The following is a 140,177-nucleotide window of genomic DNA, read 5'->3' as shown; positions in this document are numbered from 1 at the left end:
CAAAGGCCATTGTCTTATGGCCCAAGAGTTTGAGCTTACTTTGATAAACCCCAAATCTGGCTCCACATTCTCACATAAAGTCAAATAATCCTCCTCTGTCACTGGGAAGCACCAAGAACTGAGAGGCCACGATTATCTGTTTCAGTGTTTGATACCGTCACTCTTTATAGCAGCCAGAAGAAAGGTAGAAACCATCCAAAAGTCCATCAGATAAATACAATATGTTGTATTGATACAACGGAGTATTATTCAGCCATATAAAGAAATGAAGTACTGATTCATGTTCTAACATACATCAACCTTGGAAACATTATACTAAATGAAAGAAACCAGGTACAAAGTCACATTTTATATGACTCCATTTATGTGAAATATCTAAAATAAATCTTTAGAGTCAGAAAACAATTTAGTGGTTGCCAGAGACTGGGAGAGGGTGGATTAGGGAGTGGCTGCTTAATAGGCACAAAGTATCCCTTAGGGGTAATGAAAAGCTCTGAAACTAGATAGAAGTGGTGGTTGTACAATATTGTGAAGATAATTAAGGCTACTTAATGGATGCTTTAAAATAATTAAAATGGTGAATTTTATATTACATGTGCTTGACCATAATTGAGTGTGATGTGACGTATATATAAGTGGAAAGAAACAGAAAGAGGAATTTCCAGACGTGTCATTTATGCCCACCATTTTCATTGGAACTCTTCCTACCTTATCATTTTATTTTATGAAATCTTACTTGGATGGCAGAGAGCTAGTATAAATGAAAATGGGCTGATTTTAGTTTCTATCATTTCTCTACTAGAAACAGAGAGCCTAAGCTTTACAAATTAAATTCTAGGGGTCCTGGGTGATTCAGTTGTTTGGGCATCTAATTTTGGTTCAGGTCGTGGTCTCGTCGTTAGTGAGTTCAAGCCCCACATAGGGCTCTGTGCTGACAGGTCAGAGCCTGCAGCCTGCTTCAGGTTCTGTCTCCCTCTCTCTGTGCCCCTCCTCTGCTCTCTCTCTCCCTCCCCTCAAAAATAAACATTTAAAAACAATTTTAGAAAAGAATGAAATTCTAGCAAACATAGCAACTCAAATAACCAATTTTATTAAAAGCAGACACTATACCTTTAAAACATGTTTTTTGACTTGAGTTTCATTCTATCATTTGAGATAAAAGTGCATTATGATCTCCTTGTGAATATTTCTGAGCATATGTGAATTAAAACTATGCTATGACATTATACATATTACAGCCGAACAATGCTTTAGATCTGTCTTTCCCAGAAGAATGGAACAATGAGAAAGACTGGAAGGTAATAGTCCCAACCTACACGGAAGTGTTCGTATATATAAACCAGCTGGAGACAGAATGCAGTAATAAATCTTAATATAAATTCTCTTTTTTTGTCTCAGACTTATGTAACCATCACTAACTTTTTCTTCAGAACATTTCCTCATTTCTCTCCCTGCATACTAACACAGTTTCTTTCTTTCTTTCTTTCTTTTTTTTATCTCTAAGAGATTTGCGTATATATGTGTATTGTTCATGATAAAAATTTGGGGAAGATTATTTGGTGAAGTTGCATATTTAAAGAAACTTGACCTTTTTTCCTCTTATTTAAATTCGTACCTGATTATGGAATTTCAAATTTGATTTCCCATTAAGTTACTGGACTTGACGAAAGTCTATATTTATTTTGATATAATGACGACCCTTGGATTGTATATATGCCACATGTTTTCTTTTGAGCGGAGGTATTTAGTGTTTCTCTTTAAAATAAAGCTACAGAGGTTTCAATATTATCAAAAGGCATGATTTTTTCTAAGAGATATTGAGATAACCTAAATATTACTCTTCTCCTGTTATATTCATAAACTAATGGCAAAAGGTGCTCATCTAGATTGTATTAGGGTGTGAGTATGGGATTGAATTAGGATTATGTATGTGAATAAGCGTGCACCAGTGAATTCTAGAGGGGAAAAAGTCATCTACAAGAATCAGTGCTTTGAGACTGTGATTTAAATGGAAGAAGCAGAATAAAATGTATATCACTTATCCTCTTGAGCCCAAGGAGTATACCTAGAGAATGAGACAAAATTTAAAAAACGGTTTTATAAATTAACCTGAAAACATTCTTGTTGTGTGATTGCCTACATGAGGGTGAAGAGAGGACCGGGCTGAGAAGGTCGGACATACAACCGTCCTGTGCGGCAGTTTCGCCCTGCTGCTGTGATTTGCATTGATTTGTAATCATGCAGGATGGAGTTTTCTCTCTTTCTCTCTTTTTTATTCAACTTCTGCCTCTCCCTCTTCATTCTCCTCTTTGTTCCTCCACATGGATTTGTACTGAAGAACTTGGATTTTGTGGTTCCCAATCTGACACACCATAAAATGAGACCAAGAAGGCTCGGAACTACAGGGCCAGTCAATGTGCATAGTGCCGGAAGATATGGTGAAGGGATTCACTTCTACATAGTTAAAGATAGAGAGCAAGAAAAAAAATAAAATAAAAATAAAAGTAAAGATAAAGGTTTGTAAGTTTGAACTTACTTTCTCATTATAGCCTATAATACCAATAATTAATCCATTAAACATTGTTTTAATGTTTATTTATTTTGAGAGAGATTGAGAAGAAGGGACAGAGAGAGACACAACACACAGAATCTGAAGCAGGCTCCACGCTCTGAGCAGTCAGCACAGAGCCCAATGTGGGCTGAACTCAGGGACCATGATAACATGAGACCATGAGCTGAAGTCGGCCACTTGACTGACTGAGCCACCCAGGCACCCCACCAATAAATCCATTTTGAATGTAATTTTTAGGCAGATGCACTATTGCTGAAAAAGATTGCTCTACTATGTATTTGCAACATGATGTGCATTTACACTTTGCAGCACACTCAGGAATTTGTTTCATGTAAATCAAAGCAATCTGCCTTAAACGTCATATGATTACACATGGAGAAGGAAATTCTGCGTTAAGAGCTACTTCTTTTCTTGGCCTTTATTTGAACTTTTAGCAAGTTTTATCTTACCTTTAGCAAGAACTATTTTTGTGCTTAAGACATATTTAAGCCTAAGATATGTCAGTGAAAGTACCTTCAAATTTCTGAAATGTTTAAAGAAAGTTAATTTTACTAAGTCAGTTTTCTTTAACTTAAAATTTTCCTCTTGTACTAAAAGCATTTTATTGCCATGAGTTTATGGACCGAAGAGGAGGGACTTTTTTTAATGTTTTTTAAATTTATTTTTGAGAGACAGAGAGAGACAGTGTGAGCAGGGGAGGGTCAGAGAAAGAGAGGGAGACACAGAACCGGAAGCAGGCTCCAGGCTCTGAGCTAGCTGTCAGCACAGAGCCCGACGAGGGGCTCGAACCCACAAGCCCTGAGATCATGATCTGAGTAGAAGTCAGACGATTAACTGACTGAGCCACCCAAGCACCCCTGTAAATGTTTTAATAATGATCACTGATCCAGGCCTAACCAACCTGGGATGACATCCAACTGACCTCCCAGTGAGCAAAGGGTATACATTACTAGTCCAATCAAGGCAAAGCTGAGAACATTTGGTCCAAGATGGTAGGCAGAACTATTGTCTCCAGTAGGAGGGCACAAAGATGTAGCTCTTGCTATTTATTAAAGCAGCCATCTTGTGACCATGAAAGTACAATAAAATCAATATCTGAAAAAGGGCAGAGTGGAGAAAACTGGAGACAGTTGGTCTCATTCCCTGATTTAACTGACCCAAAGCCTAAACACAGCTGGACTTTAAGTCATCCTATGAGTCAGTAAATCCATGATATTGTTTAAGGCTTCTGAGTGTTGCTTCTTCTTGTTCCAAGTGTGTAATCCTGAGTCAATTCCATTACTCCACTAAGGGAAGTTATTTTCTTTATTTTGCATATGAGAACACAGTGGGCTATTTTACTTATGTGAATGACTAGTATAAAAGTACAGATTATTAAAATAAAATGTTTTCCAGATTTATTAAGGGCAGAGTGCATTGCAAATATGCTTGTAGGAAAAATCTTATAGTGCAAAGGATGCTGTAAGAACCCTGTTTGCATTTGCTATTTTTAATTATTTTTAGTCTTTTTTATATGCTGTGTTTATTACATTTTAGAAATATGAGAGTATGTATAAGAACAAAGTGTGGAACATTCTAACAAGAATATAAACCTTATTCATATTAATGAAAAAGAAATGTACATAACAGGGAACACCGAAACGTTATAATTTAGTTACTGACAGAAAACTAATAATAAGCTTCTACTCAGTCTTACAACATTTATGTGTTGGGTATTTCTCCTTTGTGTGAAAGAAAGAAAGACTGAGCTAGGTGCATTGACTGGAAATAAAAAGACTATTAATTATTATCATATGCTCATTACCATAGGTTAGCCAGCCTAGGTTAGCCATCTAAAAAAATAGCTAGTTACATCAATCTCTTGTTTCATAAATTCATGTAAATTTACAACATGTCTTATTCTGCAGTACTTATTTTAATATTTTTCCTCAAATAAGGAATATATTTTGTCCATCATCCTTTTCCAAATATTTTTAATATGATACCCTTTGTCTTCATTTCAACTTGTTTATAGGGATAGTACTACTTTTGCATGGCCTGTACTAATACTAATACATGTAAAACAATATTAACTTTATTTTTTATATGGTTGCCAATCTGAACTGTGCTATGTTGCCTTTGTGATAAAAAAAATATGTGACTAACATCATTAGAAAAATGTGAACAAATGAGAATCTATTATATACATATATTAAATGCCACACTTACTTTGCTATTCAATACATAGAAAAATAATACATCAATTAACCTGTCAAATGATCATTGAGTAGTTTCCAACTAAAAACCACTATTTTGGGCACAAATGCTATGTATATGAAATTTCAAGACACATTAAGCTGGCCCTAGACCATAATATACTAGAGATTTAAATGTCACGTAAATGGAGAACTTACAGGAGCATTTAAGGTTCATTTATTGGGTAAATGTAATCATAGTAAATATACTAATTTCATTTATGCCTTTTTTTGTAACAAGATTAAAATATACATTGAATAAATTTAAAATATACTACTAAATATTAAGGTAGATATTTATTGATTAGCTAAATCTTTGAAAGTAGAAGAGCATATACACACAAGAAATAGAGTTCTAAAATATAATGCAATAAACACTGATAGAATTGAAAGACTAGGCAGGTCAAAGTTAATAGAGAGCAATTCCAATACATCACTTTAATCATTGATAGAACAATTAGAAAATCAATAAGAATTCAGTAGTTGTGAATAAAATATCAACCACATTGATCTAAGTATAGGATACTTTATCCAACAACTGAATACACATCCTTCATAAGCACATGTAAAATGTCTTCCAGGAGAGACATTATACTCCATAAAACAAGCCTCAATAAATTAGATAGGATTGCAATTATACATGGAAATTTCTTAAACTTCACAAAATTAAATCAGAAATAAAAGGATCAAAGAAGAAACTGCCAGGAGAAATAGAAAAATTTCAAACTAAAAATAAACAAAAACGTGATGTTAAAATTTATGGAACACAACTAGAGTAACAAAGAAAATCTTATAGTCTTAAGTAAATATATCAGAAAAGAAAAAGAAATGTCTATTGGACAAAGACACAACACTGAAATCCCAATCCATAAGTTGGGTAGAATAAAATTTTCAAACTTTTATATTTCAAAAAACAAATTTATGAAAATTGAGGACAAATCACAGACAGGTAATAATGTTGTCAATCATGTGTCTGAAAGGGACTTTTATCCAGAATATATAGAGAAAATTTAAAACTCAATAAAAAGGGGCGCCTGGGTGGCTCACTCGGTTAAGCCTCCGACTTTGGCTCAGGTCAGATCTCACTTTCGTGGGTTTGAGCCCCGCGTCGGACTCTGTGCTGACAGCTAGCTCAGAACCTGGAGCCTGCTTCTGGTTCTGTATCTCCTTCTCTCTCTGCCCCTTCCCCTCTCATGCTCTCTCTCTGTATCAAAAATAAATAAAACATTAAAAAAAAGTTAAAAAAACTCAATAAAAAATAAAATAAAAGAACCCAATTAATATTTTGACAAAAGACTGGGATAGAAATTTCACTAAGGATACAGGAATTAATAATAAGCACATGAAATGATGCTAAAGTTAGTCATTAGAGAAATGCAAATTAAAGCCACAGTGAGGTGCTACAATACAAACACTAGAATGAGAAAATGTTACATTTCCTAGGATATGGAAAAAACGTAACTCAACGTAGGTGGTAAAGATCTAAAATGGCATAGGCACTCTAGAAAACGACTTGGGAGTTGAAGCAACAGTTTCTTTCTTTTTTACTTATTTTTTGTTAATATTTATTTATTTTTGATAGAATGTGAGCAAAAGAGGGGTCAACAGAGAAGGAGACACAGAATCCTAGGCAGGCTCCAGCCTCTGAGCTGTCAGCACAGAACCCAATGCTGGGCTCGAACCCATGAACTGGGGGATCAAACCAAACCAAAGTCAGATGCTTAACTGACTGACCCATCCAGTCGCCCCAAATTCGTTAAACATAAACTGACCATGCAACCCAGCAATTTGATTTATACATATTCTCCAAGAAAAACAAGAAGATCCATGAAAAGATTTGCAGCAGAATTTTTAGAGTAAATTTTTTTGAATAGTCAAAAAGTGGAGTCAATTCAAATATTCATCAACCAATGAGTGGTTAAACAAAATATCCATATAGCATATATATGGAGTCAGTAATCGAAAGGAATAAAATAGTAATACATATTACATACAAACACTAACAAACACTGCAACATGGGTGAACCTCAAAAACACTATGCTGAGTAGAAGAAAAAGATGCGCAAGAGAACATATGATTCCACTTCTATGTGAAGTCCAGAACATGTCTATTTATAGAGACAGAACATGGCATTGCTCCACTGGGGCTGGCGGTAAGGTGAGAGTGGTTGCAAATGGGTTGAAGTGGCTGCAAAATGGGTCCTTTGAAGGCTGAAAATGTCCTAAAACTGGATTGTGGTAATGATTGCATGACCCTATAAGTTTAGTAAAATATCATTGAATGGTGCACAGGAAATGGGTGAATTTTGTGATATGTGAAGTACACTTCAGTAAAGCTATACAAAATAGAGGTGTTAAATTTAATTAACTACCTTTTAGTGGACAGAACTAGGTAATGCTATTAATTTAATGGGAGATTTTAGTTCCCAAACCTCTTATCTAAGTTTACTCCCCAAATGAAAAATCACCATGTAGAATTTTTCATTTTAAATATAGAACAATAAAATTTTGAATATTAAAACTGACATCTATTAATATCTGATATAATTTATTTTAAAATCATTGGGATAGAAAATATCAGGTAGACAATTCTAGAGTTTCAAGCAAGATAACCTAAAGATAAATAATTAAATATAGGAATATTTGTTTGAATGATTTTCAAAAAATTAAAAAGATAAAAGCATTCAGTGTTAAATGTTAAAAAGTTCATGTAATTATGATAATTTATATAACTTTTTATAGTCTCTCTTCTCTTACTAAAGCAAGATGATGAGAAAAGAATACAACTTATATGATACATAAAGAATATGGAAACACAAATAAAATAATTAACTAATCACTCTCTTTTCTCATTTCACTGTTAAACAATATTTTTGAAAATGTAGGGGCGCCTGGGTGTGACAGTCGGTTAAGTGCCAACTTTGGCTTGGGTCATGATCTCACGGTTCATGAGTTCAAGCCCTGCGTTGGACTCTGCTGACAGCTCAGACCTGGAGCCTGCTTCAGATCCTGTGTCTCCTTCTCTCTCTGCCCTTCCCCTGCTTGTGCTCAGTCTCTGTCTCTTTCTCAAAAATAAAATAAGCATCATAAAATGTAATATATACTTTGGGGAATGCATGTAGTTGTATGCTTGCAATAGTTTAGCCAGGTCTTTATTACAGAGGGTATTTAATGATTTTTTATTATTTTAAGTAAATAAATAATACTGTAGTACTTCATAGATTAAAACAATGCTCCTAATTCAAAACCTCATAGGATGTAACCTTACAGTGGTTTTTCCAATAGCGTTTGCTTTATTTTGAGATTTCTGTCATTCTTTGATTTTTGGCCAGGGTTAAGAATAGATTACATAAAAGATGGGCAAACTCTTTTTTTTTTTTTTTTTGGTTGTTGTTGTTTTTTGTTTTATTTTTTGGTAAAGGGTTAAATAGCAAAGATTTCTGACTTCATGGACCCCCATGATCTCTGATGCAGATATTTAACTCTGCCATTGATCACGAATAATATGTAAATGCACACTCCTGTATGTGTTCCATTAAAATTTTATTTATGAAAACCAGTGGTAGATAAAGTTTGGCCTGTGACCTGTAGTTTGTAGAACCTGGATTAAATTTGAAACATAGTCAATAAGTAAAGAAACATTAACAAACAAAAGTTTTATTTTTTTAATGCCAAACTATGGCAAAGTAATATGACCCCTCACTGGGGGTTCTAAACTACTTAAATAACTATTTAGCAAATTTGAACCATTTGAGAAGCACTTTTCAGCTCTGAAAGAAAAAGCAGGGAGAACAAAATACACCTTACAGAAATGTTAAGGAAAGAACATCTTTAATTCTCCTTTACAGGACGTAATGGAGTTAAGATCATTGGCCAGAGAAAACTATCTAGCTGCTATTATTGCTTTTCCTGTTATTTTTTAAATGTTTATTTATTTATTTTTAAGAGAGAGAGAGAGAGAGAGAGAGAGAGAGAGAGAGAGAGCGAGCAAGCGGGGGGAGGGTTAGAGAGAGATAGAGACAGAATTTGAAACAGGCTCCACAGGGTCAGTGCTGAGCCCAACAGAGGGGCTCAAACCTGTGAACCTAGAGATCATGAATTGAACTGAAGTTAGACTTTAAAGTGACTAAGCCACCCAGGTGCTCCCCCTTACTTTCCTATTATAAATGGATAAAAAAAATTTGATCATGAAAGGACCCAAACATCTTAACAAAGACCTCCCCAGACCTTGTGCTTAGAAAGGAAGAAATATAATGATCTCTATTTTGCAGATCACAGTATCCAAAATGTAGAAATCCCTGGAAATTCCACAATTAAACTGTAAAAACTAATAAACAAATTCTGTAACGGTTAATTCATATATCAAATAGATAGGTAGATTGATAGATCGATAGATATATAATTTCTTATTGGTTCTCTGTCTTTGAAGAATCCTAATATTGTGAATCTCTTGTATTACTGCATGTCTTCTAAGCAGAAGAACTGACAGTTTTTGTTCTGAGTTCTTTTTTCAAGGATTACAAATAGCAGCAAAATATAGAGTTAGTGCCTCCATCTGGAACAGAGGAGGACAGATTTGTTTACTGTCTAGTACAATATAATTGCTCCAGTACAATAAAGATCATTTGCCCAGCTACAGGGTAAAGAAATGTTAATTTGCAGATCTGTATAAAAGATTCAGGTTTACACTCCTATAACACAATCCAGTCCATGTATAGCATTCACTTTATGATTACAGGATCTTCACATCATCCTGGGGAACTAAAGACTCAGAAAATCAGAGTAAGAAAATAATGGTCCTCTGACCACTGCTATTTCTGTAAGTAATGAACTGTGGTTTGTCACTGATACAGGGATCTCCTGCTTTCTCTCGACATCCATGACATCTACAAGTTTAACTTGTTAGTTTGAAAATAATGTAAAAAAAATCAAATGTTTCATAGTTCTTGATATGACCACCTATGCCTTGTTGTTTTTATAACTGAACACAGCACATCATTTTATGCTATTGTAGATATATTTTTATTAAGTTTATTTATTTATTTTGAGAGAGGAGAGATCACAAGTGGGAGAGGAACAGAGAGAGATGGAGAGACAGGCTCTGCCCTGTCAATGGAGAGACCGATGCGGGGCTCGAACTCACAAACTGAGATATCATGACCTGAGCTGTAATCAGGAGTCAGACACTTAACCAACTGAGCCACCCAGGCACTCCCTATTGTAGATATATTAAGGCTAAATTCCTAAAATAACAACAAATAAAAACAGAATATCATGTCCTCTGAAAATAATGAAGACATCTACTTTAAACGATGTAATGGTCTCCTAGAATGCATTGTTGAGGAAGTGTGATATGTATAATTCTAATACTGTACTTGTTAAGTATATTCAAATATCTCAAATAAAATACAATTAGAGAAGCCAAATGAAATTTCCCCCCATAACAGAAGCTGAGCATATTAGAAGGTCAAAATAGTTGTTATGCACTTGGATAAAATGTCTACCTTTTCTTTGTAGTTGGGAAATGTTGAGGATAAACCTTTCATGAAGTGTTCTTCCACATATAAAGTATTAGTTACTGTTTTCTGCAGAGAGTTCCATTGCTCTATTGTGCCTCTGACAGAATTCCTTTAATTTGATAAATGTGTTTGTGTTTAATGCAAAATAGTTAAAATACCTGAAATCCTTTATCCTCTGAGCTGTTCTGAATTTACAGGAGCCTCTAAAAAAATACTGCCTGAGGCTGGGAACATTATGAATATTTCAGTGGAACTCAAGCTGTCAAAATAAAGGGGGGAATGCCTGTTGGATATGTAGAATAAATGAATGGATCTATGACAATTGAAAATTATAACACACCCTTTTCAACAGATTTGTTCTGTTTTGGAGACTTTCCTCGGGAATGGAAATGGCAAGGCTACAGTAAGTTTGGGAAATGACAGTAAATTAAAGTTATGAAATGAATTCAATAACATATGGTGAATAGAAAGAATATTAAACTTGAAAAGATAAATACTAATAACTGTATGGTATTGTGAATTATGGTTGGTAGAGGGAAAATGGCTTAGTCTATTTTGGATTCAAGTTGCACAAAAAGTCGTTTAACCCCATAATCAGGTAGAAATAAGGAGAGAGACTTCATGGGGTATAAAATGAGAGCTCTAGCGGGTACCCATTGATCTTTGAATTCAACATTTATTTAGCACCTACTTTGTGTCAGTCGGTGAGGGATTAGAGACCATTATTATCATAGATATGAAGAAGGGTAGGACCTAAGGATATACAGGACATGAAGGAGAGGTAAATTAACAGTTAAGTGTCCTCGGTGTGATACATACTAGATAATGTGAAGCTTAAATTGCTTGGAAGACTCACTGAAGATGGCTCTGATCAAGGCTGTACTAAGAGGGACCTCCTGAGCTAGCATGGAGGACAGGTAGGACCCGCATGAGCACAGCATAGTAGGAGACAGGGCGAGTATATAGGCAGAGAAAAGAGTGAAGACATAATCCAAGCTGGGATCTGCAAGTAGTTACTTGTGATTATACTAGAGAATACAAATGACACTAAAGTAAACCTTGATCCAAACCTTGCTTCTGACTGAATTAGTTACTCAGCTTTATCTGGTGTCCCATAGCTCATCTGAAAAAAACGCTGTGAGTAAATTAGTTCTTTAACATTTTTTCCAAGTCTAATTATTAATGATTCTTTGGATTAAAAAAAGAAGTTTGCTTGGAACACAGCTATGGCCCAAAAGTCTGTCCCTAAAATGCTGTTAAGTTGTGACTATTATCTTTGATGTTAAAAAAAAAACCCACACAAAATGTTAAGGCTGGTATACATAATCCCATCAGCTTTCCCATATCTTTCCTTGATCTTCTCCCTGAAGCCAGGACCTCATGTTATCCTGGAACAAGTCTGTGAAATCTCATTTGGATATACTTACTGAAAGTGATCTCTGAATCTTTAATCCTTTTATGTTTTCCTGCTCACCGAAAGCATACCTGTTCTATTACTTTTATCAATATTAATATGACACATTAATTCATCATTAATTAAGTATTCCAATTATATTGAAGGGTTTACCTTTTACAACTATACTTTGCAAGCGATTCCTAGAATAAACTATGGTTTAACTCAGGTTGATATATTGGTAATGGTGGAGTGAGGTCATAATAATAGATGGTAGGAAAAAGATTGAAAATGTCAGAGGTTTTTAATGGCTCTCAATAAACCATGCCATGAAAATGTCCCTCCCTCTACCTATGCATAAGGCAAGTTCTGATGTTATCAAAATTGGAAGATGAGACATAATTCTATAGGGTTTGAATTCAAACACAAGAATAAGAGATTAGATAGGCTAAAGAATCAGGGGGCTGGGTTTGTGTTGTCTCTCATATCTACCACCTGTTTGTGTCTTCTGAAATTCATATGTTGAAACCCTAATCCCAGGGTGGTGGTTATTTGGAAGTGAGGAGTCTTGGGAGATAAGGTCATGAGGGTGTAGTCCTCATGCATGGGATCAGGGCCCTTGTAAGAGGCCACATTGCTATTTCACCCTCTTCCTGCCATGTGCAGAGATGCTGAGAAGTCAGAGGCCCACAACCTGGAGAGAGGCTTTCACCAGAACCTGAAATCATGCTGGCATCCTGATCTCAGCCCTCCAGCCTCAAGAACAGGAAAAATAATCTTCTCTTCTTTATCAGCTTCCTAGTTTCTGGTATTTTGTGACAGCAGCCTGAACTAAGATAGTCCTTAAGGAATCCACTTTTCCTTCCAGATTATGTTTCTTCTTCTCTTACAGTATAAAACATTTCTTTACTTTTGTTATAATAATCGAATGAAGAAATACATCTGGAAGATCCTCATAAAGTTTATAGAAAAGTGTAAATATAATTGATTTTTATTTAATTTTTTACTTTTTAGCTAATACACACAGAAATATTGATTTCAGAAGTAGAATATGTAATAACAGAAAAATATATCTGATAATATAAAAAAATACTGTATGAAGAACCATGGCTGAGAAGCTATTATGTCTTTCCCTCTATCCCCAAATTCTTCCTGGGAGAAGTATGCTTTGAATGATGAGATGGGCTATAGCCTAGATGAGGGTAGAGGAATCTGCCAGATTCTGGCACAAGGACAGAAACAGGTGCAAAAAGATTAGTTGGGAGGAAGTGGTTTAAAGAAAATAAATAAGTACCCCTCTTCCGAGGAGTAGCACATACAGGAAGTGGTAGAAAGTGGGCAGTAAGTGCGAGTGATAACATCAGAAGACCGATACTGGACTTTGAAGGTCATGTAAGATGATCATTGAGAGGATATTCTGGGGAAAAGGTGACTGGCTATTTAAAAGGGATACATGAATTGATGAGCAACTAGTATTTTAAGCTGCCAGATTTTACAGTGAGAGTACTGTAAATCATGATATTGCATGATTATGCCATCTGCACCCAACTTTTTGGAGAAGAACAGGTGTGGCATCACACTGATGATCTCCTCCTCTAATATTCATTTGACATAGTCATTCAGGACATACAAATAGATACAAAGAAGCTAAGGAAAAGCGAATGGGCCATTGACATATACATCGTACAAAGCTTCAGTTAATTCTTGAAAATATTTGGTAACTTGAGGATCACTCCTTCTCTGATATTGTCAAGACATCTATTTGCTGTCTCAGAACCCACAACATTAAAATGAGTCCAACATCTTTAAGGCCTCTCTGTGTTCTGGAGGCAACAAATACCTCATCCTACAAATTTGCATCCATGTATGTCTTTACTCACAACTCACTCAGCCCATGTTGAATGGGACTTTTATAAAAAGCTTATGGTATTTGTCCAAATTGCAATATAACAAAACTCTCATTAATATCCACAAGAAGCTTTTTCACTACAGGGGATTTAGTAACATTCTTTCCTGCTTTTTAGAGTCTCTGGATCACCTATCATGACCATGTATATTTCATTGACTTCTGATGCAAGAAATTACCCTCCTCAACCTCACAATGTATGCCATTAGAATGCTAACTGCTGATCGTATACTCTGATCTCCTAGAAATAGAGTCTCTCACAGGCCCTGAGCCTATAACCTCCCACACCCAGATGTCCATTATGTCTTAGTTTATGGAACCAGAACCTTGCAAGCTTGGCAAAACCACGGAGGCTTTCTTGCTTAGTGGAAAGTGTGTCTACATGACACAGTGAAACTTAGTTTCTCTGGTGTATCACACCCACAACAGGAGGTGGCTTTTCCTACCTTCAGTCTCTTGGCACATGTGTTGTTGGAGGAAGCCACCCCTCTTCTTGACCCTGTGGCTATCTGGGGAGCTCTTGTGAACAACGAAGTGAAATTACATTACATGTGATCATTACATGTGGTGGGCCTTCCTGGAGAGCAGCTGCTTTTCATCCCTTAACTGGGATGCTCCTAATAAAGGAAGGGACCCAAGAATTAGCCCAATTGCCTAAGCTTCAAGCATCTATCTTAGCACAAGATGCCCAGGAAAACAGCAGGCCCCCTCTGAACATTTTTACAGGCTCTTTGATCATTGTCATAGGTCTGCTTGAGAGATCTAGCCAGTGGAAGCAGTAACACTTTTATAACCAAGGTTTCCTCCTTTAGGGTAAAGAACTCTAGAGTCTCTTGCCTCACAGATTTTGAAAATATAAATCAAAGGCACCCATGTCTCCACACATACTAAATCCCTAAGTCCTAACCAAGGTTCTTCTTACTCCTTTCAGACTTTACTCATTACTGATAGTGACCAAAGCATTCATCTCATTTCTCAAAATACATAGTGTTGGGCTTTTGAACAAGTACTTCACTGGAGCTGGCGGGAACTTCAAATCGGGCAAGCTCTGGCTCTTACGAATGAGTAAACTCTTAACCCAGCTGCGAACCACCATCAAGCCGAGCCATCGCCCTCCATGTGTTCTCTGGGCACCAGCTGACCCTGTGTGCAATTTTTTGGATCTGTTCTGGAGACTTCCCTGTACTCTCCCCCAAAAGCCTCATTATGGAAGTACTAAACCTTTCATAATCTCTTGGTGAATGTGTGGTGTCATCAGTCTGAATATCTGAATCAAATTTTGGGTCAGGTGGCCCATCTTTCTGTGGAATGGCAGCAATAGCTTATTTGCAATTTTCAGCCTCCCTTGCAAAAAGATTGTCCCAGGTAGCTATCTCTGAAATAAAACGACTTGTGTAACTTTGAGATCTAAGCAGCTAGTGGTTGGCATTTCTCTCCTCGCTTTGCTCTACAAGTGTGGGACTAGATTTTACACAGCTGTCTTAACCAGATATAAGACTTAGGAAGGACATCTGGTCTGCATCAGACTATAAAAACTGAGAAATAAACTTATAGCAAACTCCCAGAGATTTGTTTGTCTGTCAGGAAAGCTAGAGTAGATTAATACATAAGGCAATGGTGTTTCTAGATTCATCCATGATTTTCATATATTCTCCTTTTACCACATGCTTGGACCGGCCTGAATGTTATTTCAGCCCTTTATATTGTCTGAAGAGGTAATCATGTTGCTGCTGTGCCAGAGGAAGTTTCTTAAAGGCCTTCTGCTAACAGCCGTTGTGTGTCAATTTCCATGCTGCATTCCTTTTGTTCCAGAATTAGAGTAGTCTTGTAGCTTTGGGGAATAAAAAACTCATATCTCGTAGCTGAGATCCAGTGATGAGTTGTGGCATGATCTTAGTGTCTGACCTTATCTAAAGGTGATAATTTGAGATGTGATATTTAGTAGCTATAAGATAGATGAGATTATATATATATGTATATATATATATATTTATATACATAGGATTTTATATGAGATAAATACATGGATAGTATCCACAGCTGATTTCAAGAACATTGTCATTGTATTCAATATTATTGTTAATATCCTTGTTATTTTCCCTTGTTCTTAATTAACCCATGATCTAGTAATACTTTAGCAATAAAGGATTTATTTGAGGAACCAAATAATATGCTAAGAAAGCCATGATTGAATGGGATGTGGCTTTACCCAGCTAAAGTGGAGACTAAATTGAAGAAGAGAAAGCTTTTAGTGTGGACAGGGTCACAATCTGAAATCAACATGACAGCACTAGGTGGGAATGAGGGTGGAGTGCTGCAAAACATCTAAGGGGTTCAGATGGAGAAGTATTAACAGGACAGTACTTTTTTTTAATCATCTATACTACAATTTCAATTGATATGTGTAGAATCTTATTTTAAAGTTTATTTATTTATATTTGGAAGCAGAGAAGGGCAGAGAGAGAGGGAGAGAAAGAGAATCCTAAGAAGGCTCCGTGCTTTCAGTGCTGAGCCCCATATGGGGCTAGAACTGACCAACTGCAAGATCATGACCTGAACCGAAACCAAGAGTGAGACACTTAACCACTGAGCCACCAAGGCACCTGACATCTGTAGCCTTTATTTGTATTTCTACATTGTTTATTATAATTATGTGATGTATTACTACTATTACTTCTGTTTACAGGAAACCCAGATGAAGCTCAGACAAGTTATGAGACTTAGGTAAATTTCCTTAACTAGTGAAAAATGGAGCTGAGTCATCCTACTCAAGAAGCAGTACCCCTCCTCTTGGTCATTCTGTCCTCTTGGGAAAAAAATCTCTTAAACATTTTGCTCATGTGTTTTGTGTGACATCTAAAAGATGAATCAATTTTATTTAGAAAAGAATGATTTTACCACACTTGCTTCTTTGTCTGCAGCAGCACGGTGAATATGCTCTGCATGCGAGCATGGGATGGGAAACAGTAGGCTTTCAGTCAAATTTCATTACAGAATATATCAAGTTCAAGATAACACATATAAGGAAGAGGGAATCAATGATTTCTTCCTCAAAATGTTTGACATAGGTGGCCTACTCTGTGCTTTGGTTTTCCAATGTTGGGTATTTGTTTTATTGTTTAGAAAGAGGCATCAAGTTCTGCAAGCAGGAAGATTTCTGTGTGGCTCAAGGCAATAAGAGATGAAAATATTGTTCTGTGTGTGGTGCACAGCACTGCATGTGAAGTTACTTATTATTCTGTCAGATATAAAGTGCCTGGGTACAATGATAGGTAGAGGCTAAAGAGGCGTAGGATTTCATTTATGAGGACAATTAACACAACTGGTTGTTTTTCATTTGGTTTTGTTTTTGTTTTTTCTAGCCTGTTGAGTAGATAAATTAAGTAACTCCGGACAAGTCATATTGGGCAGCATCATAAGCCTAATGATAGAACCAGTCTACTCAGCTAGATGTCATTTTTCCATTTCTTCTTCTTAAGCCCTCATTATCAGTGAAACTACATCTTCCTGCAGAGATTTCTTGCTGATGAAAATATCAGCTGATAGTTTTAGAAAACAAGAATTTCTATTAACTAAAGCAAAACAAATGTCAACTAACCTATTACCATGATACTCTGAAAATATTCTGTCAATTCCTCCTTAACAGAAGTTGTCAGAAATATGCATGAGAAAACAGAAGCAGGTAGTGATTCATAATCACCAGTGTCCAGTCATGAGGGGCGCTGTGTGTGATTCTGAAGATGCTCTTCAGTGAAGCAGCATGGAGACTTCAGTAGCATTATCTTTTATAGACCAATTCCACACAGGATGAGAGTTGAGGAGGTGGGACAAAAGAGTGCATTTATAATGAGAATCTCACACATATTTGGCCATGAATCAGGAGATAGGCTTTAAAGATGAAGTTGAGTCTACAATAAAAATGTGAATAAAGGTTGTCACTATCATCTGAAACCTATACAGGACAACTAATTCACTTAAATGATTGTTCTTACTTTAATATAACAAGATGAAGACTGTGGTTGGTGGAAGTATAATGCCTTTCCTTAGGTTGAAATTACAATCAGTGATAGCCATGCAGGAACACAACCATATTGCTAGATCTCTGGTTTCCCTGAATAAATCACAAATATATAATTTTATGCAAAATTCTCCTAACCAATCTATTTATATTGAAGTTGAAAGAAAAAAAAAGGAATATGGAAGGAAGGAAGGAAGAAAAGAAAGCAGGAAAGAAGGAAGGAGGGAGGGAAAGAAGAAAGAAAAAATTCTTTGTGTCCAGTTGTGGATTCCAACCTTTCGGGTTAGTGTCCTAGTTTTTTATTTTTCCAAATAAAACACATATGTGTTTTCACAAATAATATACTCTCAAAGATTTCTGAGAGGCACACAAGTGATAATCTTCAGGGGTGCAAATTGGAGACACAGATGCAACAATCTGTATTAGGGAGTAAGGTGCTTAGTTCATAGGTAAGCCCGGTATATAGCAATGAACCATTGGTTATTGCTACTTGTTGGAACATGTAGACAAACTTCCTTGAGGTTATTTAACCTTTATTATGCATGTAAAATGCTCTGAAAATAAATTTAACATGTACCATCAAATTAAATTTATGCAAGAAAATATATAGTAGAATGAAATTTGTGAATTTGCACATTTACGAATGGCTCTGAATATACACATCATGAAAGTCATGAGTCTAAATGATCACACTCCCTGAAATATCATGAGGATGCTAAAAGTTTATGGCGGTTAGATGTGTGTGAAAGAAGAGCAATGTCAAGATTATGAGAAATACCCAATAACTTAAAAAGAATTTTCTAATGTAGAACACGTGAGTCATGTATGTCACTAATTATCTTAATGAAACTTCTGAACATTCTGAGGCTATTATTTAGTGTATGGTCCAGGATTTTCCACTGTACTGTCCCTACAAATATGCTGTATTCTATTTTGAGCTTTTATAGTATTTTCATATGACAGATCATATGACTCAAGGGTGATATTTCTCTCTTTCTCAAAGTAAATAAGCATTAAACAACAACAACAGAATACTTTCAGAACATCACCTAGATTAGTGTTTGTTTGCCTAGTGAATCCTTAAAATTTATAATCACAGCTAGTATTGAGGCCCCAGATTCTGGAGTAAATCATTAAACTGAATTTGGATTCTACAAGTATATGAAATTGAGCTTCTCAGACTCTGTTTCACAATCTGTCTTGAAAATAGGATGGTAATAGGGAAACCTCTATCATGAGGAGGTTTTGAATATAAAAATGTTAATGTAAATGTGTTAATCTATATTAACACTAGAAATGTGCCTGGTGCATAAACATTATTGCTAAGCATTAGCTATTACTATGAGTATGTTCACAATCCTATGTAGGGATAACTTCACATCAACAGAATGTCTTCTTTTCATACCTTTACCACTTTATGACCTTAGCAGAAAGTATTAATGTATGGGGAAAACAAAACAAAAAAAACCACTATAGATATAGATAAATGGAGAATTAATGTACTTTATTTTTAATTAAAAAATCCCTCTCTGAATTTTAAGAAAGCTTTACATCAAGTTATTGTTTGTTTATTCAGTTAGCTAGTAATTAATTAATTTAGCTCTGGAGCCTTTAGTTATAATGATGATTTATGATCCACAAAGGAACAGTAGCCAAATATCTGAAAACATCTGCACTTGAGCCATCTGTTTATGCCTAAGTACTAGTTGTTAAACAAGCCAGAAATTTACATTTATTTTAATTGACTTAATATTTATAATTAGCCAACCCACAAAACTGCAGTTAACTAAAAGAACAAATATATTTGAAAATAACTTTTAAAAAAGTGAAAATATTCATGAGTCATTAGCATTTAGAAAGTTTTTGAGAATAATTCCCTAGCAGAATATGAGATATGGAATGAAAATTCATCTGAACACTAAAGCTTTGTGACTGGCTATGAGACCTTAGTTCTCTTTGAAGGAAAGATCCTTTAAATACCAATAGCTATAAAATAATCGGAAATTTACAATTTGAAATATGTTGATAGATAGCCTACGAGAGAGGGAGAGAGAGAGAGACCTGCGTTCAATATAAGAGGTTCAAGAGCCATCATCATAGTAAATAAAGGACTTGAGAATTCCTGTAGTAAAGAAAGAACACAGTTTTAAATTTCATATTTACAAAACACATTTGACCACAGACTTTGTCTCACATTCACTCTAAGATTCCAGTTCATTGATCTGTAAGGTTTGGTGGAAGTTAAAAATCCAATGACGACCTACTGTTTCTGTTTTAAACAAGCCTTCCAGGTGAATGCCCTGTTCTTTGAAATTTGAGAAACATTCATCTACACCGTGAAACGGGAGGTAGGAAAGCAGTATGAAAAAGAAACTTATTGGGGTGCTTAGGTAGCTCAGTTGGCTAAGCATCTGACTCTTGATTTCAGCTCAGGTCATAATCACACAGTTTGTGAGTTTGAGCCCAGTGTCAGGCTCTGTGCTGACAGCAAGGAGCCTGCTTAGGATTCTCTGTCTCCCTTTCTCTTTGCTCATTCCCTGATAACACTCTATCTCTATCTCTCTCACAATAAATAAATAAACATTAAAAAAAGAGAGAAATTTATTAATGTCTGTTGGGTTGGAGCATAGAAGAGAAAGAAAACTAACTCTCCACATCAAACAATTTTGTAGTCTCCCAGGAGAATTATGGTCAAAATATATTATGCAATACATGTGTAAGTGTTGCTTCAACTTAGCAATTAATTTCTTTGAGTTATGGAGATATCCTAATTAATCTATAAATCCCCTAAAAAGAGCTATCAAGTATCACGCTAGTGTGCCTCTCTGAAAAGATCCACAACTGTAACAGTATAATGCAGGCAGAGTCCATCTGTTCCTGGTTTTCCTTTTGCATTTTGGGCACATATAAAGTTTGAATGCATTACTCTTCAAGGTTCTAGTTTGGAATCTTCCAAACCAGATCCAGACAAAATATATGAATGACAATTTTATTTCACTTTATTCTATTATAACATGCGTATGCACATAGGTGTGTATGCATGCAAAAACACCTTTATTTATTTATATAAATAAAACATTTATATATGTACAAATACACATACAAAATATTTGTACATATATATATACATACATGTAAAGTCTTTGTATATTGCATATATATTACAAAAAAGGTAATTCTATAAGATGTTGGATGTGTTAAATCACCTTACTATGTAATCATTTTGTAACAGATATGTGTATCATCAAATTATCATGTTGTACACCTTAAACTTATACCATATTATATCAATCATATCTCAATGAAGTTAGAGAAAAAATAAAGAAAAAACAGGCACAGAAGTTAAAGCATGTCACATACTCAGAGTCTAAGACTGAAGAAGGATGTTGAAGTTCTTTGCATTTAATCATCTGGGGAGTAGGGGGAGGTAGTATGCCTGATGGAGAGGAGAAAGGAGATCCTTTATTTTTTAATTTTTAATTTTTTAGATAGTTTTTAATGTTTTTTAAAATTTATTTTTGAGAGACAGAGAGAGACAGCATGAGCAGGGGAGGGTAAGAGAGAGAGGGAGATATAGAATCTGAAGCAGGCTCCAGGCTCTGAGCTAGCTGCCAGTACAGAGCCCAAAGTGGGACTTGAACCCATGAACTGTGAGATCATGACCTGAGCCAAAGCTGGACGCTTAACCCACTGAGCCACTCAGGCACCCTGAAATGAGATCCTTTAAACACAATGAGTGGCACAGTTTTATGATATGTATTTTTTATAAATTTCTCTACATTTATTTATTTTTGAGAGACAGAGGCAGACAGAGCATGAACAGGGAGGGGTAGAGAGAAAAAGAGACACAGAATCTGAAGCAGGCTTCAGGCTCTGAGCTAGTGGTCAGCACAGAGCCCAATGAGGGGCTCCAACCCACGATTTGTGAGATCATGGCCTGAGCCGAAGTTAGACGCTGAACCAACTGAGCCACTCAGGCGCCCCTATGATACGTATTTTTAAAAGGTTAAAGCATAGAGGTTTAAAACACTGCTAGTCTGACAAAATTAACTGACACTACATTCAGGCAAGAATCTGAGCTATCACATAGGCTAATCTCTTTAATTTCCATTTGAGAAATGAAATACAGAGAGGTTGAAATATAACCTGCCTTTTTGGGGAGAATATCTGAATGCCCATATTTAAAGTATGAGTTTGATTTTATTTTAACAAAGATAGCTCCCGAATTGACTTTCTCTTCTCTAATTTGTATCTTAATTAAAAAAAAAATTTCCCATTTTCCTTTTTATTCTTACTTATCATACCCACCTCCAGATGCAAGGAAGTCAAAATGTTGGTACATGAAAGTGGAATAACCAGAATTGTGGCTTTTGAGAATATTTTTTAACAGAGCAGGCAGAATATAAACAATAATTGAAGTATAAGGTAATAGGGGCATAGGAATTTTATAGAAAGTGTTCTAAATATACAAGTGACTGACCATTGATTTGTCTGTGGAGTTTAGGTGATATCTGAGCTGAATATGAGCTGATGAATGGGGTATATAATGGATAATAAGGAAAGCATAGCGGTGTGAAGTGTGTAAGAAGCTGAATGAGCGGTAAGTACTGGACCTTTCTATAGCCAGAGCGTGGGATTGAGGAAGCAGTGTCTGGGGAGACTGTAAATGGAGGATCCCAAAGAATCTTGCCCTGTTAAGTTTTTTGAAATGTATTCTGTAAGTGATAAGAAGCTTTAAGAGGTTAAAAAACATTTTTGCCACAAACTACTATAGTTGATAAATGAAAGAGACTACAAGGGCAGGCTTTTGGATTCATAGTTAACAATGTGGAGAGCAGATGCTTTGAATAAATAAATGCAGGGCAGGCATATTATATTTTAGATAAATAATGACTGTAGAAGGTTTGAAAGTCTAAATTTAAAATTAGTTATTTGTTTCTATTAATTCTCCTTTAATAGATCAAAAATTTAAATGTCTTAATTTACTGTTGTACAATATAAAATACAAATCAGGATTATAATTGTAATATTTTTTCTCAGATATGTTATAGATTATAATTATTCTCACTTATTTCATATCACTGTATACTCCATAATGCTTGTGATATAAAATTCATTTTATAACTCAATAAACAAAGGAATTTTATAATTAACATAACACATGGCATTGACTTTGGACTTAAATGAATCAGAAACACTGATTTGTTCTTAATAACTTAAAAGGTCTACAGTGCCGTTGACTAGATGAAGATGAGCAAAACAAGACAATATGCCTTGTTTATGCTACTGAAATGCTTGTACACATTTATGTCATTCATTTCTTTATAAATGTGTTACTAAAAACCATCTAAATGCATTGTTTTCTGAAAACTTTTGACTAGAACTAATTGCTGTTCTCTTTAGGATTTTGTGACAATTTATTATTTGTAGTGATTTTAGGTGGATATTTTTTCAAATATTGTACAAGAGATTTAAAAGTGATATCTTTTAATGGGTTGCCTGGACAGCTCAGTTGGTTGATCATTTCAGATCAGGTCCTGATCCTATGGTGGTGGGATCAAGCCTGGACACAGATCCGTACTAAGCATGAAGCCTGCTTAAGATTCTCTCCTTTTCTCTGCTCCTCTCCCCCACTTGCATGCTTGTTCATTCTCTCTCTCTCTCTCTCTAAAACTTAAAGAAAAAGGGATATTCTCACACCTAATTTAGATTTATTAGAACAATACAGGCAGGCCATTTTCACTGTCCTTTGCCAATTTCTTCTTCCTGCATATTCCTCAGAACAAAGAGCTTTGTCAATTTACAGCTACAAGTAAGGCTGACCTAATCTGAAACCCTTGTAATGAGTTATAATTAGCTTTGTAGGAGGGAACATGAATTAGAAGTATAGTTAATGGTCTCCATGTGGATACTTAACTAGAGTCAAAGGACTTATCCCAATTATAAATTAAGATATTTAGAAAAATGAGTACATGTGAAGGTGACCGTGTGCACTTATATAATATTCTGTATCTTTTCCTTTTATGTAAATTTGTCCCTGAGAAGTAAGGTTTTAATAGGTAGAAAAACTACTGATAGGATCTTTTTAAAACTATAGCCACCATGTAACTATATAAATTATGGAATATGTGAGATATAGACCTGAAATATGCCATATGATTAATTAGCACCTAATATTAGACTTTTTTTTTTTTAATTTTTTTGAGAGACAGAGAGAGACAGCATGAGCAGGTGAGAGTCAGAGAGAGAGAGAAAGAGACACAGAATCTGAAGCAGGCTCCAGGCTCCAAACTAGCTGTCAGCACAGAGCCCGACGCGGGGCTCGAACCCACAAACTGTGAGATCATGACCTGAGCCGAAGCCGGACGCTTAACTGACTGAGCCACCCAGACGTCCCCTAATTTTAGACCCTTAATCAAGGTCAAGTTATATTTATAGATACTAGATTTATAAAGGTTCTCCTGACCTACAGTTCTGAAGGATATTTTCAGTCTTCTTTAGTATTGAATACCTTCTCACCAAATCAAATAGGAATTCATGTAGAAATATTTAGAAGTGAATGTTTTCCATGTACATGTAAATGTTCTGATTCTTTGCTTAAAAGCAATAGCATTGTTAAAGCTAGCCCTAGTGAACAGCTAACAAGCACACGGACACATGCCACTTAGCAGGTAAGGGGGCCTCAGGATGCTGAGGTTACACGAGAGGAAACCAATAATTGTAAAGTGATCAAGGCAGAATTAAAACAATTTTACTAATGATTTTCAAGTTAAAAATAGTTGCTTTTGTTTTCCCAGGGGAAATATATATGTATAATTTTAGAGAGAGAGAGAAAGAGCCATGGGGAGAGGGACAGAGGGAGAGAGAGAGAGAGAGAGGGAGAGAGAGAATCCTAAGCAGGCTTCTTGCTCAGCTTGGAGCCCGATGCGGCGCTCAATCTCACGAACCCTGGGATTGAGCTGAGCTAAAATCAAGAGTCAGCTGTTGAACTGCCTGAGCCACACAGGTGTCCCTCAGGGAAAACATGTGAAACATAAAGTCCAAGTCTCAGAGTTTTATACTTTTCAGCACACAGATCTTTCATTGCCTTGGTTAAATTTACTCCTAAAGAATAAAAAATATAAAGTATAAAGCTCATTAGCAGTGTGATCAGCCTACGCCAAAGTGAATGACATACGAATCAGAACATGATTTGTAGTAATATTTTTACTGAAAGAACAAAGATTATAGGTTAAGTAATCACATGGTCTAGTTTGACCAGAAATGTTCCAGGTCACACTTTTATTCTCATGGCTCAACAATAAGGCACAAGGTGACCAAAATCACGGTTCTCTCTAAGTTAACAAGGGACCAAAGAGTCCATGTGGAAGGATGATGTCTTTTGGTGAAGGAGCCTCCGACCTGCTGCATGGCTCATGCCAAACTTCCCCAAAGGATTGTGATAAAACTACATCTCTTTGATTTTATTTCTATTGGTAAGGTCTTCCAAACTTCCCCCTCAGGAATCTCTCACTTCCAAAATCGTAGACGTATTATGAATATGTTTTCCATTTTTTTCAAGAAAAATGTATATTTTAATTTGTTTGACATAATTTATTTTAAAATGGACTTGCTGTTATGTTCCTTCTATCTTTTGTCACAGTAACACTCACTAATACAATCTGAACAAGAACAGTCTCTTAATTTACATCCAGACTACTTATAAATTTCCTGAGTGTGAGCCCTTAATTTTGAACTACTTGCTAGACATTTCTATGATCTTTAGTGCAAAATAAAAACCACTAGTGCATTAAATCCAACATTCTGAATGTAGTTTATCTCCCCACTTTTTAAATCACCGTTCTCTGGATCACTAAGGTTCAAAATCTAGAGGAATTTTAGATTCTCATTTCTGTAGTTCATCTTATATTGAATAGGTCATTGAATCCTATTGATACCACATTCTTGACATTTAGTATTATAATTTACTATTTCTGTTTTTTACTTATCACTATCAAACCAAGTTTTTTCAATAAGAAATAATTATTTCGTTCTTATAAAATTTTGATGTCTTCTTAAGTATTTTCTGGTTCAATCTGTATTTTCTCCAGTTTGTCTTGTAAGCAACACTAAACTTCAAAAAACCTTGTATTACACTATTATTCTTATATGCAAACATGTGAATAATTCTCTTTTTTCTAGAGAAACATGGTCCTAAGATATCTTCCAAATTTATTTTCAGATAACCCCTCTATGAACCATCATAAAAGTCACATTAGAAGAATTATTAGAAGAAAAATAGATTCTATTTTAGACAGGGATTATCAACAACTAATGCAATGTATTTTTTGCTTTTTACCTATGAAAATATTTTCAAATGTTTTCTACCCAAAGCTAGTTTTCAGTTGGATGCCATTCCCTTGCAATTGAATGACAATGTTGAAAATAATAGGATCTCTAATACACATATTCATATTGATCTTTATTTAATTTCCAAATGTTTTATACTGCATTAATAAATATAGGACTAAGAATGCCCTCACTATATCATATTTCTTTCATAATAATGTGTCTGTGAGAATAGACATGGAATGCTATTTAAAAATTTTTTTTAATGTTTTATTTATTTTTGATAGAGAGAGAGAGACAGAGTATGAGAGGGGGAGGGTCAGAGAGAGAAGGAGACACAGAACTGGAAGCAGGCTCTAGGCTCTGAGCTAGCTGTCAGCACAGAGCCCGACGTGGCGCTCAAACCCACAAACGTGAGATCTGACCTGAGCTGAAGTCGGAGGCTTAACCGACTGAGCCACCCAGGCACCCCGGAATGCTATTTTTTTAAACAGAAGTATTAACATCTTAGAAAAGATGCGAAATTTTTAGAATATTGATATATAAATTACAAGGCACTTAAAAAAAGGGAAAGCAATTTTGCTTACATAAAGCATCATAAATCTGGTTCACTGAGTGCCTTATCAACCTTCTTTCACATGTGAAATGCCCAAAATTTTCATCGTTTATGCTCTTTGTGTGATTTCTCTCAAACTCATTCTGCGAATTAAATTTCCAGGAATTTTTTTTGTATGGTAAAAACTGCATTTCCAGCTATAATTAGCATATACACTTAAAATGTTTGTCAACAAAATGAGTTTAAATAGTAATGGAACTTGAGAAATCAGAATAACTATATCTATGAGTTTCAATTATATTTCATATGTTACATATATATTTAAAATACATAATATATATTAAAAACTGGGGTAGATTTCTTAAAGCAGACTAATAAAAACCATATGATCTTTAATTAAAGACTATAAGTAAATGAAGACTAACAATGACCCAGAAATAAAGCCAAGTATATTCAATTAAATTACTAATTATATGATTTGTTTAAGATGGATATTTAATTTTATTTAACATTGAAGCAAGAAAACTATAGGGAACCTAAAAAACAGAAATTGGCAGAACTGAATTTCAAATATGTCCTCACTAATAAATGTTTATATTTCTCTTGAATTTTTTTCCCCTGTAGATACACCAAAATGTTCTTACTCTTTAACAATTGATGCTAGGCATTTACAGTGATATTTTGATCACACTAACTTAATTATTTTGTAAAGTTTTTTTCAATGTTTACTTATTTTTGAGAGAGAGAGAGAACCAAGAGAGAGCTCACAAGCAGAGAGCAACAGGGGAGGGGTAGAGAGGGAGGGAGACACAGAATCTGAAACAGGTTCCAGCCTCTGAGCTGTCAGCACAGAGCCCCAGCGCAGGGCTTGAGTCTGACCTGCGAGATGACGACCTGAGCCGAAGTCAGACACTTAACCAACTGAGCCACCCAAGCGCCCCAATAACTTAACTATAATAATGTAACACCTTATCTTCTCATTATCAGAACTATGTTTTTCAAGTTATTTAGCACTTTAAATAATATGCATTCCCTACAATTTTGAAAAGTATTTCTAGGGATAACATCATACTTATGACAGAATACACAGCATCTGGAGGACAGAATGTTCATTTTGTAAACATTAATAGAAATGTTACCTTTGCAATTCATGACTTTTTTCCTTTTGTGAGGCAATATAACGTATTTTTTAGCATGATAGGTATACATTGTTTACTATTTTAAAAACTCCTTATTCCACTTGAACTGAACTGAAAATGTAGCAGCATAATACAATAAAAGACTGGGCATTACAATAACTAAATTCTTAGTATGCAATAGCTCTCAGCAAAAACAAATCAGTGTATGTCGTGTGTATAATCTTTATTTTCAAAACTGGACAAATTTGTTTTTTTCTCCCTCACCCCCCATAGAAATAAAATGATAACTCAATAATATTTTAAGTATGCATAAGCAGAAGACACAAATGGCAAAACTGACATCAGAAAACAAGCATTATAAAATAAGTGGCATAAAGACAAACTTTTCAAAATTAATCATGTATATGCATGAGACTCCAATGAAAACTCATTTGGCATCAAGAAAGCAATCCATTTTTTTCTGTGTATTTTCAATTCTGTATAAAACATTTTTCCACTTTCACAATTTTATTTCAGAGGCTTTAAAGAAAATCAACTTGCTTTTTAAAAATCAGTGAACATGAAACATTGTTGTAGGATTTCAACATTTTCATGCTGATAAAAATAACACTGCAGCTTTCAGTTTATATTCCGAGATGCAGACATGATCTTTCTAAGAAAAAGTCTGTTGAGTAATTTTCTAAATATATAATGCATTTAAGGACTAGCCTATCATCCATATGCTAAAAGATGTCATATTGAAGTCACAAAGCACGCACATGTTAGGGAAAAAATAAGAAATATATAATACTAAATAAAGTTGAAAAAAACCGATAAACAGAGCATACGTAATTTGATAAGTGAGGTAATCAGGCGTCTCACTCTGGCAAGTTTCAGTTCTCTATCAGTAGTTTGTGGCTTCAGTCCCTGGTGGGAAGGATGGTCAGGAACATCCCAGACATGTCATGCTTCACAGGCAGAGATAATGAATGTTTTAAGGCAAATTCTCAGTGCACTGGAACATTGCTTTGTGATTTAACTTTTCCATATAAAGACTATGATGGTATTTCAAATTATGTCTGAGGGTTATAGGCGGGAGCTTTGGAACTAATAGATCATTCTTCCAGCAGCCCTTTCAGAGAACAAAAATACAGCGGAGAACGAAATTCCCTCGAACAAGTGGCACATGAGGCACCAAGGACCCATCTCACCATGCTTTATTAACTTGTCAACATTATCACTTTCTCATGAGTAAGTTTATGAAACAAATGTGAACTTACATTAAAAGTTGTTCACAGATGAAGAATATGGTAAGCAGAAGCTACAATTTCTGGATCATCAATTGCAGTGGTACCTAGGAAGCTGCATATTTAAATACTTTACTCCAGGGGCGCTGAGGGGTTCAGTCAGTTGAGTGTCTGACTCTTGGTTTCCCCTCAGGTCATGATCTCACAGTCTGAGACGGAGCCCCGAGTGGAGCTCTGTGCTGACAGTGCAGAACCCCCTTGGGTTTGTCTCTCGCCCTTACTCTCTGCCCCTTCCCTGGCTGTGCTGTCTCTATCTCTCTCATAATAAATAAACATTTACAACATTTAAAAAATAAAATAAATAAATAAATATCTTACTCCATCAGAGCACGCTGCTATCCAGTCGTGGCAAGTGGATTGATAGACTTGAGAGGATTCTGAAGGACCTAATGCCTGATCTGTGAACCAACAACTAACCAAGCCTCACTATATGAAATACTGCAACTGTTCTCCTGCAGGAACTTTATGATGGGGTTAAGTTAAGTATTGTTATCATCTCCTTTTAACAGATGGCAAAACTCCAGTTCAGGGAGATCAAATGTGTTACATAAAGTTACTACACAACAGTAGCAGAATTAAAACCCAAATATGTGGGTTATAGTTTTGCTCATCTTTCTCATTTTTTTATGACTATTCCATGTGCTATCCTACTGAGAAAGTTTGATTCTCCTTTAATATATACTATAAAGAATTTACAAGGACCAAAACTTAAGCACAAGAATATTTCAATTATTTAGATATTCTTTTACTTTCCAGGGATTTTTAGTGGGGATAGTAATTGGAAAGGTATATATTCAAAATAATTTTCCATTTGCTTACAGATGTATTTAACCACCTGTGAAATCCGTTGTGTGCCCTACTGCATTAAACTAGCTGTGATATTATGGCCTCTTGGAAGGGTCCATGCAGTGGTCAGAGGCATCTGCGGGCACCCGCCACCCAGTCCTGGCCAGGGGGTTTTTTGAGGCAGTTCATTTTAATAATGTATTCAAATTATGTATCGTCACTTTGCTATTTCCATCTAGGTAAATAGATAAAGCATATTTATGATGAATGACATGGTCAAAGAGGCACAAAGTTGAAGTGCTCAGACAATGACATTGGGGGAAGAGAAAAAAATACTTGAGAAACAACACAGTAAAAATGAAATTGGAAGTTGAAGCTGAATAAAATGGAACACCTGGGTACCTCAATCGGTTAAGTGTCTGACTTTGGCTCAGATTATGATTTCAAGGCTCCTGAGTTCAAGCCCCACATCAGCACAGAGCCTAGAGCCTGCTTTAGATTCTGTGTCTCCCTCTCTCTCTGCCCCTCCCCCACTCACTCTCTGTCTCTCTATTTCAAAAATAAGTAAACATTAAAAAAAAGTGAGGATGAGATTAGCATATGGAACTGCATGTTTTGTTGTTTTGTTATTAGTCATCTGAACCACCAAGGTCCTTTCACGTTTGCCTGAGAAAAATAGCTATTTGGGGCATTCAAATTGTAAACTGTCTCAGGGCAAACACAAAATGCTAAATGAAGACACTTCATATACACCATCTTTTCCTACAGAGTCAACATAAATTTAACTGAGATGATACCAAGCTTTAACAAAAGGAAATTGTCAATATACATACCAGGGATATTCATGTTTGTGGCAAAGGGGAATATATGGGAAAAGTGGTTGGGTGACTGGGATCACCTAGTCTTGGGTATGAATGTGGACACATATGGGAGAACTATAATTATGATTTCAGAGAGTAACCAGAAAAAACTTTTTCAATTTCAGCTATCCCTTCATGGTTAGGTATGGATGAGGGTGTATAAGATGGCTTGTTACATTCCAGGAGAAATCAGGTGGTAGAAGAGAGGACTTATCTTCTTAGACTTCTCCAAAGACCAAGGATAGACATTAGCTCATAAAGATGTGCAATTTGTTTGCTTCTTTTTAACTAAAATTTCCAACTGTCCCTTAGTCTCTTAAAAGAATATGCCTGTCTAGCTCAACATGTCATTAATATTATTGACTTGAATGGAACTATATACGTAAAAAATAAATTGTTTTGAAATTAAAATTATTCTTTTTCTGAAACATTTTTAATGTATACATTTTTAATTAGGTAAAAATATGCAATTATGTGTTGTAAATTGCACTTGTGAAAAAGGTTCACACAATTCAGTGGTTTTCTACTTATCAAATTTCAAACTGTATGGTTTGTTTAAAACTCAAGTACAAAGTATCTTCAGTGAACTGCAGTTTGAATAAAGGTATTTTCTAGAAAAGAACACTCTATCAAATTTCAATTTATAAAACATTAAAATCTAAGATATATAGAAATAAATAAAAACTGCTTTCCAACTATCTAAAATAGTTTATAGTTGAAAGTAGGCCGACATGTACACAGCAGGAGGGTAATCCAAGATAGAGCAGGAGGGTAATCCAGGAACAGAGAATCAAATGAGGCCAGGAAGAGTGGCAAAGTTCACTGATAACATATCAGAACAACAAAGCACTCCACCTAAACTAGAGGATTCAGAGAGCAGTTATAAGATTGAGCCTAAACTGGGTGTGTGTATTACTGAAACCCAAAGGCATGTAGATGTCTTTAGACTCAGTGGTAGATGAATCGGAGCTCCTGAATGTGTTAAAATTGTCCACACAAAATACCATGGAGGAATTAAGACAGATTTCAGAAGATAAAATTTGGCTAGTCAGAGAGACAATCCTGTATGATATGCTTATCCTATATAATCATTTAATAACCATTTTTAAATCCACAGATTCAGGCACCTTGCAATGTGTTGAATATACAAGATAAATAATGCATGTTACTGCTTTCAAAGGACTCCATGATCTATAAGAAAGTATTCAGTCTTAAAAACAATGCAGTTATGTCTGGGCTGGGAATGGAGAAATATTAAGAACATACTATAAAGATGTTCTAAACAACTGATAAAAAGAACAGAATAGACATGATTATATTTATATTTTCCTCTTTTTTAAACGGTGAAAGGATCCCATCTTCTAGGTAAATAACATCCATCACCTCTCATAGTTATCTTTTTACAGATATTTAGATATATCTACATCCTCAGATCAGGTTTTCTGAACAATATGTATAGATCAATTCAGTGTCACTACTTCCTAAAGTCCTGAAATTAAATACTGACCTTTAGCTGTTCATTTGCAAATGGGACTGAAAAGTTTAGTCTAAATGGAACCACTTTATCTACACAAAAAAGTAGGGGGACAGTGAACTAATCCAATTGCTCACAGATATTTATTGGGTGAAAGGAGATATTTGGCTTTTTTTTTTTACACAGGCTTACAAAAATTCAGTCCAATTTCCACGTGATGGCTCTGAAACATAACATTAGAATGAGAGCTTGTGAGAGTGAAAAAACACGGCAGGTGTTTGTTAAAGATAACAAACATGCCAAGGAGCGGCAGGGCGGGGCTTATTATGAACCATATATGTAGAGCTCTTCTTGAGTTCAAGTTTTTAATTTTTTATCATGCTCAAAATATGCATTGTTCATGATGCTTCCTTTGTCTGATTCAAACGTCAGGTAGACTTACTAAAGGGGAAGAAGGAAATTAAATATATAAATGATATAAATGGCTGGTTACATAGTTATTTTCTGTGATTATCTTGGTAACAGTGTTTAGCATGGATATGAAACATGGACGTGCTCCTGCCTGTGTTCCAAAATTGAAATTATTAAAAAGAAAGTTAACATTAAAGATAATTTACTTCACAAATGTAGTTTGGATTATTAAAAATATTGTAAGTCCTTGTGTATTTGAAATGTGATCAAGACATAATATACATATATGCTATAAATATGAAATTTTTATTTCTATTAAATTTAGCTCATATATTACAGTGAAGTTATTTGCATATTTAGAAGGGAAATTGATTTTATGCTTAAATTATTAATTAATATGTTTCCAAATATTTAAGTGTTGTTTTATTATAGCCTATTATATTTAATTAAATTCTTCTCAACTGAAGTAGTAGTTATACTAGAACAATGAATAAACACTTATAAAACATGCTGACAAACTAAATAGGTACTTGAATATCTCCAAAACAGAAATATGGCTAAATAACAATTATTCTAAATTGTTTTATTTATGTCCTAAACTTTCTTTGAAATTTTCATTGGCCAATTGCATCACTCCCTTTGTCTCCTACATAAACACTATTGCAAAATTTCTAAAACCAAACCAAACCAAATTAATCAAAAACAAGAACCAAAATAAAACCTCTTTTGCCTAACAAGAGATCTTCCTAAGACACTTTGAATCTGGAAATAAATTCTTCTATCTATTAGATAGAATTACGTATGATCATGTTTTTAAGTAATGATGAGATTGCTTTACCATTCCTAGTACTGGTAAATTATTTTCTTGCTCACTTTTTTTTTTTAAACATAATTCTTGTTGAAACTGCAACAATATCCTTAGTTCAGGTGAGACACCTAGTTGACATTCTTTCCCTTTTCCTAAACATTGACTACCTTACCTTTGACTTAAAATTATCACTTTTCTTCTTCAAAGTGTATTCCTTTTCTTCCAGTTTTGTGGAAGATCCCTTCTAATGACTCCATATTAAGACTATTCAATAAAGGTTGGGGATGGAAAGAGAAAAGGAAAGTTCAGAAAGTGGACTGAAATAGGAACTGCTTGGCTGGAAGATGTTAGAAAAGGATTTAGCTAGTGTCGGATTTTCATGACTTTGCTAACTCCCTCCAATATGTCCTGCTATCGTGAGGGTCTCACCTGCTTGGGAACCAAAAGGACTTTCATAAAGACTCACGAGCATGAATTATTTCACAAACTGTACCATATAAATACACTAATGCCCTATATTAATACTATAAATAATTACCACTATTAATCAAATCAGGGATAAGAAGTGTTTATACCTCACCCATGGTATACAAACTTCCAAAGGGCGAACACAGCATCAGTTACACTAGCTCTTTCTAAAAGGTTAACGATTGCTTCCCACCTTCATGTACCTAACTTCCATCCTAACCTACAAGAAGCAGGTGATTGTCTACTCAATTTGTATGAGCATCCCTTTTCGGTCCCAAAGAAAGAGTCATACAGTAAGTCCCTGAACAATTTCATGAAGTACTCTTGCCAGCAGTATTTTTTCCTTTCTTTTTTCCCCCCAAGTTACGTAGAAAGTATCAACTGACTATGTGCCACAGATTCCTTCTGCCTTACACAGCAAGGTACAGTGACTAATGACTACAGGTTTTTTTGTTTGCCTGTTTCAGCCAAGCATTCTAGCCTGGAAAAACAGAATAGACAGAGAACAGAAATTTGTCCTTTTTGGATCAAGGGCAGCATATGACTGGCTCCCTTCTAAGCTCTCAAATAGAAAACTTATAACATGCTTCCAAAACACTCATTGTGTAAGCTACGTCCATTATGCTCCTTTAAGCTATGAATGATTCAATATAATGGCACCTGGTATATCTCTCTTTTTTTTTTATTCTTTGGGATAGCCTGATAAAAATTTGTATGAAATTAATTCCATATTTTTTCTTATATTTGAAAACCCCAAGGACTCTTCAATACATTGTTATGTGAATAGATGATGTCTAGTATAATATAGAGTAGATTTATTTTTTATTAATCCTGCATCTTAATACATGCTTATAGCTTTGGGTATTACCATAGCTCATCAAAGTGCAAAAACATTCAGGTAAGTGTTCCTGAACCTAATGTGCAATTGTGTGATCATTCATGAATATATGTTTAACTCTTCCATCATCCTTCCAAGTAAATGCCACATTGAACACTTAGTATATTTGAATGTGCAATGTCCCACACAAAGAAACACTTTCACTTAACCATAATTTTGCAATAACTTACCATGAGGTTTTTAAGATAGCATTAGAGTACGAGTTTGCTCATATCTTGAGGATGTTACACTATGAGCCACAGGGTGCTATTATACTGTGGTGCCTGCTCAGCGGCTCTGAGCAGTAATGTCTTACCGTAGAGAAAGAGTAAAGCTGAGATTCTTGCCACATGCTTATTTAAGTAACACTGTAAATCTCAGTGGCATTAAACTTGGCCTGAATGTTTAAAGGCCCAATGATAAAATATTCCAAGGTTAAGAATGCCATACTTCAAACAGCAAGATGAACAAAATTCACATGAAATATGTGGTGGGATTTTACATTTTTTTCCCTTTACTCCTTTCTACCTTCCTTACAGCCTTCCAGGAATTAATTCAGTAGTCCAATTTTCGCACGGCCTTAAGAACTAATAAGTGGTGGGGTAATCTTCAGATCAGAAGTGAGTGTTCATTACGTAGCTCATGTTTTCTTTAAAAACATTTTCTAATCCTCAGTGGAATACAACATGGTATGTATGGTTCACTTAAAATAGTTGGATATGTGTCAGCATAATTGAAAGTAGAGAATAAGTAGCAGCATACTCTTGAATCAGCTCCCTTCATTCTTCCAAGAAATATGGAAGGCACTTTGAGAAAGAAAGAGAAGAAAGGAGGCCTAAAATGCGTATTCATATAAAATCAAAGTATCTGTGTATCTAACTGTATTAAGGAAGCTAACTGATAGAGCAGTACCAGGTTAATCCGGATCCCTCTCCCAAAAGAACACCTCAACCACTTGCTCAGTTCACATACTATCTTATTAGTTGAATGCAGTTAATCCCAGTGTCTAGAATATAAATGAGAGAAATGATCAAACCATGTATCTGGGCCAATATATTCTATAATTAGACACTGAAGCCTGAAAACCTTACCAAAGAAGGATTACCACTTAGTGAGGACTTCAGGGAGATGGATTAGCCAGTCTTCCTTTCCCAATAAACCAGCACGACCACATTGCTTCCCCTGCATTTATTTTGTATGGTATGGAGGGAAAAATATCTTGACAGCTATCTTTTTCTTAAAACCCTTATCCCTTTGGCTACTATAGACATTATTCAGTATTTATTATTTTTACTTTGGCAGACACATGACTATCAGCTGAGTTTGGGGTTAATTTCATGAAGTATTCATTATAAGTTTTAAGTGCTATTTATGTTAGATTGTTTTATTGTCTTAGATATTTTCATTTTCTCCTTCCTGAAGACTATGACATATTCTCACCACTGCCACAAGATGGGCAGAGTGAGGGAAGCGATGTGACTGTAATTACTTGACAGTGTGACAAACTTCAGCCAGTGAAATTGAGTAAATGTAACACCATGTCTGAGCAGAATCTTTAGAAAGCATTGAAAATTTCTGCCAAATATTTTCTTTATGTTCCAAACAAGGCCTACTCTTTCATCCTAGAGCATGGAATACAAAGAAACATTGAGCAAAACACAGCAGGTAACACACAGACATTCACAATTAACAAGAAGGAAAGAAATGTATATTGAAAGTTACTGCGATTTTGAGTTGTTAACTCATCAAACTAACTAATAAACTCAATACACTCACTTAAGTACTGATTGAAAGGAAATATCTTGGCAGTAGGTAAAGTTGAATCTGTTTTAGTTGAAGAGTGGCAAAAGTACTGCTTAAAATATTAAAAATGTGATTAGATTTATGCAAAAATTCATATTAAAACAAACCAGGAAGATTTCACCAGGCAATCTACAATTGCTGAGTAAGTATGTTTTCTTTGCCTGTTGGGTGTGATAACTTAAGATGAAGTTATAGATTTAATGATCATCATTTAAGGATCAGTCCTGAGTATTCAAGGATGGGTCTCTCCTTCCATGGAAACTCTCTCAAGCCAAGAATATATTTTCTCTTTCAAGTCATTTAGACATGGTCCGAAGATGAGGAAGATACCCTGTTTTGCTTCCTGCCATGAATCAAAATATTCTTCCTTCTTCCAGAAGACAGCAGCTTCTCTGAAATCAGTATTATCAGTGGTGTCCTGACTTTGCTTCGCTTCAAGCTGCCAACCTCCAGCCACCTATCCATTCATTCCCAGGCCTTGAAGCACCACTTGAGGCACCTGACCTCTTCACACTTAACTCTTAGTCCAGATATTCTCAGTGACTTCAAATACCCACATTGCGGACCTACTCAAAACTCTGGCCTCTCTCTGCTTCTAGACTGCATCAGCTCTAACTGAGGTTTTCCCTACATTCACTGTGCTTTCCCTGAGGGAACATATCCGAATCCTGCATCACTGCTCTACCTCTGAAATCCCAGTTTCGAATTTGCCATTCTCTATCTCCAGATCACTTTGCATGAGGCTCCTGCATATTGCAGGCTCTCTGCACGAGAGCTCTTAGGTATGTTCGTGAAAAAGTAACTTTCAAAAGAGCCATTGTAATGGATGTATCATCAGAAAAAGTGGTAACTACATAAAACTTTTCCAATCTACCATTTTCCGATACAGCTCCCATGAGAATAATTCTTTATGTCCTTAAAGTTTTTATTTAACTGAATTCTTGACTCTTCAAATCTCTCATTACTCTTCTGTTTCTTCTACTTTTACTCTTATACAACCTTGACTGTTATTTATCAGTTATTATATTCATAATGCATAAATCACCTTTACCATTCATTCTTTCTCTTTCTCTGTCACATTACCTGGTAAAATACCAAGTTCTATAGACTTTAATCATATATATCTTTGTGACTAAACCTGAAGATACGATATATGATATGAGAGATGTTTCTTTAAATTTATCCTCTCAAACTAACTCTGTCCAGAAATCCTTTAGTAATCCCATGCTCCAGATTCTGATTTAACTATGAGATGTTTATTTTTCAAATATCCCCAAGCCTGTCTCTCACTGACACCCAATTTGCTTCACTAGCCATAATGATCTCTTTTATGTTCATTTTCAGCCATTCTAGCAAGGCCATTTTATGCTTTCTACTCTCAAATTTTCTATACTCACTGCTCATTTGTAAAGTCAGCTCCTTCTTATTTTTGAGGTGTTGAATCAATGTCATTTGACCACTTTGTCTAAAATGACTGCCTATTATACCTTCCCAAGTATTTTCTTTTCTGTGCTTATTAAAATAAGTATTCCATGCATTTTTATTTGTACCTTTATCTCCATTTTAGACAGTAAGAAAGGAAGGAATAGAACTCTTTGTTCTCTGCTTTATCTTTAGCCCCTGGTGTGCTTGGCATACAAGTAGCATACATATTTGTTGAATGAATGATGGAATGAGTGAATGAACAAATGGCACATTAGACAAATTGCATGAAATTACTTTGCTTCAGGTGCCACAAGGTGAAACAGGATGTTTGTACTATGTGATATTCAAAATCTCTTCTCTGATTCTAGTCACATCTCCAACCCCTTCACTTGGTTTGAGGCTGCTGAATTTGTTGGTACCCCGAGGGGTGTATTTGGCTGTTTCCTCAGAGAATAGAGGGTACAGGGCTGGATCTTTAGACTGTTACATCTCTTTGTTGGTGTCTTATTTTTTAATTTGCTTTAACATTTTGTTATTTGTTTTAACACCAAAAAAGAAGCGTATCCATTGAGAGGCAAGATGCAATCAGCAGCCCAAGCACCGTCTTTGTGTAGAAATTTGCCTCATTAGAAATATGATGTGTGCCTCTAGCACACCAAATGAACAACCAAGCCTCCCATGCATCCTAGGTGCCTCGCCACAGACATTCCACCTCTTGTGCATGTTTCACTAACTCACGCACCCTGGGAACTCTCTCCTCTATGCATCTGTCCCCTTTGCTGGGTCTATCCCTGTACGTATATCTATTGTAAACTATTAGATTCACCCTGTTTCCAGCCTCAGGCCTCCATGCAACCTTCTTTGTAGTTACCCAGGCACATGCTAAAAGGTGAACAGTTTCTACATTTGGTTTCCCTGAAGAAAATGAAGAGACACATTTTGAGTTTTCCTGAAAGAATTTTAAAATGCATTTCCTGACTTTTCTAATTATAGGTCACAACTATAACTAGCATACAATTTGGTTAAGCTGTCCTATTCTGAGAGCAGAATTTTCTCTAGGTTTTCCATTTGTATTGACATAAAGCTTTGAGAAGTGTGTGTAGAAAGATAATTGTGGTAGTGCAGAGTACAGATCAATTATTTATATTACTTTGGGCAGAAGCGGGTCAGATGTGAATTAGACTCATTTTTTTCCCTTATTCCCTCAGGGCCCGCCAGTAAGTACTCATTGATTCTTTCTCAGCATGTGTGACTCCCCCTACATGCTGCACACACATTTTCAAGTCACAAGTGCTTGATTCAGTTATTTGCTCAACTATTCACCTTAAGTAAACCCAGTGTATGAAAAAATAGATCTACAAAACAAGTAAATCAAAGAATGCTTATCTCAAGACTTTCTGAATTGAGGTCCATTAGAGAATTAAGTCCTAACACTCTAAGGCATTCATTGTATATAGTGGATTCACTTCTCTCTTGTGTATCTAAAGTGGTCCTAGTTTGGGGAGCCTGGGTGGCTCAGTCAGGTCATGATCTATCTCATGGTCCATAAGTTTGAACCCCACGTCTGGCTTTGTCCTGACAGCTCAGAGCCTGGAGCCTGCTTTGAGTTCTGTGTCTCCCTTTCTTTCTATGCCTCCCCTGCTTGTGCTCTCTTTCTCAAAAAATATAAATAAACATAAAAGTGGTCCTAGTTCTAAAACATCCTTAGAGTATGTGAGAAAGTCACCCCTTACATTATTTTCTTATATTCTGGTTCAGATTAGGAAAAATCCTGACTGAGAAAGTTTTCTATTAAAATGCAGAGAAAGACTTGTAGTTAAAGTACATTAATAAAGCAGATTATATGGGAAAAAAAAGACACAGAAAGTAAGATAAGAAATAAAAATGTTTCAAGATTTAGTACCAATAATGCAATAGGAATAAAGTGTAGAAAGATCTCCGTTAAAAGAGACAGCTTCTACTTACCTACAAACTATTGCTAATATGTTGGAAAGTTAATACAAATCATTAGATCTGCTTTTCTTTTTGAAGAGAACCTTGAAATCTTAGATGTTTTCTGTGAAATTTCATGGTTTTGTACTCCATAAAATTTTCAGGAGGAACAGCATTATGAAATCATGGAATTTTACTTTTTTCTCTTCATAACCTTAATTTGTCTAAGAGTTTCCTATAACAAGTTCTTGCTTGGTGTTGTGTTTATACTGGTGAGGAGTTTGCATTTTGCTTTTGCTTTTATTTTTATCTTTATAAAGTTTGTTATTCAACTATTCTCTTAACTAACTGTTCTACTGAATAAGTCCCTGCTGCAGTTCTGTCTACAAACAATTAGAATGAAAAATTTCCACCAGAATGTTTAACCCTATCTCCTGAGAGCACCTCCCACATACACTTAGTGCTCCAACAATGCGGAGCAGTCCTGTATTTTCTGAAGCACCATCCTTTTTTATGGCTCTGATCACATAGATGCTGCGCTCTGATTGACATCGTCTATCTTTTGTTTGCCTGCCTAACTCCCTAGTCATCCTTGAAAACAGCCTAGAATGTACTCCTCCACGAAGCCATCCTTCTCTCTCCCAACTCCCTTGCCTCCAGAACTGTAACCACTCCAGGAACTTACCCCAAGTAACAGCTATATACTTTCAATGCTGCTGTTAGTGAGCTGTTCAGTATTGCGATTTCTTTATTTTGAAGTCTGATTTCCCTCTGAGATAGTGAGCTTCCTGTCTGGTTTGGGGCTGTATTTCATTCATGTCTACATTCCCACACTCTCACATCCAGCCTGCTACACCGGTAGTGGGTCAAGTAAGGCAATGAATTTAATTAAATGCTTCATATATCTTCATGGATGACTTCTACTACTATTTTCTTTTTAATAAGAAATATGTTCATTTAGCATTTTATATATTATAAGAAATAACGTAGAAAATTTGAAACCCTAATATCACAACAAATACCGACTTCTGTCCATGTTATCTTTGCAGGTGCTTTTTTTTTTATGGGGAAGTAGTCAGTGACAGAAACGCATTATTGCAAGTGGGTTTGGAGAAGTATCAGTAACCAGGAACTGCTCACAGCGATTCACTAGAAGTGTTAGTGTTCATAATACTGATCCTTAGAGCATTTTTTTGAGCAAATCCCTTAGCCTACTCTTAGTGAAGATGGGTCCTAACCTCATGGGTTCTTAACTTCCTAAATCTTGAAGGATGGGCTGGGAGTGGCGGTGGGAGTGGTTGTAGTCTCTTTCTCTAGGACAGAGAATCAGTGGTTTTGTGCCTCACCATTTTTTTTTTTTTAATCAAGAGAATGTGTAAACCCTGAAGACCCAAAGGCAGCCACCTGCCAGCCTGAAAATACCAGGGAGTCCAGGCAGGTGTGAGGCGGAGGCTGTGGACCTCAACATGTCTTTGGAAGCCTCTCTCCCTATCACTCCCTGCAAGGCAGAAAGAAAAGATGGAAGCAGTCCTGGGAGAAATAGTGAGGATAAGGCTGTTACAGATTTTCGTACCATATTACAAAGTAAAGGAGCACTCCGCCCCCCAGATAGCTGAAACATTTAGAGAATATTCCTTCTCATTCATAGCCCTCCTTCTCTCCCTCCTTTGAGTGGGGAATGCGGGTGGACAGCTTATGTTTAAAACAGAGGTCCTTAGTGACTGCTTTTCCTCGGAATCCTGTTTCTCCACAGTGAAGTTTAATTGGAGTCTTGACTTTACATGAGGAGTTTACACAAAGGCAATTAAAAACGTCACATAAATATCCATAAAGCGCCTAATGACACCTCTGTCATCTCTTGTTTCCTGCAAAAATCCTAAATTGGTGTGGTCATCCACCACCCACCTTAAGTCGGCGATCGGCTAATTGGTTCATGTGTGTATGGGTACTTTCCAGATCGAGCCACATGTGCCTCGAATACAGAACTTCCTCCCCCACCGCCCCCCTCCCTTCCTTCAGTCACTCTTGGGGGCGGGGCACCTATATGCGTGTGTCCGCGTGTGTGTGTTTAGCAAAAGCGATTGGAAGGAAGCATCCCTTCAGCAAGATGCGTCCCTCATCTGTCCCAGGCTGAGGGGACCTCTCCTTGCTGATAAGGGGACTGACTTCACACTGTGCAGAGAGCTGATGCGTAGGTTTCCTGGAGGGTGGGGGATGGGGGCGACCCGACTTCTCGAGTGCTGCGTTCTTTTGGGGTGTGCCAGGGCTAGTGCTTTCGAGAAAGAGTGTGTGCGTGCCAGAGAGAGAGTTTGGTGGGGAGAGAGCCACTGGGTGTAGGAGGGAGGGAGGGAAGAAGGGAGTGAGAAGAGAGGAGTAAAGGAGAGGAGAGAGATGGGAATTAGAAAAGGAGATGGGGTTGGGGGAGGGGAGGATTCCTGATCCCTGCTTTGTGCAGGTGGCGCCAGCAGCCTGAGAGAACAGCAGCCTCCACCTCTCAGCCTGGCGATTGGCTGGTTCTCATTTTCCACCTAGGAAGTGGGAAGGACAAGTGACATCCCCGAGCCCCATTGCGTAAGTGGTCACCACCTCCGAAGCGCAGGGGGGATCGTCTGGAAAGAAAGCTTAGCCCCAAAGAAGCAAGCGTCCAGCGCCACGGGCAGTGCGAGTGTGACCAGCACCGGAGGGCGCCAGGTCTCCGCGGACTGGACCCCCGGTGCTTGGCTGCTGAGGAATCCTTCACTTCACTTCTCAGATACTCCTGCCCCGGGGGGATCCTGGTTCCACACTCAACTAACGTTTTACAGATTTCTTCTCCTGGCTGTCTCTCCCCCACTTTCCTATCCAGAAAAGTTAGGGGAACTAGTGCCTCCAGGACGTTCCGGGCACCCGACATGCACTCCTTCCAGAACAGGTGGGCGAGTCTGCTCCTGATCTTTTATAACGCAAAAGAAATAGCGAGGGCTGAGGGACAGAGGGAAACACAAGTCATGGGATAATTCAGGGTATGACATAAAGCCACGCCATAAATGAAATGTGAATGTAAATGGGAGAGTGAGGACTGAGACAGTGCATGTGTGTTCCTATGAGCTTGTGTGTTACTATCATGAATTAAAAGGCAAAGGCTATTGGTGAGATGTGTGTGCTTTTCTACACTTTTCCCAGTAAAAGTTCAACCTTGCCATTGCGGCAGTAGTGACAGATGTGTCGACACTTCTGGTTCCCCATAACAGGGAAGAAGTTATTGCAGAAATGCCCACAAAAACCCTTGTTCCTCTAATCGGGGAGCAGACCTCAAAGGAGAGGTCTTATTCACCATCCTCCTGCCCTTCCTACCTTCTCTGGCCATTTTTTGCTCCAGGGAAATAGGAGCTGGTTTCCCAAAAGACTGAAGTGAAAGCCTAGAAAGCAGAGAACGCTTGCCTCCCGCTTCTCACCTAGTTTCGAGCTACTGCAGATTGTTACATATTGAATCACAAATCCTCTTTCTTGGAGTAAAGATTTCTCTGGGTTTGGGTGTCCCGGTACAAACTGGGTACTGCACACAAAGATTTAATGACTCTCTCCTAAGTTTGTCCAGATGATGTCTTTAGTTTAATAAATACCATATCTGTGGTTTTGAAGTTTACCCAGGAGGTGGCTATGATTGTTGACATAGCTTAGAACCATTTCTGAAGATATGAGCCTGGTTTATTTAATGATCAATTTCTGGAAATTCTGCTTCTCTTATGAGGAAGTTTACACTCCAAAAAGTATAGGTGTAGGTATCTGTCCTAATGTAAATATACTTCCTTTATTCTTCAGATTTTCTTTATGCTACTCATCCAAGATCTTTAAGATATGTAGAATAAATTACATTTATAACTTATCTTAACCAAGAATCAAAATGAACTATGTATTCACCTGCTTATAATTTACTTTACTTCATGAAGGTAGTAGTATTTTTTTTGTGCTCCATTTCAGAGATGATGAACTCTGAACTGATCTCTTATTAAGAGTTCTTAATGTACAATTAAAATCTTTATGCTTTTCTAGAATTTTGCAAAATCCATTCCTCTTTGGTTTTGGAAACTCTTTGAGTTTCTTTAATAATGCATAAAGAATTTCACATCTTGTCATGGTTATCTTGTGCTAGACCAACATATTAAACAGTAATTTATACTTTAAATGTATATATTTTAATAAAAGCTCAACTTAATGATGCTCAGTGAATGATGAAAATATGTAACGTAACCATTATGTGATCTGCATGTCCAGGTTTCTACTTGTGGGTTTTGAATACTGTCTTCACAATGACAGAATACAATGTTTAACAAAGTACCAGTATTTACCATCTTATTTTTTTCACTACTTATATGTCTCCCAGGGAGAATTTTAATTTATACATTCTTATTCTTTTAAATTAAAAGAAATGCCTTCTGATGGGAAAAATTTTTCCCATACTAGCTGTATGGAAAACTATATTGAGGGAAAGCTAGATTCAGGATAGACTGGCAAAACTTTAGGTTTATCTTTTTATGGAAACATGGTTTGCTATTCATGTTTCTGCCATTGTTTTACAGTGATGAAAGTTTATCAACTATTGCCTATGTACTGAACTCTCTGGCAAAATCCTTACTCTTCAAAAGAAAGATGGAAAATAAAACAGCAAATAAAATTAGGTACTAGGAGAAATTAAAAAAAAAATGTAATGTTAAAAAGAAGAGTTTACTTATATCATTCCGCCGGAAAGTTTTCCACCAAAGAAAATGAAACTTTAACAGATTTTCTCTGAATATGTAGACTTTTGAGCTAAAAATGGTGAACAAGGCAAAAGACCGAAGGGACAAGTGAAGAAAGTGAAGCCTCTGCTCAGGACCGAGCTTGGATGGAACTTTGTTGACATGTCAGGAAGTAGACAGCAATGTCTAGAAGTATTGGAGAGAGCAGGAAGTAAGTTGGGTGGACCGTTCACCTGCCTTAACCTGATCTAACCCCTTCCTAGGCAGCATATCGTCTTCATGCTCTTCATAAAAGTGCAGAAAGTTTATATAGTATCAAAAGTATCAAATAGTTCATAGCCTGGGAAGCCGCTGGAGTAGGTGAAGAGCTATTTGGCAGGAAGCTGCCCTTGCCCTAAGGAGAGAGGCAAGTTTGTTGGAGGCGTTTCACAGAGCATCTGATGTGATGATCAGAGGTAGGGAGACAGACTGGTGGTTTTAATAATAATAATAAAAGCCAAGGATCCATATTTTGTTCTTTTAAAATATCAAGAAGAAAGAATTCACCTGTTGCATTACTCACACTCCTCACCTCCATGTACAAAGAAGTCTTCATTTTAGCTTCCTTGTTCTGAATATTTTTTTAAAAAATTAATGTTTATTTTTTAGAGAGACAGAGACACACAGAGCATGAGTAGTGGGGGGGGGGAGAGAGAGAGACAGACAGACAGAGAGACAGAATCCAACATAGCCCAACACAGGGCTCAAACTCAAGCTGTGAGGTCATGACCAGAGCCAAAATCCAGATGCTTAACTGATGGAGCCCTCCAGGTGCCCCTCCTTGTTCTGAATATTAAATGCCCATAACAGGGACAGCATAGTCCAAGTGACCTGTAAATGGAAAATACTATGTAGAAAGAAGAAAAGACGGAGGACCTCAGGCCATCTTCTTTAGGGGATGGGGGAAAGAGGATGTTGTGAAGATGTAAGATTTTCTAGTAGAAGGGTGTTGTCAACCATAAACCAAAGTGGGTGCTAAAGTGGAAAGGAAGGGCTTCATTCAGCACCTATGACAACAGGGAAATGAGGTGAGCACAGATAACTCAAATCCTCAAAACAAAAAGCAGGAGATTTTCTAAAGGCTGGGGGTGGGTACCAGGGAAAAACTTTGAAGGGTGTGGAGGAGGACTGATTTCTGTGACTTGTTAATTGATGCATATCCAGAGGAGAAACAAGCTCCTATTTACAGGACAGGAGAGAGTGGTCAGGTAGATGCCAGGCACCCTCTGAAGTTGGGCCCTCATCCTCTTACAGGGACTGGGAGCCAGGGGGCTACCTTAGTGCATTTCAAGAGATTGCTGTCCAGTCTTTAAGAAACCACTGGGTGGTATTTTACATTTCAAAGGTGCCAGTTTCCTAAAATAACTCTCTAAGAAGGGTTTCAGTGGCAAGGCTTTGTCTGAAACAAACAGTAAATCCTGGCAGCACTGAGATTTCTCAGGAAGGCATTCAAAATGGGTGCAATCATCCTAGGCCCATGATCAAGGCTTGCTAGAATTTGGTCATGATTGTGAAAAGACAAGTTGGGCAGGCATCACTAGGTCCTGAGAGTTCTGCAGCTCTCAGTACACAGCCATTTGAACACAGGTAGGTGAAAAGGAGTTTTGCAATTATGAATTAATATAGTAGGCTGAGTGATAAATCCATTTTTATGCCCTATTTGTCAATACAGTAAAAAAAAAAAACCTCTTAACATTAATGGATCCCAGCACAGATCATATTGGGAGATACTGTTTATTAATATCTATATTAATTCAGATTTTATTCAACACTGTCTTGAATCACCAGGGCATTTTTAAAAGTATATTTTAAGCAACCCATTAGTGATTAATATTTGTTTGAGTCTTATTTTAGTAGTTGGCAGAAGTAATGGTGATTGTTTTCTTTATAGTTAGAACCTTACAATCAGTGTGAAATATCATGATAACTGCATAATATTTTTTTCTGTTGCTTCCGTATAACTAAAGTTGTATTGGTGCATCTATTAAAACATTCTAGTTAGGGAAATCTTTTATTATAATGCAGGCATAATTGTAGAATAGTTTAGAAAAGACTAATTAATATTATGTTCCTAAAAATAGAATTTTTAAACTTAATTAACAAGCTACTATACATGCTCTTATTATTTTTCTAATAATGTAGTTTTCCAAAAATTAATGAGACGTAAACCTTCATAAAGATACAGTAAACTAAACTGACAATCCCTGGACAACAGGAAATATATGTTGGAAGTCTTTTTTTTTTTTTCTCCCCAGGGTCTAGGATACTATCTTTCACTTAGTATACCCTCAGTAATCTTAATCAATGAATATGATAATTCTACGTAGAAATACTTTATTTTAAAAATTACTGGCTAGAGAATACCTGTAGATTTCTTGTGGTTGTTTGTATTTGTCTTATCTTTGTGCACGTGTTAAGTTAGCTGAGGGCAGAAACTGTTTTTAAACCAGCTATTGAAAGTAAATTGGGAAATTCACTGCCAATCAGTAGCTAGAAAAGTAACATCTAACAGAAACATGCACATTCCTTTCTACCACGCCTTTCTTCTCATTAAACTTCTAGTGTTATGTCTTATCATTCATTTTGACTTTTGTTTATACACTTAAATTCACTAGCTTTGCTCCTCGCATTAGGCTGATAACTTTGTAATGCCAGTTTTCACATGACTTCTTGGATACAATCGATCCATTTGATCTGATCACTCTCTTTTACAAAGTTGCCATTCATGTGGTTTCAGGGATGGTTCCCTCTCTCCCTCTCTCCTTTTTTTTCCCCCATGAGCTCTATTTCCTCCTTAAATATTGTCATTCTCCAGCATATCATTTATCACCTTCTGATATCCAGCAGATTCATTTACTTTTCTCAATTTTTAAATTTCTCAATTTCTAAAATTTCACTCATTAAAAAAAATTAAATAAATATCTAGCATCCAGCACAGTTTACTTGTGAATGAATGAATTTCCCAGACTTCTATACTTCTTTCCACTCTTTATTTGGTTGATCTTATCTAGTCTCAAGATTTCAGGTGCCATTTATATGCTAATGACTATAAAGGTCTGTAACTCCAGGCCAATCTCTTCCATGAAATTGGAGCTCTTAATCTTAATATGTTTAAAGCTAAACACATTTTTTTTTCTGTAAATGGTTCTAATATCCATTTTGCATTTTCTAAAAACCAAAATTAGGCATTTTAGTTACCCTTCTTCTTCCAGCAGCCCTCAACCTGTCTGTTAGACACCAAGCCCTGAAGATTCTATACCCAGTGTGGTTCTCAGATCTGTTCTCTGCAATCTTTGGTTCCAGTTTACACGGTCTCATCTATTCTCGGGGTCTTGGTGACTGAGCCTCCTGTTTGCTGTCCTGTACAACTCCTTTGAATATTTCTTTAAAGCAAATGTTTGACTCCTTTCCTACTTTGCTGCTCACCACTTAGCTCAGACATCATGAGTGTTTCCCCCACCTAGGATACAGTCTCACCTCTGTGCTTTATCCAAAGTTCCATTTCCCTACCTTTATTCTTCTGTTAGGGCTCAGCCTAGGCATTGTTTCCACCAGTTACTCTTCCCTAACTTGGCTTGTTTTAAGTGTTTTTCCTCCGTGCTTTTACAGACACTTAGCAAGTACGTGTCACTGTCCATCTCTATTCCTGGGCTATGAATTCCTTGAGGGTATAAAATACCTTGGATATTGCTGTAGTCCACAACAGTGCCTAATACCTAGTCAATATATTTTGGTCAAGTAAATAATAAGTGAGGAAATAAAGAAGAAGTTTTTCTTGGATTTATGTAATAAACAGGGGTGCCTGGGTAGCTCAGTGGATTAAGCATCCGACTTCCACTCAGGTCATAATCTCTTGGTTCCTGAGTTAGAGCCCTGCGTCGGGCTCTGTGCTGACAGCTCAGAGCCTGGAGCCTGCTTCATATTCTGTGTCTCCCGCACTCTCTGTGCCTCCCCTGCTCATGCTCTGTGTCTCTTTCTCTCCCAAAAATAAATAAACATTATGTGATAAATGATAGTTCTCCTTGTTAAGAGGTACCATAGAACAGCACTGGGTCTGAAAGTCAGGAGAATTATATTCTTCCATTATTAAAAAGAATAAAAGAAAGAAAAGGACAAGGAACAAAGAAACAAGGAAGAAAGGAAGGGAGGAGAAAGAAAATGGGGAGAGAAGGGAAAGAGAGAGAGAGTGCGAGGAAGACTATCAAAATCTGGACATGTCACTTAATAGCTCTGATCCTCAAGTGCCCTCACTGGTAAAATGAGAGGTTGAACCCCCTTATCTTGTTTGTCCCTTACAGGCTTAAAACTTTAAATTAAAAAGAGATGAAATTTTAATAGCTTCTCACCTCACTTTTTATTTTTTCTTAACATTGTACCTCACTGTTTTGGTCAGAGACGTTGAATTTCACAAAATAAATTCTAAAACATAGTCATATGAAAAAGCAAAAAGATATTTTAAAATTAAAAAGTGACTTCTTGGTGGCACCTGGGTAGCTCAGTCAGACTGAGTACCTATTCCTGATCTCAACTCAGGTCTTGATCTCAGAGTCATGCGTTCAAGCCCTACATTGGGGTCTACACTGTACATGGAGCCTACTTTCAAAAAAACAACAACAGTGATTTCTTACAGGTTGTATTTTTAAAATTATCCAGATTATGATTCACAATTTGCCACTGTGAGTGACCAAAGGTTGATTACATCCTGGAACATTTTTTTTTAACATTCATTTTGAAACTATCCTTTTCGTTGTTGTTTTTAAACAAAAATGATTTATACATGGCCTCAGACAGCTGCCAGTATCAAAATGTAATGCCATCTTTAGAAGAAAAAGACTTTTATTCTTTCGCATTCACTTGAAGCAGTACCCTAGCTTTGTAAGTTCTGGACACTTGCCATTGCCTCTTAGCATTCATGGGTCAGGAAAGAGGGTTCCACAGGACTCCTGGGGGCAATTCAGTAGCTGCCTCCTTGGGCCTTGCAGGTCAGCTTAAGAAAGTCCGGTGGATGATGTGCCAGCTCGACATTTGGAATGGGGGCTATTCTGAGGCTGCTTCAAGGCCGCCTTTTCTTGTGAGGGTCACTCTCCTCTTTCATGCATTTTGTGATGACAGTTCAGAAAACATACAATAGCAGAGACCACAGCACCAGGCCGAAGGTTTGTGCTGCTCACCCTTGCCCTGCTTGTGAGTGTAATGACCCGCAGTGATAAAATTAGAATGATTAACATAAAATGTGACGAGGATTGGAACAGTAACTTACACAGAGTTGGAGTTCATAAAAGGGTGCTTCTCTCAGTTCTTATTCTACTTTTTTCATCCTTTACTCTGTCTGCTCTATTTTTCTTTGTCTAATCAATGATTTCTCCTTTCTTCCTTTTTTTGTTCTTATTTTATCTTTTCTGGTATATCTATACAGGGAATGACCTTTTTAACAAGAGTGCCAGGGAAGATGACATATTGTGATGACAAGTTTACTGCTTGGTGTTATGTTGGGAGCATAGATCCCTGTTAACATTTAATCATGCTGGAACAGTGCTCTACTCAAGTACATTCACGTACACCCCTTCACCAAATTATTATAAGTTTAATTATGAACTCTCTTGTGCAAATTGTAAGGTCTACAAATCATTTTAAGCAAGGATTTTATTAGCAAAACTTAAGGGGAGTGGAGATTGAGTGTTGCTCAATGCCACATCCTCACAGACACCCTGTCTGCAGTGTCTGAATAGCCTCTCTCTTCTTCATCCTCCATCGCTTACTCTCATTTCTCTTTTTTTAAAATTAAATTAAATTTTTTTATTTTTAAGAGACAGAGAGAGACAGCGTGAGCAGGGGAGGGTCAGAGAAAGAGGGAGACACGGAATCTGAAGCAGGCTCCAGGCTCTGAGCTAGCTGTCAGCACAGAGCCAGACTCGGGGCTCGAACCCATGAACCGTGAGATCATAACCTGAGACAAAGCCAGACGCTTAACCGACTGAGCCACCCAGGCGCCTCTCTTATTTTTCTTATCACTGACATTATAAACTTTGTTTATCCAATATATCTCCCTCCTCAGAAGCTAAGTCCACAAGGGAAAGATTTTCTTTTGTCCATTCCTTTAATAGATAGCCATTAAATGAGTAAATAAAAGAATGAATACTAAAATAGGCTTTTGAACTGTTCACTAGAAATCATAGATAGTTTGTTTTTATTTCATTTATTACCTTTGTAGGAGAACTGGAACACTCGGCAATAACCTAGGATGCTAACTGCAATCACTTGCCGGTAAACTGTAATCCTTTCTATGGCGAAGATGGAACACATTGTTTTTCTACCTAGTCTGTGGGTTTTAGAAGTTCAGTTCCAAAAGCAATTCAAGAATAACTTGCCTTTGTGATGTTAGCTTTGGGGAAGGACAAACTGCATGTATTAATGGACGGCCTTCTCGAATGCTCTAGCGTAGCTGCACTGTGCCTATCCCTCCTCCACGCCCTACCCTACCCGCCCATGAAGCAGCCCGAGGCTGTACCCTTCAACATGGACGTTCTCTCCTGCATACTCTATATGCAACTATTGTTGAATCATCCATTTGGCAGTTACTCACGTACTTCTTCATAACATCACTCTTGTTAGAGTTGTAAAATGTTATTTAACTTTTTATGTTGTTGTTTTCCTTGATTACATTTAAAACTCTTTGAAGGCAGTAACTATTTCTTATTCTTACTTAGCACAGTCCATATAATAGGCACTTAATAAATGTTTATCTTATCTGATACACCATATCGTGCAACATTTATTATCTAAATCATTGATTCAATCTCAATTATGACTTTGCCTTTAAATGTAGATTAAAGTGCATATCAGTTTTACTCGGATGCCAATTCTTTCAATACAGTTAAGTAGTAAAAGAGAACTCATTAGAATTTTATTATACCTTCATTACAACTGAAAGATCTTTTCTTAATTTAATTTAAGAACTCTGTAACAAATGCTCTTCAAATTACCAAACCTTCTTGATAGATAATGTGTTCCTATTACCATTAAAAGAACCTGAGGGAAATAAATACTACAACATAAGAGAATATAATCAACACGATATATAAGAATTATATGCTCCTTTTCCCATATTTAGGCGACAAATATTCCTATATGAGTAAATACATATTAGAAAAAGTCTATTCAACTACTTCAAATATGTTTACAACCAACGCAGAAATGTGGGGAGAATATGGAAATTATATTTGTGTATATATACTATATGTATATATATGTAAATGATATATATATTTTGAGAGTGTGTGTATGTATATACATACATATACTTAAAAAATTTTTTTATGTCTTTATTTTGAGAGACAGAGACACAGAGTGAGCTGGGGAGGGGCAGAGAGAGAGGGAGACAAAGAATCTGAAGCAGGCTGCAGGCTCTGATCTGTCAGCACAGAGCCCGACGGGGGGCTTGAACCCACGGACTGTGAGATCATGACTTGAGCTGAATTTGGACGCTTAACCGACTGAGCCACCCAGGCGCACCCATACATATACTTTTAAATTACATATGTAATTGTGTAATTCTACACTATAACTTTCAATACTGTAGGTGTTAATCTACCTACTGGAATCAGAGAAGCAGTTCATTTCTTCATATTGGCTGTAGCCTAAAGAAATTCAGCAACTGGAATGATTTTCTAAGAAAATTTAAAAATTGTCAGAAAAAATAATCATAGTAGTAATAGTGATGAATCATAATAAATTTTATCAACTTGTATCATATATACGCAGTTTTGGTCTTGGAATAATTAGTTCAATACTATAATGAACGAATACAACTATAACACAAGATATAAGGAGGATTTTAATATCTTAGAAACAAAGACTTATAATACAGGTTTGTGTGAATGTCTTGGTTTCAAAATGACTTTAGGAAATTAGATTTTTGTGTCACCTAAAGGGAAATAAATTCCATAACTAATCTTGATCCATTCTGTAGAATCAGAGACACCTTGATGGGTACTCTTCCCCTGAGGGCTGGATAAATAGCTTGAAGTGGTATATGAAACACAGATCAGTATATATTGTCATCTAACCCGATTACAAGAGGAGAATGACAAAAATGCAAGTCATAAGGGAAAGTTTAATTCATATAACCACAAATGAATAGATAAGCACACCACTAATAAAGATACCTCTATACTCAGAAGTAATTGAGAAATGGACAAGGCTTTCCTTTTTTTCTCTGTGTAACTAGGAAGCTGGCTGAGGCTTAGACCAGTGCCCCAAACTTGTTACCAAAGTGGGTCTACCAAGCAATGACTCAGGTAGCAGCACGGAGAACCCTGTGCCTGCTCTGAACCCACTGAAGCTCAGAAAGAACAATGAGAGCATCAGCTCTGACCACATCATCCCTACATAGCAAGCAGAGGTAAGGATGTTAGATGTTCAACAAGCAAACAGATTGCATGCCTTCTTTTGGGAAGCCAGGAAAAGGTACTGATGAAGGCACAAGATTTCTACAAAAAGTATTTTTTACCTAATGGATCAGGAATGCAGAGGAGATGATAAAAATAGTAGGTCTTGCATTCTACTATCTCTTATACTCACTCTCACCTACCCACTTGTGGGCACACAGTGGTGATCTGAACCCTGTATTCCCCACAAGCAGTTCGGTTATGTTGTTTCTAACTTATGTGCTGTCCATCAATGTGTTGGTGGATGCTCATTTGTTTTCTTAGATCTGTATTTCTCTTTTCATCTCATTCTGTTGGTTTAACATCTTTCGTTTTGCTCATATTTTAAGTTGAGGTTTATATTAAATGCTTTAATAAGGTGAAGGACACTGGGGATATTTTTTTCTGATGTTTTCATTGCCTTCTTATAAGCCAAGTTTTCACCTCTCTTTTTGATTCTTTCCTCCCTCGTTTGCTCTTTCCCTTCCTTCCTTACACTAACCTAATGGTGACATAGATCTTATACCATTTCTGTATGTCTTTCTCATGCATGGAGATATCAGTCATTTGGGGGGATTTATTCCTTTTTGTAATTTTGACTCCCTTGTTATTTCTCCCGTTCCTTCAATGAATATTTATCAAGTGCTGGCTGGCAGTGTTTTAGGTACAGATGATGTGGGATATTTTGAGTAACCAGAGAAGGGCTTTTTTATTATGTGTCATTTGAGCAGGGACCAGAATGACAAGAATGGCTGCCTATATGGTAATCCTTTTTTTTTTTTTAATGTTTATGTATTTACTTTGCGAGAGGGGGAGAGAGAGTTCAAGCAGGGGACGGGCAGAGAGGGAGGGAGAGAGAATCCAAGCATGGTCCATGTTGTCAGCGCACAGCCTGATACGGGGCTCAATCTCATGAACTGTAAGATCATGATTTGCGCCAAAATCAAGAGTCTGATGCTTTACCAACTGAGCCACCCAGATGCCCCAGCCCATATGGTAATCTTGAGAAGAAAAGCAAGGGCTTAGTGCTGGGTGAAGGAGTGATTGGAATGTTTTAGAAGGAATAAAAAGGCAGAAACAGAACTGGGCCACAATGGATAAAAGGGGCTGGGAAATTAGGCTCAGTCTGTGTAAGTTTTAATGCACCAGTGTATGCATCTGCTACTGCTCTCGTAACAAAATATCACAGCCAAATTGGGTGGCTTAAACAACAGAAATTAGGAGTCCAGAAGATGCTGAAGGCTAGAAATCCAAGATCAAGGTGTTAGCAGGTTTGGTTTTTCCTGAGGCCTCTTTCCTCAGCTTGTAGACGGCTACCATCTTATGGTGTCCTTGTATGTTATATGGCCTTTTCTCTGTGTGCACACCCCAGGTGCTTCCTTTCATAAGGGCACTTGTCCTATTATATGAGGGCCCTGATGATGTCATTCAACCTTAATTATTTCTTTAAAGGCTTTATATCCAAATATTATCATATTCTAAAGCATTGGGGGTTAGAGCTCTAACATAAATTTTGGAGAAACACAATTTAATCCATGCCAAAAATTAAGAAGTTGGATTTAATTCTAAGTCTCGTGGGAGGCCATGGTAGGATTTCATATAGGGTGAGTGACTTCTTATATGTGATTTGTTCGTCCCCCCACTCTGAGTTAAAGTTTGGAGGCATTGTTTTATGTTCACTTTTGTGATATGTCAGGTTTGGCAAAGGGCCATGGAGAATTCAGTAAGGAGTGTGCAGCCTTCGAAGGAGGAATTGGGGTTCAAATCTCTCTTTTGATGGAGGAACTGGGGTTCAAATCTCTTTATTGAGCTTGTATTAAAGAGAATCTACCAGTGTTCTCTCCACCAAATTTAAAATGTATTTTAGTCCTATGAAGTGGAACTTCTGAACTTAGCTCAGAAGTCCAAAGATCTGATTGTTGAGTCTATTTTATCAGATGGTCTCTCCCTACAAGCTGATGTCTCTCCCCTACTCAGCAGAGGGATAAATAAGAAGGACTTCTGAGGTGTGATGGATGAAGGATAAGAGCCCTTGGGGTCTCCGTAGGAGAGCCCCTTGTCCCGTGCTCTGCTCCCTACAGAGGCTTGTGGTTTCTGAGCTCCCTATTCATTGCTAGGATAATGATCTGGACAGAGCTGTGATGATTCTACTCCGTCCAATGTTCTTTCAGTATGAAGAGACAATGTGGATGGGTAGTGTCTCCTGAAACTTCCTTCTGCTTCAACTGAAATCCTGTTGTGATGATTTCCTTAATTATTATTATTGTTTTTTGCATGCAGCCTCCACCTCTCAATGTGCCATGTTCTACATTTGTGAATGCTGGTGAATATTCTCAGGATTTTCTAACCCCATTTTCGAATGCCTGCTTTTTTCCTGGAGGCCGACTGAATCAGTACACAGCATTTCAGAATTTTCATGTGATTTCTTTTAAACCACACTTTTTAAATTTTATAGCAAAATGATGTAACTCTTTTCTTGATGCTCTGGTGAAAAAAATGCTGTTTATTTATTATTATTATTATTTTGTTCAGTATTGATGGAGGCAAAATCAGTGACCTGGGTTAAATCTATCCTGAAGTCTAAGAATATTTTATACTACATATTCATTCTTGTGGTTGTTTCATGTTTGGTTTTGTTTTTGATTCAGTTACATGGCTGCCACTTCCTCCCTTTAATGTTAGATTGACTTCACCCAGTATTTTTTAATTAAACACTGTTCCTGCCACTGGATTTGTGTTTTTTAATCAAGAAAACGAAGCAGAGCAATTAGTTGCTTGAAATTATGAACAAACTAAACCACACAGTTCTCAGCAGACATTGATTCTATTCTGACTCTTTTACATTCTAAATGAAGAAGGGAACTCATAAAAGACTCTGCTGTGAACAGAACAGACAGATAACACAGGCTCAGACACACTAAAGCTAATTAACTACAGTAAGTGATTTGAAGCAAGGCCAATAGGAGATTGAGGAGTAAGCATATTAAAGCCACTATAATAGAAGGCATGAAATGAGACAAAAGAAATGAGGGATGGAAATGTAATTCATGGAAGGGAAGTCATACAAGAGATTAAGAAAATTATATTGCTATTGTGTTTTATTCTAGTTAAAGTGAATGACCTTCACTGGCAAAACTTTTGAATCCGGTGCCTGTAAGAGAGCACAGACTTGTCCAGTGGTCAGTGGCATAGGTTCACTCCTTCTGTCTTCCCAGTCCTGCCTCTTCCCTTAGCCTTTCCCCTCATTAGGTAAATAATTAGACATATGGCAGAAAATTATAGACATGTGACAATTCAAAGAGCACAGGTGCTGTGGGCTATGCTTCTTTTTCAGGGTCACCCTCTTCCTCAGTTACAAACAAAACTGCTGGGTTTATACATGAATAATTCTTCAGTTACTGAAAGGATGTGCTATCAAAACACATTTTTCCAACTTTCACTGAACTGTTAGATCCAGAAAGTCTGGCCTTCAGTTGGCTGAATATATCTCTATATTGGTGGAAAGTCATTTTTCAATAAACCATTATTACAGACTTACACATGTGAATAATATGTCTTATTATTCCTGTGATAGGACTGCGATGGGACACATGGATGGGTGGAGAAATGGAACATAAGTCAGGGAGCATTTTAGATCTGTGTACTTTCTCCCTAGATACAAGGATTGTTCTAGAATTCACAAGACTTTAATGAATATGTACGTGACTAATAAAGTGGAATGGAAGAAGGGATAAAATCTAACAATCCTCTTCTTATTACTAAAGGTAAGAGAAAAGGAGAGAGACTAGGAAATTAGTCCAGCAGATAACAAAGCGGCGTTTTATAGAGATTATATTCTTGTCACATGGTTTTGATCTGTCGTGCCATGGTCTGATTCAGTCATTGTAGCAAAATTATAAATCTTAAAGATGTATGAATCCTGGCCCATTTCATATTTTTAAGGACCATAAGAAGAGTACAGACATGTTTTCCCATCTTTTCTGATTCAAAAAGCAAAAGTACAATGTTAGATAGGGTTTGCTTTTCAGGAGCAAAATCTTGCTGATTTAAGCAGAAAGGGATTTATTACAGACCACTGAATGATGTGAAGAGTGATTAGGGCAGTTGATAAAAAAGACTTCAGGGTAAGAATCCAGAAACTTTCTTAAATCACACGAATTACCTGGGCAGTTAAGGAAGCCACTGCTCCTGTGATACAGATGATGCCTGTTGAAGAGAAGTCGGGTGCTTAGCTGCCTTCTTTAGGACATGGCTGACTGTACCCTAATCCACACCAGGAAGATGGCACCTCATGCTCTGCTTTTCTTTCCACTTTCCTCATGTCTAAATTCCATTTTTTTATAGTGCATCTGATTGGTGAACCTAAATCACATTCAGAACTCCAAAAACACAGGACTATGGAAAATACAATGTTTCAATACCTAGTCTGTACAATATAGGAGACACCCTAAAGAATTTAGAATATCTAATAAATGTGTCAGTCAAGAATCTGTAATTTTATACTATTGGGTTTTACATCATGATCCCTTTAATTTCTTGGCACTCTGTAGGCTTCAAAGTGCCTTCCCAAACATGAATGCATTTGCTGATGACGACAAGATGTAATAATGGCTATAGGTCAATTGTCTGATTCTCAGTTGTTTTTGTACTTAGCAATACTCTGTAGAAATGCTTCTAAGCTATCCATGCACCTTGAATTCTTACATTTTAATGATAACATAGTATTATACAATGTAAATATACCCCAAGTTCTTTAACAGTTTGTCATTAATGGACATTTATTGAGTTCCTACTTGTCTTATAAACAATGCTACAACAGATATTTTTGAACATATATCCTTGTATGCTATTTTTTCTTTTGCTCTATAAAAGGGTACTGGCTAGTCACCTTACTTAATAACCATTTTACTTTCCTTTTTAATAATATATGCCTTACATTTGAGTTTAGCATATTTATTTCTTATAGTTAAAAGTGGCTATCTGATTTAGTAAGCATAATTTCTAGAAAATGAGCTCTTGATGCCTTTTTTATTTTTGCATATTAATTGAAGTGCAAATGTGGTGTCTGGAACTCAAATATGCATCCTGAGTCATGAGACATAAGCTGGGGGCTAAGGATGGCAGCTGTGACAAGAACCTGTTGACATGGAGTATTCTAATCACATTATGTACTTCCAAGGTTATTTTATGTGGGACAGAATCTTCTATTTTGTCCCATCACTGGCACATTAGATTTTCATTTAATTGCAGCCAAATGTATATGTTTTATTTTAATTGTCAAATTATGTTCCAAAAAGACTGTAAATTTTACATTTCCAGCAACAATTAATAAAAACGTACTTTCCCCCACATTTTCACACCTTACCATTTTTGCCAATTAATGGATGAAAAACACTTATGTTAATTTAGTTTGGATTCCGTAAACATTGTAATTTGTGCATGTTTCTATGTGTATTTGGTCATTTGATCTCTTTTTCTGTGAATTATTCTGCCATATTGAGTTGCGTATCTTTTATTCTTAAAATGTGAGAACTTTTCACAGGGTATTGATAACCTTTTTATCTCTTATGCTGTCATATTGCTATTATAAAATTTCCCAAACACATTTAACAGTAACAGTAACTCCAGGGATATTTCTAATTTTATTTTATTGAAATCTTTTTTAGTGCTTCTTAATTAAGTGTAGTGTTTTCTGTAAATTATCTTTATTATATTAAAATAAGGTGTTTTGATTTTTTACTTTGCTTTTCTGTTTGGAGTGTCATTGTAACTACTGTATTGTAAATGATGGAAAATAATTGCATATGTTAAAAAATATGAAACTTTATAAAGTAAAAGTAATAAAATAAAATAAAATTTCAAGAAAAAAAATTCACAGTTACTGAAAAAAAATAAGATAAGATCATTCTGTGGCTTTTTAAAATTTCCTTTTCTTTCAAATAAAAACTGATTGGCAATTTTATAAAATACTGAAAAGAAGAGCAAGATAGAATTTTTAAAATTGTAAAAAGAAGAACAAGATAAATATTTTATTCATGTCAGGTTTCTAAAGTTGAGGTCCATGTACCATATCAGGAAGATATGGCAAGTGCAATGGCAAAGTAACTCTGGTAAAAATAGAACCCCAAAACAGAGAGTCCCAATAGAAAAAAGCACATTATCAGTCTCTCTTCTAACTCCCAGAGCAAAGCAATTTTCCTTTCAGTAGTGCTGGGCTACATATGTATCTCGATAAAGTAAAAGTTCTAGAATATGTTGATTACAATGGTTGTGCCACGTGGAGTTGTTTCATGATTTATAAGAACATGTAAATCAAATTTTGTTTTCTAATAATCTAGGTAATTCCTGGTATTTTAGTCTTAAATGTTCTTTAGAATAAAGTAAATGTTAACTGCTTATAGTTTCATCCAAATGTAAACTCTTAACTAGGCTCAGTTCTGAGAACCAACACTAACAGCAGATGTCTAACTCTGTGTTGATAAAGTCAAGGCCAGTCTGATGCTAGGCTTTTGTAAGATATGACTGTATCTACAACAGGTATAAAATTCCTTATATTATTTTTTTCACTTCATGTTGCTTGATGTCATAAACATTTCACTTTGAATCCCATGAATTCATTGAATTTTTCTACATATTCGTTTCCTCATCTATAATCCCTAACTTACATATTGGGAAGACTAGATACATTAATAAATGTGGAGGTACTTAATTCATTTTCTGGAACATGATAGATTCTCAATACACATAAGCTTCACTGATTTCTTATGTGATGCTCTTGGGAAGATGAGCTGAGTTCATGTTAAGATATATATACTACATTCCTTACTTTAAAGAAGTGGTTCTTGGGGCACCTGGGGGCTCAGTCTGTTCAGCTTCCAACTTCAGCTCAGGTCATGATCTCATAGTTTGTGAGTTTGAGCCTTGCATCAGGCTCTGTGCTGACAGCATGGAGCCTGGAGGACACTTCCAGTTCTGTGTCGTCTCTCACTCTCTCTGCCCTTCCCCTGCTCACGTGCGCTCTCTCGCTCTCTCTCTCTCTCTCTCTCTCTCTTTCAAAAACAAATAAACATTAAGGAAAAATTTTAAAAAATAATAAAGCAGTGGTTCTTAGCCCAGGACAAGTTTTTCCTCTACCCCTAATCAAATGTCCAGGGGACATTTGGTAATGTCTGGAGGCATTTTGGTTGTCACAGATGGGAGGAGAGATACTCCTGGCATTTGCTGGGTGAGGCCAGGAATGTTGGTAAACGTCATACAATGCAGCCCCCCATAGCAGAGAATGAATTATCGAGCTCAAAATGTCAATGGTGCCCTGCTCTAAAGGAACTTGCATTCTAAACATAACAAAGTATATGCCTGACTAGATTGGAAACAAAACTGAAAGTGTGACCCAATAAACCTGTTACATTCTGTCATTCTCTCTGACAATGGTTTGAGGGAGATGCATTATGTACTTTTGCCTAGGCAACAGGGAGCCTTTCTATTAGGAGTTGGGAAATCCTACAGCACTTGCCTTCAGCAATAACAGCATCAACCACAGAGTATGAACATCCAGGTTTGTCCAAATATTGATCTGTTTAAGGCAACTTGGCTCAAGGTGTGTGATCATCTCTTCTCTCTACCATACAGCTTTCAAGGGTCATCCAACTTCTAACATTATCTGTCCTGGAAGGGCAAAATTACCCACAGAGTATAGATTAGCCACAAAGATTGTAGCTGTCCTGTAATAAATATGCCATAGAAGAAAAGGACTGACTGCTGGTGTTTGAATGAGGAAGTAGGTAGATAGGGTACCTATTCACTTGATTTGTGTGACAAGGGATGTAGTTTTTATGATTTATTCAAGGCAAAAAAATTCCATATCCTTTTTAATAAAGCAGGATGTACAATGAAGAAAATGTATTTTTATATGAGGGCACTTTGGGAGTATCTTGGCATTTCTTTTATTTTTATATCAGAGTTTTTTGCAAGTTTCTCTTTGATGCTTCCATAAATCAATAGTTGACTTATGAAATGCAGATTCTGCAAACTCTGTAAAATCACAAAAACCTTCTATAAGGTAATTATAATTGATTGATGTAAGCATAACTTCTTTATCCTCAAAATCTGCATGTTTTAAATGGGTAATTTTTAAATGTAAATATCTCTAAGCCTGTATATATCAAATAAATTGTAAGCTTTTGTATAGAAATAGTAATTCATCTACATATTCCATTCCATGTATTGGTGCAATATATAATCTCCACATAAATCTATTTAAGTATTGCCATGAAAAAAAACTATGCCAACAAAATTAAAATATTATTGTGAAAACCTCAGCTTCTGCCTGTCTCAATAATTTCTTTTTATTTATGCTAAGATATTATGAGTTTGAGAAAATTATTTTTCCTAATAATGTATTGTATTATACTATATAGATTTTCTTCTCAAGATATCACATGATTACAAATTAAAATTAGGCAGAATAAAAGTATTTGGTAGCAATGTGGCAAACCTCAAATATCTTTTAGCCCATGCTGATAAGAAATATAAGTGTATAAAAAAGCCAACAAGACATATTTTGCAAAGTTTCCAAAGACAGATTCTCTACCACTGAATGTAGCAGTCAGGCATATTAGTAGTAATCTATTAGCTCAGGGCTTGAAAGCAGTTGGACTTCATAGAAAAATGAGCAAATTTACCTGACCACTTTGATCATAACCAACCACTGTCCAGTTATTATATCAAAAAACAAACAATAGCAATTCTTAATAACTATGGTTGATAACGAGGAGCACATAATCCCAGAGAGATCAGCGTGAATTTTTACTGGCATTTTCTTATGCGAGCCTCCCAGTAAAACTCATCAGCAAATATTTTGCTCCCACCTAACTGCTCCATGAAATTGTCCTGCCTTTTGTGTCACCTGCAGTGAGATTTCCTTAAGCATTCGTTCTGTGGAGAATAACACAAGTCCCAAGAATTCAGAACTGGAACTGGCTATGCAAATTTGTGTTCTAGTTCTCTGTTCTAATTCTAGGTCCTTTTTCTGCACTCTTATCCAATCTATTCTCTTGGCTTTCATTTCCACTAGCAAATGAAGAGAAGAAATGTTTCATAGTCCGGGCATGGTGCTTTTCTCATTGGCCGGGAGAGGGCATTCTCTTGTTTGCCCTTCCTCTTGATTTACATCCATTTCAGCTTCCCTCTCTCACCTACCACTTTCAGTCTCTGTGCAACCTGTTTTTTATCTCCATCCTGCCCCGGCACACTCAGACTCAATGTCTGAAGATAACCACTATAATAAATTTAAAATGTTATAAAGCGTCAGTGCAAATGAGTAAAGGAAGTGTCATTTAAAATGGAATCTTTAAAATAGAGTCCAATCACTGGTAACATAAGGAGCAGGGAGAAGGAAGACTTTCTTCTTTTGCTTTTAAGAAAAAGAAAGATCTCTCCCTGGTCCGGCAACAATGCAGTCACCTTCGCTTGCTGCCAAAGAGAAATACCTATAACCTTAAAATCATATTCTTCTGCAATGAGCTTTTGTTCAAAACAGTCCTTCCCGATTTCCTCCTAAACCTCAATAGAGGCTGACCTTCCTTTCTCGCTTCAAACTTGCCCATGGTTTTTCCATAGTTTGCTTGTTCTGAATTGCAGTCCCTCCTCTATGCTCCAATAAACTCATTTTGCTAATAAAATACACAGCTCTTTTATTTTTATGGTTGACACTGTCAGAAGCTTTAGCTTCAAGTAGGTTTTTTGAAGGAGAAAAACGCTAAAAATTTGACTCCCTGCTTGAAATGGAAAGGGGCAAGAAGAAGGATGGGAGGGAGAAAACAGCTAGAGAGTGAATAACTATATCAGCTTGTATTTTCTTTTCCTTAAACAAAGGAACTTAGAAATCCTAAGAGTGGAAGGAAAAACAGTATATATGAAATTGATGGCTAGAACTTCTTTCATGACTTACCATGTTTTTCAATTTCCCATAAAAAGACATCTTACTTGCAATAGATACTTTTTGGAATTAAAATGTTAGGTAAGAAAAGTATTAGGAAATATGGATTCAAATTAGGAGCACTGCATTTTTAAAATTTTAACTATATCCTTTAATAAAAGAAGTTCTTCACTAAAATAAACTACTGTCCCCTATCAATAAAGATAATTCTTTCATGGAGTTCTACATAATTAAAAAAACATTTATACTTATTATGTGAGTCACATTTTTGTTTTTAGTCTTAGACTCTATCCTAGAATTTACATATTTACTGAGTTATATGTAACTTAAGGGTTTAGGAAGCTTCTAGTTTCTCACATTTTCATATTAAGAGCTTGAAAAAAAATTTTGTCAAAATCTGTGACTTCCAGAATGAAAATGCTCTTAACGTTGCTAGAAAAACAAATAAAACCAACAAACAATTATAGCCTTGGAGTCTTTGTAAAACATTCCTTTAGTCATAAAGTAAGAAGACTTGTGGTTCTTGAAATGGTTCGGAAGGCACTGATTCTATGTTTGAATGAATATCTGAACATAAACTTTTAGGATTAATGCAGAGAGGAAATAATCCTCCAGCTACAAAACAAAGTACTGTAATCGGGAGTCCTTGTTGCTCAACTCTGTTATTAATATGTTCTGCTTTGACTTCTGTGTCTCCCTCTCTCTCTGTCCTTCCCCCACTCACCCTCTGTCACTCTCTCTCTGTCTCTCTCTCAAAAATGATTAAACATTAATTTTTTTAACGGGGTGCCTGGGTGGCTCAGTCGATTAAGCATCTGACTTGAGCTCAGGTCATGACTTCATGATTTGTGAGTTTGAGCCCCACACTGGGCTCTGTGCTGACAGATGGGAGCCTGGAGCCTGATTTGAATTCTGTGTCTCCCTCCCTCTCTCTGTCCCTCCCCCACACTCACACTGTCTCTTCCCTCTCAAAAATGAATAAACATTAAAAATTAAAAAAAAATATTTCCAAATAACATCTAGGAAAATGGAGCTTAAATTCACTCTTCAATTATACTACCATGAAACTATGTTTGTGAGCTGTTAGGCCATCACTGTTCTTGGAATTAAAATAGATCCTTTGGCTTTTCTTTCACATCCTCACTGTGACATAAAATGAGATGGGGACAAAAATTAGATATTGTCAATGTAAAGCAAGTTCTAAGCTGGATTAGGATAAAAACTTGAATAAATGCTTTTAAGTTAGTACACTGTTTAGCTGTTAAGTATAAAAAAAATAGAAAACAAAAGAAAGAGCCCTTCAAGCTGTTTCCAGTCTTCTTAATAAATATTTATCATTTGGAATCTGGAAATGAAAGAGTCAGTTTTAAGGGAACGTGACACTCTTTTTTTTAATTTAAAATTTTTTAATGTTTTATTTATTTTTGAGAGAGACAGAGAGACACTGAGAGCAGGGGAGGGTCAGAGAGAGAGGGAGAATCACAGAATCAGAAGACAGGCTCAAGGCTCTGAGCTAGCTGTCAGCATAGAGCCTGATGTGGGGCCTGAACCCACAAACCACGAGATCATGACCTGAGCTGGAGTCAGATGCTTAACCAACTGAGCCACCCAGATGCTCCATGACACTCTTAATCTAACCAAAAAAACCCAGACATTTTAATGTATTTTTGAACAGTACGGAAGTGAGTGACATGTTCAAATTTTCTCTTTGTAAATTACTACTTGTCATCTATGCCAAATATCTATCTTTACAGGTGACAATTATATTGGGGATTATTTGTCTTGGTAAATAAGAATAGTGCAGATTTCAGAGGCTCAGCACTGGATTTTCATTATTTCTTCCGAGTATGTAAAATTATAATAATAAGTTATAATTTTCCTAATGCACATGCAGATACTCAAAGAAAACATAGTTTTTGGTTTGTTTGGGTTTTGCTAATTTCTTTGTCATAAACCTGTTGAGTAGAATAGGAACCACAATCCCACATACTATATTTAGAACAATCTAGTATTCATCTGAATCCAGAAATTGAGACTTTTTTATTTTTTTTTAATTTTTTTTATGTCTTTTATTTATTTTTGAGAAACAGAGAGAGACAGCGTGAGCAGGGAAGGGTCAGAGAGAGAGGGAGACACAGAATCTGAAGCAGGCTCCAGGCTCTGAGCTAGCTGTCAGCACAGAGCCTCACGCGGGGCTCGAACCCACAAACTGTGAGATCATGACCTGAGCCGAAGCCGGCCACTTAACCGACTGAGCCACCCAGGCGCCCCGAGACTTTTTTCTTAAGTACACTCAACTGTTTCGGATGAATCAGTTTGCTCCTATTTCTCCTCTACACCTGCTCTTCCTAAGATCCTTCTTTTATACCCAGCATAATGTTTACACATCCTTAGAAGTGTCAGGAAATGACCACTGGATCCTAGTGACTTTCTCTACATCATTTCTGACATCTGCTGAACAGTGGCTGGTCCCTTCTGTTCCCTGTATGATATCCACCACGATATAACTGAGCCCTTTGTGAAGACTTTTCACTTAAGGTATGTGATTCCTAACATATGCCTCTCTTATCCCAACTCAGGTCTCCGCTGGTCCACTTAGTTCCTTTCTCAAGGCAAGAGGAACTTCTGAGTCCTGTGTACACACTTGGAAGCGATTAAGGGACTGAGGACTACCTTGGGCTTATCTTTCTACCTCCTCCCGTCTCTCAGTGCTGTGCGATTTCTCACATGCTGTCTGAACATGGACACATGCCAGTCGTATCCCAAGTGTTTACAGCCTTCTCTTAACTTCTTGGTAATCATGTCACTGGCTATTTCTTTCTGATGTTCTCAAGATCTACCTTCTCCAAATGGGCATTTGTAAAAGGAAAATATAAGGACAGGAATGTCTAAACTTACCAAATTTGAATACATTATTCTCCTTCCTAAAGTCACTGGGTCTTAGTGGATGCTTCTCCTACATTCTTTTGAATAACAGAACTTTCCAATGTTATTGCTCCCCCTTAAATGATATTCACTCTGTCTCTTTTCTTGAGAAAAAGAACTACCTATTGGCAGAGAAAGAGAGAAGGATAAACTAGCTTACAGATAAGAAATAATAAATTGAGGAGTATTTAAAAAATTTTTTGATTCACATGGATAACTTCTCTTTTTCTAAATGTAAATAAATGTCCACAAAATAGGCTTTTAAAAGAGTAGGTCATTATTCTGTTATTATAATAACACTAAAGTATTTATCAACTATTATTTTCTAAAAATCCCTTTTCTCAAATAAGCAAAGTACAGGGAGAAAAATACAATGATTATGAAAGATCTAGGTAATTGAAAAACAAAGTGAAGGAATATCTTAAGAGTTATATTGTGATGTTAACAAGGTAGAGTGTCCAAAACCTATTGAAACTATATATGAAGTATATCATTCTTTTGAATGTCCAATATTAATATTTGTAAAGTTTTTATTACAACAATCTTTAACTCAAGAATGGATACTAGTTCTCTATGACTTATCAGTTCACATCCTAAAATCCTTGTGTCTGCCATTCTAAGTCCATTATTTCTTATTTATTATCTGATGACTTTATATATTTGTCTTTTTCTAAAAAGATATAATTATTAGTTCTTAGAATATTCACAGGTTTAACTCTTGTTCAGAATTGAAACTCTCTTTCAGAATTGAAAGCTTTAGGTACTAATTCTGATTTTAAAAACTGAGATTTCCACCAGAAATGTAGGAGAATAAAGGAAGCATGGTAGAGATTTTGATGATGATTTGGGTTCATGATTTTCCTATCACAAAAAATTTCTTTCTTTCTTGTTTTAAATGTTTTATTTATTTTTGAGGATGAGAGACAGAATGTGAGTGGAGGAGGGGCAGAGAGGGAGGGAGAGAGAGACACAGAATCTGAAACAGGCTTCAGGTTCTGAGCTATCAGCACAGAGTCTGACTGGAGGCTCAAACTCAGAATGGTGAGATCATGACCTAGTCTGAAGACAAACACTTAACCAGCTGAGCATGAAGAGTGACACTTAACCAACTGAGCCATCCAGGTACCCTGCAGTGGAATTCATTTATAAGGATAAAGACCAACAATTGTGTAAATTATGTAGGTTCATATATGAGAGAGTTAAAAAATCAGGGAACAGGCACCTGGGTGGTTGAGTCAGTTAAATGTCTAGCTCTAGGTTTCAACTCAGGTCATGATCTCATGGTTCGTGAGTTTGAGCCTGGTGTAGGGTTCCTATTGACATTGTGAGGTCTCTTGGGATTCTCTCACTCTCTCATTGCCCCTCCCCATCCTCAAAATAAATAAACTTAATTTTTTTCAAATAATAAAAAATAAAAAGTCAGTGAAGCTTGAATTCAATGCACTATTTCTCATAACATTTCTCTGTTGCATGAGATGACAAAACAGTTTAATTCCATCACTGGCCTTTAAGGAAAATAAAATAATTTTTTTTTTGGTGAGACTCTAATTTATATATAGTACTATATATCTATGTTTATCAATATATATTTGGAAATGACCATTTTTAACATTTTATCTACCAAAAAAATAAAACCAGGATATTTGCCTCATAAATGATAACAGGGATAAATACTTTAGGCATATGCCCTGTAAAGAAGACAAAATAGAAAAAAGAAACAGAAAAGCATAAAAAATAGAAACTCCTAGAAACATTGAAGCCAAACCTAGTGTAATAATGACAGTGATGACAGAAAGTAGCCCATTTGTTTTCTATTACAAGGTAGGAATCACACAGGCATGTAAAGGGCTTGTGGTACATAGTGCATACTGGCTTCAGTGTTCTGAGATCAATTTTATGAGACAGGTATTCTAGTCAAAATGAGCTTAGCTACAGATGAAATGTAAATATAGAAAATAATTAAGACCCTACCATGAGATTTAACACAATTATTTTGCTTTGTAGAGAAGTACTTCTATAATTTGGAATTTAAAAAAAAGTTGTCAGGTTAATTGCCTTAATATTTCATTTTCTTTGAGTGTAGATACCTAACTAGCATTCATCATACTAATTACATAGTCTGTTTTGTTAATTTATAGTAGCTACCTTTTATGGGAATATTTATTATCTTATAGGCATGGTATTAGAGATATATATATTCAATAATCAATTCTTACAATAAAAATATAAAACTAATTTTAGAATTATTTCACTAATGAGGAAATTGAACTTTAGAATTAAAAAAAAAGTAACTTGCTCAGGTTAACCTGGGCTAGTAAGTGGCAAAAAATGAAAAAGCAAGGTCTATTAGACTTTAGTGTTCTTCTATCTCACATACACAAAAAGAATTTCTTGAGTATGTGTTTTACACCTGTTAGATTTATTTTTACCAAAAATGTGGATATGGTTAAACACAAAAAAGAAGGTTATTTACTTACAGCAACCCCCTCCTTCTTTCCTATTGTATTTCTCTCTGTATATTCTGCTTAATTTATATGATAATGTCTGCCTAAGATACTGTTTTATAAAGGGGAATATTTTGCAAGTTATATGGTTTGGATTTTTGCTCAGGAAATATTTACACCCCACCTATCCTGTCCCCATGTAGGGGGAGTACACTTTCCCATCTCAATGACATTGAGTTTGGCCACAGATTTGCATTGGCCTTGGATTCTTTGGGATTGTGATGTGAATAGAGGCTTGAAATGTGCTTGGCAGTTACACTTGGTCACTTGTATTCCTGTCTTTCCATGAGAAGAATATGTCTCAGTTATCTACAGGTCCAACAAGAATGAGTCACATGGATCTTGTGACTTTTCTCTTTTCATCTGGTAAGGTAGTAAACTAAATTGATTTGATTTCCTAATAAAATTACCCCTGTATATCTGTAAAAATATCTATATAAAACTTGGGAGGGAGGTGCTGCCCAGCAGGCTGATGGTTAGGTTGCAGACAGTGTAGCAGCAGAGAGCAAATGGAAACTGGGGACAAAGGAGGGGTGCTTTATTGTGGGTGGACAAGAGCACAGAATTCTGATGCTAGAGACTGGGAACCTGAATGACACCATTTTCACCTCCTCCACGCATATGCATACATACGTGCATGCACCACCATAATCCACCCGTTATCTAAGCCACACTGTCTAGTGGAGAACAAAGCCATTACACTAAGCCCCCTCAAAATTCACCAACTAAACTCTAAAGGACTACTCCAAGTCTCTCTGCCATCTTCATTTACAGATCATAAAGTGCTTCATGGTTTGACTTCTAGGGGAAACTTGATTAATTTCATGTGTATTTCATTCTGTTTGCTGGTTCATCTATTCAATATTTTTTCTTTTATTTTTTTAATCTTGAATACAGAAAGAGAAAAAATTTTCATTTTTTGTTTATACATAAATATTTTTAAATTTTTCTATGATATTTTCTATTTTTCTGTAATTTTTAATTCTATTTTACTGTCTTCATTTCAGTTTGTTCTATTTTGTTGTATTCATTTTTTTCTTTATTTTCAAACGTCTTTCTACTTTTATTTTCTTTTTATTTTCTTTTATTTCCCTTTTTTCTCTATTCTGTCAAGCTTCTTTCAACAACCAGATCAAAGCACACCTAGGATCTAACTTCCTTTTTTGATTTTTTTCTGTTGTTTTGAACTTTTTAATTTTAATTTTTTAATTTTCTTCCTTCATAATGACAAAATGAAGAAATTCACCCCAAAAGAAATAAGAGGAAGAAATGACAGCCAGAGACTTAATCAACACAGATATAAGCAAGATATCTGAACCAGAATTTAGATCACAAAAAATAAGAATACTGGCTAGGATTGAAAAAAACATAGAATCCCTTTCTGTGGAGATAAAAGAAGTAAAATCTAGTCGGTATGAAACTAAAAATGCTATAATTGAGATGCAATCTCGAATGGATGCCACAGCAACAAGGATGAATGAAGTAGAGCAGTGAATCAGCGATATAGAGGACAAACTTAGGGAGACTAATGAAGCAGAAAAAAAGAAGGAGACTAAGGCAAAAGAGCATGATTTATTAATAAGAGAAGGCAGTCCCTCATTAAAAAGAAACACCATCAGAATCATAGGGGTCCCAGAAGATGAAGAGAGAGAACAAATCATAGTGGAAAACTTTCACAACCTGGGGAAAGACATAGACTTCAAAATCCAGGAAACAAGAAAACTCCCATTAGATTTGATGAATACTGATGATCAACAAGTTAAATTCACAAAATACAAAGATGAGGAAAGAATTATGAAAGTAGAAAGGGACAAAAAGACCTTAACCTACAAGGGAAGATAGATTAAGTTCCTAGGAGATCTATCCAGAGAAACTTGGCATCCCAGAAATGAGTGGCAGGGTATACTCAATGTGCTGAACAAGGAAAAATACGCAGCCAAGAATTCTTAAATATATTTTTTATGTTTATTTATTTTTGAGAGAGAGAGACACACAGAGTATGAGCAGGGGAGGGGCAGAGAGAGAGGGAGTCAACGAATCTGAAGCAGGCTCTAGGCTTTGAGCTGTTAGCACAGAGCTTGACGGGACTTGGACCCACAGACCACAAGATCATGACCTGAGCTGAAGTGGGATGTCTAACAGACTAAGCCACCCAGATCTCCCTGCAGCCAAATATTCTTTATCCAGTAAGGCTGTCATTCAAAATAGAAAGAAATATAGAGAGTTTCCCAGACAAACAAAAACCAAAGGAGTTTGTGACCACTTCCAGACAGGCAAGAAATCTTAAGGGAGACTCTCTGAAGAGAAAAAAGACCAAAAAAGAAAAAAAAAAAAAAAGACCTACAGCAACATAGGCTAGAAAGGACTAGAGAACAACACAAGAAACTACAACTCTACAGGCAACAGTGGCAATAAATTCATATCTTCCAGGGCTTACTCAAAATGTCTATGGACTAAATGCTCCAATCAAAAGACATAGAGTAACAGAATGAGTAAGAAACCAAGGTACATCTCTATGCTGTTTACAATAGAACATTTTAGACCTAAAGATGATTTCAGAAAGTTTCTTTGATCCATCATAGAAAGTACGGGGATGGAGAACCATTTATCATGCTAATGTAATAACATATATAAGGACATGAGAAATTATCCATTTTATATATTGCTGGTTTTATTTTTCTAATATTTTGTTGAGAATCTTTGAGTCTATTTTTATTAAGGATACTGCTTTCTCTCTCTCTCTCTCTCTCTCTCTCTCTCTCTCTCTCTATATATATATATATATATATATATATATATATATATATATATATATAACTATATGTATGGGCCACTAGCGTCTGTAAGTTCTAGTGAATGGGAATTTCCAAGAAGGCCTACTTACATGGCTGGCAGTTGATGCTGACTCTGCTTTCAGATTTCAGTTTGGGTTATCAACCAGTGTGTTTGTTTCTCCTCTAGGAAAGCTCTCCACATGGCTTGCGGTTCTCACTGCATGTCTGAATTCAAGAAGGAGGCTTCCAAAAATTAAATATGGAAGCTTCTCCAAAGGCCCATCTTCAAAAGTTACACAGTGTCATTTCTACCACATTTCTATCCTGTGACAATAATTCACAGGATAAACTCAGATTCTAGGAGAGAGAAACATACTCAATTCTCAATGAGAGGAATGGTGAAGACTTTGCAGCCATTTTTAATGTTCTCCATAAATTCTCTTCCCATAAAATTTCCCCACACAAACAAAAATTTGTCAGTGGCATTAAAGAGAATTTTCCCCTCTTTTAAGGAGAAAGTTCAAATAGGCATGGATACTTGATATTATCGTATTTGGGAAATGTTAAGTGTGAATTTTTTTTTTATAAATCAAGAAACATCTTATGATTGAGAGCATTTTACACTTATAAGAAAAAACTATGCTGCAATTATAAGAGGATTAAGTTTAAATAATGGTGTAGATTTGATAAAATATCATAGTTTTGGGACTGTAGTTACCTATTTAGCATTAATTATGCTTTTTTTTGATCTGTGCAAGCTTAGGGTTTTACTTTATTCTGTATCCAGTATTGTTACACTTAAATGTGAATGTTGAGTCTGCTATAGTAATACCTTTGATAGACAGAAGAAGAATTTGTAAGCAAACCAACCATATACGTCAGGGGTTAATCAGAATAGGTTAGGCTATGCTGCCTTAAGCAATCCCCAAATGTGTGGCTTAGTACAATGAAAGGTGCTTTTCTCATAAACTACAAGCACAATGCAGGTTAGTAGGGGTTTTGTTTTATGCAGCCATGCAGGGATTGAAGCTGACAGAACAGTTCACATCTCAGAGTGTCATCATATGGCTTTCCATTATCAGAGCAGGAAAACACACTGTTTGAAAATAAGGTACTGGGGCGCCTGGGTGGCTCAGTCGGTTAAGCCTCCAACTTCGGCTCAGGTCAGATCTCACATTCGTGGGTTCGAGCCCCACGTCGGGCTCTGTGCTGACAGCTAGCTCAGAGCCTGGAGCCTGCTTCCAGTTCTGTGTCTCCTTCTTTCTCTGCCCCTCCCCCTCTCATGCTCTGTCTCTCTCTGTATCAAACATAAATTTAAAAAAAACAAAAAAAAGAAAATAAGGTACTTTTTTTTTTTCCTTTCAGTTCATTCTAAATATCTACAGCACAGTCTACTCATCCTAATTAATACACTTGGTGCCATACAAATGGAAAGACGGTTGGTGTTCGGGGAGACAGATGGAATATTAGGTGTGCATCTTTGTACATTGGCTAGCATTGCTTCTCTCCAGTGTGATTTAGGAGAACATTAGGAATTTTCATGTTTAAAAAAATTACCCTGAAAACCAATTATTTATGTTCAAATGTCCATTATTAGATATTTATTCCAGTGGATAGACTGCATCTCTCATTAACATAAGTATGTAATTATACACTGAATGCTGAATACTTTGCATCATTATTAACAGGTTGGTATGAATAAAGTTATTAGGATTTTTTTAATGGATAAACAGTAAAATATAAGTAGGTAGAGTGAAAAATCAGTCAAGTCAGGCTCAGGGATACATATTATAGAGGAATACTCTGCAACCCATGTAAGGATATTGGCACTAGGGTTCTCAGACTGACTGAAATGCCATAGAGTGGGGTATGCAGAGTAAGTGGTGGCAGGGTATCAAAACAAACCTAACTTTAGGTGACTTCCCCCTAAAATAACACCTAAAAGAAAAAAAATTGAGTCTTTGGTGCTTTTTTTCTTCTAATATTTTTAATTCTTTGCCTATAGATCTTATGAGTGGTTTTTGCTTTGTCACCGATCTATGGTTAGACAGAAGCTTGTTAAACTAATTAGGGCTGATCTGTGGGCATATGATCTGTACAGGCACACAGAGTCCTTGCTGGAATGTTCCCATTCTTGATTTAATTTTCTGTTCTCACTATCTCTAAAGTCTTAATATTTTTTAAAATAATAAATGCCACAGTAACTTTTCATTGCTCTCCACGACATATGTAGCTAGTCCTCTAAGTAGCTCTGAGCAATTAATTGAGTGGAAGTGACGTGTGACGTTCCTGGGTTAGTGCATTTATAGTCACAGAAAATCTCGTCCAGTTTTCTTCTTCTACAGCAAATGGTGCAGATTTTTCTGTAAGTCTGCGCCCAAGAATATGTTTCATGTCAAACAGAGGTACCAAGTGAAAATAATGGTCATGTCATATGTGTGAGAAATGAGTTTGTGGAAGATTACAAATATTAACACAATTATCTTCCTTCCAAATATGTTTGTGCCTTAGAAACATGCTCTCCTAGCTCCTATCAAAAGTGAAGTCTATTTTCACCCCTTGAATTTAAACTTCCTTTTAACTTGCTTTGGACAATAAACTGTGGTGGAAATGATGCTATGCCTGATCTGAGCCCAGACTTCACGAGGCCATCCATGCTTCCTCTGTCTCAGAACTCTGACAGCTCTCATGTGAACAAGCAGGGCCTAGTTTGCTGGGGGAATGAGACCATAAAGAGCAGAGATGAACCACTCCAGTTGAGATGGCAGGTATGAGTGAGAGTCAAGACATAAGCATAAAGGCTACCACCTGATACCCCTCAGCTGACTACAGGTGCATGAGTGATCCCATCTCAGGGTGGATATTTCTGTAGAACTCCCCATGTGACCTATTAGTTTTTGAGCTGTTTGTGTTATATGGCAATGATAGCTGATTCAAAGATTTGACAGACGATTGTTACCATAGCGCATTGACTGAAAAACTGCCACAAACACTATTCTAAGCTCTTTATATATTATCACATTAGAATTTTAGAACAATTATGTTATTCTATTATTAATCTCATTTTACTGCTAGTATAAGTGACGTAGCAGAGAGCAATTCACCCAAGGGTTGTGATACATTATACAGCAGAATGCAAACCGTGCAACTTCACATTTGGGTCTTTTTCTGCCACCACTACCTTATTTTGCTCAAGGTCACAGTGATTGCTAATGGGAGAACTAACCTGTGATAACACAGATTATTGGACATCAACATGCATGTTTCTTTTTTTTTAATTTTTTAATTTTTTTTTTAAATTTATTATTGAGACAGAGAGACACAGAGCATGAGTGGGGAAGGGGCATAGAGAGAAGGAGTCACAGAATCTGAAGCAGCTCCAGGCTCTGAGCTGTCAGCACAGAGCCTGATGCGGGGCTCCAATGCACAAAACGCGAGATCATGACCTGTGCCAAAGTAGGCCACTTAACCAACTGAGCCACCCAGGCGCCCCAACATGCGTGTTTCTTATTCACTAGGTCTGAAGTGGGGTGAAATTTTGCATTTGTAACAATTTGCTGGAATACGTTATATGGCTAGACTGGGGACCCATGTTGCTCGGTACCTTCTGACCTTGGACTAGTTAAAATGTGTTATATTAAAATTGAGAGTACTTCTCTTGAAATTTATAGTTCTTGATACTTTTCATATTAAGTAAAATGAAACTTAGCCAGATATTTCTAGGAAACACATTCGCTTCTATTTGCCAGTTGTAAGTGAACCACAGAATGCCTAAAGTAAAATGAGAAACTTCGTGGCAAAATCTTAAAGCAGAACCAGTCAGATTCTGATTATCCTTTGGATTCAGAGATGCCTAGGAAAACTGGTGATTGGTACAGTGAGAAGATTTAGTACTAGAGCTTTTAATATTCAATTTCACCATATTTTCATGCTGTTTTGATTTTAAAAAGTAGTAGTTCATATAAATCAAGATTGCTCTGGTAATTGAAAAAAGAAAGAAATCTGCAACTTAATTTGTTTCCTCAATGGCTGTATAAAAACAGACATTCTATAATGATGTTAACCACAGGAGGTCATGGTGTAAGAGCCCACTGGTGTTTTGATTGCCACAACAAGTCTGCATAGGCATCACTGATGAATGGTTATTATTGTGTATTCACTCACAACTTCATTGCACTCCACTGTGAACGTTTATAGCACAGTTTCATCATTATAAGTAACATGAACAGCCAGACAACCCTGAGGAAAACATAGTTTAGTAGTAGGTTAAATAGTTTCTTTGAATGGAAGAAATAGTTCATTAATTAGAGAAATGATATTTTTAACTGTGAAAGCCTGAGCTTCCTGCCACCTTACATACGGGGTTAGGGCTATCTGTGCAACAGCATCAGTCCGAGAACAGTTTTCATGAACTATCTATTTGAAAGACGGAGGAAACAAATGTACTATTTTCACCAAAGTCATCAAATTGTAGATTGGTATCTTAGCCATCTTCTATGGAAATTATTGATTCCAGTGGCATCACAGCTGTTACCTTTCTTGTAAGTAAAGAACCAGCTGTCACTTTCATTGGAATCAAATTGTCTGGCAAACATTGATGTTGAATACAAAGTTGATGTGTGTCTCCCAGTCCAATTTGAGAAGCATCTGACACAGAAGAGATTTACCTCAGTACAATAAAGGCCATATGTGAAAAAATGACAGCTAACATCATACTCAATGGTGAAAAACTAAAAACTTTTCCTAAGACCAGACACAAGGCAAGGATGCCTATTTTTGCCACTTTTGTTCAACATTGTACTGAAAGTCCTAGCCAGAGCAATTAGTCAAGAGAAAGAAATGAAAGGCATCCAAATCAGAAATGAAGAAGTAAAATGATCTCTGTTTGCAGATTACATGATCTTATAGGTAGAAGAGTCTAAAAATTTAACAAAAGATGTTAGCACTGATAAACTATTTTGGTAAAGTTATAGAACACAAAATCAACATGCAAGAATCACTTGGATTTCTATACACTAACAATGATCTGTACAGAAAGGAAAGAAAAAAACCCCACTTTCAAGAGCATCAAACAACAATAGGAATAAAACCCAAAAAACAAAGAACAAAAAACTTAGAGAGGTGCTCAGGTGGCTCAGTTGGTTAAACATCTGAATCTTGAGTTTGGCTCAGGACATGATCTCACAATTCATGAGACTGAGCCCTATGTTGGGCTTTATGCTGGCTTTGGGGAGCCTGCTTGGGATTCTCTCTCTCCCTCTCTCTCTCTGCCCCTCAGGTGCTCTCCCTATTTCTCTCTCTCAAAATAAATAAATATAATTTAAAAAAAAAGCTAGAAATAAATTTATCCAAATAAGTGCAACATTTGTACAATGAAAACTGTAAAATATTCATGAAAGGAAATAGTTTTAGTTTTTAAGAAATTTTAAAGAGATATGGACTATAGTTACCATATATTTTTAAGTAGATGAGCATTAAAAATACTTTTGGAATAAACAAAATCTGGTACCCATCTTTATGCCATTTATGGTAAATCCATTTGCTTACTATTTTCTGAGCATGTACCATGTGCTAGGTTTTGATCTTGGCACTTTACAGATTAACCTTTATCCTCACAATCAGCTTTAGGTTAAATATTTTCTTCCCTTATCAAATAATTCCAATGTGTACTTGTAAAAAAAATCCTCTCATAGCACATTATCTATTCCATTACAGCTATCTGAAAACTGTGCATTTCTATTAATGGCAACTAAGTCCAAGGATCAAACTAGTAATGTTGATAATTCAGTATATATATAATTATCCACTGGAGACACCTCCATATTATGTCAGAATACTTATAAAATGTAAAAAGAAAAGAATCCATGGTGTAAATAGTAATTTAATAGGAGCTACATTTTGGTGCTTATTTCACCAGTCCTACGGGGGTGATTATATGAGACAGTCTTTGGTTTCTACTTCTACTGGCCAGATACTTCTTCATGCCTTCCTTATTAACAAAATGAGAATCTGGGTTTGTTCAAGTATCTACTCCAAAAGGACAGTAACCTTGTCCAAAATGTAGAGGTAAATATACTTCAATGAAAACTAATCATAGAAATCCCAGACCTCTCAGAGATGATTAACTTAGGATGTGGTACAGGTCTGTTCAATAGGATGGGAAGGACAGGTTTCTTTGATTTTAACGATTAAATTAAAATAGTATCCTCCCTAACACTCCCCCCAATGGAAATTATTATATTTTTCTGTGATAAATGCAACTGCTGCATGCATCTTGTGATACTAGGGTAGTTGGAAAGAGGACAAGACCAGTGCACGGAGGATGACAGAGAGAAAAAAAGAGAATAGCCAAGGTTCTATATAATTTTTTTTAACTTTTGAAATAACCATTTATAAAGTTTTACTACCTTAGGCTTCCTCAGTATACAATATAAAAATTAATTAAATTTATTTGATTTAAGCTTTTCCCTTTCTGTAGCTGAGGGACATCCTGTTTGTTCCAGCAGGCAAAGTCTGAGGTGCACCCAGACTCTATTGAACGAAGAAATTGGTTTGAGCTACAATTTGTTCTGTGTGATCTCCCTGGGATTCTGAGACCAAGAGTACTTCATTTGCCTAATAAATGCCATTTAGTTCCCAAGTTCAAATTACAATCATCAAAGTATATAAAACTTCTCAACGAGATTCAGATTCCCTGAAATATCTATGATTTATCCCCAACAATACCTTGAAAATTCAGGTTATTTATTTCTGAGATTTCTCTGGCCATCATTTGTAGAGTTTTGTATCCCAGTCAAAGAAGATTCTAAAAAAGTGAATAAGATTCTAAAGAATATTTTGAATTATACTAGACATAGATTTAACTGATCAGATTTAACTGATCTAAAGCCATTTCTGTAAAGGATAAATAAATCAGTTGCAAATCGAATGATAAGAAAAATACACATAGTAATTTAAAGTAGATGAAATTGATTTGTAATATCAAAGGAGGTGGCATAAAAACACAGATATGAAAACTTACATGGCTTTTAATAATCTAGTCATTTTTTCCTTTTTCTTTTTTTAACATTTCCTCCCTTATCCCATGCAAAGTCTCCCCTGGTTTCTCCCCTACAGTTTACTTCAGAAAGAGAGGGTTTTCCCCCTCATTTTCTCTTTGAAGCCAGAGTTTTCATTCAGCTGAGATATTTCTCTTCAGTCTAGCACCTTCTTTCTGGAACACTCATTTCCCTAATCTCAATTTGACCAGCTTCTACTACTTCATTTTTCATATTAGATTCTGCTTTCTCCTTGCAGCTCTTCCTGACCTACTACAACATCTTTATATACCTTCCTCTTCAGGGTGCACCTGCTATTTTCCCCATTATGGCATTATTCTATTATATTGAATTTGACTGTTAAATAGACTGTGAGCCTGAGGAGAACCAGTTATGTGGGAGCCAGCATCTACCATAGGCTGAGATCTTAGCAGAAACTTCATGATCACCTGTAGTTTGAATGAATAAATAATTATTCTGAATAATGATTCTGACATTTTAGAGTTTATAGGAAGAGAAGGGATTATACATATTAATGGAACTGAAAACTTTTAGAAGCAAAAAGAGCAAACTCAGGTTCACTGGCAGAGTGCTGTAATGTTTTCAGGATGTGTATCCTACAGGTTTGTAGGTTTAGTTTAAACACCAAAAGCTATCGAATACCTTATTTTTAGCTTTGTGTTACATATATGATGTGGTGCTAGGTGATGGTTCAGTAATAAAGAACAATATCTTGGCTTCTCTGCCTTCAAGAACCTTGCAATCTATGGAATGAGTATCTGAATAATGTGTTTCTGAATAGGACTTTTAAAAAGTATTTGCAATTACCTTCATTCCTTTTCACTCAATTTCTCTTTTATTAACAATTTACCCAAGGAGTTTAAATTTAGATCACATGATAGGAAAACTTCATTATATGTTAATCTCTGCATGGCCTATTTGGTTTGGGAAAATCTGCATGTGCTCGATCTTGAATTGTTGACTTTGTAGTAGCTTAAAAAAAAGAGAATGAAAGTAAAGAAATGTATTGGACCTTTAATTAAAAGGTGGTTTTAAGACCAATGTCAAGATGATCAGACTTTTCAAATAAAAATAAGTTGGTTGGCGTGGTGGAACAATAATGTAATTTAACTTCTCTCAATGCAAATATGCTGAATGTTCTTGTGAAATTAACCCTGGCCCAGTATTTGATTAATAAAAATATCACATCTATATCCTTTATTGGCAAATACATGTTATGTAAGGTTTAACTAAGCTACAATGTCTTATACTGATAATCATTCATTTTACGAATGGTAATTTTCATCACAGCTGAAGCAGCAAACAATAATGAATCATATGTAATATAAGGTACAAGAACAAGAAATATTTCCACATTATAAACCAGAATCCATTATTTTTTTGTTAATGAGTCTTAAATCCTGCCTCCATATTTGGTGTAGAAACTGAGCTCTTTATGTCCATAATCATATTGGGAAGTCAGATACTTCAATTAGGACAAACATTAAGCAAACCCAAACAAACAAAATAAAATATTTATATGCCTCAGAAATTAGAGAACAAAGCTAGTTTTTTTTCTGCTTTACTGCAAAAAAAACCTACTTGAAAATAATATAACTAGATTACAAAGGCCATTTGTAATGATAGAAATATATGCCACTCATTTTTTGCTAACTAAATTGCTGTTATTATTAACTATATTTATTTCTCTTTCTAGGCTTTTACTTTCTTAGAAATCACATTTTTTCTTGAAAACCTTCACTGTTATCTTTCTATACATCTATATATGTGTGTGTACATGTGTAACTATATACAGTTTTTTCATACACGTACCAAGTTTGTTTTTTCCCTTTAAGATTTTATTATGTTGACTCTTGGAATGCCTATTAACTTTAGATCAAAGACTATTTTCTATTAATCTTTTTTACAAATTTCAGATAAAATGTCCAAGAGAAAAAATAGACAACTGAAAAAGACCCATAGTTGATCCAGGCATTATACAGGTGAGAGATTTAACTGAAATTGGCATGTTTACCAAAATGGGGGGAAATAACTTCAGAGGAAAAGATGAAGTGACTGGCAAGTTTATTAGATTGTAACATGGAAAGTTCTTGGGAGAGCCTGATATGCTTTCCAGACTTTACTGGTGCATTTGAATATAGACTGGGTGAACAAAGACACTGGTGATTTCCTTTTGTTTGCTGAACTATGAATGTAGAGCGTGGATGGAGAAGTCTGCTACCATAGACACAGAACACAGCATCAAGTGTGCCATCTTGTATTCCCGAATTAGATGCAGTAAGAATATGTGGCTGTCAATGGGTGCCATTGCAGCTAGCTCTGTCCAAACTGCCTTTAAGCAACCTGTGCTGATGTTGTTATGAACCTTCAGGAGCAGTAAGTACTGCAGGTAGGAGTCAAAAAGGTTAGCCTGCATAACATAACTCATATTAGGAAAATATAAAGTGTTGAGTTTCCCACAGGGCCTCCATATAGCCCAACAATATCCTGATGATATCAGTTTGCATTATGGTGAAGATTGCTACGGGTTTCATTGCCTTACTTTTATTATTTTATTTTACTTTCATGAGGAGAAACAGTTCCCTTTAGTGTTTGTCTTAAACAGAGCTAGGAAATTATGGTCTGAAGGAAGTTCCATATGTGTGATGTGCTACTTGCACATAAGAATTTATATGTCATATTCTCATTATGTATTTTAAAAGATTTTAGAGGCAATCTTTAGCACACTATTGGGAAATCGATAATCACTGCTATAGGCAGAAAATCATTGTAAAAATATGAATGATTAATTTTTTAAAATTGTCTTTGTATCATCACAGATAATGTCACAAACACTGATCTCTACACCCCATTGGGAAATATATGTATATGTGAATTGCATCAATTCTGATGTTAGAAAAACCTAGACCAAATCTAACTTTCTACCACTTTTAATTCAAATAGTTAATAATTTATTCTTTATAGTTGTTTAAACATGTCTTCCATTGGTTTCCTCATATGTAATGTGCAAATAAAGTTATCTCAAGATTAAATTTAACACAATGTTTTTTAAAAAAAGCAAACAATACAGTGCCTGGACAGAGTGCCTAAACAGTGCACAAGAATTCTTATTATTACACATCCTTTTTCCTCAATGATTCCACTTTCTTCCTTATTTCTAAGTACTGAAATCCTAATTATGAGCAGACTTAAATATTACTTCTATATTCCCAGCTGGTTGTAATAATTTCAACTTATACTTAAAAATAATTTAAAATTATAAGCATCAAAGTAATATGTGGAAAAATTCAGCTCCTTTTTAGGGCTTTATTTCAAGATAGGGACTCAATATGAAGGAAAAATAAGCAGATAACTCATATAATTAGTACATGAAATACTTTTCACAGACAGGTTATTTTTACAAAACTGATATTTTAATATTAGAAATGGGGAGTCACACTTACATTTCATAATTTTCTTTAAGATGTTATAAAAATAATACCCTCACTGTTATATACAACACACAGCTACTGAAAATCCACTCCTTAGTAACTTCCATTAATTTCAAGGAGAGAGGAAGAAAGGAAGTATGCCATTTTGTAAAACTAGAGAGTTTAATAATTATAATAATAAAAACTCTCATTTAAAGAACAAAATTAGCTGTACTTGCAAAAGGAGTGTAGAACACATTAAAATTTGCTAGAGTAAGTGTTTCTTCCTTTTAATGAGCTGAAGCATATTCTGTGTCTGTACAGTTGGGTACATTCCTATCAGGACAGGAAAGTGCTATTAAAGCCAGAAGAGCCAGAATATAGCAAAATCTTGAATAATATTAAAGGCTTAAAAATATCTTCATGCATGCAGAGATTCTTCTTGACATTGTTAGTGGATTTTAATGAAATGTATGTAATTAATATATCTGTAATTATTATTTTTAAGGGAGAGTACACCAATTTAATATGAATTTTAATTGTTCTACATAAAAACTGAATATTAAAAATATAATAATAATTGTTCTTATTCCTACCACGAGACTAAATAAAACTAAATAAGAATTTGGCACTGATAAATCATAAAGCAATGAATACACAAAAAATATGTGTCAAACATGATTTTGAAGGGTCAGAAGCAGTTTTCGCCAAGTCCCCATGTGGCTAATTTTTCTTTTCTATACCTTTACTTTAGGGTCCGCTAAGTTTACATTAATAGGGGAAAAAATGTGATCATTAAATCTATAAGCAGTTACAGTCACTTGACATAGTCAAATTGTAGCAGATGGCAACCCTGGAGGGCTGAACAGTTTTCTGCAGTACTCTGTGTCTTATCGCGAGAAGTTGTGGAATTCATAGATATGAGATGCAGTAATAATAAGGGAGGCTGATAGAATGTCCTATCTTCACACAAAAGTGGCAATCTTAGCAGTGTAAAATTTTTTATTTGAGTTTTTTTCATGGAAATGGGTATCTCTGCTTACAAAAGTACTCGATGTTTACATCCTAGTAGTCATAAATGGTCAAAACCAAATACAATTTCTCATTTAGTAAATTACATTCTAAATAGTACATGTTTCTTCTTTATAAGTGATTTGATAAAAGCTTTTGAGGACAAGCTTCCAACTTCTAGAAATCTGTCCTTATGTTAAGGCATTTAATAGATCTTGAGAATACAACAAAACCTTTGAGTAATGGAGATATTAGATTTCTGAGAGTTAGAACTATAGGGAAATCTCTTAAAATGGAGGTGCAGCTGAATCCAGTGGTTATAGATCAGCTCTTTTAAGGTACTCCCTCTGATCAGTGCTGGTATAACCTTTGGGCTTGCCTCTTCTAACACTCTGGACCAAAATGTAGACGTTTCCTTTGGTAATGCTGTATAGAGCTGGAGAAGGTTTCAGACTTAAAGAGCCAGTGAATAAGAGTAGGAACATGAGCCTTGATAATACAAATAATCTGAACAAGCTGGATTAGAAGGGGTATTTTAAAGATTTTCAGAATTTGAGAATGCAGTGGACCAAGTGTGTCCCCCCAAATTGCTATGTTGAAACCCTAATTCTGATATGATGGTATTTGGGAGTAGGGTCTTTGGAACGTAATTAGGTCATGAAAGTGGAGCCCCCATAAATGGATACTATGATAAATGGTATCAAAACCCTTATAAGAAGAGGTCAGAGAGTTATCTAGATCTTTTTCCAACATGTGAGGATACACTTTGAAATCTACTGTCTTGAAAGCAGTAAATGGGCTTGCACCAGACATTGGCACTGTCAGAACCTTGATCTTGGACTTCCTCAGCTATGGGCATTTTAAGAAATAAATGCTTATTTTATTGTTTAATGTTTTAAATAACCCCAGTGTATGGTAATTTCTCATAGCAGCCTGAACTGGTAAGACAAGAGAGGTCTCAAATACTACCAACTTTTTAGATTTCCAATATGTTAATAATAAGACATTCAAACAGATTTATAAAAATTAATTGTTTGTGTATAAACAAATCTATACTTTTCCCACATAAATATGACTACCGCATATGTAGCATCTTTTACTCTGTCATTACAATCTAAATTTTTATTTCCTTAGAAATATGAAGCCTGGGGACAAATGACCCTTTTTTCTATCTTGTGGAGATACTGGATTACTCCACAGATTTCTGTTTCCTTGTGACCAAATCTTAAAAACAGAAGGATATTCAACTGGCTTCTTAAATGTCTGCTATAATGTGATAGGTGCTATATTTTTCACCCAGCACATATGAACACCTACCACTGCATGCAGACTTTAAGTTTTCTACTGAAACAAAGGTGATTTGCCTCTCATTCTTCCTTGTTACCTTCATCAGATTTTATGTCAGAGAAAATTTTAAGAGGAGAACCAGGCCTTACCCACATATTTTTAAAGAAAAGAGACACATACTATAACAATGAGGTCATTCCATTGGAAGAGCAGGGTAGGCAAAAAGAATTTTTTGGTTTTGTAAAGCCAATAAACATCAAGACTTTGAAGATCTGTACTAAGGCTTTGAGGATCTGTACTCTTGGAATTTAAAGTTCTTTTTCCCATGTCATGTGAATAAACTACCCAATAGTCTTACAAATAAGTATGTAATTATTGCATTTGTGATCAGGGTTTACATGTGTACTGAGCCACACCAATTTTGGAGGTAAATTCCGACCCACACGTCCTGTGACCTAAATTCTTATACTCACTATCCATTATATACCTTCAGGGATTAAACTAGAGGTGTGTCGGTATGTGAAAATATCATTGGATAGTAACTTATGACCTGTGTATATCATCTTTTCCACAAGGATCAGTTGAGCCATTCAGATTGTTCCCTTGAGTATTTGGAATTGGGCAATCGTCAGTGACTGAGGCAGCTAGTTTTGGATCCAGCAGCTAACCTAATTGAGAGATAATTTGATTTATAAATAGTGTTGAAATGGGTCAAAGCAAGCATACAGAGTGAGGGAGCAAGACCTATATTAAGCAGAGGAATCTTCCTGATAGAGGAAGGATCAACGAGAAGAGCTAGAGGCATAATCCAGGCCCTAAAACAGAGAATTGCTGTAGTTTTTGACAGTCCTATATCTAAATATCATCTATTTTCTCATAAAAAACTGATTCTTTCTTGAGGTGACTTAAATCTGGGTCAGTTCTAGCTTTTACATAAACCTGACTAAATCATGATTAGGTGACTTTCTTTTCTATGCTTGGCTAAAACAACATTTTGACAATAATCTGCAAGTACAAACTGGATAAGTATTCTTTCTTCTCTACCTCATTTTATGACCAGCATTCCTTTGAGGACACATTTAGAAACATTCAATTTAAATTTGATAACAAAGGCATTGATGATTTAGCAGCTTTAACTTCAGTGAAGAGACTGAAGGATTCAGCAGCTGTGACAAGGAGATTTAAGGGTCAATGGCTACCCATTAGATTATATCACAAAGAAGAAATGAAAACTGAGTGATGCAATTGGTAAATTAATGACCTGCTGAAAATTGTCCCATTCAGGAAGCTCTGGACTCAGACATGAGTAAGTTGGGTGAAATCATGAAAGGAACCCAGTCCAAACACAGTTTCTAGCTTATATCCCTCTGTGACTTACTAAGTACCTGGTGGGTGCCAGGCACTGTGCTAGGTGTTAAGTACCCATGGGAGGAAAAAATCCAACCAAACAACAATAAAAATAAGACTCTCTACAAAGAACTATAACTTTGTTTAGTGATTTGGATTTTGCAGCAAACCTATTATAGTACCTAACAACTGCTGAGTGATAAATGTAAAGCTTCTCTTGGTTTATAAAAGTTGGATAATGTTTTACACATCAAAGCTAATATATGAAATCATTAATAGTCAATAACACATTAGCAAGAATTGACTGATTAGGTTAGTGGATTATGAACAAAGAGAAAATCACTTCTAGTAAGAGTTTTGGCATCAGAAACAGCACTGGAGAAATATTTATGGCAGTGATCTCACTGAGGATCTAGAGATTAAAGACTACAGAGAACTCATTTTTCTTCTTCTTCTAAGAATAATGCAGACTTGGATTTTGAACAGACAACAAAAAAGTTATAATGTAGCATCTCTATGGAGAGTTCCAGAAAGCAAAGAAATGGCATGAAGGTACTGGGTATTGAGTAAGGAGAGGGATGTAATGCACTGGAAGTATAAGAGACACAAATCCTGAAAATGAGTGACACTAGTGAAAAGAGTCAGCGAGAAGCCAGAACAGAAGTGCTGGAAATCTAGATGATGGCCTGGCCTCATTTGATAAAACTGCAATTCCATATTCTGTTGTGTTGACCATACTTCTCTAAATTGTGTCTCTTCATGGAAACATTTTATAAGCCACATGTTGCCCCTGAGAACCACTGGAAAAAAACATCTTCCCATAATGGTATTTAAAAACTATGAAAGTATGGGGCACCTGGGTGGCTCAGTCAGTTAAGTGTCCGACTTCAGCTCAGGTCATGATCTCACGGTTAGTGGGTTCAAGCCCACGTCAGACTGTCAGCACAGAGCCTGGAGCCCGCTTCAGATTCTAGGTCTCCCTCTCTCTCTCTCTCTGCCACTCCCCTGATCACACTGTCCCTCTCTGTCTCTCAAAAATAAAAAAAAAATTTAAAAAAAATGTTAAAAAGTTTAAAAAACTATGAAAGTAGATTTTTCCAAGATCTTTTCCCTACAGTAGATTTAAAGTGAACCAGTAGTTTCTAAATGTGAAAATTTTAAATTCAAGGCTAACATTACAATATTAATAATCATCACACAGTGAAATAATATGTAGGATAGAAACTAGCATTTATTAAAAAGTCAAACAAACAAAAAACATTGAGGTGCTTTCGGAAAAAATCAGGTTTTCAAACTCAGAATTATGTATAATGTAATTACCAGTTTAGCATCTTCAGGACTAAAGTGACTTTGAAATTACTTTGCTGTTAGGAAGATGCCTTGTTGAACGTTATCTCATCTGAGAAAACAAAGAGTAACTTATGGATAGGAAAAATGAATGGTGGCATTTTATGAATATGAAAAGCAATATAGATGCTGAATGACAATAATGCCATCTTCACATGACATCTGGGATTTTGTTTGGAAAAGTTCTGCTTGTATATTAGATTACTGTTTCTTCTCTTCTGCATTAAATAAGTGAAATGAAAGTATATCAAGAAGCAGAAAATGGATAAACAGAAAAAGTTTCAAACATGTTTGAATACTTAATATATTAGAATTTGTTGCTAACTGCTACCAGCTGTAAAGCTGTAGGAACTATATACCAATACCAATCTGAGTATGCTAGCAAGAATATGAGAGTGTAAATATGGGAAGAAGTCACCACACAAAAGATGAATGTCTAGTCAGCAATGGGAGACCTGGGTTCATGATGGCAAGTAAGAAGATCCTGAACCCACCTCTTGCCATGGACACAAGAGTTTACAACTACAAATGAAAGAATTTCTTCTTCAAAAAACCTTAAGGCTGATTAATCAGATTGTACATTAGGCAACCAGGAAGAAAACTCTATTCAAGGTGGTAGAAGATGCTGGCACACAATCTCCACATAAACCCCACCTTGGCGCAGTCCACAATCAGGAGAAATCTTGTAACCTGGTGCTTCTCTCTGAGGAGCAAAGAGTTCTAACTCCACAATGGACATCTCAACGTTTAAGACTTGGTGCTAATAGCCTTCAAACATGTAACTTTGGAAACCGAAGCGACTCAGGTTCTGAGACCCAAAAGACCGAAAAAGGGCTCCCCTCTCTTGTACTCGCTGTCCTAGGGCCCAGTGCAGAAGCAGCCATCAGCCCACTTTCTTAAACTGAAGGAGGCGCACCTGCTTAGAGTAAAGCATCAGTCTTATGAGAGGAATCTAATGTAAAGACAGACCTTTAGGAGTTCTGCTCTTGCCTGTTAGATTACTACTGTTTCTTCTTTTCTGCATTCAATAAGTGCAAAAGTATACTTAAAAAAATTTGTGAGCTATGTGTTTTTGGATCTGTGATTCTACAAGAATCACCAAGAAGGCCTCTGAATTCCGCTAGAAGTCAACACAGAGTGGCTGCCTAAGTCAGGTTTGTTCCCAACACATGGGAAAGGAGAACAGCTACCATTCAAATCTTTAATATTGGAAATTAAGGGGCTTTGGAAGGCAAGAAGTCAAAACTAAAACTTTGAGTAGGAGAATATTAGATGCCAGGCGGGAGAAGGTCTGTCTTTCATCATCAAGGAAACAGACTCAAAGTAACATAAGCAGGAAGAGGGGATGCATGGGCCACTAACTGGAAACTTCAAGGAGTAAATGCACAGGAGACAGGATGAGATCTAGGCATTAAAACTATGCGATTGGGAATCTCATTCTCCCTCTACTTCCATCCCTGTTGGCTGCATTCTCAGCCGGATTTTGGCTCATAGGAATGAAAACAGCCAACAGATGGATCAAATTGTCTTTCTGGTTACACCACTTTATGAAAGGGACAGCCTCTTTCCCAAACGTTTCAGCAAAGGCTCCTACAGGATTCCAATTTGTTCAGCTTGGTGCCTCTCCCTAAAGCAATCATTTTCGTCTGGAAAATGAGGAATCTGATTGGTGGATCTGGGCAAGGTTTCACTTCCTCATGAGAGAGGTGGGGCAGGGTGAGCAAGTTACAGACACACCCAAACACCAAGAGAGCATTCCTCAGAAGAAAGAGGACCCAGATAGACGAGCAAGAATGCGTGATGAGTAGACAAGGAATCCAGCCTTCACGGTCCATTATAGGCTTGTTTCTTACAGCGTGGGGCACAGAGAGGGAGCACCAGCATCACGTGGGAGCTTGTGTAAATGCAGAAGCACAAGGCTTACCCTAGATAAATTAGAATCTAAAAAGATTCTAGAAAGATCTCCAGGTGCTCTGTATGCATGTTAAGATTTTATTTTTTTCATGTTTATTTTTGAGAGAGAAGGAGTGTGATTGGGAGCGGGGCAGAGAGAGAGGGAGACACAGAACTCAAAGCATTCCCTATAATCCAGCTGTAGGCATAGAACCTGAACTCATGAACTGTGAGATCATGACCTGAGCTGAAGTTCGACACTTAAACCACTGAGCCACCTAGGCCCCCCTGCATGTTAAAATTCTAAAGGCACTGATTGACACTTCCACAGAGGATTACAACCACAACCAATCTCTCCATCCTGCCTTCTGTCAGCTCATATTATTAATCCTTTTCTTAACCACATTCTGAGATTCTTAGGCTCTACTTAGTGGCACAAAGGTTTCAGAAATTCTGATACTTTCATCCTAAAGCTCTCATATATCACAATAGCAGAAATAATCCTCATGCAAAGGGAGACTAGGGGACAAGTTAAAGTTTACTAGCAGGGTTGATTATAGCCATCAACCCCCTCTCTAGATAAATTTTAATTTAACTGTCTTCCATTTTATCCTTTATCAGCTTTCTTTTTGCTTTTTGTTAGATTATCATAAAGTTTATGCAGGTATAAATTGGAAGGATTATTGAGTGTTTTTTTAGTTGTAGTCCCTGCTCCGTCCTTGCATGAATCACTTGATTGGCAATTATTTTCTCTGCCATTATCTGGGTAATCCCAAATATCCAGATATCACTGTTCTTTTTCATCCATGGCTTGTTGCTATGCTGCTGCACTTGCTCTGAGTTAAAGTGACATTACTCTCAGAAAGTTTTTATTTTGGCCATGACTAGCAGTTTCACTGCATTTTTCCACGGCACTCCATAAAATGTCCCTGATTGCTTTGTTACTCAGTTGTAATCACAGGGCTGAGGTGATGATGTTGGCTTTCCTTATGGTCATAGTTTATTAAGATACATCAATAGCTTTGCGGAACCCAACCCTATGTGGCCAATATTGCCTTAAACATGACATTCATTTGACCTTTGACTTTAAATAAGTAGTAAATGGATCACTGAATTTATGCTAAGGCTTAGCTTTTCCCATTAGCCACCAGTGTTCTTGTTTCCTGACTCCTGAAGATATTTTTCTAAATTGTGTCATTCCGGGAAACAAACCCACAACAGCCTATTCCTTAAAGTAGGATGCTTACCCCTATTTTATTGCTTAATAAATGTAGATATTTAGCCTAAAAAAGTTTCAGTTGGAAATTTAATGCTTATTCACACTAATACTCAGACTACTTCAAGAACAACCACAAATAAATTACTTGGAAATAATCATACTTTTTGGATTATGCTGAAATGAGAAGCCTTAAGTGTCAGAATTTTAAATGGCTGTTTTATGCATTTTAATACATGCCTTTTCACAATGAAAAAATGTTTTACTTACTGTGTGTAAATCTCCACCCTTTCTCTCGCTCCATGGGATAAATGATTAATTCCTATTCCTTATGATTAGTTTAATCACCTTGGGGCACAATTTGAAGACTGAGCAATATATACACAAAGCCATGAAATGACTGTTTCATCTTTGCTGGGAAGTCATTTTATCCTTTAAGTTGGAGAGAAATGGCAGGGAAAGTGGATAAACACTGAACATAATTTTCTCGGTAAATTATAAAATTGGATATCGTGTTAGAACGTTAAATAGCCATCATTTAAATTTGTTAATTTAATCTTTAAAAAGCATAAACAGTACTATATGTGAACACAGATGTTAATCTAAATCATTATTTCGGTTCAAGAGAAGCAATATGAAAGGGAATCTCAAATCCTTAGTATAAGCCAGTCAAGTGACGTAAAAGAAAAGTAGCTGAAGGATAATAGTTCTCTTAATTTTAAGTGAGTTAGGATAATTTCTTTCAATATCTACCTATATAATTAGGATCAATAAATAAGCATGGAAGAGCACAACGTCAGTTTTCTAATCCATTCACTGTTGAGGCATCACTCGTGACGTATGGAAGTTCCCTAAAAGGTTAAGTGTATTTCCCCTTAGTTGCTTAGGCTTTTAGAGTTTGCTAAACTTTAAGGAACTTTATCAGGAATTTCTGGTCTTTTATGAGTAGTCCCAGGCCAATGAGCCTTTGTTAAGAGAGGTCTCCTTTGCTGTATACCCTCAGAGCACCGCCCAGTGCACGAGGCCATCAAGCAGTTGTTAGTTCAAACTGAGATGTGTTATGAATGTAAAATACACACATGATTCTGAAAGCTTAATTAAAAAAAAAAAAGAAAGTAAAATACCTTATTACATTTTACATTAATTACACACTGAAATGACAATAGTCTGGACGTATTGGATAAACTCATCTTATTAAAAATTCATTTCAACTATTTCTTTTCACATTTCAAAAGTAGCTAGCACAGAATTTAAAATTACATATTTGGTCCTCACCTATGGCTCACAATATATTTCTTTTGCAGAGCTGATCTAGATTCTTTACTGTTTCTGAAAAGAATTTAGCTTACTACACAATTGCTTAAAAATACTTAAATTCTTAGTTGATGAATGAGATCTTTTCATCTTCAATATTTCTGGTGACAATTGAGGCAGGAGGACATATGCATCTCTAATGTGGTTTGAGATCAGGAGAATATATAATGCCATGTATTTGACTGTGCAGTGCTTTTTATTCACTGTTCAAGCTGTCAAATAACTGCAATATAGAGACTAACAAATGAGTTAATGCTTAAAAGAGAAAGAACAGAAAAATGTTTCCCTGTGCACTCTTTGGAAATACCAATGACCTTGGCACTGAGTTACCACATCTGTGGCTTAGCTAGAGGTAACTGTTTTTTTTATATTAGAAAGAGAAACAGTGGCTCCAAAGGAAGATGAAAAATAAATGAGTGGCATTATCATTTATATTATTAAGCACCGATTTTTGTTAGCCTCTGAATTAAATAGTCAGTTTGTAAGAAATGAGTAATAAGAAAAGACTTAGGATAAAAAACTGATGGAACAGTCGGTTTCCTAGGCAGCAATTTGCAGAGGCAGTCTGCAATATGAAGAGTTGATGTTGAATCTTGCGTTGTTAAGTGGCTTTGCTCAAAAATTTTATTGACACAATTATGATGCATTTTTTCCATTAGAAAACCAATTTTCACTTAAGCAGTGAAATCAAGCTCCAGCTTGATTGTTATGGTGAGAAGGATTATGCTGTCAAATCAGCTGGATCCATGTGAAGACAATTTTTTTTTAAGACAAATACTGAAAATTATTTGAGTGCAAAAGATCAGCATAACAGTAAACTTTCAACCTCACTGAATAAACTTTAAAGACAACTTGTCTCTTCTTTTTTAAATGAAAGTTTTAAAAGATTGGAAGATGTAGCAAAATTTTACTTTTCATAATTAAACATTTGATTTTGACTTCATATTCATTACCTAGAATATTATGTTGATGACGTTTTTTATTGTTGTTGTTAATATTTCCAGCATTTCCAAGTAGTACACTTTCAACACTGTAAGACATTATCCTCAGGGCTTTTAATTTGACACAATTTTTTTGTTGTTTGTTAAAGTACCTCACAAAACGAGGAATGGTCAATGGGACAGATCTGCATCTATACACACTTTTCTCTGGAGTTCTCAATTTTACCCCGTGGCCACCGAATTAAGCCTTGAGATTTTGTCTATCTTGGAGTCTAATCTGTGATTTTTTCCCCAACAGATCTAACTTGTCCTTCTGGTTCAAGGGACTGGCTGGCTCTAGCTCTGCCCTTGCAGATGAAGTAAGTATTCAACATATGTTTGCTAAGTAAATGAACGGACATCCTGACCTGGAGATTTTTGTAAAGCTATTGCTATTCATAAGATCTAGCTATAGTTTCTGTGAATTATGGAGTTCTGAGAACTTTAACATTATTTAACAAAATTGAATTCTGTGATGGTAAATAAAGTGATTTGGCTGTGTTGATGGCAAGAATTATAGAAATATGAGTTTTTAAATTTGCCTCTCATTTCATACAATCCAGAACTGCTGGGCATCCACCTGCAGCTCAGGTTATGATCTCATGGTTCATGGGTTCGAGCCCCACATTGGACTTTGTGCTGACAACTAGCTCAGAGCCTGGAGCCTATTTCTGATTCTGTACCCCCCTCTCTCTCTCTCTCTCTCTGTCTCTCTCTCTCTCTCTGACCTTCCCCTACTCTCTCTATCTCTCAAAAATAAATGAAAAACATTAAAAAAATTTAAAAATTAAATTAAATTAAGAAATAATCCAGAGCTGTAAGTCTGGGAATATATGCAACATACAGATGTTGTGGAAATTGGATAACTTTGAAGAATATCCTAAAAACTAGGATTGTCCCTGGAAATAATGGGGTTTAACAATCCAGAGGTAGAAAAGCATGTAGATTAAATGGATGGCAGCAGCACTTGTAACCAGGGGAGAGTCAATGCCTCATACATGGGTACAGATGTATCAGGGTGGGAAGAGTATATAAGAGATTAAGCCCAGACTGGTGATATTTCTAGGTTTGCAAAAATTGGGAAGGTAATGATGGAGTAGAAGCTATTTACTAAGACAGGACTGTTGAAAACATGTGCAGACTCTTCTAGCATTTTGAATGGTTTGTCGTGGTCTGTCTGGCAGGAACGCCATAGCATGAACTAGTTACTTGAGTACAAATTGCTGATAGAAGGTAGTAAATTACTGGCAATTGGTGGATGCTTACTGTTCTGGAAATCTGTAAGGTGGTGGACACTGTGAAGATCTGATTTTTGAAAGGATCACATTTTATGAGATAGAAATCAGTATTACTTGTCTTGACTAGGGGCGGCACTCAGGCCAGATAAATGCAAAAATAAAAGGAAAATTATTATTTTATAGGAAGAATACTGTTTTTAACATTGAAATATAATTGACATATAACATTATGTTTCCGATATACATAGCAATTCAAATATATATATATATTGCATAATGATTACCCTAAGTTAACATCCATGAACTATTTTTTATTATCTATATGTTTCCAGCCCTAAGTTAGGTAAAACAATGGTGAAAAGAATCAAACATTTTTTTCTGTCCTCATTCAGTTAACTTTCCAGTGGTGGAAAAAGATACATTCATTAGATATAAAATCAAATTGAAGGTTAAATTTAAAGAAGCATTAATTAAAAGCAAATCAAATCATTGTTTATAAGACAAATTCACATTGGCAATATGACAAGCTTTATAAACATTAGATTTATTGTGTTCTGAAACTTTTGATGAGACTTGATCCTGTTTCTTAAAATACATTTGGAATATGAAATTCTAGATCTTTTCTGATACTCAAAATGAGAATGATCTACCCTGGGGTATACAGTAGGTATTCTAGTAGAGGGGGGAGTTTCTCCAAACACTATATATCCTCGGATACAGTGTCTCAATTTGCTCCAGGAGAATGTCTGGCAACAGGCTTTCCCCCATCTTTCCTTGTGGTAGGGGATATATTGGAAAGATCATAAAGGGTATAGATACTTCTTGAATTTTGGTAAAGACTGTACTTTTGCATTATTGACAGTTGAAGGTATAAGTAGCTTATGCCAGGTCATCAAGCTGTGCCTTAGCATTATTTTCTTCCTGGAGCTAATCATCCCTGAATCAACCTAGGATACATTGATACCTACTAGAAGGCATGAGGAGTTGTCCACAGTGGCCTGCCAGCCCTCAGACAAGCATAGGATCATCAGTGTGACCCATTCTTCCCTGTGCATATGGAGCTGGGTGAGTTCCATTTCTTCCCAGATAATCAAATGTGCAGGCAGGATCACAGCCTTGCTGGTGGACACTGGTGCAGCAGCTTCTAAAACACTGGTAGCACAGTGACTCCAAGATAGGCTTCAGCGGTCAGTGGTTCCAGGAGGCTGTTGGAGTGACTGCAGTTGAAGAGCACTCCTAGGCCAAAGGAGTCCAAAGAGAGCCCTGCTCTTGAACTGTCAATGTCTAATATCTATACTGACCTCCATCTGCTGTGTGCTGAGCCAAACTAAGTTGACAGTCTTCCTGGGGAGACACTGCCTGGTCTGGCAGTTGTGAAGAAGTGACCCATGCTGGGGAACCAATGTATTCCCCTTCTTTGCTAACCAAACACCAATTTCTTCAGGTAGGAATGGTTCACTTAGAGGGTAAATCCTAACTGGTCAAAGTGCATCATGTTAATTTATGTTAATGTTTTTCACTGTTTGTTGCCCAGTGTAGGTCCAGCACAAGGTCAAGTTAATAAGTTGCAAAAGGATATCCGCTGAGAAACATTTGGAAAATAATTTCCTCCCTAGTAAGGGGAAGACCTTTGAGGACAATGCCATTAGTTCCGAGTTTAGATGCTATTCTGTAAAGCAATGATGTATGTAGCTAAGTAGCCCTCTTTCTGTGACAAGGGGAGGGAGACTTCATCATCAATGACTACAACAGAGAAGAAGAAATGAGGGAGCCTAAGGACATCACCGAGTTCCTGAAAATGCCTTGGGAATTTCAATCTCTCAGTGATGTCTTAAGTGAAGAAGTAATAAACAACAAATGCCCTGTGCTTTAAAATCACTGCCAAAAGCATTTTCTTGATGATATAATTTCCAGCTTGGGCACCTTAGGTGCTTGCTCATACACATTAAGCTATTTCAGAATTCATACGGCCTGATATGTAGAAAAAGTGTATTACCAGGTTAGTAGGGTGGCCTTATTTTTGGCCCAGTTGGCCTGACAAAGAGGCATTGATCAGATAAAGCTATATTGGCTGCCATGCTTACGTTCTCAGCACTGGCTTTCAGTGTACTGGCTCCAGACCACCTCTTTGGAAAAGATAAATGGAACAGCACTGATCAATGGACAGTGTAGTGCCTATGCTGCTGTTCTTTGTAATCTACTCATGCCTTCCCACCCCGCTTTCTCCTACACCGCTGCTCAAAGTGCTCCGGTGAAGATTATCTGGGCTGGCGCTGAGAACGTTTTTAAGAAATTGATGCTTTCACAACTTAATTCCTGAATGCTCAGAAGCCAACATTTGTTTTTCTTTTCTTTTTTGCGAGAGTTTTAATTACAACTCCTAACTAATGAAAGAAACTAAGGAAAAGTAGTTCTAATTTCTTTTTTTATTAAGTTTTTAATTTTAATTCCGGTATATTAATATGCAATGTTATATTAGTTTCTGGTGTACAATATAGAGATTCAACGCTTCCGTATATCACCCCGTGCTCATCATGCCTAGTGCGCGCCTTAATCCCATCACCTATGTCATCCATCGCTCTACCCACCTCCTCTCTGGAACCATCAGATTGTTCTCTAAAATTAAGAGTCTGTTTCTTGGTTTATTTCTTCTTTTTCTCTATTTTCCCCTTATGCTTATGTGTTTTGCTTCTTAAACTCCATATACGAATGAAATCATATGGTATTTGTCTTACTCTGACAATTCATTTAGTATTATTGATTCATCCATGTTGTTGCAAATGGCAAGATTTTATTCTTTATTTGTGGATATATATTTATCCATTCATCTACCAATGGACACTTGAGCTATTTCCATGCTTTGGCTATTATAAATAATGCTGCAGTAAACACAGAGGTGCATGTATGCCTTTAAATGAGGATTTTGTATCTTTGGGGTAAATACCCAATAATGTGATTATTGGATCATAGGATAGCTTAATTTTGACTTTTTGAGGACTCTCCATACTGTTCTCCCCAGTGGCTGTGCAGTTGCATTCCTACCAACAGTGTACAAGGGTTCCTTTTCCTAGTAGTTCTAGTTTCTTAATCTGTAATTTCATAATCTCATGGCACTAACAAGAAGTAAACTCTATGGGGAGAATTAATTGCTGTAGGATGAGGGGAAAAACTTGGGGTACTTGTCAGATTTTAGTTCTTGTTCAGACCTGCTGTTGACTAGGACAATTACCTTGGGCTTTCAGTTTATTGATCTGTAAAATAAAGTATTTAGATGACTAAGTTCCTTTCACCAAAACTTTGCTTCCCACTACTTCATTGCTTTACTAGAGGCTTCAAACCTAAGCTGTACTCTGTGTCGGAGCTCTAATATATATTGTGCTATTTCATTTTTTCTAAATGAGGAAGAATGTATATATAACTTTTGGTAGCCATTGGGCTTTATATCAAGTAACTCTTGATAGTTTTATACCTAAAGGACATAATACATCAAAGGGATGATCCACTCTGTAACTCTTGACATATTTTACATTGTCATACCAATGCATTTTTAGCTACGCATGCCAATACTAAGGTTATACTCAAGGTCTTAAAGTGTATTTGGACTCCTTAAATGAAACTGAGTTTTCTGCGTCTCCTAGTATTTGGTGTGGAGAAAACAAAATTCTATTTTGGTGTGGGCCGAGAGTAGTTAAGTGTTGCCAGTGATGACAGAAATTGTCTTTCTGTAGGACAAAGAGATAAGTGCTTACAGGCTTTATATCAGATCTTTTATATTATGTAAAATATGTAATTATATGATATTTAATACATATTACTAATTATTAGTATTATTAATAATATTAGTATTACCTGCATGTTAAATTGATTTATTTTAATCGATAGCCAAAAGTTCTGTATTTTTATAGACACAGCCAATCTCAATTTCCTAAAGGTTTTCATGAAGTTGGTACTGAGCTTCCTGTGAGCCTATTAATACTGTAGACCAAAGTCAAAGTGGGAAAAGAAGGCCTAGTACCATCCACATTACATGTTTTTACCAAACAACTGCTGTGCCTTGTGAGAATCCAGGGAGTCAGAGGGATTTTTCTGAGTCATTTCTGAGTCATCCACAAAGAATAACCCAGGGTCTTTCCAATGGATGATTTATTTTTCTCTGTGTAGCAATAAAGATTTCCTCCTACTCCAGTGATTCAAATGAGGAACTGGCCAAGAAGCCAGAGATTACAATGAAGCTGTGATATTCCCCTTCCAACTCCTTTTGGAGCTGATTTTGCTTTTGGAGTGAACAGATACATTTTCAATTTAAAGCATTTTTTTAAGCCGTCTACACAAAGGTGTTACTAGTGAACACCTGAGAAAACACTTCTCATTCTAACTGGAAAGCCACTATCAGCATAATTCTTAATTACTATTGCACTTGCACTATTTTACAAAATAGTAATAAAGTGGGGAACGCATACAATCTAAGTGCTTCCTGCAGAGTCTCTGCCCTGGCATATTTTGAGTGCTTTGGCTCTTTTTCTTATTGTCTTCGGATTGACATATTCTATTCTTCCTGATATTAATGCCAGTATCATTGACCCAAAAAAATGGGGTTTTCAACTAAGAGTGAATAGGATTCTTGGGTTTGTTAAGACCCCTACACTGGAATGGGAGCATCAAAGAAACAGTGCTCCACCAACTAACCCCAGGGCCAAAATCCTGAGTCTAGATTGCAGATTGCCGGAGTCATATTAATTATGGGACACTGTCTAACTTCCCCCAATCAGAGGACTGGTCCAGGAAGATGGTCTATTCATCCAACTCTCCATTTCTCCATATCTACGCTCTGGAAATTCAAAGAAATGAAACTTATGGGTACTGGGAAATTTGGCAAAGGAAATGTCTTAGTGAGAGCTTACTGTAGCCTGTAACACAAGGTGTGGCTCTACTGTTCCACCTGTTTTTCTTAGATGAATCCCAAAAAGAGAGACAATCTCCCCAGGATTGTATCACTAGTAACCCGCACTCATCCCCAGGTAAGTCTCACAATAGAGCCTGGTTTTGCACCCCTCCAGTGATTAGCCATCTGTGCTTTGAGATAGTCCCAAAACTCCAGAGAGTTCCTCGGAGGTCTTGATAGAATGAAGGTTAAAAATTACTTTATGCTTTTATCTATTATATATAATTTTCATATGACATATGTTATAAATATTTTCCATTATTTAAAGACAATTTGAAAATTCCACAATATTCTTTCACACTCTCTTCTCGGTTCTGTATATTCCAAAGAAGAGAGGTACATGGGTATATATACGTGCCAGACCAACAAAATTATTTTCTCCCCCTACTCATCCAACCATACATGCTTGGCTTTATTATACACATTCACGTAGATACATATATTTTGCATATACACATGCATACAGAGAGAAAAAGAGCGAAAGAAAGGGAGGGATACATACATTTTTGTTGTTGTTCCTAGAATGTTAACTACCTGCTTCAAGTGCCCAAATTTAATATTTTTTTACTTAACATAAAGATGTCTTAGTTAAATCTTGCAGCATTGTTCGCTCCCTTTATCTTTATGCCAACCAGCAAGCTTAAAGGGAGTGGGAAATACAGTTAAGTATCTTTATTAGTCATGTTCTGTGAGAACACTATTTTTCCACTAAATTCTGAGTGCTATTGGCAGAAATGGAATGGATATTTTTTTTCTTTAGATAAACTTTATTTATGGTCACAAGGACAGAACACAGCAAGCTGTTTTGGACTTACAGCATATGAAATTCTTTGGGATTTCATAGTGATGAAAATTACTAGTGATAGGAGAGAAACCCCAGAACACTGTGAAAATTTAAGGTTTGGGTACAGATCAAAGACCATACTTAATGACTGAAAGGAGTATCAGTAAAAAGTGAGGTACTTATTTGCTTTTAAGGTGAGGAAAAATTGGTTGGAAATCCAAGGCTTTCACAAATCCCTAACTATTAAAATCAGTATAGGGGAGCGTCCCAAAACAGGTGAGATAGTACTGCTTTCCGCCTGCAGGTGGCAGCAGAGCTCCTGCAGGACTGTGGAGGCCTGAGGCGTGTGACCCCGGAATAAGATATTCAATGAAGAGGATAGGAGAACCACAACCATAATCTACGGACGCCAAAAAGAAAACTAAAGACTCCGAGGAATTGACAGTAAGCTAGAATTCAGCAAAAGACCTCAGTTAAACCCCAACTCAGTCACATGCACACAGATAAGGAACTGCGGCCTGAGCTGCAGAAATCCCCAGTGATTACCAGTAAACAGGAGGCAGCACAGGCCTCTGAACGGGTGACATACAAAGTTTAAACCTTTCAGAACAGCTTTCCCCCTCTGTTGGAGACACTAGGCCAGAAAGGAGGAGATTTGAGTTCAAGTTCTACTTCTGCCATTCATTTGCAGTACGGCATGGAAGAACACTGACCTGTTCTCACGGTTAGAGCGAAGGTTTCTCTAGCTCTGGTATTTTAGGATTGGCGCCGGCACCCTGGCCACACTGACCCACACCTGCTCCTTTTCTGAAACTCCTTTATAACAGGAATCACCTCTTTCTGTGGGATTTGGTCCACAGTCTCCATCTCAGGTTCAATGTCTTCATCTGACTCGTTTCCTAGTCCTCACCTTGCTTCCCCTCACCCCTTCCTTACTCTTGGTCTCTGAATTTAGCTACTTTATCTCCTCCTGTGTTCCCCAACCCAGGTCCATCTGGGGACTGATAGGTCTTGTACTCTGACCACTCCCCCTCCCACCGTCCTAGGTCAAATAATCAGAGTTTATACAAACTCTAAAGGAGAACAACACCAGGAAAACAACAACAACAACAAAAACTTTAGGTCCACTGAGTAGTAATAGAATGTAAGTTACAGAAAAAAAAATAAAAAGCTTAAGGATCTTAGAAAATCTTTGTTGTTTAGTGTAAACACATTATGTAAATCAGTTAAAGAAAATACGAAGTATTTGGTGTTTATTGAAAACATCTGTGTTCAGAAGAAAAGAACTATAACACATTTTATAAAACATGTTTGAATTTAAAGAAACAGATTAATTTATCAATTTTCACATCCAAAATTAGATTTTTCAACGCATACTTCTTCCCTAAGAATGGCAAAAAGCTTTAAGAAGTAAAATAGAGGAAATGTGATTTACTGGGAAGCCCGTGATAACAAGCACAGAATCACTCGTCACCAGGGTTTCCTGTGAGAAACCTGTAGAAAGCTCTCTAGAAACCATATGGCCTTGTCATCTTCTGATTCTTGCTATGCCTTGGCATCTCTTATTTCTCTTTCTGCTATACTCTGGTGTCTCACTTTCCCAGTAGTCACTAACCTCTGTTTTTATAAATGCTTGCCACTTTCATAACATAAAATTGCTTTATCCAAGTCATTTTTGATCCATCTACTCTGACTTCTGTTGACACATGTATGTTTTGTAGATGTGATGCCAGCCTATCCCCGAGTGAAATTTTGTAGCAAGAAGAGTCACATGTTCACCTGTGCCACAGACCTTGACAGGCTTCTGCAGGGGTCACAACAATGTGATTTTTGTAACGGATGGTCATTAGAAAAAGTCCTCATGATAGGTTGCTTAGCATTTAAAAGCTACCTGCTTGAATACTTCTGTGCAGCCTCCTTGTTTCCAGAAGCTCCTGGAAGCTAGATCGCCATGCAGAAAGAGACTGAACTTGGGAACCAGATAAATCTAGATTTGAATTCACTCTCCTCCTTTTACAATCTGAGTGATGCTAGGCAAGCTCTCTTACTTTTCTGAGCTTCTGTTTCCTTTTACTTACAATGGAAACCAAACCTGATAGTAGGACTTCCTTGCGTTAGCACTGTTGGCATTTTAGGCCGGACAATCCTTTGTCATGTGGGCTACCTAATGCACTGTAGGGGGTTCGGCAGCATCCTAAGCCTCTTCCCACTAGACCAGTATTACCTGCCTTGTTGTGACAACCAAAAATATCTCCAGATATTGCCAAATGTACCCTTGGGGAGAAATTAACCCTGGTTGAGGACCACTGTTTTACAAGATGTGAGGATTAAATATGCTGGTTGTGAAATGCTTAGTATATGAAAATAACTGATTAATAACTGGAAGCCTCTGGAATATCATTTTCAGCTGTGATTTGAATTAATACTTTGGCTATTGAGACTGCAACCACACAGATTAGTGAGATAGGAGCTTGGAGCCTGGCGATCATATGAAGAAACCTAAGGGGTCATTGAGGTAGAGTCAGGCATGAAAGCAATCCAGACAACACATGTTGGGCTGCATGGATTATCCTATTACACAGAATATCAAAGCACCAGTATGACCACCAGCCTCTTTTACGTAGGCAGAGATAAGGATAATGCCTTTTGTTTTACAAGGGGCTAAATTTGGGAGCACAGGAGATTTGAGCATATGGCATTTATCAATGCTAACACTAGAGAGTTTCTAAGAGTAACAAACAAACAAAAACCAGCCCAGACCCATCCAGGAGACTGTCTTCCTGAGAGAAATACATATTGCAAGCCAGGATCTGTTATTCTTTCAGCAAGGTCTTAAAAATGCCTCCCAAGAGAAGATTTCAGTTTTCAATGGTCTCTTCCCTGTTGTTGTTTTATTGTGTAATATGTAATATTTCAACATGATTTACAATGTAGCAGATGAATTATACGTTGAAAAAATCCAGAACTCTGTGTCCATATTCTCCTATGCAACTATAAATATTTCCTTGGAAATCTTTGTGGCAATGCACTATATACTCTGGGTATTGCTCTATGTAGTGTGGACAGTTCTATAAATTAGCTTGAAAGGAAAAGGGCAGTAAATGTGAGTCATGGCATCACATGCTGCTATAAACAAACTAGGGTGGGCGCAGTGACATTTTGAAGTCATTCAGAAGTGTTTTGTGAGGTCACCTGTCCTATTAGATGCATATTCTTATTAATGGTTTCTCTGCCTTTGTGTGCGGACGTGCCTGTGTGGGGAGGCTAGGAGGCGCTGGGGAAGGAGTGGGGGGGGGGCAAGTGGGAGGAAGTGTCAGCACTGGCAATTAAATTTATTAACTCAATTACCTGGGGTACCAATAAAAGCTGTAATCATGAGGCCATCTAAAAAGCATTAGCTGTTTTACTGCTAATGGGGCCCTTGCCAACATGAAATGGAACCAGATGCTCTTGGTGGGTGCCGGCAGCTGTTTGGTAGCACAGAATCAAATAGGTTGGACGGTGGGCAGGGCATCTGGACGAATGACAAAAAAATGCTTTGTATTTAAAGTGTCTTCTTTCAAGGAATACCAGTATATACTTTGCAAAAATGAATGCATGAATCCTTACCAGGCCTCCCCTGGGGAGATAGCCATAAAGATGGGATGATCATTTTATGGATGAAAAGAACTATAAGCAGGCGCACACAGAGCTATGCCGTCACAGGCCATCTGTGAGAGGCTGGGCTGTAAAATCTCAGCTGAGACATGCCCCGGGTTTTCCTTCTCCTTCCCGGCTCCGCAGCTGAGACTGCTCTAGTTTTAGTGCCCACTTTAAATCTGTCAGCCTAAGTATCTAGCGAGCTTCTCTGGCCGAGGCATCTCTCCAGGACTCTGAGGTCAGAAATCACTTATTATTTTATGAACAGTTACAAGGTGATCCTTGGACTGCGAGGACATCAGGGATGGCATCTGTTTATTGAGATCCTTTGTTCATTCAACATATCCTAACTCTAAACACTGGCTTAGAGAAACAAGGTCAAAGAAAATAGTATTGTCCCAAACAGGACTCTCAGGGCAGACTAAAAATACCTTAACACGTATGATACATCTAGGCATTTGTGAAGGATATACAGTGATTCCTGTGTGAATGGTTAAGAGAAAGCTCTCGAAAGTCATTAGAAAGGCATGTCTAAGCTAGATCAGAAGGAAGAGTGTGGGATAACTAGGTAAAAAGCGGAGAAAGTAGATTCTACATTGTAGATGACAGTATGTCAAAAGGCTTAGTGTCAAAATCAGCATTTTCTATTCCAGGAACAACAAATGGTTCAGGAAGTTAGACAATGGGAAAGAAGAAGGAAAAAAGGAGAATGAAGGAAGATGAATTGAAGAACTATTTAAAGGACTAGATACATATAGGCACCTGAAGATTTCAGAGTGTATGCTAACATCAGCCAAGGAAGACACCGAAAGGTTTAAAAAACAGGATTTTCCCTTTGTACAGGTCATTTGGCTGGCATTTGGGAAGTGAGTAAAATTGGAGGTAGGACGAACACATGACAGATCCAGTAATCAGAACTGAAGTGATGAGAATCTGGCAGCATGCAGACAAAAAGGGAAGGGCTTTGGAAATAAAGAGCAAATGGAATCCTTATCATTTGGCAACTACTTGGGTGTGGGTATTGAAAGATTTGAATAGAGCAGCACTTCCTGCTAGAGTCGGTCTACTTCTGATTCTCTCTTACTCTGGGGTTTAGCCCTTGGAGTCCTGTTTGACATGCTTTGAACTACAAGATTTCCCTCTGGCTCTTTGTGGTGGACAAAAGTGGAGCTCAGATTCTGTTACCTTTATTATTTTAGGAAAGACATTCACTTTCCATTTCTTGGATATAGCAAGTTTCCTTTGAAAATTATTACAGACATTAGCCTTGCAGATTGTTCAAAGAGCTTAACAGGTTGTAAAACTGATTCACAGGGTTAAAGAATTTCCATATATTCCTCCTACTTATGAATACATTGCAGTGATCACCCTGACAAAGCTAGGATGGAGATCGGCAAGGACTCTGATGTTTTTTAACCTCTGCTTTACAAAAAGGAGTTACTTCAGGGGTGCCTGGGTGGCTCAGTCGGTTAAGCCTCCGACTTCGGCTCAGGTCAGATCTCACGTTCATGGGTTTGAGCCCACATCAGGCTCTGTGCTGACAGCCAGCTCAGAGCTCAGAGCCTGGAGCCTGCTTCCGGTTCTGTGTCTCCTCCTCTCTCTGCCCCTCCCCATTTTATGCTCTGTCTCTCTCTGTATAAAAAATAAATAAAAAATTTTAAAAAATTATCAAAAAGGAGTTACTTCTACAAGAAGTATATGGAAGTGCACACCTTGCTATTCTCATTTCAGCAGCATTGAATACGACACTAAGATTAAAATTAAAGAAAGTGTATCATTCAGAAGACAGAATGATTGATATAGTTGACATTTTTCTGTTAATTCATTGGTAATGAAGTGAACTTAAATATTTTGAATATTTGTTTTATTGGTTATTTTTCTTCAATCATTATTTGTTTTTACTTTTTTTTAAGTTTACTTATTTATTTTGAGAGAGGCAGAGACAGGGTGAGTAGTGGAGGGCGGGGTGCAGAGAGAGGGGGAGAAAGAGAATCCCAAGTGGGCTCCAGGCTGCCAGCTCAGAGCCTGAGGTGAGGCTATGAAATTGTGACCTGAGTCAAAACCAAAAGTTGGATGATTAACCAACTGAGCCACCCAGGCACCCCTTTTTTTTTTAACTTCTATTTCTAGTGTTGGACACACTTAAGGTGACTTCTATTTGTCATATCCTAATAAAATATACCAAAGGTGATGGGATTATATAAGACTTCACCTTAGCAAACTGGAGTGAAATTCTCTTTGGCCTTGAAGAAGTGAGCTACCATGGTATTATGGGGACTCCAAGAGAACTATGTGCAAAGGAATGGCTGGTGGTATCCAAGAGCTAACTAAGAGTGTGGCTCCTGGCTGACAATGAGCAAGAACATATGGATTTAAATCCTGTAACCCAATAGAATTGAATTCTGCAAGAAACTACATGAGCTTGGAATAGGACCCTAAGCTCTAGAATGCAGCCAGTGTGACAGCTTGGGAGCATCCTGGGGAGACTCTGAGCATAGGAGCCATTTTATGCCATTTTAAACCATGAAAGCTAAGATTATGAATGCATATTGTGTCAAACTGCAAAGACTGTGGTGATTAATTATCCAGTAATGGATAACTAATAACAATTGTCATTTGATCACATCTAGTTTTGTGTCATTTTCCCATTGTTTTAGTTATATAGAAATACTGTACCCAAAACAATACTCTGCCAAACCAGCAAATAGTCACCCACTGGTGTGTTCAAGTTCAGAACAAATGCCGGACTGGTACTCACTAGTAAACAAAATTAAGGAAGCCTCCATATTTCCAATAAATAAATTAATTAATTCATTCATGCATGCATTTATTCATACTTATTTAATAAAACTATTAACCTCTTTCACACCAACTATATTTCATCCTTTCCAGATTCTCTCAGTTTTAGTAATGCCAACAGGCCTGATCTGCCATCCTGACACTGCTATGTAAAACGTTCAAGATTTTCATGACCTTTAGCATCTCAAAATGTTAATGTGATGTAACTTGGTTGGGGACTTTGTGTTGGGCACCTGTGGGTGTTCCAAATGGTGCCTGTGCAATGTAGAAGTGGATTTCTGAAGTTATTGAGGTGTTCCTGCTGTTGTTATTTCTGATGTCGTTTCTCAAGAACTACACCTGACTATCATAATCTAGAATTGAGCAGCTTTGTGCACTGAACATAGTATTATGAAGAGAGAAGTTTTTGCTAGTGAAATTTCATCCCTTTTGTGCTGTTCTAGAAATTGAGTTATGATTAGAAATTTCCTATATAGGTAAAATGCATTACTAAATAAAACTTCTCAGGGTACTTCCTGACCAGAATTGCTCATAATGAAGTAAAATCACCTGTCTTGGAGCTGGAAGAAAATAATATTTCAGATGGACACATAAATGAATACAAGCATGAAAGAGATTTTGCTGAACTGATATCATTAAAAGAACCCAAAAATCAATTGTGCAGCTCTCAGCACCCCACGAAGCACTCCTGGGCCTTCTGGGTTTGATGGTAACAAAAGTCTGTTTGCATTTCCATGTTCATTAATGGGAGCATTCTACCATTGGGAACGATTTAAATTTTCATAAAAATGCAATGAATCTGGAGGTGGCATAAACGTGTTTATAAGATGACAAGTTATGATCAGTGCTTCCTTCCATGTGGTGGTCTCCTCTTTATTAATCCTAGCAGGAGGTCACTGCATCAGCTGCTCATTAATCATTTCCCCTTCAGTGAAATGACTTTGAAAATGTAACAGTGCAAAACGTATGTGTCGTTCCATAGCATGCTTGCTAAATACTGGTCTTGAATGACTCAAAGTAAGTAGGCATTTGGCAGTGGATTTGCAACTAATTTGTGCGTTTGGTATTTGCTTTCATTAACTAGTGAATAACAAGCAGTGGGTTCCAAAAGCTCAAGATAAAATATAGGAATTTTAAAAATAATACATATCAAAATTCAATGTGATAATATCCTCCATATTTCTTCCTAAAGAATGTTAAAAGTTAAAACACTTCTAAATATTACATTAGGTATGGTATGATAGGGAAAGATAGGATTCAGTACACAGAAAGGAAAGGGTAGGACCTGAGGTCCCTGAATGGGGAAAAACACAAATTTTAAAACAGTTCTTCTGGGAACATCTGACCTCAAGCAAACTCCTTTAGGTGTGAAGTTACTCTTGAGGATGGGACAGACACCACCTCCTCAGGTTTTACTCAGGAATGTGACAAACAAAAGACCTGATTAAAAATGAGTAGACCATAAAACATGACCCAGAAGAAGCTCCTCATACAATGGAAATGAGACAACTGAAAAGGAAGGGCTAGGCATTTAGTTACCTAGCCAGTAAGGGTAGAACCTGAGAAGGAAGAGGGGGAAAGTGGGGCCAAGCAAAACCCCATAAAACAAAGTCCCTTGCCTGTAACTGGGGACATTCACTTTTGAATGCCCCCTCTCTGTAAAGAGAGTTTTCATACTATTGTTACTTTCTACTTATAATCTAATAAACTTTTGCCTGTTGCTCATTTTATTTTGTGTTCACCTCTTCATTCTCCAATGTGGGGAGACAACAAATCCCAGGTATTGGGGTAAAAAATCCTGCAACAATGGTTTAGTTCAGTTCAAGTGTCATGGTTTGAATATAATAAAGCTTTTAAGTGAAGAACTTCTGTGATGAATTATAATAACAAGGCAATAAATGACTATTCATGTTTAATCTGGGTGAGGATAAACTCTGAGTTAAGAGACTTAACACTGAAGCCGGTTGAGAAGTATATTCATACATTATGCAAAATAATTACACAAAGATTCTCGATTGAATAAATAGAGGCACAAAGCACTGTCAAAAGTGTGTGGAGGAGAGTGAATCCAGGTATATAGATAACACCGTTAAAGCTAAATTTTGAAATGAAAAGTAGGCACACCTGGCTGGCTCAAGTGGCCCAACTCTTGATTTTGGCTCAAATCATGACCTCATGGTCATGAGATCAAGCCCGAGTGTGGAGCCTGCTTGGGTTTCTATCTCTCTCCTTCTCTCTCTGCTCCTCCCCTTCTCTCTCTTCCTCTTTTCTCAAAGTAAATAAGTAAAAAAAATTTTTTAAAAAGAATCTGCAAAATGAAAAGCAAAACGGAAAAAGCCTAAAAAATTTAAAGACAAATGCTCAAGTAAAAAGAGTATATAATATCCCGGTGTACAGTAATGCACTCAAGGTAAAATAGAAACTTTCAATAATTGTTTGTGTAACGGACTAGAACATAAAAAGATGACATTTAAATAGACTTTACTTAAACCATTTTGACATATATTTGCATCTTGCCTGTCTTTTGGGGGAATGTTATTTACCATTAGATACTGTTTATTATTATCTCACAAATCTGCACACTATGATTTAAACATCATGTTGAAATCTGATTGAAGAGTCACCTTTGTGGTGCCACATTATATCATGGTTTCTAGGAATCATTAAAAAATTCTTACCTGAGCTGTTTGGTTTAGCTGCCATCCAATGAATTTGTTACATAAATTTATGGATAAATTGATGTATTGACTATAATCATATTTTTGCTTATCCTAGGATAGCCAATATATAATTAGAACCAGGCTTATTTTATTTGCACCTTTGCTTGTTTGACTAAGTGATCATTTTGCTATTGTGCTGCCATTAAGAGTCCTATCATCATGCATTGTATGCCTATTTGTTGCATTATTGGAAAATAAATCTATGGTTTCAAAGGTTCGTCCCCATTAATTCTTAAATAGCATCTTATCTAAAGGCATCACTAAATTTAGTTATAAAATTCACATTTTTATTCATAAATAACTGTAATTTCATGAAATCTTAATACTCCAGCTATGCCAAAGAAAGATGGAAAAGGAACCTAGTTTTGAAGATGATTCAGGAAGTTTTTCAGTTACAACAAGAATTAAGAGGGCTTTGACATTTATCTGGATCTAAAGTAACAGTAATAGATTGTAGACACATTTAAGGAATTAACATAATATTAGTTTCCATTTCCCTCCCAACCAGTATTATGTAAGTCTATGAATTTTAATTTGCTAATCACTCCACTCAGAAAAGAGCAAACATCATCAACATGCAACTTTGTTCCTCATGTCTTTTTTAATTTCATGTAATAGTCAAAAGCTGCAAAAATAAAGAACTAAAAGTTTTTTATTTGTTATGACTATCATAAAACAAAACAAATTTTTTAATAGCTAACATTTGTGTCAAAAAGCTAAACAATTGAGTTAGATTTGAGTTAGATGTGTGTATTTTGAGATATTATTATACCTAGAATTGCAACCTACAGAAGGGATTTTTGTGTTCATCCTCCTTGATCAAGAGTATAGGTTGGAGAGTTCTCTCTCTCTCTCAATTAAATTCCCAAGACCTTGGAAACAGATGCATGAGGAGTTGCTATGATGGCCAAAATGACTTCATTTTTGTTAACTTTTTTAAACATTTATTTAATGTTGAGAGACAGACAGAGACAGAGCATGAGTAGGGGAGGGGCAGAGAGAGAGAGGGAGACACAGAATCGTATGCAGGCTCCAGGCTCTGAGCTGTCAGCACAGAGCCCAACACGGGGCTCGAACAAACAAACCCTGAGATGATGACTTGAGCCAAAGTTTGAGCCACCCTGGAGCCCAAAAATTAAAAAAAAATTTAAAATCATTTTTAAAATCTATCTTATTTTTATACTTTGGTTTGTTCTGTTTTACTAAAAATCAAAGAATTAGAAATTAAGGCTTCGAATATTCTTATCTTGCCAGATTATTAGGTTTTCATATTTGAATGGAGCCTATAATGATCTTTTTCTCACAGATGACAGTAGAGTAGATGGGGCAGTTAGGGGTCTACCTTGGTTCTGAGTTTTGACATCCAGTCCAGTTGCCAGATAAGCCTCTTTGAGTCTTCCTTCTGCCATCAGCAGAATAAAGACCATTTCAAAAACACTCTGGCTGTTTATTGGGGAAATCCCAGCCATGGAACTCTTAAAGTGTTAAAAGATAAAAGCAGAATAAGAAGAATTGAAGTCTAGGTCTTTGTCCTGGAATGATAATACAAACAAACAAGCGAACAGGGGTGGTAGAAGCCTCGTGAGTACTGAAACGACCAAGGCTGTGTTATCCCCTTGACTTCTCTTTCTTGGATATATTACAGCAGGGAATCCTTATTTGAGTTCCACAAATTCATAGAGGCTTCTACCAGACTGCATTATGGATTTAGGATGGGGACTAGAATACAAGGAATAAGCTCATAAATCTTGGTCCAAATCCCCTTTCAAAATGACATTTAGAAATCACCTGTCTGGAGTTTTCATTTCACGCTATCATAATATAACTTGATTAAAACATGGTGTCTTATATAATACATATTTCCATTATTAGTTCCCTATAATCTTCATAGTTTTTATGAGAACTTATTGAACAACAATAAAAACAATGGAATGCTTCTTACAGTATTTACAAAGAATTATTTTTACTGCTGAAGGAGTTAATCTAACATCTAACAATTTTTGTTGTTAGTAATGAAGACCTGTTTAAAAAAACTCTTAAAACCTTGGGGTTGTATGAGTCTGACACTTTTATATTCCACATGTAGGTGAGAACATACACTATTTGTCTTTCATTTAGCATAATGCCCACCAGGCACATCCATGCTGTCAGAGTGACAGGCTTTCTTTCTATGTTAAGGCTGAGTAATATTCCATTATATGTATACACCACACTTCATTTACACATTTATCTGTTGATAACCATTTAAGTTGATTGTGAAGAGTGGGGAAAGAGTGGTGATGGCTAAAGAGTAGAGTTTCAGTTGTACAAGATAAATAGGGTCTGGAGATCTACTCTATAGCAGAGGGCATAAACCAACAATATTGTATATTTAAAATTTTCTAAGAAGGTAGACCTTATGTTAAGAATTTCTACCACATAGACACAAAAATAGTAATAGTTAACAGGGTGGGAGGAAACTTTGGGTGTTGATGGCTATGCTTATGGGTTTGATAGCAGTAATGGTTTCATGGTATATACTTATCTGCAAATTCATAGAGTTCTATACATTAAATATGTACAGCTTTTTATATACTAATCAATCTCAGTAAAGTGGTTTAAAAATTACCCTCTGGCTGATTATGATATTTTTATGCTTTTCTGTGACTATTACCTTGGATAATCCCTTCCTACACTGGATCTTGGTTTGACCATGTAATTTGTTTTGGCCTTTGGGATAATGGGTCATTATCAAACAAGACAAAGGAGAGATCCTTGAAAATCATTTCGCAGTTGTTGCTCTTGGGGGAGCCCGCTGCAGGGAGAGAGACACATGGCCCACTCAGCCCCATTGCCCCTTTGAGGACCAGTCAGTCCTACAAAGCAGTACTTTTCAAATGACCAATATTTGAATGCAGATTTTGAGAAAGCACATCCACTACCAGAAGAAGGACCACCTCGTGGAGTCCAGGCCAAATCAATGACTCATAGAATTGTGAGCTAAACAAATAGTTATGTTTTTTTCTGTTACTGAAAGTTGATGTGGTTTATTTTGCAGAAGAAAATCTAGCTGATATAGAAATTGGTACCAAAAATGAGGCACTGCTATAAAAAGCCTATAAAACATGACATTGGCTTGGGACCATGTGGCAGGCAGCAGAAGCAAGGAAATTGTTAATACAGTCTGGAAAGCAGGGAGAAAACTGTTAGTGAATGTTGAAAACTTGGTGAGGAACTTGTTTTTGGAGGCTAGAAAAATGGCAGCTGGCGTAGGTCTGTAACAGTTGGCAAAACTGTCACCTATAGTCTTTTGGAATCTCTAAACTGTACCTAAAACTTTTTTGGTCTGATTGGAAAGGATGTTGAAAACATCTGTTAGGTATGCCTAACCACATAAAATAAGGTATTATAACAAGTGGCTGAGTTAACAGGGAACCATTAAATATGTAAGCAGAATTTAGAGGACTTGCTGGGTTACAAAATAAACTTGCCTCTTGGTTCATACTCGCTAGCTTATACATGGTTTTTTAAAGAAAATGTAGGGGAAAAATAAAGAAAATGCTGTCTGAGGAGAATATTTAGGCAAGAATATGGCTGTAAGAACTACAAAACTTCTCTGGGGTGCCTGGTTGGCTCGGTAGGTTGAGTGTCTGACTTGGGCTTGATCATGGTCAGGTTATGATCTCTCGGTTCATGAGTTCAAGGCCCCCATCGGGCTCAGTGCTGACAGCTCAGAACTGAAGCCTGCTTCAGATTCTGTGTTCCCCTCTCCCTCTGAACCTCCCCACTCACAGTCTGTCTGTCTCTCAAAAATAAACAGTAAAAAACAAAAAAAGAACCACAAACTTCTCTTAAAACTTCCACACTAAGTCATTGCCTAGTTGATACTACAGGGTAGACCATGGTCCCTCACCTCAGTACTACTGACATTTTGGACTAGAGAGATAATTCTTCATTGCAGGGAGTGTCTGGTGATTGAAAGGTGTTTAGAAATATCCTTGGCCTTTACTCACTAAATGACAGAATACCACCCTCACTCCAAGTGTGACAACCAAAAAATGTCTCCTGACATTTTAAAATGTCTCCTAAAGAGCAAAAGTACCCTCCACTGAGAGCAGTTGAGTCAGACAAAAGAGAGTCTAAGGATCTTTAAAACTGTCCACAGAACCCTGAAATGCCCAGAGTAGAGAAGAGCTGATCTCAAAAAGAACTGTTGTTGTATTTCTGCTTGAATAGACTGGGGCTCAAGCTGATATGCAGGAATTCCACAGATTTTTAAAGAGTTTTACTAATAAATGACCACACCAGATTAGATAAAAATGGGATGACACTACTCAAGTTTCTAAAAGACTTTTAGGCCTTTCTATAAGCAAGTACCAGGCTAAGAAAGCCACTGCACTATAGGTATATAAAGAACTTTTTTTTTTAATGTAAAAAAAAAAAATGTGTGAGTGTGTAAATCCAAGAGTCTAGAGAGAAAATCCATGCATAAGGGAAGATAATGGAACGGAGAGTCACTCCTAGGGAACAGGATGGGGCCCTCACAAAGGAACCTTCCTTGCTCCGAGTATATAGGGGCCATGGCAACAGGTACCTTTTAGGATTTCAAAAAGTTATACAGCAACAGACTGTACATATGTTTTCCCCCTTTTGGAACTACAGAATCTTCTGTGACTCTCTCATTCCTATTTCACCATGGGGTGTTGGTATGAAGAGGTCAGGCAACTTGGCTTTTTATTTCATAGGTTTCAGAGTTAAGAATAACTATATTTAAAAAATCTCCACTAAATTTTATTGTAGACTTTATGGTCTTAGATTTTGAGACTGATCCCATGATTATCCAAAGAGGCTTCTGTGGGTTTTGACAAGAAATAGACATCTTTTGCACTGTGAGAAAAGTGGACCATTGAGGGTCTCAGGGCACACTGTGGTAGATATCATTACAATCATGGTTCCTTGTTTATTCATGCCTGCCTCTTCATACCGGCAGTGGTCTCCTCTCACACTGAATATTGGACCATCTGCATGGCTTATTTTGACCAATGGCACAATTGCAAGTCTACTTGATATAAACAATTGAAAAAAGCTTGCCTATTGGGGCCTGCCCTCTCTTGATGCTCTTTGACCCTCTACAGTTCCAACTTGTAGAGATGGCTGCACTGGCCTACTGGAGGAGGAAGATGTGTGACCAAGTCACTCTCATGATCTCAGCTGATGAGTCAACCCCCAGAAGTAGAAGGAGCAGCTAAACCCAGAAGCGTGAGTGTACCTATTCAACACTGGCAGAAGAGTAACTTGAATATTAAGCTCCACACAAACCTTTGAACAAAATAAGTGATTGCTGTGTTAGACCACTAAATTATGGGATAACATAATCATTAAATAATTATTTAATAATAACTTGAATACCAATCTACATACAAACTTTTGAGCAAAATAAGTGATTGCTGTGTTAAACAACTAAGTTGTGGGATAATATAATCATTAAATAATTATTCCCAGAGAATCGGTTGCTAGTTGGAATTCATGTTAAAAATACTGTAAGAATGTGAGATTTCCACACCACTATATTTCCTTTTTACTATCGTTTGCATAAAGCCTACCCACAGTAGGTCCTTAATACATATTTAGTGAAAAAAAACTAACTGTAATCAACCTCTAATTTTTTTATATACTGGTATTGTGGTTTGGGCTACCAAATTATTTTTCTTAATAGCTTAGAACATATTTCGCCTTCAGATTGGTCCACTTTTAATTCCAAATGATTCAATCTCCCACTTTCCTTCCATCCAATTCTGAGGGAGATTTTGTGGTTAAAGGAAGCTTTTAGTAAACCATCCTCACAAAATAAGATCCATATGATGATACATAAGCAGTTGCTATTTTCCCTTAAAAATTATTCTTAATGATGAGAATGCCCTTTATTAACAAGATTATAGAAACAGCTCATTTGCATAAGCATACTAAAAAGGAGCTAGAGAGGGCAGCTCTTCATCTTCATGTGGGAGGAAAATCGAAAATAGCAATATGCTCAATAGGCTATGTGCACGGTCTAATCACAGGGCTGTGCATGTCACTTTATTAATTAACATATAAATAGCTGCTATTTAAAGCTCTGTCCCCGAATGAATCCCTACAAGATACATCAACTGGATATTCCGATTAATGAGATGGCATTGCATAATATTATAGAAAATGAGAATCTCCGTTAGGACGCAGGGAAATTGGAGGAAATGGTGACGAGCATGGCAGATGTCTTCATCAGACAGAGAGCTCTATGACAGACACTCAGATCCGCTTTGACTGAAACAGCCTTGGGGAACAGGAAGTGAGCCAGGACAGTGCCGGGGATACAGTTGTATATGTATTACCTATTATGAAAGGATTTGCTTAATGCTTTTCTGTAGTTTGTAGGGATCTATTTTTACAACAGGATCATTTCATTTGAAGAGAATTGTATCCGAGAGAATAGGAGAGAAGATATACATGGTGTCTATTATCTCGCAAAATATTTTAAACTAAATAATTTCTAACTTTTATTGAAAAACATCATTTTAGACATTGTTCTGTTCTCTCATATATTATAAACCAAGTAATAGATTTTCATGAAATATGTAATATTTACATAAATATCATAAACCATATAATATACAAAAGTATATATATTCACATATATATACACATATATAAAACTATGATCCCCAAATTTGGAATAATTTAGTTTTTAGCCAAAAAATTACTTTTATTTTTCCTGGCCAACAGCAATAAATGTGATATTTAGCAACATTTTTCTATGAAAAAGTGAAGAGAAACAGGCATGCCCCTACCTGACTAAATTTGGAACATTTAGTTAATAATCATTTTCTCTAGCTACATTATTGTTAAAACTATATTGAGTTTAAAAACTAGATACTTTATATAGTTTTAATTATGTACATTAAATATTTGGTCATATATATTGAGATCTTTATACTGTTTTATATAAACAATCTTTTGTGATACTACATATAATTTTATAATCAATATTTTTTATAGTAATAGTTACATATAGATGTTTCCTCTATATGTTAGCACTATGCATGTTAGATTTTCGTTAATAATTCTAATTTTAAGTAATATTTCCCTGCACTCTTAAATGGGTCATTAAGCCTGGTATTAACCAATACTACTTAATTAGCTTATTAGGTTTTGCCTAATATAAATCTTATAATTAGAGAATAAATTTTTTTAATAATTAAAAAAGGATACACTAAAGACCTTCTTATAATCACATCAATTTTTATAGGTCCTTTTGGAACCACAAATCCCTCAGTGCTAATTGAATGTAATGAAGTAGGTATAGGCTTAATTAATATTTTTGAATTGTATGATGTTGATATATCTATAGTTTGGGTCTGCATTTTTTCATCACAGAATCTTCTTTTAAAAAGGAAAAATGACACATTCCTTTATTAGCATCCAGATTTGATTCAGATTTCAACAGCTGTAAACATTTCACTGTCATTTTTATTAGGAATGAACTCACTTGATTGTAACAAGTTATTTTTTAATGTCAGTGCCTAATTTTGCACATAAGATTGAATGACACTGTTTATTTAAGAATGGCTTCTGATATTTATTCCATTAGTATAGGTAGTTTCAATTTTTAATTGGAATTGGATTTGATTACACTTAACATTGCTTCTGACTTAGATATTCTGATTCTAGGTAGATATGTTGAAAAAATATTATTATATATCAAGAATGTGACAACTTAAAAATTTTACTGATATAAACATTTTAAATTTTACCTAAGCCAATTTTCTTTCCTTTTTATATTGTATGGCTTCTCATAATATTATTTGTCCTTGCAATAATCTTTAGTTCTCTATCTGTCAAGTAATCATTTATCCTTTCTTTCAAAAACATGTAAGACTCTTCATACTCCCTAATAACTCTGTGTTTAGTATTTGAATGGATATGCTAAGCTATAAGCATTTAATGTGTTGTTTCTTCCCTATTTCCTACATCATGGGCCTGAACAAGTAGAAAGAATAAAGAAAAATTTAGAGTAGATTTCTATTATCCCATCAATAAATACTAAACCATCATCACTTTTTTTTGTAGTTGGTTAAATCAAGACATTGTAACAATATTCTGCATGTGTTATGTATCACTTTATATGCCTACACAAATTAAATTATATCTTGCTTTCAACATACAATGAGGCAAATGCTATCATTGTCTGCATTTTACAGATAAGGAAACAGGCAGAAAAATGCTTGCACAACTTTCTGAAGACCATTCTCTTGAACTTCTGCTTTGAATCACCACCCTGTAATAAGTTAACTTCAGGACACCTAGCGATTAACAATAGTTTCCAGAAATTGTATTTCCCAGATTTTGCTAATTTACTGCACCTGACTTAATTTCTGAGGACATTGGTTGTTGCAAATTTGTCATTTCTCATTTCCCACTGTCAATTCTTTCATATGTGAAAAATAAATATATTTCAAATCTGACCCAATGTGAATTACTCCACCTAAATTAAATGCTATTCAGCTAACTTCACAGTAGTACTTTAAATGATATAATACTAGCTATCAATATATGTGTTGAATATAAAAAAGTGTGATGGAGTAAACCAGTTCTAACAATGCCTTTCCATTTTAATTATATAACATATTTTTTATTAACATTAAACTGTGTATATGTCAGAAGTCTCATATATAAAAAGATGAAAACAAGTCAACAGATTCTACTGTATTTTATACCACAACTCAAATTCAAGTGAATTGAGGTACAGGAATGTGACAATTTGTGCACAGAAAATTCTGTTTTTCTATTTGATTCAGTCACTCATGTTTCATCTAACACCTAATAGGTCTACTTACCTAGTTTCATCTAATAAACCTATTTATCTAGGATCTATATAAATATTAACACTGGCCTGTCATATGGACGTGGATCCTTGATTACCTGACTTGGTGGATACATGTAATCAGCTGCTGTGAGTTCCTTGGCGAAGGGAACTGCAAGTTCACTTTCTGTTTACCCGTTCTCTCGGTTTTTCCCTTAACTCTCCCTTTCATGTTCTTTTCCACTTTGCTTTTCCTAAGAACATGTCAAATAATTTCTACGCATACTCTCAGCTGTCCAGCAAGGAGATACAATATAAATCATTAAAATGTTTACAAAGGTGATCAGAAAAAAAAAGAGAGAGAGAACATGTTGCTTCTTTTTTTTTTAGTCTTTATTTTATTTTGAGAGAGAGTGAGCAGGGAAGGGGCAGAGTGAGAGGGAGAATCTGAAGCAGGCTCCTGGCTCTGAGCTGTCAGCACAGAGTGGGATGCGGGGCTCAAATCCAGGGAGGGTGGGGTCATGACCTGAGCCAAACACTGAGCCAACCCAGTGCCCCAGAGAACACACTCCTTTTAAGGAGCCTAGTTATCTCACCTCCTTGTTACAGTGATGTATTAGCTCTATTGTCCTCTAATGGATTTAAAAGTGGACTTATTGGAGGATATTTAACATGGAACTGAAGGCCTTTGGTGCGTAAGTACCTCTACACAGTGACAAATCCTAGGCAGAAAAATCTAAATGGGGCCTACCAGTTATTTCTAAAATCATGGAGCTTATTTTTGAGAGTCTTGCACTGAAGAGTGGCATGATTTACAGTTCACCAGAGTCTCCACCAATGCTATATAAATACTTCATAAAATATTCTATTGAGAGTATTAGCATTTTGAGATACAGCAGAAATTATTTATATGCCTTTCCTTTTGGTAAACAATTTTTGTCAGTAAATATGAAGACATGAAGGACTCATATGTTTTGTTTATAGTTGGGAAATCTTGCTTGGGAATTTACTATAAGCTGAGGCTTTGCCTGCTGAGATTCTCTTATGTCTTCATTGCAATAGAAGCAAATTCCTTTTTCTTTAAAGTATCTCAAGATTAGTACCATTAGTAAATAACATGTATTTTGCAATTTGGGTTTGTTCTAAGGCATTTTTTAAAATCGTCAGTATTTTAAGAAGTTAACCATTTCCTAAGGGCCTGAAACACATTTTCCTTCCTCACTCAGAAAAGAAAGAAACTTCCGTAAGTAGATTGTGGGAGGCTAAAAACTACCAACTAAACATATACATCCTACCCAGACTATTTACTTTTCAATATAATTAATAAACAAATATTTACATATAATAAATATAAATAGATGCTTCTAATCTTCCCATCATCCTTAATCCCTGGAGCACATCATATTTCTAAATTACACCAATTTTAAGTGATTTAATTTAGTCATGACTTCAGGGAGAGAGAATAAGATGAGGTAAGATGGCCTGTTCTGCTCAACAAACCTTGATAAACACTTGCTCTAGTCCCAGGAACAGGTTTAGTGCCACAGACACAAAAATGAAATACCATGTAGTGCTTGCCATGGGAGGACTTTTAAGTTAGTAGGAATGAAAAAAATGTGTGCATGATAGTGGATAGTGGATAGTGGAAAGAATTAAAAAATGATTGTTATGACAATAAAATAAAAATAATTGTTATGACAAAATGATATTGCAGAAAATAAGGAGGAAAGATTATTTTAGAAAAAGAAAATTAGAAATTCTTTCATGAATTAAGATAGCATGTTAATGTACAGAAATTTCTAACACGTGCCCAACTTAAAATGTTTAGGGCAAAGATAATTCTATTCATGATACCAAAGTAATCATAAATCGATATTGTTTTCTAATTCAATGTACTGTTTTAATATATATTCTTCTAGACTCTTGATTCTAAAGAGTTATGGGAATAAGACAACATGATCTATATGTTTTACATCTGTTAGTAATTTAAGTTTATATTTAAATTTATCATCACCTTTATGATTTGGAAATTAATGCATAATACTTTTAAAGGACTAAATCCAGAGGTGCCTGGCTGAGAGTCCGACTTCGGCTCAGGTCAGCATCTCACAGCTAATGAGGTGGGGCCTCTTGTTGGGGTCTGTACTCACAGCTCAGAGCCTGAAGCCTGCTTAGGGTTCTGTGTCTCCCTCTCTCTCTCTCTTTCTCTCTCTCTCTCTCTCTCTCTCTGCCCCTCCCCCACTCATGCTCTGTCTCTCTTTCAAAAATAAATAAACATTAAAAAAATTTTTTAAATATAAAAGTGCTAAATCCAATTTTTTCTATGTCAAAATTTTTATTATTTATCAGTTTAATATCCTCTGCTTCCAGGTAATATTCAGAAGCATTATATATGCACTGAGTGAAAAGGAAAAGCATGTCATTAAGTCTTAATATGTCGAGATACTAAAGAAAAGTCCACTTTCCATCCTTTGTTCCAGACCAGTTCAGAGATGATAATTTAATAGACACCTATACATGCAGGAACCTCTGATCTCTCAGTGTTACTATCGGCTTTCAAGATAGATTTGAAAATCCAAGAGAATCATTGGTCAGTTTGAGTTTTGTTTTTGCTTTTTTTTTATATAAAAAACTAACATGTCCAGCATCCATTATGTAGAGAACCTCTGTGCTTGTTACATCTTACTAGTCTGTAGACAAGAAAAATCACATCTCGTTCTTTCTTAATATCAAACAACCAAACATGAAACTGAAATCAAACAAAAAAAAAACCCCAAAAAACAAAAAATCTCATCTTTACAGTTTTGCTGTTATTGTTGTTTAATTTTACATAGATTAACCTTCTTGGATTAATAAGTCATAGAATGAAACAGTTTATAAACTTATTTAAATACTATACCCATGGGCTTTACCAAAAAAAATGTATCTTGATATCTTTATTAGGGAGAGTGAATAATAAAGATCTCTCAAAAGTAAGGTCTCTGTGGAACATGGCTCATCTCTTTTTTATGAAGGACCTAAAGACAGAATATTTGAAATTCCAAACTGCTTTGATGGTTGAGTCAGTGATGTGGAAATGCCTGCACATAAGGACGATGTCAGAATCATGATATTGAAACTACTATCGATCCACTTGTTTGGGAGTCTTAAGCAACGTATCTGTAATCCTCAGTGATTTCTCTAAGAATTATAAGTTCTGTATGACCTAGAATCTAAAGGAAACTTGAAACACCATCTGTGTTTGTGCTTTGAATTTACTTATTTATGTGCTTATATGTGATTTGGTCTATAATAGATGCGTTTGAAAGACAGCATCCACTGGTTGGAATGTCAAGTATTCCCCTGGGAAGAACAATGGAATGCAGAATAAAGATAAGTAATTCCATGTACTTGGGTGACTTATTCAGCAGTTTTTTACCAATTCTATTTTCTTCCAAAAAAGAAAGAAAGAAAGAAAGAAAGAAAGAAAGAAAGAAAGAAAGAAAGAAAGGAAGGAAGGAAGGAAGGAAGAAAAAGAAAGAAGGAAAGAAGATGGAAGGAAGGAAGGAAAAGAATAGAAAAGAAAAGAAAAGAAAAAGAAAACAAACAAACAAAAACAAAAACAGAAGCAAAAAGACCAAACTTCTAAACCTCTGGGTATTTACATTTTTCTTGTAAGATCATAAAGGCAATAAACATGCTTACAGTGGTTTCTAGATGTGGTGCTAAAAGCTGTGATTTAGGAAACAATCAACATTTAAATAGGGAAAATTAGAACATAAAATAACTTGTTGTCACATAAATTATTTTTATGATATACTACTGTAGCTATGTTATGCATAGGCATGTTCTCATTTAAAATTGGGTTGCATGAATATTGTTTATGCCTTGACAATATGCATGCTTTTTTTGGCTATAAAAAGATCCTAAATGCTTTTTGCATATTCCATAAGCACGTCCTACAGAGCTCTTAGTAATAAAGCACTGACTTAAAGGTTAGAAGAGTTGCCATAAATTTGTGACTGTGCCCCACTCTGCTCCTCTACTTTCAGGGCCTATAGGCACTTAACTTTTTGGGACAAATAACGTGGAATGGCAAATGACAATCTATTCTAGACTAATTCAGAGACATAATACTGCAATACTGACACATGTTTAATGCATCAGTATTGAGTAATGGTATAGCTCACAATTTATTAACAGAATATTTCTAGTAACTTTTTCCTATCATGTTATATTTTGGTATTTATCCCATTTAACAGAATTTGTGAGAGTATTTCCAATTAAAATTTCAGGGGCAGTGGTTTGAACATGTTTCTTTCATGGGCAGCTACTGGATCAAAAACATTAGAGCTAAACCTGACCCTGCTTATACCTTTTAATCAAAAAGACAATTTTAAAAAAGGTAGTTTTACTGACAATGATTTTAGGTGTGGTGTATATTGTAGGATGTTTAAATTGGGGTTGGACTATTTACAGGAGGTCTCTACTTTAGGTAAGAATTATAGAATAAGATGGTGTCCGGTATTGATATCCTGAGGTTATCAAATAGTTTAGGGACAAAAGCAGAAATGGCCTTTCTATATCCTCCAGTTGGCCAAGTTTCACATATGGCTTAAATTATTCTGTCATTTTCTCTCTCTGCCCTTCTCTCTCTCCTGAATATGTAAATCAAATGCGCTGATGCCATCTTAAAAATTAAACAAACTTCTCACTTACCATAAACCTTTTCAGCATCATAGTTTTTTCAGGCATATTCACAAAGTTGGCTTTGTGAAACTTGGGAGATGTCTGAGTCAAAAACTTTTGTTTTTTATAGTCTTCCTTTTTCTTCTCAGGGTAGATATTGCATTGCCCTCTCCCCACCCACCCCCGCAAAAACAAACAAACAAACAAATCCTGCCTTTTCCCTTCAAGTTCACTGTTCTCTCCACTGCTATGGTAACACCCATCAATAACAGCTTACAGATCTCTGGTACTTTTCAGTTTACGAAGTGATGATAGCACTCCACTTGATGTACACACTACGCTGGTGGCGAGGTAAAACGTTACAGCATCTCTATGTTGTGTGTAGATGGGGAGGCTGAAGTTCAGATCGCTTAGTGAGCGGTAGAGCTAAAACTAGAATCCATGTCTCGGAGCTAATTTTACTGGTCTTCACATTGTTGCCAGAGTCCCTCACACCCATTCTGTGCTCATGCTAACCCTAGAAACGTAGAACTGGAATTGACCCAGGGTCCTCTTTTGAAAATTAAAAAAAAAAAAAAAGTGTTCTTAGATGGACCCTGCTGGCGTACTACTTGTCTAGCAAAGAAATTGTGTGTGTGTGTGTGTGTGTGTGTGTGTGTGTGTGTACAAAAAAAAAATCTGGCTTCTGCTCTGATGAGCAATAACCAAGCCTACTACTGGCATAACCAAGGCAAGTAAGAGAGCCTAAGATCTCTGAGCCTCAAAAACTGGGGCTTCCCTTCCCACCGCGAGCGCTGCCTTCCCGCCCTGCTCATCTCCATTCCACTCAGCACGATCTTGTACCTCGCCACACTCAACACCTTACCAAGATAAAAATAAACTTGTTCTCGGTTTCTGTATTATAAAACCTTGCCAGTGGCTCTGTCAGGTCTATTGCTCCCTCTCCTAGCTGCTTTTTCATTTTAAAAGCGCTAAGACATTTTTGAAAGTATAAATGGAAATATGAACAAAACAAATTTCTCAAAGATAGAAAATACGGTTTTACCATAATTAGATTCCCATCGAGAGAATTGGAGGATCAAAGGATTAGGTACAAACCAGGGATATGGGCATTTCTTATACTTCAGTCATTACATTTAAAAACAATTGTACCCTTTCAATCTCTAACTTCCTTTTCCTGTGCATATCTTTGATGTCTTTGAAAGATTTCGTGTAATTCTCTGTATTTGGAAAACAACATAATTGATGGATTATTTGTATAAACAAATCCACATTAATGCAAAGTTAGAAATATGTTACAAATGAGTCTGATTTCTCAATTTTGCTTTCTCAGATGTGACTGGTAATTGGTCTTAAGGAACAACTCACTATTTCCTCTTTCGAGAGACTCATGACAATTGAGCAGCAATCAGGATTGAAAAAACCCAAGGGCGGAGAACAATCTCTCACAACCCAACAGCAAATAATTGCAACATTCATTGCTAAAATCTGTAGCAGAGCTTTGAACAGATTCTTTTAAACTCTATTACAGAATATACTGCAATATGGGCTCTATAAAGATGAAATATAACAACCCACTTTTGCCAAATTAAATGTAGACTTTAAGTTTTTAAATCAAACCACTGCCTTGATTATAAAGTCAATATAAAACTAAAAACAAACATCAAGAATATATCAAACATGTCGATAAGCCATGCAGCAGCTATACCTTCAATGAAATAAAAATGCAGAGGAATTAACATTTTAAAATCATTCTGAGAGGCAAGTTAACTTTCTAGTGTTGAATTCTATACAATTTTCGTATTTGACATCCACTCTCCTCCTTTGTGCATGTCAAACGGTTCCTGAAAATGAATTTAAAAATAAACAGGAAAAGGCAAAGCAGTATTTATTTAGCAAATCATCCAATGTTATTGATATTTCACATCATATATTAAAACAGAAAAAAAATAAGGACACCTAGGTGACTCAGTCAGTTAAGCATTTGACTCTTGATTTCTGTCCTGCTCATGATCTCACCATTGGTGATTTTGAGCCCTGTGTTGGGCTCTGTGCTGGCAGAGCAGAGCCTGCTTGAGATTCTCTCTCCCTCTCTCTCTCTACTCCTCTCTGCTCGCTTTCTCTCTTTCTCTCTGTCTCTGTCTTTCTCTCTCAAAATAAGTAAATAAACTTACAAAAGAAAAAAGAAAAGCACCTGCTTTCTAAGGATTTCGAAATAGAAGAATAGTAAAAAGGGTTTATTGTTGGTGTTCAGTGTTTTCTAGAACCCTGAGGTTTGTGGCTTAATATATAAAAGACCTCAACAGTGGAGAGTATTTTTTTTTTTACTTTGGCTGTCTCTAAAGAGGATGTCAAAGTTAGGCAAGATAGGGATTACGTTGACCCACTAGAAAAGCAATATGTATGCTGTCAATTAGAACACTGACTTTGGTTTAAAAAATATATATGTATTATATGCAATATACCATTAATACCATGTAATTAAAAATAATATATAACTATTACATACTACTAAATTCACATATTATTAATTTATTAATATATAAAGTATAATATCAGTATTAATACATTTATCTGATGTTACTAATATATGCAAGTTTTATAAAATATATGCCATATAACATATAATAATTATACATAATATATGTATATATCTCTAGCCATTGTGTTTGTCAGAATAGGTTAATTGCCAAAACAAACAACCTCATTAATTAAGGGGCCAAACATAAGATAATTTTATTTCATTTCCTGATTACATAATGGTCCATCACAGATTTTCCTAGTTGAGTAGCTCCCTTCAAATTGTCATTTTGTGTCTTGGGCTCTATCCCTTTTCATCCTTTCCATCTTTAAATTCGGGACGTTCTTCATTTAATGGTCAAACAACCCAAGTCTTTAATAGTGGGAGGACTGTGCATGGAGACTTTAACCAATAAATGTGCAAGAAATATGGAGTAGGACCAGGAGGCAAGCCTCCAGATTCACACTTATGAGGCTTATACCATGGAAATCATGGTGCCACTTGACTTGGATCATTCTATCTCTCTAGCTTCTCTTGTCCTATTCCCAATAGCCCTCCCATGTCCCGTTAGCCTTTCTCAGGAACCTCCCCTGCTTATCCCATGACAAAGAATCTTCTGCTCTTTCTACTTCATTTGATCTTCAAAATACTCATGCATTGAGCTGTTTTCTTCTTTAGCTCATCCACTTAAAATATATTAATGTTCTTCAAGAGTAAGCCCAGGGGAGTTACATATAGTGTTAGCATACTCATGATATTAACAGGTGTTACACTTGCTCCTTGTGAAAATTAGCCCTGGCCTCACTGCACTGAAAATGAGATGATACCTTGATGAGAAGATTCTTATTACATAGCATCTCCACATTAGATGCAAATGCTTTTTGAAATTTTTAAAGTTTATTTATTTATTTTGAGAGAGAGGGAGAGAGAGCATGTGCATGCAAATGAGAGAGGGGCAGAGTGAGAAGGAGAGAAAGAATCCCCAGCAGCCTCCACATTGTCAGTCTGACACAGGGCTCAAACCCACAAACTGTGAGATCATGACCTGAGCAGAAATAAAAAATCAGACACTTAATGGACTGAGTCACCCAGACACCTTGTAAATGCTTTTCAATAATTGCAATGGATGACCACATTTCACCACCTGCAAATCCTACTTTGTCCCTCTGCATTTCTGCCTTGATAGAAAGGGGATGGGACTATCCATTCATTTTGCTCTACTAGAAAAACCTGAAATTTGAGATCTCTGTACAGTTGTACAACTGGGTGCAAGGACAGATAAATGTGTAGAGGATAGGGGTTGGAACTTAGATAGTGTCTTGCTATTTAGCAGAAAAATGCCTAGGTGTATCTTTTTTTTAAAGACTCTACTTTTTAAGAAAAGTTTTAGGTTCAAATAAAATTGAGAGGAGGGTACAGAAATTTTTCATATTCCTGCTGTTCCCACAAAGGATAGCTTTCCCTATTGTCAACTTCATCAGCATGATGGTAATTGCTTACCAAGAATAAACCTATGTTGATACGTCATAATCAACCATAATCCATAGTTTACCTAAGGGTTCACTCCTAGTGTTGTATGTTCAGTGGGTTTGGACAAATGCATAATGACTTGTATCCATTGTTATAATATTCTACAGAGAATTTTCACTACCCTAATAATTTTCTTGCAATGGCTATTCATCTCCTGTTAACTCCCCAACCTGGCAATCACTGAGCTCCCCTCTTCACCGTTTTGCCTTTCCAGAATGTTATATAGTTGGAATTATACAATATGTGGCCTTCTCAGATTGGTTTCTTTCAATTAGTAATGTGCAATTTGTTTCCTCCATGTCTTCCTGGCCTGACAGCTCATTTCTTTTGATTACTCATAATATCCCATTGTTTAGGAATACCACAGTTTATTTACCAACTCACCTACTGAAGGACATCTTGGTTGCTTCCAAGTTTGGGCAATTATGAATAAATCTATATAAATATCTATGTACAGATTTTTATATGGGTATGAATTTTCAACTCCTTTGGATAAATACCAAGGAGTGTGATTGTTATATCCTAGGTTTGACTATGTTTAGTTTTATAAGAAACCACCAAACCGTTCTCCAAAGTGACTCTACCAGTTTGCACTTCCACCAACAAAGTATATAAGTCCCTGGTGCTTCACATCCTCGCCAACATTTGGTTTTGTTGGTGTTCTGGATTTTGGCCATTTTAATAACTGTGTAGTGGTATCTCTTTGTTGTTTTAATTTGCATTTCCTTGATGACATATGATGTGGAGCATCTTTTCCTATGCTTATTTGCCACCTGTCTATCCTCTTTGATAAGGTGTCTTTTAAAGGCTTTGAACCATTATGTAGGAAAAACTTCTCCTCCTCTGTAGTTTTCCTTTACTACTCACTTGGAAGACTTGACTTCTGACATTTCTTCTGTCACCAAATGTGTGGCTTTTTTCCTCCCACCAAGCAATTTTCTACAATACCATCTGGGTATCCTATAATTCAATTCAATTCTGACACTATCTACCTGATATAGCATCAGATTCCACAAGGTAAGAGGTCAATTCCACAAGACTGTCCTCCACTCCCACCTTCAGATGTGAATCTCAAACCCTGGGTTCTTGCCTGTATTTCTCACAGACCGGCTATAAATTGAGACTCTAATGTCCCATTTCTTGGGATAAGTATTTTGTTAGAATGGCTCACAGAACTCAGGAAAAACTTTTATGTTTGCTTGTTTATTATGTAATAAAGGATATGATAAAGGACACAGAGAGGCATCCAGATGGAAGAGACACATGTTCATGTGAATATGCATAAAATAACTTCTTGAGATTTTGACTGATACTGCACTGAATCTATCAACCAAGTTGGGAAGAATTGATGTCTTGACAATATTGAATTTCCTTATCCATGAACATGGAATATCTCCTCATTTATTTAGTTCTTATTTTATTTCATTTATCAGAGTTTTGTAGTTTCTTCATAGCAATGTATGTCTTTAAAAACTAAAATTTATTTGATTGTCAAGTAATACATATTATTATGCTAATACAAATTAAAGCATGACTTTTGAATTGTTCACTTACATGACATTTTTATTCAAAAAGTTTGTAATTTAACCTTGTAGGGCAGCATTTAAGAGATAATTCAGAAGCAGCTATAACCCTTTTAATCAGTCTCACCTGCTTGCCTCACAATATCAAAAGAATGTTAAGAGAAACATGGTGTGGTAGTGGTGGTAGCAATATAGGTAGGGCAAGAATCTTTGGATTATTTGAAAGTTACAGATGCAGTAGTTTTAATGTAATGATGGAACATTTCAAAATGGCTATAGATACAAGATATTTAAACAGCTAAAACAATTACTGTAAGACCAACAATTCTAGGGTCTTTCAAATATAAAATGATATTCAATTTGATAGCCAATATGTATTTCTCACAGAATACACAGACTAGGTATTTATAGTACTGTTGTTGCTCTTTATCAAAATATTTTCACAGAGTGACACGTTTTCACAAAGAGTGTCACTAGGTAAAATGCAGATTAAACCCACATGGTTCATATTAATACTCAGAGCTCATAAAACAGTCACTTTTCATTTCCTTATGAATAATCTTTATAAACTCTCATTTCTTGCATGACAAGATTTGAATACTTTTACTTATCTTGGCCTGAACATTTTAACTTTCTGTTACCAATGGTTTAATTGCTTTAAATGTGATTGGCAGTTTCCATTGTTAAGTGTAGTTTATTTACATGACTATTATATGATAAAAGGAAAGAGACCTTTGAAGAAATAACAATTGTTATTTTAAGTGGCTTTTTAAAAAAAAATAATAGTTCTTTATGTCTGAATAATGTTCTTTCTTGCTAACAAATTGATGGAAACAGCTAACATTAATGAGACCATCTTACTACAAGAGATTTTTATTCATAATTCTATTGTTACTATTTAAGAAATTTAGTGTGTTAGAATACCTCTTTAAAGTATGTGGACAGCTTTAGAAATAAAATTATACACAGAATGGTGGTAATAAAATTTTTATATAATTGTTTAATTAATTTATTTTGCTCATTTCATAGTAATCTGCTTCTAATATGAACAGAATAATCGAAGCAGTAAGAAAGTAAGTGACTGACTCTTACCAGATCATTGTCACAGGGTCAAGGCTAGTACACACATTACTCTTCTAATTTTAGTTTGCACTATAGTCTTTCACCAAATTAATAGAATAATGGATTATTTTCTTTTAATTGATATGCTCACCTTAATTTGAATTATCAGGAAAAATTTTAAATTATTTTTTTAATTTTTTCAGAATTTTCTCTTTAAGTTTTAATTTAAATTCAAGTTAGTTAATATGCAGTGTAATATTAGTGATTCAACACTTCTGTACAACACCCTGTGCTCTTCAAGAGTGCACTCCTTAATCCTCATCACCTGTTTAAGTTATCCCCTCGCCCACCTCCCCTCTGGTAACCATTAGTTTGTTTTCTATATTTAACAGTCTATTTCTTGGTTTGTCTCCATTTTTCTCTTTTTTCCCTTTCTTCATTTTTTTTTGTTTCTTAAATTCCACATATGCGTGAAATCATATGGTATTCATCTTTTTCTGACTTATTTCATTTAGCATAATACTCTCTAGCTCCATACTTGTTATTGCAAATGGAAAGATTTCATTGTTTTTTATGGCTGAGTAATATCTGATTATATACATTATAATTATTTTATATGTACATTATATATATTATATATATGTGTGTATATATATTATACACATACATCTTATTTATTCATTTTATTCATTCCACAGTCCATGGACACTCAGGCTGTTTTCATAATTTAGCTTTTGTAGATAATGCTGCTATCCACCCATGATTATATAAACAGTTAATTTTTGGTAAAGCAGGTAAGAATATCCAATAAGAAAGAGTCTTCATCAAATGGTGTTGAGAAAACTGGACAGAATCATACAAAAGAATGAAACTGGGCCACTTTCTTGTACCATACACAAAAATAAATCCAAAATGGATTAAATATCTAAATATGAGACTTGAAACCAGACATATCTGAGAGGAGAACATAGGTAGTAACCTCTCTGACATCAGCCATAGCAACTTCTTTCTAGATATGTTTGTTTTATACTTTTACTCCTGTTTTCCTTCAGGTTACACACTTAAAATTTTTAGAATTTTTATAAATTAGTATGCCCTAAAATTCCATTCTATATAATCAAAGACCTGGGTTTATAAATAAGGCTACATTGGTGTCTTCTGAATCTGTTGCCTCCTTTGATATAAGAACTAACTTTTCTACTTGAACCCTTCAAAATATTTCAAATTGTCACAGTGACTTCCTAACTGATCTCCTTACCTTCATCATTCTTCTCAAAACACTCAGTCTGAAATATCTGTTAAAAATGTCTATCTGATTATCTAATTATCTTTATACAATATCTTATTTTTTATTTCTTTCCTGCTTCTGCTTTTCTAAACCCCATTGCCTACATTTACTAACCTCACTTACTACATGGCTGACATCTCAAATCTGTGGCAGTTTACTAACAATTTGAGATGTTCCACATCTGTTTGTTGATCTCTGTGCCTAGAATACTTCATCTGTTTGGTGATCTAGTTGTTACTTATTATTTTTTTTCACACATGCAAAAGCAAAGGGCTTTATTATTATGGGCCTATAAACTCGGACTCACAGATTCACCAACATAGTGGACCCATTCTGAGAGCCGATCTAGTTGTTACTTATTGAAGCTCAGTTGAATGATCTCCTCCACCGGTAAACTGTACTTGCTTTGAGCCATCTTTGCAAACATACCTCTATATGTAATGTTACTATGATATATACAATTATCTCTACATGTTGAATTTTCTTGAGGATCCACCAGTCTGAATTTTCTAAAGGATAACAAATGGAGTGCTTGTTTTTGTTTCAATGGTCCCTATTCCTGCTACCTGACACACGGTAGGTGTTTTATAAACATTTGGTAACCATGAATATTTCTGGAACAGCATTTAAGTCTGTAGGTCGGAATTTGGTATATTCCTAAGTGAGGCCTGGCATTTTCACAACAAGCACATTTTAAGAATAAGTCACATTTACTTTGGAGCACCTGAGTGGCTCAGTCGGTTAAGCATCTGACTTTGACTCAGGTCATGATCTTACGGTTGGTTAGTTCAAGCTCACATCAGGCTCTGGGCTGATAGCTCAGAGCTTGGAGCCTGGTTCAGATTCTGTGTCCTCCTCTCTCTCTCTCTCTCTCTCTCTGCCCCTCTCTCACTTACACTCTGTCTCTCCCTCTCAAAAATAAATAAACATAAAAAACCAGAATAAGTCATACTTTGAACGTAATAAGTTACTTAAGTTGAAACTTGTTTTTTTTAAGTGTATTTAGTGTGTGTGTGTGTGTGTGTGTGTGTGTATGTGTGTGTGTGAGTCAGAGAGAGAGAGAGAGAGAGAGAGAGAGAGAGAGAGAGAGACCCAGCTCACCAATAGGGAAGGGCAGAGAGAGGCAGAGAGAACATCCCTCACAGGCCCCATGCTATCACTGTGGGGTTTCAACCCCACAAACTGTGAGATCGTGACCTGAGCCAAAATCAAGAGTCATATGCCTAACTGAATGAGCCACCCAGGCTCCCCCAGTTTTTTTTTAATATTAATATTGATTCAGAGAGGGCAAGTAAGATTCCAGAAAAGTTCTTAATGAATATTCATGTAAGATCTCTAGTTTCAAAACATAAAAAAGAAGAAGAAATAACAATAAAATCCCAGTATACTAAAATTTGATTATATACACATTGTATTATTCAAGTAATGTTTATGATTTTGGGCTTCTGTTCAAATTTAATTTCATGTTTTCTGGCAAAAATATGCATCTATAGTAACAGCTGTGCTCTTCAAATGTAAGTACTATTTATCTGTATTTTGAACCTGGCATTAGTATCTGTATGAAGTAGAGGATTTGGAAAACATGTTCGAATTACCTATTAAAATCAATCATGATATGTTCTGTAGGTGTGGCTTATCGAGTGGAGGGATTTGTAGTGAGGTCAGATGTATATGAAGGCTGTTTTGTTTTTGGGTAAGTTGAATTCTATATGTAATGTAGTTTTAGGATAATCGCCTAAGTGTTAAATTATACATATGTTTCACAGAAGCTTTAGTGTCTGTGGTTTAATTAATGCCTTCAATATTTATTTTAGTGTTGTTAGCACCAACCATGTTAGAGAACAAAGTAAACAAAAATGTCTTCTGATTTCCTACATGAAACTTTTGCTCTGACACTTGCTGTTTCTTCAAGAGGACTGGGGACTGCATATCCTGTATGAGGGGTTTTCCCATGCCTATTTCTCTGTGTTATTCACTTCACTATTTGAGAATACATGTGTAAGAGGAAATTCAGGAGAAGGGCTTCTTTAATGCATTTTCTATTCTTTCTCTCTGTGTGTCTCTTATAAATATCAGTGCAGTGCTAATCTTCCTGTTTTCCTGTGAGTTTTAAAAATATTATGAGCTTTTAAAGTAATGCTTTACTATGTCCACAGATTAAGGGATGCAAATGTGAAGCTAACAATGTGCAAAGATGTATAAGGATAGGTAATATTATGCTGTGGATATTACCCATTGTGTATGTTCTTGTTTAAGGAGTCAAAATCCAAGGTGTAACAACAGAAATATCTGAATGTTGAGCTGAAAAGCCATCTGTAAATATTTCAAGTCATGCAGAAACACAAAATAATTACTGAGAAAAAAGTTTTACACATATTCCAGTGAAATGAACTGGTTACTTTATCTTAGAAAAAAATGAGCACTTCAGGTACCATCATACTACAGACAAGATTGCTTTTTATATATTCAGTGGGTCTGCTCTATTTCTGAAAATAAAACAAGTAATAGATGTACTTCCTCCAGAAGAAGTCAGAACCAGCCACCCTGTACTTTGGCCTTATGTTTACTATCCTGAGGAGCATCTGCACCTACCAGCAGGTGCTTGGCAGTTTCCTGCGGCGTGGGGCCAGTGTGTTCCGCATTCACCCTGGAAACCATCTAGCAGAGCTCATGTGGTAAATGATGCATGGAAATAAGAGGAAAACATCTCCCATACTGTAGGCCTTCTGTCTCTTAAACCACATATACTAAAAGAGAAAGAGATATCTCTATAGTGTTGGTTTCCTTTATTCTCATTTCAGAGCGTTAGTTTGAACTTCAGAAAAGATAGTCCAATTATGTCTGTTAGGATGAGAAAATCTATTTGAAAGGATGTTCAAATAAATTAGAAAAGAAGTAAAACATGCAGGGAAGCTAGATAAAAGGGCTATTGTGATCACCAGGTAGAGGTTATCTTGCTGAGAAAATGGGATATGGTTTTCTTGTTTTGTTTTTGTGTTCTCCATCTCAGTGACCACTGATCCTTAAGAAGACTCTTTTGCATTTGAGACCAGATGTCTAATGCCCAGCTTGATGTGAATGACTTTAGCTATTTCTTATTGTTCAGAATTTACAAACTTTAACACCTTTTTATTGAAAAATGTTGGTTTTTTTTTTTTTAAAAAGAAACTACAAATTACAATTGCTTAAGAGCTCATTGTACAATTGAGAAGAAAACTTAGTTCTGTTAGAAAAAGAACAGTGTGGAGATAGGTGTCCAATCCTAAGACTGAGTAGGCTATAGAAATGTTAGAATTTAAGAAATATGCTATCACTTTCTTTTTGAGATTTTACATTACTCTTCTTATTTAAAAATATTTTGAAAGTCCTTAATGAAGCAAGCATAATCAACATGGTCTTTTAATACTTATTTTAAGGGGCTCATATTATTAAAAATCAGACATAACGGTCTAAAATATATATCTATATAAAATATATAATACAATTTTATAAAGTTTTTCAAGGGGTAGAGTAAAGAAAGTCCACAGATCCCTATCCTCCCAGGGATAGATTAATGAAAATGAGGTCCTATTGTCAAAAATATGGATATGTGAAAACACTGGTAGCTTTGGTTGGGAAATGAAGAATGAATGAATTAAAGAGCTTCAGGAGTTTTCACAGAAATAACAATTACCTATTAAGTTCTTGGCAAAGGGTCAGTGTTGTTAATGTTAACTTCACGGAAACTAGCAATAGTGGCTGCAAAGGCAGTAGCAGCAGCAAGGAGCAGTATTTATCACATGCTTTCTCGTTGCCAAGCCCTCTGTTAAATACTTTTTCTAGGCTGTCATGCCAATATGTGTTGGGGTGGACTCCAAGTTGATGCTTACTGACTTAAAAGTCCATGTGCTAATCTCTAAAGTGCCCCATGAGATTAAATAAAATATAAATCTTGGATCTCTTTGTGGTGGAGATAACCCCCAAATCCACAATAGTAAATGATTAAGTACAGGTTTTTATGACAGACTATGCAGCGAGGAAAAGGGAAGAAGGAAGTCAGTAACACTAGACTGATCAGGAAAGGCTTTTTGGTGGATGTTTTGAGCTGCCCACTGAAAATGCATGGCATCCTCGTTTTGGGGTTAAAGATGATGGGGACGGTGGGAAAAGAGAATTCCAATTTAGACAAATACATGAAACAAGGCATAGAACATAATGTAAAGACTATTAGCAGAATTCAGCTCAACTCAAAATTGCTTGAGGCCCCTCTCCCCACTCCTTCTATAGCCCAACCCCACAAGATATTTTGGCAGAAATTACTATGTTGTGAAATAAATTGCTGGTGGAAACAAACCGAGGAGAGTAAGCTATTTGGAGCTTATTCTTGAAAATGACTCATCCAGCTCTGTATGATTTTATTTTCTCAGTCTAAAATGATTAGCTACATGACTCGAATAGCTAAGCACAATTAAAGGATAAAAATGTGTTTATATCTGGGAAATAATGGCAAAATGAAATGGGCAGTAGGACAAAGATGTGGGCAGTTTGAGTAAGAATTTTTCCTTGATGCAAAACATTTTCCCTGGAGTGACCACTCTCGATTGGGTGTGAAGCTCTGTCCTATTCACTTGCCTCTTCAGAGGTGTAGAGGGAAACACTAGAAAATGTTGTGGGAAAGGAGACTAATTCACTGAAGAACAGTTCAATGCAGGACAAGATTAAAATTTCAGGTTCATCTGTGAGACATTAAGTAACTCCTTTATCTTACTGCAGATAATCCTAAAAATAGATCCAGTGATCCATCTCTCTCTTTTTTTTTTAATTTCATGAAATCAAATTTTTTATAAAGTTATTTTTAGGTCCATGAAGTCAGAATAGGAAAACTATTATCTAGGTTATTTCAGATTAAATAACTTGTTCTAGAACAATGGGGTAAATATTTGATTAAAAAATCGTTTGGGTTTAGACTTAATGATGTCCCTTCATTATTTCCAAGAAAGAATAAATAATTAAAAGAAAAACACTGAGACTCTTCTTTTTCCATATTTTTTAGGAAAATGTAAAGTATGTGATCTAGGATGCCTGAATGGCTCAGTAAGTTAATCGTCCAACTCTTGATTTGAGCTCTGGTCATGATCTCACGATTCATGAGTTTGAGCCCCGTAGAACATCTATGTTCTGCCTGGCATTCTCTCTTCCCTCTCTCCTTCTGCCCCTCCCCCACTTATGCTCACTCGCTCTTTCTCTCTCTCTCTCTGTTTCAAAATAAACAAACTTAAATTAAAAAAATACTGTGAAGTACATGATCTTACAATAAAGGGTTGTGACTTAAGTTGAATAAATTAAGTTGCATAAACTTGCTACACTTTTCTTATCTTTATTATTTCCTGATGAAAAAGCAAAATGCTAACAGTGACTCACCTGGGTCTATGAATAGGACTGGGAGCCCCTGATCTCAGCCAATTATTTGAAATCATTTTATAATCTTACTATGAGACAAAATATTTTATTTGAAGTAGGACACGGTATGAAAATAGATTCATTTTGTTTCCTCCATAGTCTTCAAACTCATTTTCCTAAATTCCTCTTCCCTATTCTTTGTCAATATGTGAAACATATTTCCTAAGTTTTGTATTCATTTTTAGGGGTTAGAGCAGTTTCATTTCAGTTATTTAAAAGTCCTGACAAATTTGAATCATAACTTTAACCTCTTATCCAATTTACATTTAATACCCTCTGATACTCAGGTTATCCCTAGGATTCTCAGATCAACAATGGGAAAGGGGCATGGTCTGGTTTTGTTTTTGTTTTTGTTTTGTTGTTGTTGTTGTTCATCTCTTTATTATACTTACTTGTCCAATCCTGTAGTTTCTGGCTTTTATGGGATCCAGGGCAGGGGACAGAATAGGGTAAATTAGACAGAAAAGTCAAATTCCTCTTTGCTTGGTGCTGATATAATCTGGCACTATATAGTGCATGACCAAATTCTGGCTATCTCTAGCATGAGGATGTTTTGTGTAATTTTGAGACCCTTTCTTTGGAGACTGTTGCACTGAACTATTACCTGCTCTCCATAATACTCTATTCAAATAACCTCTTTATATTCTCCCAAACCTCTGCCCTCTAACACTCCACCTCCAGCTTTCTACTAGAATACCTGGGGCTGATATCTTAGGTCAAATCTCTATGAGATAAATATACACATCAAAGAGCAAAGGGAACTGGAATCCATGTGTTGTTGCCCTAACAAATCCTTGTCCTGTTCCATAAGTCACAAGCACTGCTAGACTTGAGAATTCAGAGGGGAGTCAAATCCAAATCCAACCTGAACTCTAGAGGACAATATCACATTTTCCAAATATTCTTTCATTGTGCTTAGTGATGCGCCATAACAGAGTTAGATATTTTTTTGACAGACTAGCAAATGTCCAGCCAGAAAGAAACTCCTGGTCCCTCCTCTGGAAACCAATCCAATGCCACCACCTGGGTCACAGTCTCATCAAATTCCCTTGATGCTCACTTGGTTTGGGGTGGGGAAGAGAATATGCCCCAGTCCTCTCTGTTCCCACTAATTGCTACAAAGAATTGTGTTTTTTTTTCCTCCTCAATGAATCTCTGGTCTTCTTTTCTTTAGCCTACAAAGTGGTAGCTGGACTGTTTTTGATATCTGTTTAGTAAACCTTGAAGAAGTGTGTGGTTTAAATATGGAAACTCATTGTGCACTGTGGTAAGAATTGCTGCCTCAGATAAAAATCTCCATGATAGTCAAAAATATGCTATCCAAGCTTCTCAAGATTTACGTATACTTTTGCCAAGTCATTTGTTTGAGTATTGTGAAAAACATTGATCTAGACAAATGAGAGTTGTAGATCCTAGAGATTTCTCGTATAAGTTAGGGTTAATGTAAAGCCTTTATTACTTAAAGAAATTCTAGTGACTGGTCCAGCTCTGCTTGATTTCAGAATGGGTGTACATAAGAACAATATGCTTCTGTCTTCTACTTGGAAACTTTAATCTACAAAACCAGTGTTGTGTGACAATGTTTCCAAGCACAATCGTCAGGCCTAATTTGAAAGTATGGGATGTGCTTCCCAATAGAGATTTTAAAAGCACTGCTACTGAATTCTCAAGAAATTGCTATATAAAATTTTTCTTAATGCTTTTCAGTGAAAGCTCTCTAAAATCTGTGTCTCTGGGAAAATGAATGGCTTGTTTACAGTCATTATGGGATTATTTCCATTTTACAATTGAATATAGCCAAATTAATATATATATTTAATTTTTTAATGTTTATTTTTCAGAGAGAGAGACATAGGGGGAGCGGGAGAGAGAGAAGGGGACAGAGGATCCAAAGCACTGTGCTGAGAGCAGTGAGCCTGATGTGGGGCTTGAACTAACAAACATGATGTCATAACCTGAGCCAAAGTCTGATGCTCAACTGAATGAGTCACCCAGGTGCCCCCCAAATTAATATTTTGATTCTCCATGATTGTGTGTTTTTGTGTATGTGTGTGAGTTGTTCAGTATCCTTGACAATCTCTAGTCTCCTTTAATTACCAAACACAATATATTAGAGTTGATCTCAATATGTGCAACAGACTTAATGAAAAACGGAATGCTGAGAAAGTAGATAAATGGCTACAGCTTCTAACCTTCACTCTTGCTTCACACATTCATCCAGTTCATTGGTTTAACATAGGGTTTAGGAGGTTCATGACAGCTGGTGACTTATTATTGATGGTGGCAGAGAATATGATACATCAACATTTATCACTGGGCATTTTACAGAGACAAAAAAACTAATGCCGCATCAAATAATGTTTATATTTTAAGCTGATATGTTTGTAAATGTCTTTCACATAAAGGACATTTTTTAAAAATGAGGAGATTTATTTTTATGGTAGGGTTTAATATATGAAAATATTCAATTGAAAAATAAAGCAAGATGAAGCCACTATTGTTTTTTCTTTCACACCATTTTTTAGGAACATGTGACATATTTATTTTTAGATGACTCTAAGCAACTTGGGTATCACAAAACAATAACTTTTAACCAAGATAGAATCATTACACACTAAAATGTTCAACTGTTTAAAGTATTAGTATGAATTTGGTTATAATAGTTCAGAATCTAAACTTAATAATATCTTAAAATTATACTATTATTGCAGCAAAGATGTGCATTTTACTTAGAACCCAAAATTAGATTGCAGAATTACTTGATGGCAGATGGAATAAAAAAACTTGACATCTGTCTTTACATTTTTTTCCTGCAAAGATACTATTAATTTATCTAAGATTTTAAATTGTTCAGACCCTTTTCTCATTTTGTTTTTACTAGGTTGATGCAAAGTTTGTAGAAAACAAGTATAAGCTCTCATTTTTTAGTTGTGGAATTATATTGAGTGAAGATTTTGTTTTCCCAACTCTTAGTATGCTTCTTTTTCCTATGCCAGTTAAGCTGTAAAAAATAGATGACCCCATAGCTATTCAACCAAATTATATGGAACACTGTCTTACTCTAGCAAAGTACCTAATACATGGTGAAAACTTCATTATTTATTTATGGGGTAAATAAGCTTCTTCCATCCCAAACTGAATGAAATAGGAAAACACCAAAACCTAAGGGAGGATTCTTACTATAAAAATGTTTACGGTGACAAAATGAAACCTTAAAACATGGGGGAAAAATTGCAAGTCAGCATGTTTCAAAAATGATTATTACTCATATTACTAATACTATGTCTTTAGATAACAGATTTCATATAATCTCTTTTTATGTAATTGAGAAAATAAGCCAAAATAAGTATAGAAATGTTATTCTTAATATATAGCAAAAGGCAAAGAAGAATATCTATAGTATGTAGCAGTGATTATTTGAAAAATAATTCTGTGTTATCTAGGGAAAAATGTGCTATTCCATGTATATCCAAAAATAGTAATTTGGTATCATCAAATATTATATATTTTTTATATTTAATCTCTATCCAAAATGTATTTAGATTTATTTATAATAAATGAAATACTTAAAATGAAGGTATTAAAATATATATAGACTGAGCAAACCAAGGCTACAAAAAAAAGAGAAGGAATAAAACATGCATACCATAAAAGGGTAATATTATTAGTCTGACATATTCCTTAGGTTGTCACCATACCTGTTAGCAGAGTCTCCCTTAAAGAGAACCTTTATCTTATTAGAATGGGAGAACACACAAGCTCTTCTAGATAGATTACCATTTCCTTTGCACTAATTTCTCTAATTTCTATGTGGGGCCTCATATAAGTAACATCAAATGATGACATATCAAAAACTATCATAAAATATTTGTATGTCCAGTACAGTATATATTTGTGTTGCTCCTTATAATGCTTAGTGATAATGCCTATGCAATAGTATTAAAATACAATTGGAGTTCACATCCTACTATCCCTTATAATCTTAGCAGGTTTGCTATATGCTTATATGAACTTGTGAAAAATAACAGTGGTTATGGAGCAAATTTTACTCCCTTATTACTTTTGTCACTTGAGGTATATGTGTTTAACACCTCTGGTTGCAAGATAAAGATACTATTCATGTTCCTGATAGCTTCTTAAAGGATATATGGTTTAGTTTTGGGTTTGTTTTAATGCTTGCCACTTCCAGTGTCTTCTTTCAAATTCTTTCAAAGAATTTGGTATGGAGCCTCTTGCATTGCAACTATTGGTTCTGTAACTGGGCATCCTGATCTTTAGAATAACAAGTTGGTGTAGATGGAGTGAAGGAAATAATTCCCTCTGAGTTTATGCCAGTACCTCTGTTCTACCATTAAGATGATTTTTTTATGTCTACATAGTTTTGTTGGTTAAGTGTATTTATTTTGAGAGTGAAAGAGGCAGGGCAAGTGGGGAAGAGCAGAGAGAGAGAGAGAATCCCAAGCGGGATCCCTGCTGCCAGTGCTATGCCCGATGTGGGGCTTAAACTCACAAAACCGTGAGATCATGACCTGAGCAGAAACCAAGAGTCAGATGCTTAACTGACTGAGCCACCCAGGCACCCCTATGTCTGCATAGTTTTAGATCATGGCGTCTCTGGTACCTTTTGACTTTATCTTTCTTATGACCTTATGTTTTTAGTGCTTTTTTTCAGGTTTCCCTAAAATAATTTGGACTAGACAAATTATTTTTGATCCTGTTTTTATACCATACCATGCTCTCAGTTGTTGAAGAGCCTATGGCTTCCCCTGTCTAGGGATTCTTGCCTCATCTCTTCAGTAAAGGAGGTGTAGCTGGTGTAATGTGTTCTACTGCTCATAGTTTAGATTACCTAGTAACTAAAATTATGAGGATATTTTAAAGATATTTGGACAGAAGACTTCAATTTGGCCCTTGATGCATCCTTTTATTTTTCCCTCTTTGAATCTTTTCTGTACTTCCTGTAGCTACTCTCACTATCTATCTTCCTTACTGCCTATAACCTTTTTTTTTTTTTTTGGCATTTTTATTTTTATTTTTTTTCCATAATATTTTATTGTCAAATTGTTTTCCATACAACACCCAGTGCTCTTCCCCTTAAGTGCCCTCCACCATCACCACCACCTCTTTTCCCCCCTCCCCCTTCCCCCTCAACCCTCAGTTCATTCTCAGCATTCAATAGTCTCTCAAGTTTTGCATCCCTCTCTCTCCCCAACTCTCTCTCCCTC

At 36.1% G+C, this 140,177-nt stretch overlaps 1 long non-coding RNA gene across 1 annotated transcript; it reads left to right on the top strand.

Moving 5' to 3' along the window:
- Positions 1 to 60,451: 60,451 nt before the first annotated feature.
- LOC115294332 lies at positions 60,452 to 120,324 on the top strand. The gene is made up of 5 exons (XR_003909818.1): positions 60,452 to 60,533; positions 80,093 to 80,158; positions 92,241 to 92,301; positions 113,218 to 113,341; positions 120,217 to 120,324. It is a non-coding gene; the product is annotated as an uncharacterized LOC115294332 (long non-coding RNA).
- Positions 120,325 to 140,177: the final 19,853 nt, after the last annotated feature.

Source organism: Suricata suricatta, chromosome 6, assembly GCF_006229205.1.
Source record: "Suricata suricatta isolate VVHF042 chromosome 6, meerkat_22Aug2017_6uvM2_HiC, whole genome shotgun sequence".
In the NCBI taxonomy this organism is placed as follows: Eukaryota; Metazoa; Chordata; class Mammalia; order Carnivora; family Herpestidae; genus Suricata; species Suricata suricatta.
Note: the sequence above shows the minus strand (reverse complement) of the source record. Positions and strands in the feature narration are given on the sequence as shown.